Source organism: Lithobates pipiens, unplaced genomic scaffold (assembly GCF_037356315.1).
Source record: "Lithobates pipiens isolate NorthernLeopardFrog02 unplaced genomic scaffold, aLitPip1_a1.2 Scaffold_1, whole genome shotgun sequence".
Classification (NCBI taxonomy): domain Eukaryota; kingdom Metazoa; phylum Chordata; class Amphibia; order Anura; family Ranidae; genus Lithobates; species Lithobates pipiens.
Genome location: NW_027507685.1, coordinates 121,755,157 through 121,868,598, shown reverse-complemented (window position 1 = coordinate 121,868,598; position 113,442 = coordinate 121,755,157). Strand labels below are relative to the sequence as shown.

Sequence of the window (113,442 nt, the reverse complement as noted above, 5' to 3'; positions counted from 1 at the left end):
GTGGCATTTATTTCCGAGGTAAAAGAAAGACCAAAAGTGTTGGAGTTGCAGTGTGATAGAAATTCCTGTACAGTATGAAGAGGACCATCCCAGATGATAATAATGTCATCGATGTAGCGCCTATAGAAGACCAGGTGTGCTGCGAATGGGTTATGTTCCCATATGCACCTGGTCTCCCATAGGCCCATCGTGAGATTTGCATAACTGGGGGCAAAATTTTCCCCCATAGCAGTCCCAGTATTCTGAAGGTAATAATCATCCTCAAAGTTGAAGTAATTATGTTCCAGGCAGAATCTGGTTGCTTTCAGAATAAACTGTGACTGTCTGGAATTGATGTCACTGTCCTCGGATAAAAAATGCAAAACCGCCTGTAGTCCAACCTCATGCGGGATCGAGGTGTACAATGAACACACAGATATGTTGGTTCCCAAGTATATGGTTGTAATAACTCTGGGAGATGGGTACCATCCCAGATATACGAGGGGAGGGCCTGGGCCAGAGGTTGAAGGAATTGATCAATGTAGAGAGAATTATAGAAGTTGAGGAAACCGCGCTAATCAACTCTGGGTGTTGGATAGACAAAACCAGGCGGTGGGCTCAAAAGAAAGTATATATATGTATATTTATAGGTTGCAGCCCTCCCACAAAAAGAAAATCCCCAATTAGGGTTTCTCCAACAATAAATACAACTTAACAACCGGGGTAACTGGCGCTACCTATTTAACAAAAAAGAATATTAATTCTCAATACTAAAAAGAATGTATTTTTAGAGGAAAAACTCAAAGAATGCCAGCAGGTCCAATAAAAACACCGACCTATTTCACAACTAGTAGTCTCATATATCCAATTACAACCAGATGAAGATAATTGCTCTTTAACAGATGACAATGCAATCCTTTAGAACCCACTCACTTCAGTTCAGTCCAAGAAAAAAACAAGCAACCTCTGCCAGAATCGTGTGCAGTCGCATGGGTTGGTCTATTGCGACTCGAACACGATTATGGCAAGTGTAATTATTATCTAATATATTTATAACCGTATTCGAAAACTCAATATAAATTACCAGAAAAAAATCATACATAAGTCCTGTGAAGAAAAAACTGAATGACAAAGAAAGTGATACTTGATGCGACTTTAACCTTAAAATCGCATCAGTGCTAAGATGTGATTATATCCAACAATTTATCAGCTAAAATAATAAATAAATCTGATATGAAAATACGAATATAAAAGTGCACTAAAAGTGCAAGTGGAAAATCAAAAAAATTTTTGAGATGCAAAATATATAACACAACCAATACCCAAAGTGAATCGCAAGACCTAAAAAGTATATAATAAAAAAATATACCTGTAAATAAAAATATATATATATATAAATAAAAAGTGAACCTCAAAATATAAAAATAATTATAAAAATAAAATTAATAAAAATAAAAGTGATGATATAGTGTCCAATTGTCCAAAAAAATCTTCAATAGTATAAGTCCAACATTGAATGTTCATAAAGTGACTTTAGTGCTTGTTGTGCAATCTTCAAAGTGACTTCCGTGCTCCCCCACAAGGTGCCCCACTCACCAGAAGAATACACCCCTGCAGGGGTAATTCGCCTTTAAACCAATTCTGACGATATCCAGCTCCTTGGCCCGTATATTTTGTAATCATTCGTATCCAGAAGGAAATTCCATTTATATCCTCATAAGAAAGAAATTATAATCTCCATAGTGTAATCCGTATATAAAAAAACTATTTATTTCCACAAAAATAAAAAACAAAATTCATATAATAAAAATATGGAAACACAGTCCACCAAAAAATCTACTTTACATAGACTCCGTGGGTTATTGATCCACTTCTTAGGTATCAACCCGGAAAAAACAGGATAAAAAATATAATAAAAACAAACTATGGAAAACACGCTAATGACTCTCTGTCCCAGGGAAACAAAAAACAGTCTCGAGTAAAGTAAATCACTCCAATGGAAAAGATGTTTGATGAGCGATATCCCGGGATTAATTCTGTTTATATAGACAACTCTAATATTTATAAGTCCCCCTAGGATAGAGCCCTTATAGCGCGAATCCCAAACAAACAGTGGGTACCGTTCGGTGGATACACAGCGTGCGCTCCAACTGCGTTCCAACCACCGTAGGCGACCCGGAAATGACGTAGTAAGCGTAACTCCGTCGAACGCGTTTCGTCATTGACGTCTTCAGCGGCGGTGTCACGCTTCTACATACTGCACATTACATAGAAAAATAAACAAACTACTAGACACCTTATTGGTCATCCCCATATCCAGCATCCAATCAGATACTGAAGGGCGGGGCAGGTATCCGAGACTCTTTTTTCTTTCCTTGCATATAGATATATTTATATTTATATATATATTTCTTTTCTTTTAGTTTTAATATTATTTTATTGTTTAAAAGGATTATATTTTCTCTTCTCTTTACTCTCCTTTGTCTTCCATCCTAGCCTATGGGTTTGTGGAGAGAAGAAGGATTAAAAGTTTTAGATGATTACGTTTTACTATATAGTAGCTGGATTGCAAGGAAAAAATAGAAAGGTCTCTCCGATGTTGGTTTAATACTTTAGTTCTTGTTAAGATTTATTGTATTTAACCATCTTAGCTTTAGAAATGACCTATCTTATAGATGGGTATATCCAGATATTTATCTAATTTTGGTTTTTGTAAATGTTTAAGTTTTTATGATAGATTTTTATTTTTTAAATTTCCCTGGAATAAGGTCATTATGTAAAAGAGGGTCATTAAGGTCATTATGTAAAAGAGAAATAAATTATTTTTAAGTTCCCCATCGGATAGATCACCCTTGCGGGTTATTATCTTAAAGCGGTTCTTCACCCTAAAGGGGAAGTTCCGCTAGTATTATCCCTCCCCCCCTCCGGTGCCACAATCGGCACCTTTCGGGGGGGAGGGGGGTGCAGTTACCTGGATAATCCAGGTAACTGCACCCACTTCCGGCCAGACCGCCGCATGGCTCCGCCCACCGCCGCATGGCTCCGCCCCCCGTTGTGTTCTGGGAAACACACAGTTCCCAGAGACACAGCGGGGAACCAGCGCAGCGCGACTCGCGCATGCGCAGTAGGGAACCGGGCAGTGAAGCCCTCTTGCTTCACTTCCCGATTCCCTGACAGAGGATGGCGGCGGTGGCTGCAGCGAGACGAGCGATCGCTCGTCATCTGCCGCCGACATCGCTGGAACCTGGGACAGGTAAGTGTGATATTATTAAAAGTCAGCAGCTGCAATATTAGTAGCTGCTGGCTTTTAATATTTTTTTTTTTTGTGCAGCTCCTCTTTAAGTGAGAGATACTAGTAATTATTTGATATTATTTTATTATATATATATATTTTACAATTTGGCCATTTTCTCTAGAACTTCGGATGTTCTTCCCCGCATCCCAGTCTGTGACTGGATGTTACGAACATGAGGAATGAATAGGGAGTTGTTTTTCCCATAGTCTCGGATACCTGCCCCGCCCTTCAGTATCTGATTGGATGCTGGATATGGGGATGACCACTAAGGTGTCTAGTAGTTTGTTTATTTTTCTATTTAATGTGCAGTATGTAGAAGCGTGACACCGCCGCTGAAGACGTCAATGACAAAACGCGTTCGACGGAGTTACGCTTACTATGTCATTTCCGGGTCGCCTACGGTGGTTGGAACGCAGTTGGAGCGCACGCTGCATATCCACCGAACGGTACCCGCTGTTTGTTTGGGATTCACGCTATAAGGGCTCTATCCTAGGGGGACTTATAAATATTAGAGTTGTCTATATAAACAGAATTAATCCCGGGATATCGCTCATCAAACATCTTTTCCATTGGAGCGATTTACTTTACTCGAGACTGTTTTTTGTTTCCCTGGGACAGAGAGTCATTAGCGTGTTTTCCATAGTTTGTTTTTATTATATTTTTTTATCCTGTTTTTTCCGGGTTGATACCTAAGAAGTGGATCAATAACCCACGGAGTCTATGTAAAGTAGATTTTTTGGTGGACTGTGTTTCCATATTTTTATTATATGAATTTTGTTTTTTATTTTTGTGGAAATAAATTGTTTTTTTATATACGGATTACACTATGGAGATTATAATTTCTTTTTTATGAGGATATAAAATGGAATTTCCTTCTGGATACGAATGATTACAAAATATACGGGCCAAGGAGCTGGATATCGTCAGATTTGGTTTAAAGGCGAATTACCCCTGCAGGGGTGTATTCTTCTGGTGAGTGGGGCACCTTGTGGGGGAGCACAGAAGTCACTTTGAAGATTGCACAACAAGCACTAAAGTCACTTTATGAACATTCAATGTTGGACTTATACTATTGAAGATTTTTTTGGACAATTGGACACTATATCATCACTTTTATTTTTATTAATTTTATTTTTATAATTATTTTTATATTTTGAGGTTCACTTTTTATTTATATATATATATTTTTATTTACAGGTATATTTTTTTATTATATACTTTTTAGGTCTTGCGATTCACTTTGGGTATTGGTTGTGTTATATATTTTGCATCTCAAAAAAACATTTTTTAAAAAATTTTTTTTGATTTTCCACTTGCACTTTTAATGCACTTTTATATATATATTTTTTCAAGAGATTTTGTATTTTCATATCAGATTTATTTATTATTTTAGCTGATAAATTGTTGGATATAATCACATCTTAGCACTGATGCGATTTTAAGGTTAAAGTCGCATCAAGTATCACTTTCTTTGTCATTCAGTTTTTTCTTCACAGGACTTATGTATGATTTTTTTCTGGTAATTTATATTGAGTTTTCGAATACGGTTATAAATATATTAGATAATAATTACACTTGCCATAATCGTGTTCGAGTCGCAATAGGCCAACCCATGTGACTGCACACGATTCTGGCAGAGGTTGCTTGTTTTTTTCTTGGACTGAACTGAAGTGAGTGGGTTCTAAATGATTGCATTGTCATCTGTTAAAGAGCAATTATCTTCATCTGGTTGTAATTGGATATATGAGACTACTAGTTGTGAAATAGGTCGGTGTTTTTATTGGACCTGCTGACATTCTTTGAGTTTTTCCTCTAAAAATACATTCTTTTTAGTATTGAGAATTAATATTCTTTTTTGTTAAATAGGTAGCGCCAGTTACCCCGGTTGTTAAGTTGTATTTAATGTAGAGAGAATAACTGGTGGTAATACTCTCCATGGATGCCACAATGGGACATCCAGGAGGATTCTCAAGGTTCTTGTGTACCTTTGGAAGATGGTAGCAGTACGGTACATTGTAATATTCTCTATGGAAGAGAGTTATTACAACCATATACTTGGGAACCAACATATCTGTGGGTATCTTTGGATATGTGTTCATTGTACAACTCGATCCCGCATGAGGTTGGACTACAGGCGGTTTTGCATTTTTTATCCGAGGACAGTGACATCAATTCCAGACAGTCACAGTTTATTCTGAAAGCAACCAGATTCTGCCTGGAACATAATTACTTCAACTTTGAGGATGATTATTACCTTCAGAATACTGGGACTGCTATGGGGGAAAATTTTGCCCCCAGTTATGCAAATCTCACGATGGGCCTATGGGAGACCAGGTGCATATGGGAACATAACCCATTCGCAGTGCACCTGGTCTTCTATAGGCGCTACATCGATGACATTATTATCATCTGGGATGGTCCTCTTCATACTGTACAGAAATTTCTATCACACTGCAACTCCAACACTTTTGGTCTTTCTTTTACCTCGGAAATAAATGCCACCTCTCTTTGTTTTTTGGACCTGGAACTCAGTCACCAAGAGTCCACAATTATAGCTAAAGGTTACACCAAGCCCACATCAGGGAACTCTTTTTTACATTTCACCAGCTGTCACCATCCGAGATGGGTTAAAAATTTCCCCAAAAGTCAATTTTGCCGGTTACGGCACAATTGCACTAGGTTGGAGGATTATAATGCACAAAGTGTTCATCTCAAACAGAAATTTATAGAGAAAGGCTACCCCCAGACCTCATTGATCAGGCTCATATGGTTTACAATACCGATGACATTCCAAAATCAAAACAGCGATCACAAGAAAATGTAGGAACAAGATTCATAACTCAATATCACAACAAACACTGGAAAATGGAGAGCGTTTTTAAAAAACACTGGTCTATACTACAGCTTGACCTACACTTAAAAACCACTATTCCTACAGTGCCACAATTTGCCTATAGGAAGGCTCCAAATATAAAAGGGAAAATCGCTCCTAGCAAAATTAAATCTGTCCAATCTATTCCAATAACATTCAACTAACACTCATTCCTCTGGTGGGCATGTTTCAGTGTAAATAATTTCATGTGCCTGACTTGTGCTCATATTGAACATGTTCAAAAATCCTTTGCTCATAAGGGTAAGACATACACATTCAACACCTTCCATAACTGTTCTTCCATGTTTGTGGTTTACTGTCTAGCTTGCCCTTGTGGCATGCAATCATCCAAAGATCTAAAAGTTTGGGTCCTTGAATCAATTCCAGATAAATTTCCCCCAGAAGAATGTTTCAAAAGGCTATGATGTCAGTAAAGGTATTGGATTTTCACTTTGGATACTATGTCGCCTAGAGGAATGAACGAGGAGATCGAAATCAGCACTGTTATTTAATCAGGTGCTGGTGGGATTTTCCCCCGGAAATGCCTCAGTGGGTTGCCCGGTTACTGGTGAGTGGATACCCAGTTTTCTCCACTAAACAGCTCATTTGGGCAACAAACACAAATTTGTCACCGCTTTTTTTTTTATACCACTCCCTTTTTGTTTGTTTTTTACCACCCCCTCTGTCCTTTTTTTTTTTTTTTTTTTTAATTTTTTTTCCCCTTCCATTTTTTATACAATATTATGTTCCCTCTAGAGAGTATTGGGACAGAAAGATGTTTGTATATACTCACGTATATACATGGCTTTGTTGCACATGTACATGTTTACAACTGCACGTACGTGCAGGTATGTGGGTATGTATATGCATGAGCTATTATTGTATTTGTATGTGTATGTGTATGATTATATGTGTGCACACATATATACACAGTAGGTATCACCATCATTATCCATTAACCTTTTCTTATCTGAAGATTCGATTTTATCCTTTTGAGAAGTATTTTTGGTCATGATATAACTTAGAACCTTAATATTATATCTAGCATAGAGTCCTCTCTTTCCTCCATTCTCACCATTTTATTAATTCATTATAATTGATAATAATCAATTGATTTCCGATTGCTAATAATTTTCTTAATTCATTTTTTAGTTAATTTACTTATAAAAATGTATTCATTTTAAATTTGAGGTATATTTATACATTTTATATTTATGTATTTAATCAATTAATGATTTGATCGATTTCTGCAAAAGTTATAAACTTATCTTCCACTATTAATCAGCAAGCTTCTTACTCATATTTACATTCACTTTGGTCTCTAGCCATCTACCTCTTTGAATCTGAATATTTGATTGACGGGCTGGCCAGCCCATCAGATCTCTCTGTTTCTATTTCCTCTGTAATATAAGACTGCCAGGTTTGCCAGCCAATCATGGTCCGATGAAGAAGCTGTAGCTTCGAAATGCATTACCATTCCTTGCCACTGTGAATAATCACATTTCCTGTTCCTGTGAAGTCACGACCAGCTGCTTCTTGTTTCCTGCCTCCTGGTTCGCAGCATTCTCTGGATCCCTGTAAGATCACACCAGTGCCCCAGGCTGCAAAGGGAAGACATTTATGAGACTCCAGGACTGGTGATTTTCACCACATACTGAACTCTAATTTAACCTGTGAGTTACTACTTGTTTTTATTAAATATATGATTTATACTGCACTCAGTCTGGCGCCCCTCTGTTCCCATTTCTACACAGAGCTCATCGCTTCACTCTAAGGGAGCTGCCTCCAGGTGCTAATTATACAAGATCTAGGATCATTCTTGGACATTATGTTTTAAACAAATGTTTTAATATTATGTGTGCTTATTCACACACATTTTATGTATACCTATATTCCAGTTGATATATAATTTTATGTTATCACCATATCTAGCGCCGCTGTTCACCCCTGCTTTTAAGGTATGTATACTACCCAGAGGTCTGGATTCAATTAGCTACACTCAGGGGGATGGGAGTTTGTAAATTGTAATTAGGCTTAAGGTCATGTTAACAGCCTCAAAATGTGAATTAAGAGAGCCTATGATTGTAGAAGCGATGAGATAAGGTGATCAGCTTGGCGTGGACTGCAAAGAATCACAGAAACAGCACGAGATATGACTACTGACTTTATGGCTGGAAGTAGTTTCACTTTTACATAACAATACATCTTTAACATTTTTATAGTCACGTGTTTATAACCATTAAAATATATAATACAGATTTTAACTAAAGTATTTTAAAACGTAGTTACAACAATGAACATTACTATATTTTAATAACATATATATTCCTGTTATTCAGTGTTATAGATAATTATCTTTATCTCTCTGGTACACTTTAACTGTGCAATAATCACACTGGCAATGCATTGCTTTAATACAGACATTATTTTGGTAGTACTCTTTTTTAACCACTAGATGGTGCACATTGCCTGTCTGTTTGAAGCAATGCATAAGCTATACATACAATAGTTTTTTTTACCCATTTTAATGTCAGTTTTCAACATGTGCTTTCTAAATCTATGAAATTTTTCATAAATCAGGTTTAAATATACCTATTTAGAATGGTTTAGTGCTTATAACAGACATTTGTTCTGACTAATGCAGTATTTTCATGTTTTTATGTCCTTTTCACTTGTTTCTCACACATGCTGTTCTAAACTTATAATTACAGCAAAACTATAGCATAAAATCTGCTGAGACTTTTCCTGCATCTGCTCAAGATGTTTAGGAATCTTTCTATCACAGGTTAATATAGATTAGGAACAATTTAGAGTACATACCTGCAAAGAATCACACAAACATTATGGCTGGAAGTAGTTTCACTTCCAGTCACATGGTGTGTGGCCCTATATAGACTCTGTCTGTGTACCTTCTCTGCCATCTACTGGTTATTGATAGAATAGCAGGAAGGTATTTCTTTGCTTAGAAATAAAATAAAATAAAATGAATATGTACTTTGCTTTGGGGTGTCTCTTTTGTGACCATATAAATCCCAGTCCGTCATAGTCACTTATAGCTGGATTCTGGTCAGATAAAAATTACATCTGGGTGCCTCAACTTATCCCGCCATGTAAATTTAGGAACTGATGCTTGCTAAAGTTGGCCATGTACAGGTTCCGATGCAGGTGCTGTTTAACCAACAATTTTTCACCTGGCTTCTTTAATTTTTCAGTCAAAGGATGTCAGGGAGAGTGGTGCTGACACTGATGGAATTATAGATAGTTCATTAGGAATTGGCTGAAATTCACTCAGTGTCTGCCCTGTGGTCCAAAAGGTTTAGTCCACACTGGTCCTGGTATTGATAGCAGCTTCTCTTCTCTGATCGTATCAGCTCCTCTCCCACCCACATCTCTATATACAATACAGGACAAGCCACAACTGTTTCTTTGTGCATTAGAGTGCAATTCAAAATTATATTAACACACCTTCCTATGATGACAATACCTACTCGCCCTTCTGTGTCGTCACAACAGGAACAAGAGAGGATTATGCAACTACACCACTCTCTTAATTTACATAATTTAGAGGGGTTTGGTTCTGTAGTTATTAGAGATAGCTGAAAACAATGCAACTTATAACAATCAGCACTACACTAACAGGGCACAGGAAGCCATCATCAGTTATAGCTATCAGTAGTTATGCCGCGTACACATGGATTCGGCCAGCAAAAGCCCGATGAGAGATTTGGTTGGAAAATGTGATCGTGTGTATGCTCCATCTGACTTTTGCTGACGGAATTCCAGCCAGGAAAAGATTGAGAGCAGGTTCTCAATTTTTCATTCGGAAAAAGTTTTGAAATTCCGAATGTCTGTACCAATTCCGACGAGCAAAATTCCTACGCATGCTCGGAAACAATTCGATGCATGCACGGAAGCATTGAACTTAATTTTCTTGGCTCGTCGTAGTGTTGTATGCCACCACATTCTTGATGGTCGAAAGATCAGCGAACTTTTGTGTGACCGTGTGTATGCAAGCCAAACTTGCCAAACTTGAGTGAAATTCCGTCGGAAAAACCATTCAAGATTTTGCAGATGGAAAATCCGCTTGTGAGTACATGGCATTAGAGTGTAATGTTACTTTTTCAGTGGTCTTACCTATCTATATTGCACAAAAGGGGAAAGTCCTTTGTATAGCTGAGTTTAAAAGATTGGTCAAAAGATTGGTGCAAAGTGAAAGGTTTTGGTTATGTTAGTCATAATGCTAGCAGGTAGTATGATAGTGCTGTATAAAAGAGAAGGTCTGCATCCCTCACAAAAAGGCACCAAGCTTCTTAGTATGGAATTTGGGAGGTTTTTGAACATGCATTTAAACTGAAAAAGAGGGGCAGAAATGTTATTGATGAGGAGCATTTCTGTCCCCAGCAAATTAAAACAAATGTCAGTTAAAATGGCTGATGCTAACAATACAGCAGTAGATTGTGCTGGTTTGTCATGTCATTGGAACTAATGCTCTTAGTTTGGGCAACAAGCTTTGTGAGCTGATAGATCTTATGTCTAGGGACAACTTGGATTTTGTTACCTTACAGAGACATATGTAGCACCCTCTAGGCAGGTAGGTGCTAGAGATAGGATTTTGTAAGTTAGGTAAATTTAGGCAGTCCCTCTTTTTTACAGTGTTTGCTAGAAAGTTCTGGAAAGAGAGGAGAGGAGAGGTGTAGCTGCCTGGGGTGTTTTAGGGAGCCCTGACCAATCCCCAACCTGGATTAGCAGGGGGCAGGCCTCCTTAAATACCCAGGGTCAGCCCAGCTGGGGAGGAGTTGTTCAGGTGGAAGAGCTAGAGATGGAGTGCTAGGCCGTCGGGGGCCTTTGAGGGAGCTGCCTAGTCTGGACGGGGGGGGGGAATGACCTTGGGCCTGGGATCGGGTGCGGACTGGACCCTCGTACAAACCACAGGGGTGTCCTGGACAGGAGGCACAGGAGGAGCAAGAGAGGACAGCAGGAGCAAGCACTGTCGGGCAAGTCTCCAGGGAGAGGAACAACTGGATGCAGCCAGGAGGGCTGGTGAGTGACATGCACAACAGGAGAGGACTGGGGAGGCACGCCTGAGAGGACTAGGAGCATGCAGTCTGGGATGGGGGCAGAACCATGTACTGTGGTGTCATAGGCAGTGGAGAAGGGCAGCTGCAGCCAGGACGGCTGGCATGGACTGAAGATGGGTTACTGGGCGCATGTTGGACAGCTTGCACCAGAGACTTTATATTTTTCTGCACTATAGGGGCCCACAGTCCCTGCCTCTAACACGGTGTGAGTGCTGCGTAAGAGCGGGGAGAAGTTTAGTTCGAATGTACGGGTCAACTTAGGTGGGATATAAATATTTCAGGGCTGAATCTGTCCACTTGAACTTGAAATTGTGTTTCATAGTTTGAAGGAGAAGAGGTGGAATCCCAACTCCCATTGCCTCTGATTTGTTGAAATTGATGTTCAGATTGGCCAACATTCCATATGTATCAAACTCCTGAATGACATTCAGGAGAGAAATCGAGGAGTTGCTTAGAGAGAAGAGCAAGTCATCTGCCTAAGCTGGGACTTTGTGTTGGATTCTATTAATGGTCAGTCCCATAATGTCTGGGTTTAAACGGATTTTACATAAGAATGGTTCAAGAGATAACACATAAAGAAGGGGTGATAGGGGGCATCCCTGCCTCGTCCCTTTAGTAATAGGGAAGGGGTCGGAAAGAACCCCATTAGCTTTAACCTGAGCAGATATGTCAGCATATATTTACGTGACGCAAGACTGAGAACATGAAATTCCAGTTGACACAGTCAAATGCTTTTTCGGCATCCATGCCTATGAGAACACATGGAGTGTGAGTAGTATTGGCCACATGGATAAAATTAAGGACTTTAACTGTGTTATCATGAGCTTCTTCCGATCCAAGTGCATTAAATAGTCTTACCAAGTATGGGCCAAGGGTGGGAAGGAACTGTTTGTAATGTTGTAGTGTGAAGCCTTCAGGGCCTGGGGCTTTATCTGGCTTAGTTGCACAAACAGCCATTGAAGTTCTTCCAATGTGATGGGTGCTTCCAGTTCTTCTCTCAGTTCTGCAGATATGTGTGGCACTTGGGATGAGATAAGGTAATTTTCTAATTGTGTTTGCGAAGGGGATGGTATCTATAGATTATATAGAGCGGAATAAAAGTCTCTATCTGCTGTGCAATCTGTTTAGGCAGGACAGCTTTCTTGCCATTTGCAGATGAAATGTAAGGAATGTAGGTAGCCAATTTTTGATCTTGGACTGATTTGGCCAGCATACGATCACAGTTATTGCCCGATTTGTAACATATCTTACGATACATTTGTAGAGCAGCTTTAGCTTTAAAACGTAGCATGTCGACCACTTGTTTCCGAAGATTTTAAAGATTTTGTTCTAGCGTCGGGTTCAGAGCAGCTTTATGTTGGGAATTTATTATTATTATTATACATGATTTTGTATAGCGCCAACAGTTTACGCAGCGCTTTACAATGTATGGGGGGGGGGGACAACACAATTACAGTACAGTTCAGTACAAAAGGTACAGGAGGGCCCTGCTCATAGAACTTACATTCTAAAGGGAGGGGGTGGTGGTACAAAAGGTAATAGCTGCAGAGAATGATTTGATGGGGGCGGCTCAGGGACAGTTGTTAGGTGGGTATGGGATAGAATCTAGAAATGTAATCTCCGTCAAAAGAGACCGGAGTTTCTCCATTCGTGCCCAAATCCCTGGAGGAGTCTGTAACATGGAATATGATTTGGCATCGCTGGAAGATTGGTCAAAGCAGTGGAAACTGCAGTTTAATGTTTCTAAATGTAAAATAATGAACCTATGGAAAAAGAATACCTTAATAGAGTACAATATTTGGGGGTACGGTGTTGTCCAGAACTACAGAGGAAAACTATTTGTGAGTACTTATTTCGGATGACTTCAAAATGAGGAAACAGTGTGGCCATGTAGTGGGAAACATGAATAGAGGATGTGTCACTAGAGGGATCACCAGCAGGTGGAAGGAGATCCTGATTCCCCTATATATATATTTAGGTATATATATTTAGGGAGACCTCATTTAGAATATCGTGTCCAGATCTGGAGATCTCGCTTACAAAAATAGTGATAAAATAGAACAAGCCCAGAGACGGGCAACAAAATTGGTTAAATGTTTGAGGGATAAAACATATCAGGAGAGACTGCAGGAAATTAATATGTACAGTTTGGAGGAACAAAGGGAAAGGTGAGACATGATTAAAAACTTGGTACACATCAAAGGAGTGAATAGGGTCTGGGAGGGCAGTATTATCAATATAAAGCCAATATCAAGCCCAGCATTAGTGTGTATAAACATCTCCTTGGGGATGGTAGTCAGTTGCATAGAGCTTGTGGTCAGTGGGATGGGGAATAGTGCCTGATCATTGGTATTACTGGGAGGAACAGTACCCCATTAGAAATAGTGCCCTATTGTTGGTGTCATTGGCAGGAGTTTTGCCTCACTCTTGGTGGCAGTGGAAGGAATATTGATCCAAGGGCCAGATAAAGGCTAGCAAAGAGCCACATCTGATCCTCGGGTCGCAGTTTGGAGACCACTGATCTATAGTAATTCAAACTAAAAGGTAAAAAGAAAAAACATATAAAGATTAAAAAAGAATGGGGCAGACTAGATGGACCACTTGGCTTTTTTTCTGCCATCACCCTTCTAGTTTGCCCAGCAAAAGTGAATGTACATTTGTTCTGTGTGAATAGGGCAAAAAAAAAATGTATTAAGCTTTTGTGTGTTGGATTAATGTTTTAACCACTTTGTGCCCGTGCTATATCCAAAAGACAGCTACAACACGGACGCCAACTGCCGGGTGGACGTCCCCGGACATCCTCCTGTTTACTTCCCCTCTGCGCACCGCCGCAGGCGTGCATCGGGGAAGTTCTGTGATTGGCCGTGTCCCTTGGACACGGCCAATCACAGATCGTGCTAAATGGCCAATCACAGCGGCCATTTAGCACTCGATCAACGTGTCCAATAAGAGGTGATCTCATATGTAAACATATGAGATCATCTCTCATCGCTGGCTCTTCCTCCTCACACGCTGTCTCTGTGGCTGCAGCTGCAGCATCAGTGAAATGTGAGTTAACACTCACACAGTGAGTTAACACTAACACACACACAACACATATGCCCACCTGTCCCCAGTGCCACCTATCAGTGCCATCTGTCCCCTGTGCCACCTGTCAGTGCCATCTGTCCCCCCTGCCACCTGTCAGTGCCATCTGTCCCCACTGCCACCTGTCAGTGCCATCTGTCCCCAGTACCACCTGTTCCCAGTGCCACCTATCAGTGCCATCTGTCCCAAGTGCCACCTATCAGTGCCATCTATCCCCAGTGCCACCTATCCGTGCCAACTGTCCCCAGTGCCACCTGTCAGTGTCATGTGCCATCTTATCAGTGCCACCTGTCGGTGTCACGTGACATCTGTTATCAGTGTCATGTGTCATCAGTGCCACGTATCAGTGCCATCTGTCATCAGTGTCAGGTGTCATCAGTGTCACGTATTAGTGCCATCTGTCATCAGTGCCATGTTTTAGTGCCATCTGTCATCAGTGCCACATCAGTGTCACATGTCATCTGTCATCAGTGTCACATGTCATCAGTGCCACGTATTAGTGCCATCTGTCATCAGTGTCACATTAGTGTCACATGCCATCAGGGCCACGTATCAGTGCCATCTGCCATTAGTGCCACGTCAGTGTCACGTGTCATTGTCCTGGTACCCCAGGGCCTTCAAAAGTGTAATAGGTAGTCAACGAGTTAGATGTGTAATTTATGCTCCTAGGACACGTGATGGTGCTCCCTGCATGTTGGGCCTCTCTAAGTGGCCACGCTGTGAAAAAGTCCCACACACGTGGTATCATAATACTCAGGAGGAGTAGGAAAATGTATTTTGGGGCATTATTTGTGGTATATACATGCCATGTGAGAAAAATAACCCATTACAATGACAATTTTGTGGAAAGCAAAAAATTTTCATATTGCAAAGAATTGTGGGAAAAAATGACAACACCAAAAACCTCACCATGCCTCTTACTAAATACCTTGGAATGTCTACTTTCCATTTGGGGGGTATTTGTACTTTCCTGGCTTGTTCAGGTCGCAAGAAATGACAGAAATGACATAGGCTGCCAGTACAACAGGTGTGATCAATTTTTTTTATGATTTTCCCCATAGCTTGTAGATTCTCTACCTTTCACAAAGACCAAATAATATCCACTAATTAGGGTTATTTTTACCAAAGATATGTAGCAGTTTCAATTGTGGCCAAAATTCATGAAGAAAAATTAATAATTTGCAAAATTTTATCACAGAAACAAAGAAAAATCTTTTTTTTTTCAAAAGTTTCAGTCTTTTTTCATTTATAGTCCAAAAAATAGAAAACCCAGAGGCGATCAAATACCGCCAAAAGAAAGCTCTATTTGTATGAAAAAAAGGTACAGTATTACATTACTGAGTAATTGTCATTCAAAGTGTGAGAGCACCGAAAGCTGAAAATTGGTCTGTCCAGGAGGGGGGTTTAAGTGCCGAGTAGGCAAGTGGTTACATTGATTTCAAATAAAAAATCCTTCATTTTAGCCAATATACATCAATAAAATAAATATAACATTCCCTTTTTTTTGCCCCATTCTCATAGAAGTACAAGCATGTTCACTGGGTGAGTATTTTTCACAAATACACCCCTAAGGAGAAGGGGAAGGAGAAGGTACTGTAGATATTTTTACTGTATAGCGGACTGCTCTTCTCTGGAATAAAAAACTGTTCTTAACAAACTTGTTTTTCCCCTCAGCCTTTAAAGTGATAAACAAGACACTACAGGATAATTGTAGGTTACTCTACTCAGTATAATTAACACATTCCTCATCTTAAGGGCACAAAACTCAACAGTGAATCTATTCAAAGTGCCTTAAGGGCGCGACATTCTTTTTTTTTCAAGTGTAACCTAAAGGGCTAGTAAACTTGCATTTTCATAAGGCGACATCTGCAACGGCAACCTACATACTGTATATAATTTATTACAGATTGATTGGAAGCCACAAGCATCAATCCACGTGCAAGGTTTCAGTGATTGGGCTTATTAAATTCCTCATCAATATAAATTATTGTGCCATACCTCGGATGGTGACTTCTTCTCTGAAAGTGTACAGCCTTGATGCTGCACTTTAGGCGCAGGAACTTCTCAGTGTTTGGTCAAAATAGTTAGTTGATTAACACATCAACATACAGTATTATGCTGCGTACACACTATCGGAATTCCAGCCAGAAAAAGACAGATGAGAGGTTTTCATCGGAAAATGCGACCGTGTGTATGCTCCATCGGAATTTAGCTGTCCCAATTTCCACCAGCCAAAAATTGATAGCAGTTTCTCAATTTTCCTGATGGAAAAACTTTCTATCGGAAATTCCGATCGTGTGTATGCAATTCCGACACGCCAAAAATCATGCATGCTCAGATTCAACTACGAGACGGAAGATATTGGCTACTTGCTATTGAACTTCCTTTTTCTAGTCCTGTCGTACGTGTTGTATGTCACCGCGTTCTAAACGATCGGAATTTGGTCCGAGCTTTTTCCGATGAGAATTCTGATCGTGTATACGCAGCATTAGAGTAAAAATGAATGGTCCAATTAGAAACTACAATCTAAAATGCAAAATAACAGATAGATGTAACATTTTTCAATGTCATATTTGGATGCCCTTTATTTACCTGTTTATACCTTTATCTAGTGATATATTTTTGTACCCAGTTGAACCCATCTTTTCCGAATAAAAAAACATTAGGACCAAACACTACCTGAAAAAAAAGTTTTGCATTTAGATTTTTTCCAAAGAGTACACGATTTCCCCTAGACCAGTGGTCTCCAAGCTGTGGCCCGGGGGCCAGATGGGGCCCTTTGCTTGCCTTTATCAGGCCCATGGGACACTATTCCTCCCACTGATGCAAAGAACTATTTCTTCTGCATCAAGAATGGGGCACGATTCCTGCCACTGAATGGGGCACTATTCTTCCCACTGACACTAATAATGGGGCACTATTCTTTCCACTGACACCAATAATGGAGTACTATTATTCCTACTGACACTAATAATGGGGCACTATTTCTCCCACTAACACCAATTGATGCCAAGGGATTTTCTACCTCCACTCGTCTGAAGGACAGTAAACCACCCTTTGTTCCAAAAGTTTGGAGGAGACCCCTGCCCTAGACCATAAGTACAGCAGCCAAGCACAAATTTCCCAGATTTGCATCTACATTACATTCTAAATTAAACAAAGTATTCATTTTCTTCACATCCTTTTTTTGTTTGCTATTCTGCTGTTTCAGCATATAACCACTCATTACAAAAAATCCCAACATGTAGATAGCATGCAAGCAGTTATTATTTGTTTTGTATTTTTAGAGAGAAGTGAGAAATGTTTATACTTTTAGTTTTTTTTGCAGCAGGCTGATATCTACGTGGTTAGCATAGAGTGCAGCACTGGGCTATTGGATTTTCTTTTTCATCACTATGTGCATGGAGTTGGATAACCTCCCCATCTACGCCTATGATGGTGTACTCACACCAGGCGTTGTGTTACAACGCAACGGTGCGATGTGACGCAGTGGAATCATTGCAGTGTTGATGGAGGCGGATCGCACGTTTCACTTTTTCTTTTAAACAAACTTTATTGAAATGTCACACAGTAACATGTCAAGTTTTATTGGCTTCTGCATAGTGAAAGGCAGTGGAATGCCTCACACTGTCCTGTGCTGGAAGAAAAATAATTTTGCCTTGCGGTGGGACTGCTCTGGAATAGCCACCCAATGCTTGCCTACTTTACCTGGTGTAAATAGACCCTGAATCCATTTAACTGCATCCAGTATTTTTGACTGCCAGTCATTAGTGAGTGTGAGCTCCTTTGGAGGACATAGACTGAGGTGAATGTTTCCTGTATTATCTCTATATCAATAAGGACATTCTTGTAGTTTATTATAACTTTTTAAGCAATGTAGACTGATATTTTGAAGTCTCCTATCCAAACAGGCTTAGGCTTAGGCTCCTCTTGTATTTTTTCTAGTTTCTCCTGACCAGGGCTTTTTTTCAGCGGGAACAAGAGGGAACACAATTCTGGCACCTCTAGTACTGCATGTGGCGGGGCAATGCTGGGGGATCTATTGATGATAGCTGCTGGGGGATCTATTGTCGCTGGAAGGGGTCTATGGTGGGGAGGGTCTGTTGCTGCTGGTGGGGGATGTATTGTTGCTGGTGGAGGAAGTATTGTTGCTGGTGGAGGAAGTATTGTTGCTGCTCTTTAGATAACCCGTAGTACTTTGGAAACCTGGGTCATATATCTAATGGTTACCTGAAAAAAGATGATTAACCACTTGCTTACTGGGCACTTAAACCCCCCTCAGTCCCAGACCAATTTTCAGCTTTCAGCGCTGATGCACTTTGAGTGACAATTACGCGGTCATACAACACTGTACCCAAATGAAATTTTTATCATTTTTTTCCCACAAATAGAGCTTTCTTTTGGTGGTATTTAGTTACAGCTCGGAGTTTTATTTTTTGCTAAACAAACAAAAAAAGATGCAAAAAAAAAAAAAAAAAAAATCATGTTTTAATAGTTTGTTATAAAATTTTGCAAACGGGTCATTTTTCTCCTTCATTGAAGTGCGCTGATTAGGCAGCACTGATAGGCTGCATTGGTGGGCACTGATGGGCTGCATTGGTGGGCACTGATAGGCTGCACTGGTGGGCACTGATAGGCATAGTTAAGGCGGCACTAATAGGCACAGATAAGGCGGCACCGATGGGCACAGATAAGGCGGCACTGATGGGCAAAGATGGGCACAGATAAGATGGCACGGATGGGTGGCACGGATAAGTGGCACGGATGGGTGGCACGGATGGGCACTGATAGGTACCACAGATAGATGGGACTGATGGGCACTGATAGGTGGCACTGATAGGTGGCTCTGATAGGTGGCACTGCTGGGCACTGATGGGCGGCACTGCTGGGCACTGATGGGCGGCACTGCTGGGCACTGATGGGCGGCACTGGGGTGCAGCACCTTTGAGGCAGATTTTGGGTGGCACTGTGGGTGGCACTGCTGGGTGGCACTGTGGGTGGCACTGTGGGCACTGCTGGGTGGCACTGTGGGCACTATGGGCACTGCTGGGTGGCACTGACAGGGGGCACTTACTTTATTTCAGGATGGCACTGCGGGTGGCAGGTGGGCACTGGCAGGGGGCAGGTGTCCGTTTAAATTGCTGGCCGTGATCGGGACTGATGTCCCGAACACGGCCGCCGGCGATCGGCTTTTTTTTTTTCTCCTCGCGCTGTCAGCGCGAGGAGGAATACTAGCCGATTACCGGCTCCGTTTTATCACATGATCAGCTGTCATTGGCTGACAGCTGATCACGTGATAAGGGGTCGGGATCGACCCCTTACACGGATCGGTGATCAGGCGAGTCTCACGGACTCGCCGATCACAGAGCGCGCCGCGCGCGCCCCTCAGGGGGCGCGCAGGCCGCTCGTAACCGGGACTATGTCAATAGACGTAGTCCCGGAAATGTGGGTCCGCGCTGTTGCCGTCATTTTGCAATAGCGCGGATCCCAAGTGGTTAAAATATAAAATTGCCAAGTTTCCCTTTAACCTAAATACCCAGACCACATTTTGCAGAATTAGAATGCACTGGTTACCTACCTAAAAAAAAATTAATTGGATTTGGCATAGGCTGACATATGGAAAAAAATGTAAAATTATTTCATCTATTTTTTGATTTTTTTTTAATTATTAAAATATTGTGTTGCCCTATTTGCTTCACCGTGACAATATTTTTGTCTGTGTGAGGTACATGAGTCGGCAAGATTGTTTGTAAACAAACCCATGTGCTCACCATTTCTTAGCTGTCTTGGTGATCACATGGTCAGGAGCCATGCTGATTAACTCCCAATCACTAGGGGAAACCCATAGCTGTCACTTGACGGCAAGTCCTGAAAACTTGAAACATACACAGGTCAAGTGTGAATCCAGTTCTCACTTAGAACATGCATTAAAGTTCCCTCAGAGTAGACCATAGTGTCTGAGAACAATAACAGCCACACTGCAGAAGCCTTCTGGTCAAAATATATTACATGATGCATTGTATCTAAAAAGCTTAAAGGACAACTTCACTTTTATTGAACTTAATCTTTTCCTAGCTCACATAGCAGAATGCTTTCCTTCAGCCCCAGTGCAGAGTTCTTCACTGCGTTCGTGTTCGGTGCCACACATCTTTCACCAGTGGTGTATTTAGGTTTTGTGCTGCCCTAGGCCTGACTAAACTCATGCACCCCCTAATTTAAATATGACCCACCCCTTCCTGTTTAAGACACACCCTATCATCTACAAACCACACCCCTTCCTCTTTAGGCTCCATCATTTCCTCTTAGAGCTCCACCTCTTCCTCTCTGTACATTAAAGGTGGGTACCAAGTGCCTACTTGTATATTTTGTTATTTTGTATACCATTTCAAATGTTGTATCTATTATTATTTTAATAATCCTCAAATAAAAAAATAAGAAGTGTAAATTCATCCAATGCAGTATATTAGTGCCCATCAGTGCAGCTCTATCAGTGCAGCTCTATCAGTGCAGCTTAAGAGTGCCGCCTCATCAGTGCCCAACAGTGCAGCCTTATCAGTGCCCATCAGTGTAGCCTTATCAGTGCCCATATCAGTGCTGCCTTATCAGTTCAGCACATCCTCATCAGTGGCCATCAGTGCAGAATCATCAGTGGCCATCAGTGCAGCCCCATCAGTGACCACCAATGCAGCCTCATCAGGGGGCCACCAATGCAGCCTCATCAGGGGGCCACCAATGCAGCCTCATCAGGGGGCCACCAATGCAGCCTCATCAGGGGGCCACCAGTGCAGCCTCATCAGGGGGCCACCAGTGCAGCCTCATCAGGGGGCCACCAGTGCAGCCTCATCAGGGGGCCACCAGTGCAGCCTCATCAGGGGGCCACCAGTGCAGCCTCATCGGTGGCAATCAGTGCAGCCTCATGTATTGTAGCTGCTGACTTTAAATTTTTCCCCAGGGGGTGTGGGGGGAGGAACTCCGCTTTAAGGAGTTTGCATTAATTGCAACATGCATAGACCACTTTGCACATGCTTAAATCAATGCAAACTCATTAAATAGTCCACATTCAGTGAAAGTTCATATACTGCAAAGTTTGAACACAAATGTAAAATTATAAAAGTAATAGTAGCTTATTAATTTTACCTGCTGTCCTGTCCTCCTCCTGGGGGGTTCCCTTCATGCCTCTCTCTCTGTCTCCTCCTATTGACACAGTCTCATAGACAGACCCTGCCCCAGGCCAGGGAGAAGATGTAGTGTAAGAAAGCCGTACAGAGGAGAGTAGGTGGAGCTTTAGGCTCCGCCAGTCAAATTACGTACAGTCCGTCTGGCTATTCACTGGCCACTCTATGGGGGCGTCAGTCTCCCCCCCCCCCCCCCCCCCACGCATGCCCATACTGCCAATAATACAGGTCCTTCTCAAAAAATTAGCATATTGTGATAAAGTTCATTATTTTCTGTAATGTACTGATAAACATTAGACTTTCATATATTTTAGATTCATTACACACAACTGAAGTAGTTCAAGCCTTTTCTTGTTTTAATATTGATGATTTTGGCATACAGCTCATGAAAACCCAAAAATCCTATCTCAAAAAATTAGCATATTTCATCCGACCAATAAAAGAAAAGTGTTTTTAATACAAAAAAAGTCAACCTTCAAATAATTATGTTCAGTTATGCACTCAATACTTGGTCGGGAATCCTTTTGCAGAAATGACTGCTTCAATGCGGCGTGGCATGGAGGCAACCAGCCTGTGGCACTGCTGAGGTGTTATGGAGGCCCAGGATGCTTCGATAGCGGCCTTAAGCTCATCCAGAGTGTTGGGTCTTGCGTCTCTCAACTTTCTCTTCCCAATATCCCACAGATTCTCTATGGGGTTCAGGTCAGGAGAGTTGGCAGGCCAATTGAGCACAGTAATACCATGGTCAGTAAACCATTTGCCAGTGGTTTTGGCACTGTGAGCAGGTGCCAGGTCGTGCTGAAAAATGAAATCTTCATCTCCATAAAGCTTTTCAGCAGATGGAAGCATGAAGTGCTCCAAAATCTCCTGATAGCTAGCTGCATTGACCCTGCCCTTGATAAAACACAGAGGACCAACACCAGCAGCTGACATGGCACCCCAGACCATCACTGACTGTGGGTACTTGACACTGGACCTCAGGCATTTTGGCATTTCCCTCTCCCCAGTCTTCCTCCAGACTATGGCACCTTGATTTCTGAATGACATGCAAAATTTGCTTTCATCCGAAAAAAGTACTTTGGACCACTGAGCAACAGTCCAGTGCTGTTTCTCTGTAGCCCAGGTCAGGCTCTTGACCTGGGGAATGCGGCACCTGTAGCCCATTTCCTGCACACGCCTGTTCACGGTGGCTCTGGATGTTTCTACTCCAGACTCAGTCCACTGCTTCCGCAGGTCCTCCAAGGTCTGGAATCGGTCCTTCTCCACAATCTTCTTCAGGGTCCGGTCACCTCTTCTCGTTGTGCAGCGTTTTCTGCCACACTTTTTCCTTCCCACAGACTTCCCACTGAGGTGCCTTGATACAGCACTCTGGGAACAGCCTATTCGTTCAGAAATTTCTTTCTGTTTCTTACCCTCTTGCTTGAGGGTGTCAATGATGGCCTTCTGGACAGCAGTCAGGTCGGCAGTCTTACCCATGATTGCGGTTTTGAGTAATGAACCAGGCTGGGAGTTTTTAAAAGCCTCAGGAATCTTTTGCAGGTGTTTAGAGTTAATTAGTTGATTCAGATGATTAGGTTAATAGCTTGTTTAGAGAACCTTTTCATGATATGCTAATTTTTTGAGATAGGAATTTTGGGTTTTCATGAGCTGTATGCCAAAATCATCAATATTAAAACAAGAAAAGGCTTGAACTACTTCAGTTGTGTGTAATGAATCTAAAATATATGAAAGTCTAATGTTTATCAGTACATTACAGAAAATAATGAACTTTATCACAATATGCTATTTTTTTTAGAAGGACCTGTATTTACAAGTGCCACACTACAGCAAGACGGCTGCCAGGGGCTGTATTTTTGTGCAGCAGGCAGGCCTCTGAAAGATGGGTCAGTTGGCTGCCGCCACTCCCCCCCCCCCCCCCCAAAGTGCCACCCTAGGCCTGGGCCTTGTTGGCTGAGGCCAAGATACAGCACTGTCTTTGACACCGCCATTTAGACTCCACCTAAAACTAACAATATCACTTTTGGGTAGATCAACTCTTACATGATTGAGAAAATTAAAAATGTACAGTAAATATGTTCAGAAAAAACACACCACCGCCGCTCAACCCATACAGCAAAAACCTCTGTGGAAGTGTGTGGTGCTCAGCAGGCTCCTGCCAGCCAAAAATTAATTAAAATAAAATAGAGCAACACCCGCACTTGAGACATGAAGAGATGCTTTATTCAATACAGGATAAGAATTACATGTCCGCCTCCACTCTCACGTATTTCAGCCCTGTGTGGGCCTTAATCATAGCAATCAGAGGACGCTAATCAGATCCTTTTGAAGAGTCTCTTTATAGAAAAATATGTTGGAGGTAAAAGCATGTGAAAAAGGTAGACTTTGGCTTTTAAACAGCCCTTAGTGAGTTTGCTAACATAAGTGTGCAGATACTGTACAAATGTTTGGATTAGCCAAGGACAGAATAAAGGGTAGATGTTTCATTTGTGGAGTGAAAGATAAAACACGGTCATTCACACATATAGTACTTCTACTTATTGGAGTATCATAAATCTCAGATACAAATTGTTTTGTTTCCTGCTTTTTACTGAAAAGGACCACGTTCCTCTTGGTGCTTTACAATCACCCTCAACCAGCCACAAAGAAAAAGCCTGAAAGATAATGATATATGATTAGTAATATTTATTAGTAAAGGAACAAGCTGTATGAGTGAACTATCAAAACTGGGCAATTCAAAATGAGCATGTGATTAAAAACATGAATGCTTTACCTACACTCACCTGTCTATTGTGGCACCTCATTTTTATAGTTTTTGATTATTAAAGCTGAAGTTTTTGGGGTTTTTTTGCCATCGGGGACATACTGTAACTTACCTGTAATGAAGTGTGTCTGCAATATAGTGAAGATCCCTTCCAGCGCTGATCTTTCGGAACTACTGGGGTTAAGATCAGTTGCTGCAAGCTTGAAAGAATTGTGCCACTTGCCCACTCCTTCTGCGCACCTCCTCCATTCATAGAACTCATAGTATTTTTCCCAGAATACAAAACATTCTTTGATTGGAGGAGGCAGATCCTGTCATTTTTATACACCCATCCTATATTCAATGAATGCTTTGCTGTATAACAAATAATATAATACAAAAAAAAAGGTTTCATCCTTTAGAATACCATGTTATAACTTTCTTTTGTTAAACCTTTTTTTGTGCTCTGCAAGTGAAGGTTTGCCTATTCTAGCTGCATAAAAAATTAGCTGACGCTGCGGTTGCATAGAAAGTATGTGAGTGACAGCTCCAAAGAGCTGGAGCCACCAAAATTCCTATGAAAAGTACTCTGATAGTCGGTATTTACATGTATCTCGGTAAACTACCCCTGCCTTCATGTGGCAATGCTTGCCCATAGTATGGTCAGTTGCCAAACAAACACTACATTGTAGAATGGAGATTTGGTGTACATAATAAAAAAAACAAAAAAAAAAACAATAAAGTGGGAGAAGACTGGAGAGATCCTTATGATGTAATATTTGGGATTTCAATTTGATTGACTTGATTTTGGATGTAGAGAAGTAGTCATTTTTACTTACATATGCAAGTCTGTCTTCGGACAGACCCCTATAGCATACGAAGACATCCAAGACCTTCACACTCTGGAGTAGTCTGGTGCCTGTGTGGTTTTAGGGTTGGTAGAGAATTTCCTTCAAAAAACACAAGACAGAGGCACCCAGAAAACATGATTCACTCACACTATAGAGCATTTTGTCCAGCTCATATCAGAATTGTGACACACCATTCTACCTTTCCTTGGTCAGTTGCCACTATGTAACATGTTGTTGGTGTCCCAAGCCTTTTGCATTTCTTTTTAATATAATATATCGATACAGTGTTTTTCTGAGAAACATCTTGCTATGGGTGCATCTGCCAATTGTCTTTTTTTGGGGGGGAGATAATTCCTGCCACTCCTAAAGATTAATTGTGGCACCTGCTGGTGCATTTTGTGCAAACTCAGCTTTACTTTATATTTTGCTCAGCTGGTACAGGTCTAGTTTGGGTAGGGAGAGGTTATATGGCTATCCCTAACTGGCCAGCAAGAACACTGCACAATTGATGGAGACTGTTTTTATTTTCCCCAACAAACTTACATGGTTATTAGGTTTTACAAAGTGATGAGAAAGACAATGACGGGGTCAGGGTTAACCAAAATGAGTCTGTGCCTACGTGCCCCCGTTCCTGCAGGAGTTGCAAAGTGTCCCTCATTCTATAGGATGGAAATTTTTTCTGAACCCCCTATGTCCCACAAAATATTCTGCCCAGCCGAAGGCAGCACTCAAGCTGCCACAGTAGGTGGGCAATAGTGATGGCCGAACGGTTCGCCCGGCGGTCGTTTCGCGGCGAATTTCCGACATTCGCGGTCCGCACGTTCGAACGCCTTTTTCCGTCGTTCGCCGCGGCGGACTTACGTGTTTAATGTATACAAGAACTTTAACCTTTGGTGACACGTTTATCATGTGATACAGGACAGCCAATTGAGACATGACAGCACATGGACACTTGTACATTCCCCCTAACCTATAAATACACCCGATCCGGTGGCCATTTTACATTCTTTCTTCTGTTAAGATAGGGACAGGTTCCTGTGTGGAGTAGGGAGAGATAAACCACTAGCTATTTGGTACACAAAAGTTCTTTTCAGGACTGGTATAGGTGTTAGGTGTTGATAGGTTTGCTGTGCTGCTGATTCTTGCAGCAGCCTGAGTGTCTTTTGTTAGTTTAGAGAAAGGGAAAGGACGGTGTATGCTACAGGGACAGCCAGATTAGTCTTTCATCATCATCATCATCATCATCATCATTAGCTGTTACTATCAAGGTCCACAAAAGAGCTGTTCCAGTAACCACTAATCGTTCTCTTTTTTTGCCAATTTGTATAGGGACAGGAAGGAAGCAGTGTTGTCAGGCAGTGAGGGTAATTTTAAAGACTTGCTGTTATTATTAGTTCCACAAAGGTTCTTTTCAGGACTGGTATCAGTGGTACAGTAATAGGCTTGTACATGTATAATATTCTTTCTTCCAAATATAGAAAGGATATTATACTTGACTGCTGCCCTTCTGCTGCAGTCTGCTAAACATTCACAACTCACTTGTTCCACAAAAGTTCTTATAAGGACTGGTAACTTGGTATAGGGTGCTACGGTACATAGGCTTGAGTGCGGTACAGTCTGCTGTTCTGTAAGGACCGCTATCGGTCCACAATAGATAGGGTTGACGTGCACCACTGCTGACCGCTGCCCTATACTGCAGCAGTCCTTCAGCGGTATAGGGACTGACGTACAGTCTGCTAATCACTAACACACAACCTGCTTGTTCCACAAAAGTTCTTATAAGGACTGGTAACTTGGTATAGGGTGCTACGGTACATAGGCTTGAGTGCGGTACAGTCTGCTGTTCTGTAAGGACCGCTATCGGTCCACAATAGATAGGGTTGACGTGCACCACTGCTGACCGCTGCCCTATACTGCAGCAGTCCTTCAGCGGTATAGGGACTGACGTACAGTCTGCTAAACACTAATACACAACCTGCTTGGTCCACAAAAGTTCTTATAAGGACTGGTAACTTGGTATAGGGTGCTACGGTACATAGGCTTGAGTGCGGTACAGTCTGCTGTTCTGTAAGGACCGCTATCGGTCCACAATAGATAGGGTTGACGTGCACCACTGCTGACCGCTGCCCTATACTGCAGCAGTCCTTCAGCGGTATAGGGACTGACGTACAGTCTGCTAAACACTAATACACAACCTGCTTGGTCCACAAAAGTTCTTATAAGGACTGGTAACTTGGTATAGGGTGCTACGGTACATAGGCTTGAGTGCGGTACAGTCTGCTGTTCTGTAAGGACCGCTATCGGTCCACAATAGATAGGGTTGACGTGCACCACTGCTGACCGCTCACCTATACTGCAGCAGTCCTTCAGCGGTATAGGGACTGACGTACAGTCTGCTAATCACTAACACACAACCTGCTTGTTCCACAAAAGTTCTTATAAGGACTGGTAACTTGGTATAGGGTGCTACGGTACATAGGCTTGAGTGCGGTACAGTCTGCTGTTCTGTAAGGACCGCTATCGGTCCACAATAGATAGGGTTGACGTGCACCACTGCTGACCGCTGCCCTATACTGCAGCAGTCCTTCAGCGGTATAGGGACTGACGTACAGTCTGCTAAACACTAACACACAACCTGCTTGGTCCACAAAAGTTCTTATAAGGACTGGTAACTTGGTATAGGGTGCTACGGTACATAGGCTTGAGTGCGGTACAGTCTGCTGTTCTGTAAGGACCGCTATCGGTCCACAATAGATAGGGTTGACGTGCACCACTGCTGACCGCTGCCCTATACTGCAGCAGTCCTTCAGCGGTATAGGGACTGACGTACAGTCTGCTAAACACTAATACACAACCTGCTTGGTCCACAAAAGTTCTTATAAGGACTGGTAACTTGGTATAGGGTGCTACGGTACATAGGCTTGAGTGCGGTACAGTCTGCTGTTCTGTAAGGACCGCTATCGGTCCACAATAGATAGGGTTGACGTGCACCACTGCTGACCGCTCACCTATACTGCAGCAGTCCTTCAGCGGTATAGGGACTGACGTACAGTCTGCTAATCACTAACACACAACCTGCTTGTTCCACAAAAGTTCTTATAAGGACTGGTAACTTGGTATAGGGTGCTACGGTACATAGGCTTGAGTGCGGTACAGTCTGCTGTTCTGTAAGGACCGCTATCGGTCCACAATAGATAGGGTTGACGTGCACCACTGCTGACCGCTGCCCTATACTGCAGCAGTCCTTCAGCGGTATAGGGACTGACGTACAGTCTGCTAAACACTAATACACAACCTGCTTGGTCCACAAAAGTTCTTATAAGGACTGGTAACTTGGTATAGGGTGCTACGGTACATAGGCTTGAGTGCGGTACAGTCTGCTGTTCTGTAAGGACCGCTATCGGTCCACAATAGATAGGGTTGACGTGCACCACTGCTGACCGCTGCCCTATACTGCAGCAGTCCTTCAGCGGTATAGGGACTGACGTACAGTCTGCTAAACACTAATACACAACCTGCTTGGTCCACAAAAGTTCTTATAAGGACTGGTAACTTGGTATAGGGTGCTACGGTACATAGGCTTGAGTGCGGTACAGTCTGCTGTTCTGTAAGGACCGCTATCGGTCCACAATAGATAGGGTTGACGTGCACCACTGCTGACCGCTGCCCTATACTGCAGCAGTCCTTCAGCGGTATAGGGACTGACGTACAGTCTGCTAAACACTAATACACAACCTGCTTGGTCCACAAAAGTTCTTATAAGGACTGGTAACTTGGTATAGGGTGCTACGGTACATAGGCTTGAGTGCGGTACAGTCTGCTGTTCTGTAAGGACCGCTATCGGTCCACAATAGATAGGGTTGACGTGCACCACTGCTGACCGCTCACCTATACTGCAGCAGTCCTTCAGCGGTATAGGGACTGACGTACAGTCTGCTAATCACTAACACACAACCTGCTTGTTCCACAAAAGTTCTTATAAGGACTGGTAACTTGGTATAGGGTGCTACGGTACATAGGCTTGAGTGCGGTACAGTCTGCTGTTCTGTAAGGACCGCTATCGGTCCACAATAGATAGGGTTGACGTGCACCACTGCTGACCGCTGCCCTATACTGCAGCAGTCCTTCAGCGGTATAGGGACTGACGTACAGTCTGCTAATCACTAACACACAACCTGCTTGTTCCACAAAAGTTCTTATAAGGACTGGTAACTTGGTATAGGGTGCTACGGTACATAGGCTTGAGTGCGGTACAGTCTGCTGTTCTGTAAGGACCGCTATCGGTCCACAATAGATAGGGTTGACGTGCACCACTGCTGACCGCTGCCCTATACTGCAGCAGTCCTTCAGCGGTATAGGGACTGACGTACAGTCTGCTAAACACTAATACACAACCTGCTTGGTCCACAAAAGTTCTTATAAGGACTGGTAACTTGGTATAGGGTGCTACGGTACATAGGCTTGAGTGCGGTACAGTCTGCTGTTCTGTAAGGACCGCTATCGGTCCACAATAGATAGGGTTGACGTGCACCACTGCTGACCGCTCACCTATACTGCAGCAGTCCTTCAGCGGTATAGGGACTGACGTACAGTCTGCTAATCACTAACACACAACCTGCTTGTTCCACAAAAGTTCTTATAAGGACTGGTAACTTGGTATAGGGTGCTACGGTACATAGGCTTGAGTGCGGTACAGTCTGCTGTTCTGTAAGGACCGCTATCGGTCCACAATAGATAGGGTTGACGTGCACCACTGCTGACCGCTCACCTATACTGCAGCAGTCCTTCAGCGGTATAGGGACTGACGTACAGTCTGCTAATCACTAACACACAACCTGCTTGTTCCACAAAAGTTCTTATAAGGACTGGTAACTTGGTATAGGGTGCTACGGTACATAGGCTTGAGTGCGGTACAGTCTGCTGTTCTGTAAGGACCGCTATCGGTCCACAATAGATAGGGTTGACGTGCACCACTGCTGACCGCTGCCCTATACTGCAGCAGTCCTTCAGCGGTATAGGGACTGACGTACAGTCTGCTAAACACTAATACACAACCTGCTTGGTCCACAAAAGTTCTTATAAGGACTGGTAACTTGGTATAGGGTGCTACGGTACATAGGCTTGAGTGCGGTACAGTCTGCTGTTCTGTAAGGACCGCTATCGGTCCACAATAGATAGGGTTGACGTGCACCACTGCTGACCGCTGCCCTATACTGCAGCAGTCCTTCAGCGGTATAGGGACTGACGTACAGTCTGCTAAACACTAATACACAACCTGCTTGGTCCACAAAAGTTCTTATAAGGACTGGTAACTTGGTATAGGGTGCTACGGTACATAGGCTTGAGTGCGGTACAGTCTGCTGTTCTGTAAGGACCGCTATAGGTCCACAATAGATAGGGTTGACGTGCACCACTGCTGACCGCTCACCTATACTGCAGCAGTCCTTCAGCGGTATAGGGACTAAGAGTTTTGTCACAGGGTCATTTAAAAAATGACATGCAGAGGAAGAGGCAGGCCCTTCCGCAGGGGTGGTAGGGGTAGGGCAGGAGCAACAGGCTTGAGCCAAAGTGGGAAGTTGCAGAAGGTGCGTTCAATTACTTTAAAGGATGCACCAGACTTGGTTGAGTGGCTCGCTCAGCCTTACTCTTCTGCACCCTCCTCATCCTCTCGATCTGCACCCTCTTCTTCACTCTCTGCTATGTGCACCCCCAAAGACACTACCACCAACAACACGACCACCACCACCACCACCACATACCTTCCGCTTGAGTCACTGGAATTATTTTCCGATCCATATCAAGAGGACATTTCTGATGCGCAGCCACTCTTGGTATTGGATCAGGAAGAGGAGGTAGCAACAAGCGCTACTCAGCAGTCTGACGCCAGTACCCAGATCAGCCCAAGGAGGAGGTTGGTCCCCGGTGTTGCTGCCTACTCTACTTATAGCGGTGGGGAAGGTGACGTTGATGATGACGTGTCTAGTGATGTCACGTGGGTGCCCACAAGAGAGGAAGAGGAGGGGAGTTCAGAGGGAGATATGGACCAGCAGATAGGGAGGAGAAGCAGCAATGACTTACATTGCACAGCAGGGACAAAGCAGACTGCAAATGTATCAGGAGCGAGTCATCGACCATGTACGGTCACATCTGGCGCTCCCAGGACACCGGCACATGGCTCCGCAGTGTGGGCTTTTTTTAACGTGTCCGCTGCTGACAATAGCGTTGCCATCTGCAATCTTTGCAGTCAACGCGTTAGTCGCGGTAAGCCCAATACTCACCTAGGGACGACCGCCTTAAGAAGGCACATGAGCAGCCATCACCGAGCCCAGTGGGAGCAACGGAACACACAAAGCCACACTGCAGGCTCTCACCGTCCAGCCTCGTCTTCTACTTCTCCTTCTCCTCTCTCCTCACAATTGTCCTCCACTCCACCTTCCATCACGCCAAGCTCACATTTTTCTGCAAAAAGGCAGGCTTCCGTGGGCCTAATGTTTGAGCGTAAAAAAATGATGACGCCGGATAACCCTCTTGCCCAACGGTTGGCGGCTGGCTTGTCAGAACTCATAGCCCGCCAACTACTGCCATATAAACTGGTGGACTCGGAGGCCTTTCGCAAATTTGTGGCCATTGGAACACCACAATGGAAGGTCCCAGGAAGGAAGTATTTCTCAGAGAAGGGCATCCCAGAGCTATATGGCCATGTTCAGCGGCAAGTGAATGTATCTCTGGCACACAGTGTCGGTGCCAAGATACATCTGACCACAGACACGTGGTCTAGCAAACACGGGCAGGGAAGGTATATCAGTTTTACTGCCCACTGGGTGAACCTTCTGACGGCCGTCAAGCATGTAACCCGTGGCACCCGTGTAGATTTGGTTTTACCGCCACGGATTGCATGCAGGCCTGACTCTTCTTCTCCTCCTCCTACTCCATCCTCCTCCCTCTCCTCCTCAGCTGCCTCCTCCTTTTCCGCTGCTAGCGTCTCTTCCACTGCACCGCCCAAGCTCCCCAGAACCTATTCCACATGCCAGGTGAGACGTTGCCATGCCGTGCTGCGTCTGTTGTGCCTGGAAGCAAAGAGCCACACTGGCCCGGCACTCCTTTCAGCTTTGCGTTCACAGGCAGATGAGTGGCTAACACCGCTCAATTTGACAGTTGGTAAAGTGGTGTGTGACAACGGTGCCAATCTGCTTAGCGCATTGAAACAGGGCAAAATCACGCACGTGCCGTGCATGGCACACGTCTTAAACTTGGTCGTGCAGCGATTCCTTGTCAAATACCCTGGGGTCCAGGACATCTTGCGGCAGGCAAGGAAAATCTCGGCCCATTTCAGAAGATCTTACACGGCCATGGCTCGCCTTGCTGACATTCAGCGGCGACACCATCTGCCGGTCAGACGTCTTATTTGCGATTGCCCGACGCGATGGAACTCAACCTTCTATATGCTTGATAGGCTGCTCCAGCAGAAACGTGCAGTTAACGTCTACCTGTATGAACTCTGCGAAAGAAACGGTTCTGGGGAGCTGGGTTTTTTTTCACCGCGCCAGTGGCTGCTCATGCGCGACACATGCAGACTTCTGCGGCCATTTGAGGAGATCACCAAACTGGTCAGTCGCAGCCATGGCGCCATCAGTGACATGGTACCTTATGCCTTCTTTCTGGAGCGTGCATTGCGTCGTGTCATTGATCAGGCTGTGGAGGAGCAGGAGCGGGAAGATGAGGAAGTCGCAATGCTGGATGAATTCCCAGGGGGGGCTACTCTATCTGAGACAAGTCAACAACAGGAGTCTGATGAGGAGTCAGAGGAGGATGGTGCCGGGGCGGATGAGCAGGAGCAAGAAGAGCATGCTTTAAACCTTTCTGGGATCCCTGTTGTGCGAGGATGGGGAGAGGAGAATGAAGAGGACGACATTATCCTGGATGATGAGCAGGAGCCAGGCCACCACACCGCTTCCACTTTAGTGCAAATGGGGGCCTTCATGCTCCAGTGTTTTAATAGGGACCCCCGTATAAAAAGCATGAGGGTCAAGGACCAGTACTGGGTGGCAACGTACTTAGACCCCCGGTACAAACACAAAATGGCGGAAATGTTACCGCCGTCGCAGAGGGCTGTCAGAATGCAGCACTTCCAGGCCTTGCTTCGAGAAATGCTGCATTCTGCTTTTGCGTGCGCTGGCAGAGGAGCAATTCCCACTCCCAGAGAAGGATTTGCGGGTACCAATCCAACAGCGCCTGCAAGAAGAGGCCGGTTTGAAGATGTGTTGGTGACTTCGGATATGAGGTCATTCTTTCAGCCGACCCATCGACAGGTGTCATCCGGATCCAGCATCAGGGAACGCCTAGACCGTCAGGTGTCCGACTACATTGGGTTAACGGCCGATGTGGACGCTCTGAGGAGTGATGAACCCCTAGACTACTGGGTGGGCAGGCTTGACCTCTGGCCAGAGCTTGCCCAATTTGCAATCGAACTGTTGGCTTGCCCCTCATCCAGTGTCCTGTCCGAAAGGACGTTCAGCGCAGCAGGGGGGATTGTGACCGATAAGCGTACTCGCCTAGCTCACCACAGTGTTAACTACCTCACATTTCTAAAAATGAATGAGGCATGGATCTCGGAGGAATTCAACACATGTGATCAGTAGACCATGTATATGTCTATAAACAATTTTTGGAATCAAGCACACAGACCTTCTTAATTCATTTGGCTCACTTCCCTGACCCAAAAAAGCACACCGTACTATATGCCCCTACCCTCCTCTTTGAAGAGGTTGAGCGGTGTCATATTTCTACTGGGGCTGCTTATTATGAGGGGTTCCCACCATCCCTGTGCTGTGCTGACTTCCTCCTGGGTGTTCTTATTATGAGGGGCTCCCACCATCCCTGTGCTGTGCTGACTTCCTCCTGGGGGTTCTTATTATGAGGGGATCACACCATCCCTGTGCTGTGCTGACTTCCTCCTGGGGCTGCTTACGGTGCTGCTGTCAGCGCTGTATGTCACGGAGCTGCTGTCAGCGCTGTATGTCACGGAGCTGCTGTCAGCGCTGTATGTCACGGAGCTGCTGTCAGCGCTGTATGTCACGGAGCTGCTGTCAGCGCTGTATGTCACGGAGCTGCTGTCAGCGCTGTATGTCACGGAGCTGCTGTCAGCGCTGTATGTCACGGAGCTGCTGTCAGCGCTGTATGTCACGGAGCTGCTGTCAGCGCTGTATGTCACGGAGCTGCTGTCAGCGCTGTATGTCACGGAGCTGCTGTCAGCGCTGTATGTCACGGTGCTGCTGTCAGCGCTGTATGTCACGGAGCTGCTGTCAGCGCTGTATGTCACGGAGCTGCTGTCAGTGCTGTATGTCACGGAGCTGCTGTCAGCGCTGTATGTCACGGAGCTGCTGTCAGCGCTGTATGTCACGGAGCTGCTGTCAGCGCTGTATGTCACGGTGCTGCTGTCAGCGCTGTATGTCACGGAGCTGCTGTCAGCGCTGTATGTCACGGAGCTGCTGTCAGCGCTGTATGTCACGGAGCTGCTGTCAGCGCTGTATGTCACGGAGCTGCTGTCAGCGCTGTATGTCACGGAGCTGCTGTCAGCGCTGTATGTCACGGTGCTGATGTCAGTGCTCTGTATTACGGTGCTGCTGTCAGTGCTCTGTATCTCCTGCACCCTCTTGTTTGCCTACCCTGGTCCCTGACCTTCCCTCTCCTCCATTGCCTTCATTAGCTCCATAGTCCTGAATTGTCAGAACAATTTCCCAAATAAAAAAAAAATGCTTGTAGTTATCGATCCCAAATTCACCTCATACATGTATTATGCTATTGTCCAGGTGGTGGGACTACGTGCTACCCCCTAATAATTACCCCGTGGCCGCAAATTCGACCTAAAGGTTTGCGAAATTCGCCTCCCATTGAAGTCAATGGAGCCCGCGGCGAACGGTCGTTTTCGCGAACGTTTGTGTCCGTTCGCGTTTCGCGTTCGCGAAACGTCCCGTCGGAAGTTCGTCCATCACTAGTGGGCAACAGAAGGCCATGTCATTTCTTCCTATCATGGGTCCTCTCCTCACACTTTTTCTGAGACTTTGAGTGCCAAAGCTGGCTTTTCCCTATGGGTAGTACACCTTCTTTTGAGCGCTGAGAATTTATAAGAAGTGCAGTTATGGATCTCACCATTTATTTACAGGGAGGAAGGTTCTTGCACTCCACTCTCTCCTCCAGTCTCTTTGATTCCCCATCGATTGAGTTACATGATACTCTGGGAGTTCCCGAAAAGACAACTTCAGTTGTTGCTATGGCTCCTTCTACTAGATTTCTAGAGGAAAAAAATGTTTGACAAGAATTTAATAAAGCAGCGGAGAGCTAAGATGTGCAAAAGTGCAGCTAATAGGCCAGTTGTAAGCATCTTCTGAAAATTGGAAGTGGGCATGCCCCACTGGGAGCTGTGACAATGCCTCTGCTATATAATTCATATCATTGGGCTTTAGAATGCAAGATTATTGGTCATATGCATTATTGTAATCATTTATACAGCACCGACAAGTTACAGAGTACTTTAAATACTGAACATTCATATTAGTCACTGCCCTCAAAGGAGCTTGCAATCTAAGGTTCTTATCACACATGCATCATCACACATCCATCATCACATACATGTACACATACTAGATTCAATTAAGACAGAAGCAAATTATCCTACCAGCATAAGTTTGGAGTGTGGAAAAAAACAAAAGTACTCAAAGGAGACCCACGCAATCACAGATAGAACATGCAAACTGCATGCGGATAAAGTTCTGGCCAAGATTCAAACCAGTGACCCCAGGGATGCAGGGCAGTAGTGCTAGCTAATAAGCCATTGTGCTGCCCATATTGAAATCAAGTTAATTTTGATAGACAACCAGCAGACATTCCATTAGATCTCCAGATTGGAGGTTTAAAGCAAGCCACTCTCAAGGCAAACAAGGGGGTTTTAAGACTGGCCTCCTTTGTAAAATGCTGTTTGCTTGGCTGATTCTGGCTTCAGAACTTCTTAAGTCACTGACCCAGAGCAAGAAGGCAGCCAGGGAAATCAGAGAGCAGATATAACGTGTTTACATGTTCCAGTTCAAGAACTCTAAGCCCTTGTACACACGGTCGGAGAATCTGTCGGAATGAGTCTTATCGGACCGTGTCGTCAGATAATCCGACTGTGTGTGGTATGCATCGGACTGATTCCGTCCGAATCTCCGTCTGACCCAATTTTCCAACATGTTGGAAATATTTCCCTACCAACTGGGCCGGACGGACCTAATCCGATCATGTGTAGAGCATTTTCATCGGACCAAGTGCCACGCATGCTCAGATCAAATTCCTACATCAAAGCTATTGGCTACTAGCCTGAATGTAGTCCCATTGTAATGAAATTACGTCATCACGTTCTGAAAGATCGGATTTTTCGCCAACTTGGCCCGACCGTGTGTATGCAACAGTTTCGGACACAATCCGTCGGACTAAATCCGACGGGCAAAATCCGACAGATTTGGTTGGCAAAATCTCCGACCGTGTGTACGTGGGCTAAGCCCTTGTACACACGGTCGGAAATTCCGGCAACAAAATCCGTTGGTCGGATATTCCGATGGAAACAGTCCGATGGAGCCCACACACGGTCGGATTATCTGACAACGCGGTCCGATCGGACATTTTCCATCAGAATGTCCGACCGTGTGTACAAGGGCTAAAAGTGTTAAGCCAGGAGGGTGGCATGTCAGCCAAGCCAGTGGTATTTTCAGAAGTCAACCCCCATATTTCCACCATGATAGGATCTTGTTAATGGCGCACAATTTTTCAGAGCCACTGGGCTCACTTTTGAATGATAGCAAGAAAAGATCCAGAATTCTATTTCTCTTATGAAAACACCTCTTTTGTTATTATGGGCCGCTAAAACCTTTAACTGAGAGTCAAAGGGGAGTTCTGCATAAAGGATTCATTAGTTCCATGTCTGTAAATGACATTTCCCATGACTCTTATGTGCTTTTAGGCTGCCAGGGCTGTGTATAATGCAAATGCATGTATGTAAATGCTGAATGATAAAAAATATTTTATTTTATAGGTGGTTACAATATAATCTGATACAGTGTAACTCAGGGGTCTTCAAACTATGGCCCTCCAGTTGTTCAGGAACTACAATTCCCATCATGCCTAGTCATGTCTGTGAATGTCAGAGTTTTACAATGCCTCATGGGATGTGTAATTTCGCAACAGCTGGAGGGCCGTAGTTCGAGTATCCCTGAATGTATAGCAGTTCACAAAGCCTGCATTTAGTTTGATCCCATTTTCTCTCAGTTTTTATTACAGAGCTTATCATTCAGGATAACATAGCACTTCTATGACTGTTTCCCTCACTGATGTATACTGACCATACATGGTTGAACCAGGCAAAATTTGAACCATCTGGCTTGGCATATTTCAATTGAGGTATCGAGGGCTAGAAGGAAATATTAGCTAAATAGTGGACGCATCCTATCAGATACATGGCCAAGGTTTTGCCTTGCATACCTCCCAACTTTTTGAGATGGGAATGAGGGACACCTATCAGCAAAAGTAGAGTGCAGGCATAGGACACACCCCTTGACACACCCTCTTAAAGGAGAATTGTACCAAAAAAACAAGATTAGTTAACCACTTTCAGACTGGACCATTTTGCTGGCTTAAGACCAGACCACTTTTTGCGATTCGGCACTGCGTCACTTTAACTGACAATTGCGCGGTCGTGCGACGTGGCTCCCAAACAAAATTGATGTCCTTTTTTCCCCACAAATAGAGCTTTCTTTTGGTGGTATTTGATCACCCCTGCGATTTTTATTTTTTGCGCTATAAACAAAAAAAGAGCGAAAATTTTGAAAAAAAACACATTATTTTTTACTTTTTACTATAATAAACATCCCCCAAAAATATATATAAAAAAAATTTTTTTCCCTCAGTTTAGGCCGATACATATTCTTCTACATATTTTTGGTAAAAAAAAAGAATTGCAATAAGCGATTATTGATTGGTTTGTGAAAAATTTATAGCGTTTCCAAAATAGGGGATAGTTTTATGCCATTTTTATAAATTTTTTTTTTTTACTAGTAATGGCAACGATCAGTGATTTTTATTGTGACTGTGACATTATGGCGGACACATCGGACATTTTTGACACATTTTTACAGCAATCAGTGTTATACAAATGCACTGATTCCTGTGTAGATGACAGTGGCAGTGAAGGGGTTAACCAGGGATTGGCAGTGTAGGGGTCCTAGGGGAGTGTTACTAACTGTGGGGGGCTGGGCTGTGTGCTAGTGAACACTGATCTCTGCTCCAATCACATGGAGCAGAGATCAGTGTCACTTGCTAGGCAGAACGGGGAGATGTTTACATCGGCATCTCCCCGTTAAGCCTCCCGTGAGAGGAGGTATCCCCGCGGCGATCGAGTCCGCGGGACTCGCGACCGGACTCACGGGGGTCCCGACCGGCATGTGCGCAGTAGCACGCCGCGATGGCAGGGCGGCAATTTCAACTGGATGTACCTGTACGCCAGTTTGCCTGCCTGTGCCATTCTGCCGACGTACATCATCGTGCGCCGGTCGGGGACTGGTTAAACCCACAAGTGCTTTTTATACCGCTACTATTCCTTTATATTGAATTTTGGAATTTACAAATGCAGCAATTTAGAAATCAGATGAAAGGTTTAGCTCTGGAAAACACTTTTTGAAAGATAAAAAGTGCATTTTATATACAAGTAATTAGATCAGACCAAAATGAGGGACAAATGAGGAGGAATGAGGGACAGAGGGACATTTCTCCAAATCAGGTACAGTTAGGAGCTATGGCCCTGTATTACAGCTGAATGACCTTGATACTTACCCCCCACCCAACTATATTTACCTTACCCCCAAAACTAACAACTTGAAACCATTGCAGGATTGAAAAATGCCATAGCTGCCATATTATTCAAAATACAAATATACAACAATTACAGCCTTTACAAACCCCATTTTCATTATGAAAATGTATAACAATTATTCCTGAATAATGACTGAAATATTTTGGTCTAGGGTCTTAGAAGGCACGTTTATTTTACTAACCGGCTGTATCCACCACTATTCCATTTCAAGGCCCTCAGCCGCAACTGCACCAAGGACGATTTAGCCCTCCATTCCTTGATACAGCCATGTAAGCATTGGCACCTTACTTCCTTAGCTTGATGTATACTGGCCATATATTGCTAAATCAGGCAAAATTTGAGCTAACAGCACTGTCAGTACCATCTGGCTTGGCAAGATTCAATTGGGGAATCAAAGGAACCAGAAGAAAATGTCAGCCGAATAGGATGTGGCCACTATCAGATACACTCAGTAACTGTTGCAATTGTTTAAACACACTAGCTGGCAGTGGAGATTTCATGCCAAACACCATAGATGGTGAAATCTATGGTTAGAAGCAGAGACAGTTTACATGGACAATTCTTGTTTTTCAGACTGCTTTACAGATAGCAAAACATTTAGCACACAAAACACTTTAGAAGAGGTAAATAAGATATAAAATGAGACATGCCCTTTTATTGACTTACGGATAATCTGGATATACCCCCAGACACTCCCTATGTCTTGTTCTTTCAGCCCATCCACATGGAGAGGAGCAAAGTCCCCAAGAAGACCATTCAGACCAAGTACCATTTACTGAAACAAAGAACAGACACATTCACTGTCAGCAGTGTTGGTCATCTTACTTTAAAAAAGTAATTAGTTAAGTTACAAATTACTTCTCTCAAAAAGTAATTGCGTTAGTAACTCGGTTACTACATTGGAAAAGTAATTAGTTACTCAGCAAAGTAACTGTGACGGGGTGGCAGCGGTTGTACTTGAGGGGTGGCAGTTGTGGTACTTGGGGGGGGTGGCAGTGGTGGTGGTGTACATGGGAGGGTGGTGGTGGTGGTGCATGGTACTCGCAGGGTGGCAGTGGTGGTGTACTTGGGGGGGGGTTCAGGCAGCGGTGGTACTTGGGGGGGGGGGGTGGCAGCGGTGGTGGTGCCATCCTCTCCCACCACCACCTCTGCCTCCTGCTGATCCCATCCCCCACCATTACTGATCTCATGCCTACCGTATCCCCCCCCATCACCTCTGTTGTAGAAGTGATGGTGGGTGGGTAGGGATGGGTCAGTAAGAAGCATTGGTGGTGGAGGACTTGGGATGGATCGATTGCACTGAAATTCGAATCATCAGACAGTCACTTTCTTGAATGCCTCCAGGGATTCCTCATGGGGAGAGAGTGAGACCCTCCCCTTCACTCGATTGGTGTCAGCTGGTCAGCTGACTTCATTTTTCAGTGTCCGCCCCGCCTCCCTACATTCTCTTTCTCTGGATAGGCGGGGCGGGATGGGGCGGTCCAGACAGTCTCTTTGAGTCTCAGACTCTTCTCAGCTCAATGGGCAAAGGCCCCCCTCCCCACGGCAGAAGGAACGGCCAGGCGGCGTGGCCACGGCGGGCCTCCTGGGCGGTAAATGTAATTGTGGTAACACCGCCCAAGTAATGGGAACTGAGTTACCACGAGGGGAAGAGTAATCAGTAAGATTACTCGTTATCCTATAAAGTAACTGCGTTAAGTAACTCTGTTTATTTTAACTGAGTTACTTACATCACTGACTGTCAGATATGGAAACCTCTTTATGTATGTAGCCTTGACTTAATTGTTCCTGTGGAGTCTGATTGGGGAAACAGTCAATCAGTCAGCAAACTTGTCTCTATTGTCTTGCCCCACAGAGTTCCCCCTCTTCTTTATATTAGCGCAATATGTAGGCTAACATAATAACAATCTGCTTGCTTCATATGGAGATCATTCCATAACTGGATAGTGCACACGTAAACTAAAGTCTCTAGCAAGCTTTAGACCTAATTAAACATATCAGTTATCTAAAATGGCCTAGCAATTTACAGAATTTTAGATTTTCAATAAAAAATTGGCTAGAGACTGGAAAGCCTAACTGCGGCCTATCATTCCAAAAAAAACAAAACAAAAAAACATGTACCGTATGTGCTGACTTACTTAAAGAGGAAGTAAACCCTGGTGTTTTTTTTTCTTTCTTCTTCCTTGCAAAGTAAAGGCATAATGTGCTAGTATGCATCGCCCATCTTCCTTCCGGGGCTGTGGACTCCGGCTCTGTGACTAGCCAGAGCCGCGTGACATCACTCCCGCAGGAGCCACTAGTCACGGCACACTCGCCTGAAGAAACAGCACTGGGGGCTGTTCCTTCAGAGCGCATGCACAATGACATCATCAGCGCAGTAAACACTAAATATCTCCTGAACAGCGTACGTTTAGGAGATATTTACAGTAACTATAGGTAACCCTTATTATAGGCTTATCTATGGGTACAACCTCCCCATAGAGGTTTACAACCTCTTTAACCCTTTCATGACTAAGCCTATTTTTGGCATTTGGTGTTTACAAGTTAAAATCCATATTTTTTGCTAGAAAATTACTTGGAACCCCCAAACATTATATATATTTTTTTAGCAGAGACTCTAGAGAATAAAACAGCGATTGTTGCAATATTTTATGTCACACGGTATTTGCGCAGCGGTGTTTTAAATGAAACTTTTTGGGAAAAGGGACACTTTCATGAATTAAAAAAAAAAAAACTGTAAAATTATCCCATTTTTTTTTTTTTGCATAATGTGAAAGATAATGTTACGCCGAGTAAATAAATACCAAACATGTCACACTTTATATTTGCACGCACTTGTGGATTGACGACAAAGTACGGTACCTAAAAATCTCAATAGGCGATGCTTTAAACATTTTTTACGGTTACCAGGTTAGCGTTATAGAGGAGGTCTACTGCTAGAATTATTGCTCTTGCTCTAACGATCGCGGCGATACCTCACATGTGTGATTTGAACACCGTTTACATACGCGGGCGCGACTTCCGTATGCGTTTTCTTTGCTTCGCGAGCTCGTGGGGACGGCGGGCACTTTAAAAAAAAATTTTTTATTTATTTTATTTCTTTTAAAATGACTAAATTGTTTAAAAAAAATAAATAAAAAATGTGATCACTTTTATTGCTGTCACAAGGAATGTAAACATCCCTTGTGACAGTAATAGGTGGTGACAGGTACTCTTTATGGAGGGATCGGGGGTCTAAAAGACCCCCCACCCCTCCTTTACACTTCAGTGTATTCAGATCGCTGAAAACGGCGATTCTGAATACCGGATATTTTTTTAAAACCGGTGCCATTGGCAGCCGAGTAAACGGGAAGTGACGTCATGACGTCGCTTCCGTGTTTACTATGAGGAGACTGGAACAAAGCCGATTACGGCTTCGTTCTAGTTCCTCCCCAGCGGCCGGAGGCATCGCACCAGGAATTGGTGCTCCCGATCGAGCGGGAGCACCGGTAACAGCAGCGGGAGGCGGCGGGAGGGGGGACGTCCCCTCCCGCTCCTCCGGCATAACAGCCGAGCGGCTTTTAGCCGCATTGGTTGTTATGGCTGGATAGCCAATCGCCCGCTGAACAAAACGGTACTGGGATGATGCCTGCAGGTGCGGGCATCATCCCGGTATACCCCCCGGAAGCCGAGTACGCACATCTGCGTACGCTCGGCGGGAAGGGGTTAAAGGATAAGTTCACCTTTTTAAAAATAATAATAAATTCACATCTTTTTGCAGGTAAAAAACATGCATTTATTATCTTTTTTTAAATTGGGTGCCTGGAAAGCATTGTGGGGCTCTTGCAGGCTCTGTGTGTAAGCTGTTTCACAGCAGGAAGCATCCATGAACTACCACAGGGCTCCCAACAGCGCCCAACAGCTCTGTGGTAGTTTATTGAGTACTGCAAGCCGACAGCCGCAAAAGGCTGCCAGATCTTGTAATTTTCCATTCCCAGACCTGCCGTGTTCTCTGTGGATTCTTTCAGAGAGCAGGGGGAGAAAATCCCCCGTAAACCCGTGACATGGGGGGGGGGGGTGCGGGGGCCGGTGGATTTGTAATATGTTACACCCTGAATAAAGATGTAACATGTTACAAAAGGTGAACTTATACTTTAATTATAAGTACATCTGCACTGGCAGTTTTCTCTTATTCACTTGCAAAGTTCTACAAATTTAAGTGATTGTAAATGATCACCTTGTAAAACAGCCCATTCAGTTTAAAATAGAAATGAAAGGCAAAACATTTTTGTATAGATATAAAAACATTATAAACACCTTTTTCCCTTTTTCATATGTGATCACATTCCCTCTGTTCTCAGCTGTATAAGGGCTGGGGGGAGGAGAAGCAACAGCACACTGATCTTCCCAGTGAATGGCTGTGTAGCAGTGGCTTGTCAGGATAAGTCTGATCATTGGAGGAGAGCAGGGTGAGCATAGCTAGAGAACTTACCACGGTGTGCTCTCCTGTTTAGTGTGGTCAGTTTTTAATAGGAAAGCAAGGGGTCTGGTAGGAAAACCAGGGATTTTACACAAAGGATGCAATACAAAGAACAGGATACTTTCTCATACAAGTACATGGTACAGCAGGCACATATCAGGAATATGAAGTGTTGGGGTAAAAAATGCTTTAAAGTGATTGGAAAGTCTCCTTTTTTTTCCTATAAAAATAACAAACATGTTATACTTACCTGATCTGTTGCAGTGGATTTGCACAGAGCAGCCCAGATCCTCCTCTTCTTGGGTCCCTCTTCACTGCTCCTGGCCCTCCCTTCTGTTCAGTGCCCCCACAGCAAGAAGCTTGCTGTGGGGGCATCTGACCCAAGTCACAGCTCCCCGTGTCCATTCAAATACGGAGCCTGACCCTCCCACGCCCCCTCTCTCTCTATCACTCCCTTTATAACCCCTTTAAGCCTGTCAGTCAAGCCCATCTACTACTAATTTCATTACATGGGGTGGCAGTGATGCTGCACTGCTCCTCAGTTCACAGCAGAGTTGCCACCCTCACATAAGCTGTGCTTGTTGTGTTTTATTGAGAGAATGTTGTAGGGGGCATGGCTATCAGCATTGTCCTCACTACTGATTGACAATAGTAACCTACATGTCGGCTAAATGGAAGCTGGTTTGAAGCAGCAGTTTTTGAACCTCACTCACACAATCCTATCTTAAATATAAATTATATTAGTTTTGGGGCACTTTTATTTATTTTAAGGTTTATTTAACCTATTTTTTATAGATACCGGTAATTAAAATATTATTATTATTATTATTATTCTAATTCTATATTAATGCAGTAGAACATAACAGTATAACATGACATGCCATAGTCAATGAAATCCATCAATAGACAACAATACAACCATATCTGAGAATCAATGGATATCAATGAAATAACAATCAGGGTTCCAGTACAGCAATATAAGGTATCCATAAACTGTGGGCAGTAGCCTCTACAACAAGTATATCCTGTGACATAACCTGTAGTATGGTGGAAGACCAATATAGAAATTTAGTTGTCATGAACATACCGGGGAAAAAATAAATAAATAAAATAAAACCACTAACTAGCAGGTACCAGACCACTATAAAGAGGGGAGAAAGAATATATGGCTCTTAGCCCCATCCTTACAGTAACAGCACCTAATGATCAACACATACCAAGATAGGTTAGGGACAGATCATTATGATGCATAAATAATAAGATACTTACACTTGCAGTTATCAATATCATAGCATGTGCGACTTTGCCTGTAGTCCCCTTCACACCACTTCCCATCCGGGGTCGTACCATCACACTTCCTCTTTCTCGCTTGCGTCCCCACTCTGGGCCTGCATCTAATCAGGTCATTTGTCAGACGAGAACATTTTGACCAACTTCCCCACTCTGTCCACTGTCCATCAACTGCAAGAGAAAAAAGAAGTGGGAAACCACATGAACTGCAGTGAAACCTCTATACGTATTCAAAGAGACTACACAGAAGAACAAAGTCACTAGTGATGGCCGAACGGTTCGCCCGGCGGTCGTTTTGCGGCGAATTTCCGACATTCGCGGTCCGCACGTTCGAACGCCTTTTTCCGTCGTTCGCCGCGGCGGACTTACGTGTTTAATGTATACAAGAACTTTAACCTTTGGTGACACGTTTATCATGTGATACAGGACAGCCAATTGAGACATGACAGCACATGGACACTTGTACATTCCCCCTAACCTATAAATACACCCGATCCGGTGGCCATTTTACATTCTTTCTTCTGTTAAGATAGGGACAGGTTCCTGTGTGGAGTAGGGAGAGATAAACCACTAGCTATTTGGTACACAAAAGTTCTTTTCAGGACTGGTATAGGTGTTAGGTGTTGATAGGTTTGCTGTGCTGCTGATTCTTGCAGCAGCCTGAGTGTCTTTTGTTAGTTTAGAGAAAGGGAAAGGACGGTGTATGCTACAGGGACAGCCAGATTAGTCTTTCATCATCATCATCATCATCATCATCATTAGCTGTTACTATCAAGGTCCACAAAAGAGCTGTTCCAGTAACCACTAATCGTTCTCTTTTTTTGCCAATTTGTATAGGGACAGGAAGGAAGCAGTGTTGTCAGGCAGTGAGGGTAATTTTAAAGACTTGCTGTTATTATTAGTTCCACAAAGGTTCTTTTCAGGACTGGTATCAGTGGTACAGTAATAGGCTTGTACATGTATAATATTCTTTCTTCCAAATATAGAAAGGATATTATACTTGACTGCTGCCCTTCTGCTGCAGTCTGCTAAACATTCACAACTCACTTGTTCCACAAAAGTTCTTATAAGGACTGGTAACTTGGTATAGGGTGCTACGGTACATAGGCTTGAGTGCGGTACAGTCTGCTGTTCTGTAAGGACCGCTATCGGTCCACAATAGATAGGGTTGACGTGCACCACTGCTGACCGCTGCCCTATACTGCAGCAGTCCTTCAGCGGTATAGGGACTGACGTACAGTCTGCTAATCACTAACACACAACCTGCTTGTTCCACAAAAGTTCTTATAAGGACTGGTAACTTGGTATAGGGTGCTACGGTACATAGGCTTGAGTGCGGTACAGTCTGCTGTTCTGTAAGGACCGCTATCGGTCCACAATAGATAGGGTTGACGTGCACCACTGCTGACCGCTGCCCTATACTGCAGCAGTCCTTCAGCGGTATAGGGACTGACGTACAGTCTGCTAAACACTAATACACAACCTGCTTGGTCCACAAAAGTTCTTATAAGGACTGGTAACTTGGTATAGGGTGCTACGGTACATAGGCTTGAGTGCGGTACAGTCTGCTGTTCTGTAAGGACCGCTATCGGTCCACAATAGATAGGGTTGACGTGCACCACTGCTGACCGCTGCCCTATACTGCAGCAGTCCTTCAGCGGTATAGGGACTGACGTACAGTCTGCTAAACACTAATACACAACCTGCTTGGTCCACAAAAGTTCTTATAAGGACTGGTAACTTGGTATAGGGTGCTACGGTACATAGGCTTGAGTGCGGTACAGTCTGCTGTTCTGTAAGGACCGCTATCGGTCCACAATAGATAGGGTTGACGTGCACCACTGCTGACCGCTCACCTATACTGCAGCAGTCCTTCAGCGGTATAGGGACTGACGTACAGTCTGCTAATCACTAACACACAACCTGCTTGTTCCACAAAAGTTCTTATAAGGACTGGTAACTTGGTATAGGGTGCTACGGTACATAGGCTTGAGTGCGGTACAGTCTGCTGTTCTGTAAGGACCGCTATCGGTCCACAATAGATAGGGTTGACGTGCACCACTGCTGACCGCTGCCCTATACTGCAGCAGTCCTTCAGCGGTATAGGGACTGACGTACAGTCTGCTAATCACTAACACACAACCTGCTTGTTCCACAAAAGTTCTTATAAGGACTGGTAACTTGGTATAGGGTGCTACGGTACATAGGCTTGAGTGCGGTACAGTCTGCTGTTCTGTAAGGACCGCTATCGGTCCACAATAGATAGGGTTGACGTGCACCACTGCTGACCGCTGCCCTATACTGCAGCAGTCCTTCAGCGGTATAGGGACTGACGTACAGTCTGCTAAACACTAATACACAACCTGCTTGGTCCACAAAAGTTCTTATAAGGACTGGTAACTTGGTATAGGGTGCTACGGTACATAGGCTTGAGTGCGGTACAGTCTGCTGTTCTGTAAGGACCGCTATCGGTCCACAATAGATAGGGTTGACGTGCACCACTGCTGACCGCTGCCCTATACTGCAGCAGTCCTTCAGCGGTATAGGGACTGACGTACAGTCTGCTAAACACTAATACACAACCTGCTTGGTCCACAAAAGTTCTTATAAGGACTGGTAACTTGGTATAGGGTGCTACGGTACATAGGCTTGAGTGCGGTACAGTCTGCTGTTCTGTAAGGACCGCTATCGGTCCACAATAGATAGGGTTGACGTGCACCACTGCTGACCGCTGCCCTATACTGCAGCAGTCCTTCAGCGGTATAGGGACTGACGTACAGTCTGCTAAACACTAATACACAACCTGCTTGGTCCACAAAAGTTCTTATAAGGACTGGTAACTTGGTATAGGGTGCTACGGTACATAGGCTTGAGTGCGGTACAGTCTGCTGTTCTGTAAGGACCGCTATCGGTCCACAATAGATAGGGTTGACGTGCACCACTGCTGACCGCTCACCTATACTGCAGCAGTCCTTCAGCGGTATAGGGACTGACGTACAGTCTGCTAATCACTAACACACAACCTGCTTGTTCCACAAAAGTTCTTATAAGGACTGGTAACTTGGTATAGGGTGCTACGGTACATAGGCTTGAGTGCGGTACAGTCTGCTGTTCTGTAAGGACCGCTATCGGTCCACAATAGATAGGGTTGACGTGCACCACTGCTGACCGCTGCCCTATACTGCAGCAGTCCTTCAGCGGTATAGGGACTGACGTACAGTCTGCTAATCACTAACACACAACCTGCTTGTTCCACAAAAGTTCTTATAAGGACTGGTAACTTGGTATAGGGTGCTACGGTACATAGGCTTGAGTGCGGTACAGTCTGCTGTTCTGTAAGGACCGCTATCGGTCCACAATAGATAGGGTTGACGTGCACCACTGCTGACCGCTGCCCTATACTGCAGCAGTCCTTCAGCGGTATAGGGACTGACGTACAGTCTGCTAAACACTAATACACAACCTGCTTGGTCCACAAAAGTTCTTATAAGGACTGGTAACTTGGTATAGGGTGCTACGGTACATAGGCTTGAGTGCGGTACAGTCTGCTGTTCTGTAAGGACCGCTATCGGTCCACAATAGATAGGGTTGACGTGCACCACTGCTGACCGCTCACCTATACTGCAGCAGTCCTTCAGCGGTATAGGGACTGACGTACAGTCTGCTAATCACTAACACACAACCTGCTTGTTCCACAAAAGTTCTTATAAGGACTGGTAACTAGTGATGGCCGAACGGTTCGCCCGGCGGTCGTTTCGCGGCGAATTTCCGACTTTCGCCGTCCGCGGGTTCGAACGCCTTTTTCCGTCGTTCGCCCCGGCGGACTTACGTGTTTAATGTATACAAGAACTTTAACCTTTCGTGACACGTTTATCATGTGTTACAGGACAACCAATTGAGACATGACAGCTCATGGACACTTGGACATTCCCCCTAACCTATAAATACACCCGATCCGGTGGCCATTTTACATTCTTTCTTCTGTCACTGTAGGGAAAGGATCCTGTGTGGAGTAGGGACAGAGAAAACGCTAGCTATTTGGTACACAAAAGTTCTTTTCAGGACTGGTATAGGTGTTAGGTCAGCAGCCTGAGTTTCTTTTGTCAGTTTAGATAAAGGGACAGAGCGCTGTATGCTGCTATTTTAGGGACAGCTCAGCCAGATTAGTCTTTCTTCATCATCATCATCATCATCATCATTAGCTGTTACTATCAGGTCCACAAAAGAGCTGTTCCAGCTAATCGTTCCAGCCTACTCTTTTTTGCCAATTTGTATAGGGACAGGCAGGAAGCAGTGTGTCAGGCAGTGAGGATAATTTTAAAGACTTGCTGTTACTATTAGTTCCACAAAGGTTCTTTTCAGGACTGGTATCAGTGGTACGGTAATAGGCTTGTACACGTATAATATTCTTTCTTCCAAATATAGAAAGAATATTATACTTGACTGCTGCCCTTCTGCTGCAGTCTGCTAATCATTCACAACTCACTTGTTCCACAAAGCTCTTTATCAGGACTGGTAACTTGGTCTGTCTAGGGTGCTACGGTACATAGGCTTGGGTGCGGTACAGTCTGCTGTTCTGTAAGGACCGCTATCGGTCCACAATACATAGGGTTGCCGTGCACTACTGCTGACCGCTGCCCTATACTGCAGCAGTCCTTCATTGGTATAGGGACTGACGTACAGTCTGCTAATCACTAACACACAACCTGCTTGGTCCACAAAAGTTCTTATAAGGACTGGTAACTTGGTATAGGGTGCTACGGTACATAGGCCTGAGTGCGTTACAGTCTGCTGTTCTGTAAGGACCGCTATCGGTCCACAATACATAGGGTTGCCGTGCACTACTGCTGACCGCTGCCCTATACTGCAGCAGTCCTTCAGCGGTATAGGGACTGACGCACAGTCTGCTAAACACTAACACACAACCTGCTTGGTCCACAAAAGTTTTTATAAGGACTGGTAACTTGGTATAGGGTGCTACGGTACATAGGCCTGAGTGCAGTACAGTCTGCTGTTCTGTAAGGACCGCTATCGGTCCACAATACATAGGGTTGCCGTGCACTACTGCTGACCGCTGCCCTATACTGCAGCAGTCCTTCATTGGTATAGGGACTGACGTACAGTCTGCTAATCACTAACACACAACCTGCTTGGTCCACAAAAGTTCTTATAAGGACTGGTAACTTGGTATAGGGTGCTACGGTACATAGGCCTGAGTGCGTTACAGTCTGCTGTTCTGTAAGGACCGCTATCGGTCCACAATACATAGGGTTGCCGTGCACTACTGCTGACCGCTGCCCTATACTGCAGCAGTCCTTCATTGGTATAGGGACTGACGTACAGTCTGCTAATCACTAACACACAACCTGCTTGTTCCACAAAAGTTCTTATAAGGACTGGTAACTTGGTATAGGGTGCTACGGTACATAGGCTTGAGTGCGGTACAGTCTGCTGTTCTGTAAGGACCGCTATCGGTCCACAATAGATAGGGTTGACGTGCACCACTGCTGACCGCTGCCCTATACTGCAGCAGTCCTTCAGCGGTATAGGGACTGACGTACAGTCTGCTAAACACTAATACACAACCTGCTTGGTCCACAAAAGTTCTTATAAGGACTGGTAACTTGGTATAGGGTGCTACGGTACATAGGCTTGAGTGCGGTACAGTCTGCTGTTCTGTAAGGACCGCTATCGGTCCACAATAGATAGGGTTGACGTGCACCACTGCTGACCGCTGCCCTATACTGCAGCAGTCCTTCAGCGGTATAGGGACTGACGCACAGTCTGCTAAACACTAACACACAACCTGCTTGGTCCACAAAAGTTTTTATAAGGACTGGTAACTTGGTATAGGGTGCTACGGTACATAGGCCTGAGTGCGTTACAGTCTGCTGTTCTGTAAGGACCGCTATCGGTCCACAATACATAGGGTTGCCGTGCACTACTGCTGACCGCTGCCCTATACTGCAGCAGTCCTTCATTGGTATAGGGACTGACGTACAGTCTGCTAATCACTAACACACAACCTGCTTGGTCCACAAAAGTTCTTATAAGGACTGGTAACTTGGTATAGGGTGCTACGGTACATAGGCCTGAGTGCGTTACAGTCTGCTGTTCTGTAAGGACCGCTATCGGTCCACAATACATAGGGTTGCCGTGCACTACTGCTGACCGCTGCCCTATACTGCAGCAGTCCTTCAGCGGTATAGGGACTGACGCACAGTCTGCTAAACACTAACACACAACCTGCTTGGTCCACAAAAGTTCTTATAAGGACTGGTAACTTGGTATAGGGTGCTACGGTACATAGGCCTGAGTGCAGTACAGTCTGCTGTTCTGTAAGGACCGCTATCGGTCCACAATACATAGGGTTGCCGTGCACTACTGCTGACCGCTGCCCTATACTGCAGCAGTCCTTCATTGGTATAGGGACTGACGTACAGTCTGCTAATCACTAACACACAACCTGCTTGTTCCACAAAAGTTCTTATAAGGACTGGTAACTTGGTATAGGGTGCTACGGTACATAGGCTTGAGTGCGGTACAGTCTGCTGTTCTGTAAGGACCGCTATCGGTCCACAATAGATAGGGTTGACGTGCACCACTGCTGACCGCTGCCCTATACTGCAGCAGTCCTTCAGCGGTATAGGGACTGACGTACAGTCTGCTAAACACTAATACACAACCTGCTTGGTCCACAAAAGTTCTTATAAGGACTGGTAACTTGGTATAGGGTGCTACGGTACATAGGCTTGAGTGCGGTACAGTCTGCTGTTCTGTAAGGACCGCTATCGGTCCACAATAGATAGGGTTGACGTGCACCACTGCTGACCGCTGCCCTATACTGCAGCAGTCCTTCAGCGGTATAGGGACTGACGCACAGTCTGCTAAACACTAACACACAACCTGCTTGGTCCACAAAAGTTTTTATAAGGACTGGTAACTTGGTATAGGGTGCTACGGTACATAGGCCTGAGTGCGTTACAGTCTGCTGTTCTGTAAGGACCGCTATCGGTCCACAATACATAGGGTTGCCGTGCACTACTGCTGACCGCTGCCCTATACTGCAGCAGTCCTTCATTGGTATAGGGACTGACGTACAGTCTGCTAATCACTAACACACAACCTGCTTGGTCCACAAAAGTTCTTATAAGGACTGGTAACTTGGTATAGGGTGCTACGGTACATAGGCCTGAGTGCGTTACAGTCTGCTGTTCTGTAAGGACCGCTATCGGTCCACAATACATAGGGTTGCCGTGCACTACTGCTGACCGCTGCCCTATACTGCAGCAGTCCTTCAGCGGTATAGGGACTGACGCACAGTCTGCTAAACACTAACACACAACCTGCTTGGTCCACAAAAGTTCTTATAAGGACTGGTAACTTGGTATAGGGTGCTACGGTACATAGGCTTGAGTGCGGTACAGTCTGCTGTTCTGTAAGGACCGCTATCGGTCCACAATAGATAGGGTTGACGTGCACCACTGCTGACCGCTGCCCTATACTGCAGCAGTCCTTCAGCGGTATAGGGACTGACGTACAGTCTGCTAAACACTAATACACAACCTGCTTGGTCCACAAAAGTTCTTATAAGGACTGGTAACTTGGTATAGGGTGCTACGGTACATAGGCTTGAGTGCGGTACAGTCTGCTGTTCTGTAAGGACCGCTATAGGTCCACAATAGATAGGGTTGACGTGCACCACTGCTGACCGCTCACCTATACTGCAGCAGTCCTTCAGCGGTATAGGGACTAAGAGTTTTGTCACAGGGTCATTTAAAAAATGACATGCAGAGGAAGAGGCAGGCCCTTCCGCAGGGGTGGTAGGGGTAGGGCAGGAGCAACAGGCTTGAGCCAAAGTGGGAAGTTGCAGAAGGTGCGTTCAATTACTTTAAAGGATGCACCAGACTTGGTTGAGTGGCTCGCTCAGCCTTACTCTTCTGCACCCTCCTCATCCTCTCGATCTGCACCCTCTTCTTCACTCTCTGCTATGTGCACCCCCAAAGACACTACCACCAACAACACGACCACCACCACCACCACCACATACCTTCCGCTTGAGTCACTGGAATTATTTTCCGATCCATATCAAGAGGACATTTCTGATGCGCAGCCACTCTTGGTATTGGATCAGGAAGAGGAGGTAGCAACAAGCGCTACTCAGCAGTCTGACGCCAGTACCCAGATCAGCCCAAGGAGGAGGTTGGTCCCCGGTGTTGCTGCCTACTCTACTTATAGCGGTGGGGAAGGTGACGTTGATGATGACGTGTCTAGTGATGTCACGTGGGTGCCCACAAGAGAGGAAGAGGAGGGGAGTTCAGAGGGAGATATGGACCAGCAGATAGGGAGGAGAAGCAGCAATGACTTACATTGCACAGCAGGGACAAAGCAGACTGCAAATGTATCAGGAGCGAGTCATCGACCATGTACGGTCACATCTGGCGCTCCCAGGACACCGGCACATGGCTCCGCAGTGTGGGCTTTTTTTAACGTGTCCGCTGCTGACAATAGCGTTGCCATCTGCAATCTTTGCAGTCAACGCGTTAGTCGCGGTAAGCCCAATACTCACCTAGGGACGACCGCCTTAAGAAGGCACATGAGCAGCCATCACCGAGCCCAGTGGGAGCAACGGAACACACAAAGCCACACTGCAGGCTCTCACCGTCCAGCCTCGTCTTCTACTTCTCCTTCTCCTCTCTCCTCACAATTGTCCTCCACTCCACCTTCCATCACGCCAAGCTCACATTTTTCTGCAAAAAGGCAGGCTTCCGTGGGCCTAATGTTTGAGCGTAAAAAAATGATGACGCCGGATAACCCTCTTGCCCAACGGTTGGCGGCTGGCTTGTCAGAACTCATAGCCCGCCAACTACTGCCATATAAACTGGTGGACTCGGAGGCCTTTCGCAAATTTGTGGCCATTGGAACACCACAATGGAAGGTCCCAGGAAGGAAGTATTTCTCAGAGAAGGGCATCCCAGAGCTATATGGCCATGTTCAGCGGCAAGTGAATGTATCTCTGGCACACAGTGTCGGTGCCAAGATACATCTGACCACAGACACGTGGTCTAGCAAACACGGGCAGGGAAGGTATATCAGTTTTACTGCCCACTGGGTGAACCTTCTGACGGCCGTCAAGCATGTAACCCGTGGCACCCGTGTAGATTTGGTTTTACCGCCACGGATTGCATGCAGGCCTGACTCTTCTTCTCCTCCTCCTACTCCATCCTCCTCCCTCTCCTCCTCAGCTGCCTCCTCCTTTTCCGCTGCTAGCGTCTCTTCCACTGCACCGCCCAAGCTCCCCAGAACCTATTCCACATGCCAGGTGAGACGTTGCCATGCCGTGCTGCGTCTGTTGTGCCTGGAAGCAAAGAGCCACACTGGCCCGGCACTCCTTTCAGCTTTGCGTTCACAGGCAGATGAGTGGCTAACACCGCTCAATTTGACAGTTGGTAAAGTGGTGTGTGACAACGGTGCCAATCTGCTTAGCGCATTGAAACAGGGCAAAATCACGCACGTGCCGTGCATGGCACACGTCTTAAACTTGGTCGTGCAGCGATTCCTTGTCAAATACCCTGGGGTCCAGGACATCTTGCGGCAGGCAAGGAAAATCTCGGCCCATTTCAGAAGATCTTACACGGCCATGGCTCGCCTTGCTGACATTCAGCGGCGACACCATCTGCCGGTCAGACGTCTTATTTGCGATTGCCCGACGCGATGGAACTCAACCTTCTATATGCTTGATAGGCTGCTCCAGCAGAAACGTGCAGTTAACGTCTACCTGTATGAACTCTGCGAAAGAAACGGTTCTGGGGAGCTGGGTTTTTTTTCACCGCGCCAGTGGCTGCTCATGCGCGACACATGCAGACTTCTGCGGCCATTTGAGGAGATCACCAAACTGGTCAGTCGCAGCCATGGCGCCATCAGTGACATGGTACCTTATGCCTTCTTTCTGGAGCGTGCATTGCGTCGTGTCATTGATCAGGCTGTGGAGGAGCAGGAGCGGGAAGATGAGGAAGTCGCAATGCTGGATGAATTCCCAGGGGGGGCTACTCTATCTGAGACAAGTCAACAACAGGAGTCTGATGAGGAGTCAGAGGAGGATGGTGCCGGGGCGGATGAGCAGGAGCAAGAAGAGCATGCTTTAAACCTTTCTGGGATCCCTGTTGTGCGAGGATGGGGAGAGGAGAATGAAGAGGACGACATTATCCTGGATGATGAGCAGGAGCCAGGCCACCACACCGCTTCCACTTTAGTGCAAATGGGGGCCTTCATGCTCCAGTGTTTTAATAGGGACCCCCGTATAAAAAGCATGAGGGTCAAGGACCAGTACTGGGTGGCAACGTACTTAGACCCCCGGTACAAACACAAAATGGCGGAAATGTTACCGCCGTCGCAGAGGGCTGTCAGAATGCAGCACTTCCAGGCCTTGCTTCGAGAAATGCTGCATTCTGCTTTTGCGTGCGCTGGCAGAGGAGCAATTCCCACTCCCAGAGAAGGATTTGCGGGTACCAATCCAACAGCGCCTGCAAGAAGAGGCCGGTTTGAAGATGTGTTGGTGACTTCGGATATGAGGTCATTCTTTCAGCCGACCCATCGACAGGTGTCATCCGGATCCAGCATCAGGGAACGCCTAGACCGTCAGGTGTCCGACTACATTGGGTTAACGGCCGATGTGGACGCTCTGAGGAGTGATGAACCCCTAGACTACTGGGTGGGCAGGCTTGACCTCTGGCCAGAGCTTGCCCAATTTGCAATCGAACTGTTGGCTTGCCCCTCATCCAGTGTCCTGTCCGAAAGGACGTTCAGCGCAGCAGGGGGGATTGTGACCGATAAGCGTACTCGCCTAGCTCACCACAGTGTTAACTACCTCACATTTCTAAAAATGAATGAGGCATGGATCTCGGAGGAATTCAACACATGTGATCAGTAGACCATGTATATGTCTATAAACAATTTTTGGAATCAAGCACACAGACCTTCTTAATTCATTTGGCTCACTTCCCTGACCCAAAAAAGCACACCGTACTATATGCCCCTACCCTCCTCTTTGAAGAGGTTGAGCGGTGTCATATTTCTACTGGGGCTGCTTATTATGAGGGGTTCCCACCATCCCTGTGCTGTGCTGACTTCCTCCTGGGTGTTCTTATTATGAGGGGCTCCCACCATCCCTGTGCTGTGCTGACTTCCTCCTGGGGGTTCTTATTATGAGGGGATCACACCATCCCTGTGCTGTGCTGACTTCCTCCTGGGGCTGCTTACGGTGCTGCTGTCAGCGCTGTATGTCACGGAGCTGCTGTCAGCGCTGTATGTCACGGAGCTGCTGTCAGCGCTGTATGTCACGGAGCTGCTGTCAGCGCTGTATGTCACGGAGCTGCTGTCAGCGCTGTATGTCACGGAGCTGCTGTCAGCGCTGTATGTCACGGAGCTGCTGTCAGCGCTGTATGTCACGGAGCTGCTGTCAGCGCTGTATGTCACGGAGCTGCTGTCAGCGCTGTATGTCACGGAGCTGCTGTCAGCGCTGTATGTCACGGAGCTGCTGTCAGCGCTGTATGTCACGGTGCTGCTGTCAGCGCTGTATGTCACGGAGCTGCTGTCAGCGCTGTATGTCACGGAGCTGCTGTCAGCGCTGTATGTCACGGAGCTGCTGTCAGCGCTGTATGTCACGGAGCTGCTGTCAGCGCTGTATGTCACGGAGCTGCTGTCAGCGCTGTATGTCACGGTGCTGCTGTCAGCGCTGTATGTCACGGAGCTGCTGTCAGCGCTGTATGTCACGGAGCTGCTGTCAGCGCTGTATGTCACGGAGCTGCTGTCAGCGCTGTATGTCACGGAGCTGCTGTCAGCGCTGTATGTCACGGAGCTGCTGTCAGCGCTGTATGTCACGGAGCTGCTGTCAGCGCTGTATGTCACGGAGCTGCTGTCAGCGCTGTATGTCACGGAGCTGCTGTCAGCGCTGTATGTCACGGAGCTGCTGTCAGCGCTGTATGTCACGGAGCTGCTGTCAGCGCTGTATGTCACGGAGCTGCTGTCAGCGCTGTATGTCACGGAGCTGCTGTCAGCGCTGTATGTCACGGTGCTGCTGTCAGCGCTGTATGTCACGGAGCTGCTGTCAGCGCTGTATGTCACGGAGCTGCTGTCAGCGCTGTATGTCACGGAGCTGCTGTCAGCGCTGTATGTCACGGAGCTGCTGTCAGCGCTGTATGTCACGGAGCTGCTGTCAGCGCTGTATGTCACGGTGCTGCTGTCAGCGCTGTATGTCACGGAGCTGCTGTCAGCGCTGTATGTCACGGAGCTGCTGTCAGCGCTGTATGTCACGGAGCTGCTGTCAGCGCTGTATGTCACGGAGCTGCTGTCAGCGCTGTATGTCACGGAGCTGCTGTCAGCGCTGTATGTCACGGTGCTGATGTCAGTGCTCTGTATTACGGTGCTGCTGTCAGTGCTCTGTATCTCCTGCACCCTCTTGTTTGCCTACCCTGGTCCCTGACCTTCCCTCTCCTCCATTGCCTTCATTAGCTCCATAGTCCTGAATTGTCAGAACAATTTCCCAAATAAAAAAAAAATGCTTGTAGTTATCGATCCCAAATTCACCTCATACATGTATTATGCTATTGTCCAGGTGGTGGGACTACGTGCTACCCCCTAATAATTACCCCGTGGCCGCAAATTCGACCTAAAGGTTTGCGAAATTCGCCTCCCATTGAAGTCAATGGAGCCCGCGGCGAACGGTCGTTTTCGCGAACGTTTGTGTCCGTTCGCGTTTCGCGTTCGCGAAACGTCCCGTCGGAAGTTCGTCCATCACTACTGGTAACTTGGTATAGGGTGCTACGGTACATAGGCTTGAGTGCGGTACAGTCTGCTGTTCTGTAAGGACCGCTATCGGTCCACAATAGATAGGGTTGACGTGCACCACTGCTGACCGCTGCCCTATACTGCAGCAGTCCTTCAGCGGTATAGGGACTGACGTACAGTCTGCTAATCACTAACACACAACCTGCTTGTTCCACAAAAGTTCTTATAAGGACTGGTAACTTGGTATAGGGTGCTACGGTACATAGGCTTGAGTGCGGTACAGTCTGCTGTTCTGTAAGGACCGCTATCGGTCCACAATAGATAGGGTTGACGTGCACCACTGCTGACCGCTGCCCTATACTGCAGCAGTCCTTCAGCGGTATAGGGACTGACGTACAGTCTGCTAAACACTAATACACAACCTGCTTGGTCCACAAAAGTTCTTATAAGGACTGGTAACTTGGTATAGGGTGCTACGGTACATAGGCTTGAGTGCGGTACAGTCTGCTGTTCTGTAAGGACCGCTATCGGTCCACAATAGATAGGGTTGACGTGCACCACTGCTGACCGCTGCCCTATACTGCAGCAGTCCTTCAGCGGTATAGGGACTGACGTACAGTCTGCTAAACACTAACACACAACCTGCTTGGTCCACAAAAGTTCTTATAAGGACTGGTAACTTGGTATAGGGTGCTACGGTACATAGGCTTGAGTGCGGTACAGTCTGCTGTTCTGTAAGGACCGCTATCGGTCCACAATAGATAGGGTTGACGTGCACCACTGCTGACCGCTCACCTATACTGCAGCAGTCCTTCAGCGGTATAGGGACTGACGTACAGTCTGCTAATCACTAACACACAACCTGCTTGTTCCACAAAAGTTCTTATAAGGACTGGTAACTTGGTATAGGGTGCTACGGTACATAGGCTTGAGTGCGGTACAGTCTGCTGTTCTGTAAGGACCGCTATCGGTCCACAATAGATAGGGTTGACGTGCACCACTGCTGACCGCTGCCCTATACTGCAGCAGTCCTTCAGCGGTATAGGGACTGACGTACAGTCTGCTAAACACTAATACACAACCTGCTTGGTCCACAAAAGTTCTTATAAGGACTGGTAACTTGGTATAGGGTGCTACGGTACATAGGCTTGAGTGCGGTACAGTCTGCTGTTCTGTAAGGACCGCTATCGGTCCACAATAGATAGGGTTGACGTGCACCACTGCTGACCGCTGCCCTATACTGCAGCAGTCCTTCAGCGGTATAGGGACTGACGTACAGTCTGCTAAACACTAATACACAACCTGCTTGGTCCACAAAAGTTCTTATAAGGACTGGTAACTTGGTATAGGGTGCTACGGTACATAGGCTTGAGTGCGGTACAGTCTGCTGTTCTGTAAGGACCGCTATAGGTCCACAATAGATAGGGTTGACGTGCACCACTGCTGACCGCTCACCTATACTGCAGCAGTCCTTCAGCGGTATAGGGACTAAGAGTTTTGTCACAGGGTCATTTAAAAAATGACATGCAGAGGAAGAGGCAGGCCCTTCCGCAGGGGTGGTAGGGGTAGGGCAGGAGCAACAGGCTTGAGCCAAAGTGGGAAGTTGCAGAAGGTGCGTTCAATTACTTTAAAGGATGCACCAGACTTGGTTGAGTGGCTCGCTCAGCCTTACTCTTCTGCACCCTCCTCATCCTCTCGATCTGCACCCTCTTCTTCACTCTCTGCTATGTGCACCCCCAAAGACACTACCACCAACAACACGACCACCACCACCACCACCACATACCTTCCGCTTGAGTCACTGGAATTATTTTCCGATCCATATCAAGAGGACATTTCTGATGCGCAGCCACTCTTGGTATTGGATCAGGAAGAGGAGGTAGCAACAAGCGCTACTCAGCAGTCTGACGCCAGTACCCAGATCAGCCCAAGGAGGAGGTTGGTCCCCGGTGTTGCTGCCTACTCTACTTATAGCGGTGGGGAAGGTGACGTTGATGATGACGTGTCTAGTGATGTCACGTGGGTGCCCACAAGAGAGGAAGAGGAGGGGAGTTCAGAGGGAGATATGGACCAGCAGATAGGGAGGAGAAGCAGCAATGACTTACATTGCACAGCAGGGACAAAGCAGACTGCAAATGTATCAGGAGCGAGTCATCGACCATGTACGGTCACATCTGGCGCTCCCAGGACACCGGCACATGGCTCCGCAGTGTGGGCTTTTTTTAACGTGTCCGCTGCTGACAATAGCGTTGCCATCTGCAATCTTTGCAGTCAACGCGTTAGTCGCGGTAAGCCCAATACTCACCTAGGGACGACCGCCTTAAGAAGGCACATGAGCAGCCATCACCGAGCCCAGTGGGAGCAACGGAACACACAAAGCCACACTGCAGGCTCTCACCGTCCAGCCTCGTCTTCTACTTCTCCTTCTCCTCTCTCCTCACAATTGTCCTCCACTCCACCTTCCATCACGCCAAGCTCACATTTTTCTGCAAAAAGGCAGGCTTCCGTGGGCCTAATGTTTGAGCGTAAAAAAATGATGACGCCGGATAACCCTCTTGCCCAACGGTTGGCGGCTGGCTTGTCAGAACTCATAGCCCGCCAACTACTGCCATATAAACTGGTGGACTCGGAGGCCTTTCGCAAATTTGTGGCCATTGGAACACCACAATGGAAGGTCCCAGGAAGGAAGTATTTCTCAGAGAAGGGCATCCCAGAGCTATATGGCCATGTTCAGCGGCAAGTGAATGTATCTCTGGCACACAGTGTCGGTGCCAAGATACATCTGACCACAGACACGTGGTCTAGCAAACACGGGCAGGGAAGGTATATCAGTTTTACTGCCCACTGGGTGAACCTTCTGACGGCCGTCAAGCATGTAACCCGTGGCACCCGTGTAGATTTGGTTTTACCGCCACGGATTGCATGCAGGCCTGACTCTTCTTCTCCTCCTCCTACTCCATCCTCCTCCCTCTCCTCCTCAGCTGCCTCCTCCTTTTCCGCTGCTAGCGTCTCTTCCACTGCACCGCCCAAGCTCCCCAGAACCTATTCCACATGCCAGGTGAGACGTTGCCATGCCGTGCTGCGTCTGTTGTGCCTGGAAGCAAAGAGCCACACTGGCCCGGCACTCCTTTCAGCTTTGCGTTCACAGGCAGATGAGTGGCTAACACCGCTCAATTTGACAGTTGGTAAAGTGGTGTGTGACAACGGTGCCAATCTGCTTAGCGCATTGAAACAGGGCAAAATCACGCACGTGCCGTGCATGGCACACGTCTTAAACTTGGTCGTGCAGCGATTCCTTGTCAAATACCCTGGGGTCCAGGACATCTTGCGGCAGGCAAGGAAAATCTCGGCCCATTTCAGAAGATCTTACACGGCCATGGCTCGCCTTGCTGACATTCAGCGGCGACACCATCTGCCGGTCAGACGTCTTATTTGCGATTGCCCGACGCGATGGAACTCAACCTTCTATATGCTTGATAGGCTGCTCCAGCAGAAACGTGCAGTTAACGTCTACCTGTATGAACTCTGCGAAAGAAACGGTTCTGGGGAGCTGGGTTTTTTTTCACCGCGCCAGTGGCTGCTCATGCGCGACACATGCAGACTTCTGCGGCCATTTGAGGAGATCACCAAACTGGTCAGTCGCAGCCATGGCGCCATCAGTGACATGGTACCTTATGCCTTCTTTCTGGAGCGTGCATTGCGTCGTGTCATTGATCAGGCTGTGGAGGAGCAGGAGCGGGAAGATGAGGAAGTCGCAATGCTGGATGAATTCCCAGGGGGGGCTACTCTATCTGAGACAAGTCAACAACAGGAGTCTGATGAGGAGTCAGAGGAGGATGGTGCCGGGGCGGATGAGCAGGAGCAAGAAGAGCATGCTTTAAACCTTTCTGGGATCCCTGTTGTGCGAGGATGGGGAGAGGAGAATGAAGAGGACGACATTATCCTGGATGATGAGCAGGAGCCAGGCCACCACACCGCTTCCACTTTAGTGCAAATGGGGGCCTTCATGCTCCAGTGTTTTAATAGGGACCCCCGTATAAAAAGCATGAGGGTCAAGGACCAGTACTGGGTGGCAACGTACTTAGACCCCCGGTACAAACACAAAATGGCGGAAATGTTACCGCCGTCGCAGAGGGCTGTCAGAATGCAGCACTTCCAGGCCTTGCTTCGAGAAATGCTGCATTCTGCTTTTGCGTGCGCTGGCAGAGGAGCAATTCCCACTCCCAGAGAAGGATTTGCGGGTACCAATCCAACAGCGCCTGCAAGAAGAGGCCGGTTTGAAGATGTGTTGGTGACTTCGGATATGAGGTCATTCTTTCAGCCGACCCATCGACAGGTGTCATCCGGATCCAGCATCAGGGAACGCCTAGACCGTCAGGTGTCCGACTACATTGGGTTAACGGCCGATGTGGACGCTCTGAGGAGTGATGAACCCCTAGACTACTGGGTGGGCAGGCTTGACCTCTGGCCAGAGCTTGCCCAATTTGCAATCGAACTGTTGGCTTGCCCCTCATCCAGTGTCCTGTCCGAAAGGACGTTCAGCGCAGCAGGGGGGATTGTGACCGATAAGCGTACTCGCCTAGCTCACCACAGTGTTAACTACCTCACATTTCTAAAAATGAATGAGGCATGGATCTCGGAGGAATTCAACACATGTGATCAGTAGACCATGTATATGTCTATAAACAATTTTTGGAATCAAGCACACAGACCTTCTTAATTCATTTGGCTCACTTCCCTGACCCAAAAAAGCACACCGTACTATATGCCCCTACCCTCCTCTTTGAAGAGGTTGAGCGGTGTCATATTTCTACTGGGGCTGCTTATTATGAGGGGTTCCCACCATCCCTGTGCTGTGCTGACTTCCTCCTGGGTGTTCTTATTATGAGGGGCTCCCACCATCCCTGTGCTGTGCTGACTTCCTCCTGGGGGTTCTTATTATGAGGGGATCACACCATCCCTGTGCTGTGCTGACTTCCTCCTGGGGCTGCTTACGGTGCTGCTGTCAGCGCTGTATGTCACGGAGCTGCTGTCAGCGCTGTATGTCACGGAGCTGCTGTCAGCGCTGTATGTCACGGAGCTGCTGTCAGCGCTGTATGTCACGGAGCTGCTGTCAGCGCTGTATGTCACGGAGCTGCTGTCAGCGCTGTATGTCACGGAGCTGCTGTCAGCGCTGTATGTCACGGAGCTGCTGTCAGCGCTGTATGTCACGGAGCTGCTGTCAGCGCTGTATGTCACGGAGCTGCTGTCAGCGCTGTATGTCACGGAGCTGCTGTCAGCGCTGTATGTCACGGAGCTGCTGTCAGCGCTGTATGTCACGGTGCTGCTGTCAGCGCTGTATGTCACGGAGCTGCTGTCAGCGCTGTATGTCACGGAGCTGCTGTCAGTGCTGTATGTCACGGAGCTGCTGTCAGCGCTGTATGTCACGGAGCTGCTGTCAGCGCTGTATGTCACGGAGCTGCTGTCAGCGCTGTATGTCACGGTGCTGCTGTCAGCGCTGTATGTCACGGAGCTGCTGTCAGCGCTGTATGTCACGGAGCTGCTGTCAGCGCTGTATGTCACGGAGCTGCTGTCAGCGCTGTATGTCACGGAGCTGCTGTCAGCGCTGTATGTCACGGAGCTGCTGTCAGCGCTGTATGTCACGGTGCTGATGTCAGTGCTCTGTATTACGGTGCTGCTGTCAGTGCTCTGTATCTCCTGCACCCTCTTGTTTGCCTACCCTGGTCCCTGACCTTCCCTCTCCTCCATTGCCTTCATTAGCTCCATAGTCCTGAATTGTCAGAACAATTTCCCAAATAAAAAAAAAATGCTTGTAGTTATCGATCCCAAATTCACCTCATACATGTATTATGCTATTGTCCAGGTGGTGGGACTACGTGCTACCCCCTAATAATTACCCCGTGGCCGCAAATTCGACCTAAAGGTTTGCGAAATTCGCCTCCCATTGAAGTCAATGGAGCCCGCGGCGAACGGTCGTTTTCGCGAACGTTTGTGTCCGTTCGCGTTTCGCGTTCGCGAAACGTCCCGTCGGAAGTTCGTCCATCACTAAAAGTCACTATACTTTCCTTAAAATCTGTATTTCCTGGTAAATATTAATATGGATACAAACAGGATTGCTCATATTCCCAGCTTAGTTTCTACGCTCAGCATCAATTCTTTCTTATTATAGTGCAATCTAACCTTAAACATTGCGGAAAACAGTAAAAGACTAAATTGTAAATTCTGACACTGGTCATTGGGTATCATTGAGTGCAGGAGGCGTTGGTATTTAGAGCAGAGGATCCTGGCAAGGAAGGTGAGTATGCAAACAAAGGTTTACATTTACAGAAAGGAGAATTAGGGTTAAAGTTAAAAGGGAGGTTACCTGGGGGGGGGGGGGGGGGGTTAGTGTTGGGTTTACATACAGGGGTAGTGTTAGGTTAACAGGGAAGGTTAGCATTAGGGCCTCCTAAATTGTGTAAATGAAATCAGTTTGACATCAATGAAGAAAGCCCTGTCCACTCAGGCCCTTTGGGAATATTAGTGTCATTGTTACATTGAGGGATAGTGTTGAGGCTACTGTGAGGGACAGTGTAAGGGTTACTGTAAGGGAAAGTATGAAGGTTAATGTTAGGGAGGACTGGTGTTTAGGTTATAGGTAGGATCAGTATAGATGTTACATTGGTAATAAATTGGTTGGTAATAAATTGGTAATAGGATTACAGAGATGGTTAGTGAGAGGGTTAATGTTAGTGTAGCCAGGTGCTTAGGGGGCAACTATAAAGATACTGTGATGTAGCTGCTCCTATGCTGCTTTTCAATGCCAGTCAAAATCCATCAAGCAGAAGGAGCCAGTGGGCGTAAAGGACTGGAAAGACTTTGATGCAGGCTGCACTGAAGTGTGGAAAATGTATCTTGTATAAGAGTAAATGGAGTGATGGACTGCAACTTCCAGAAATAGACTCTTAACAGGAGCAGTTTTAATCCAGGGCTTTAGAGAAAAAAACTTTCTCTTGCTGCCAGGAGACCAGAGTGTGGACACATCTGTTCCAGTGTGCCCACAAACTGAAACCTGAGGCATCCAGGTGCAGAGCTGCTATGATTGCTGACAGCTAAGGACCTGAATTGAGGTCTGCTTTATCGGTGGGACTGGCAAGAGGCACTGCTGGTGAGGGGCCACTGAGACTATAGAGAGACTGTCCATCTGGCTTCTAACACTGCAAGCAGAGTTTGGAGGGACTGTACTCATGTGCAATACCTTAAAGGATGGGCCCCACTGTTAGTCGCCTGATGGTTTGGCGCTAAGAACCGCCTACCAACTAGCTGCTTAGCAGAAACTTTGTCGTAATCATTCATAGAGGTACCTCTTAAGTGATATACAGTTATCCATATAGAGTGCACGCTGAGGTGGTCATCAGCTACTGATTGCAGAGGAGTTACTGTGGGATTAATCATTATTGCTACTACTGTTTGCTCTATTGAAACAGTGTTCTGTTCTAAGCTGCTATAACTTTGCAGTTGTACATTGTTTAGCATACTGTGAGCCAACTATTGTGTATTATTATGGTAGATTGTATTGCCATCTACCATAATCTGTGACAATATATTCACTTTACTTCCAGTTGATCAGTCTGCTGCTTATTCCCGGTGTTACAGCTTTGTTTTATGCAGGGTGTTTATATTTGTGCTCTTATAAGTTTTTGTGATAATCTTCACCTAACCAAGTGTGTCAAAGGGAACAGGTTGTTCCTAGAGTCAAGCCCAAAGAACAGAGAACCCAATATACCAAGCAGTTCCTGTAGGGGTAGTGCTACATTAGGTTACTGGAGGGGTTAGTGTTAAAGTTACAGGAAGGGCTAGTGTTGGGATTTCACAGAGGGTTATTGTGAAGGTTACAGACAAGGTTGGTGCTAGGGTAACACAGAGTTACCAGGAAGGTTATTATTAGGGTTTTAGGGAGGGTTAATTTGAGGTTCACAGGGAAAATGACTGTTACAATGATAGTAAGGGTTAACATTATATTTACAAGGAAGGTCAGTGTGTGAAGGTTAAAGATAGAGTTAGCGTGAAAGGTAAATATAGGAATGGTGTTAGGGCTACACAGAGGGTTAGTAAGAGGGTAACAGGGTTGTTTAGTAACAAAGTTACAGGAGGGGTTAGGATTAGGGATACAGGAAGGGTCAGTGTTAGGGTTACAGACAGGGTTAGTGTTAGGGTTACAAATAGCGAACAATATTCGTATTGCACGCTTCTGGAGTAGACTGAGAAGTAAGAGAGTGCTGCAACAACTGCTAACTGGAAGCTGGTAACATCATCAAACAATATACTTGTTGCCAGCACACCAGGGGTCTTCAAATAATGCCCCATCCCAAAGTTTTATTAAAGATGATCACACCACAGAAGACAAATGCAACATTTTGGAGCCACGCAATGCCATGTGTGATATGTGATAAGGTAGGATTAGTGTGAGAGATACAAGCAGGGTGGCGTAAGGGATACAAGGACAGTCAATGAAAGAGGCCGTTGGATAAGCTTGTTATCCCTGAGACTTTAAAACTACACAATAAGGTAGGGACACCACGTGCTTGTGCAGTGCTACCCCTGTAGGAGCAGCTAGAAAGTTGCCCAGGGTTCCTTTGCCTAACAGTTGCAAGCAAAGTTCTTGTAAAAGCGGTCAGTGGACTTGGCCTTAGTAATAGCTAAAGGCGCAAAAGTTTCTTCTTTTGAGCAATTTGAGCAAAGTCTCTTAACAGAGAAATAAATGGACTGAGTCCTTCAGGACACCAGCTGATGTCCCTTTTTTCACACACAGCTGACTCTCTAGCACCAGTGGGGTAGCAGCAGCCAACAATCTCTAAGATCTCTCACACAGTCTGTACTCAGTCACAAATGTCCTCAGATGATGGTTGACTCCAGCCGAAATCTTCCAGACACCTTTTATATAAGAGAAAGCTTATTTAAAACGTATAGTTAAGGGAGGCCATAGTTCTACTTTAGGTTTCAGAGGGAGATATGCAAGTGTAACCCAATTTTCTAACACCATTTGCTCATTTAATCCAATTTATACTCATATTTTTTGTGGGGTAGCAACCTACAATATGTACATGAATTTTCTGCTTACCAGGACATGGCACTTTTGTGTTACAGATGGCGTTCCTTGTGTTGGAACCTTCACAATATCTTCCCCCATAACGAGGCGATGGACTATCACAGGACCTCTTTTCTTTCACTCTTCCAACGGCACAGGTGACAGAACACTCCGAGTCTCTCCTCCAAGCTCCCCATGCTCCATCCACTGCAAAAATACTACATTTCAATAATAAGGTCTCCATGTAAAAAAAAAAAAAAAAGGTTCTAAAGGGAATGCGTCTGCCTTGTACCCTACCTAACATTTCTATTTCATTTCAAACTTGGAGCTGTATGGCTGGAATATTGTTGACTGAAGTGGGTACCATGCAGAGGTTTTCTTTCCACTACATTTTTTAAGGCATAAGCCAAGGTTTACCCACGCTTTGGAAACCACTGCCTGTTTTCCCATGTGGGAAAACACATAGCACTTTGTGATTTCCATGTGGTTCAAATGAATGGGCTGCTCTCACTGTGCAAATGCGGCTGTAGGGAAACCGCAGTAATGTGAACCTAACCTTAAAGAGATTCTGAAACCTAAAAAGGCACAGATAGTCCTTTTATAGCCCCCTACCAACCAGCATCCCCACAAAAAAAGGAGCCCCTAGGTAAGTGCTAGAGGATTCCCCAATATTTGCCTATTCAAAGTTGGGCAGACTCTCAAGGATATCATTGTGAACCCCCATGTTTATGTCATAGGGATATGTCTGTCTCTAGGTACTGTAGGTCTGCTCACAGTTGATTTCATGCTGTAATATATAGTATTATCTATTATCAAAGGTACCTTGATGTACCATTCAGCTTCCACATATTTTGGCAAAAGTACACAACTGTGTTTTTATTTTAAACCTGAACTCCATACATAATAAGCAACTGAAATAAATATTCATGTGCTGCATTACTTGCCAAAGGATGTATAATTATGTGCAGGTAGTTTTGCTATCCTGACCTCCAGCACAGTGGCAGAACAACTTGGTCAAGCACATCTCCCAGCCTGTTGATTGGACAAATAAGGATAAGCAGAAGAGAAATATCACCTCTTTGTTTCTTCCTGTCAACATGTTCAATGACAGCACACATGCTCTGCAGCAGAGTTTTGTTGGTTGCTAGTGCTGCAGATTTGAAAACCTGAACCTTAGGAGGACCAACCAGATATACAGTATATTTATGTGAAGAGCATGTATGTTATGTAATATATAAGAGTATTGCCCCATACACACAGTCGGAAATTCCGATGGAAAAAGTCTGATCGGATTATGTTGTCGGAAAATCCGATTGTGTGCGGGCTCTATCTGACTTTTTCTGCCGGAATTCCCGACACACAAAGTTTGAGAGCTGGATCTAAAATTTTTGCCAACAACAAAATCCGAACATTTAAATTCCGATCGTGTGTAGACAATTCCGATGGACAAAGTGCCACGCATGCTCAGAATAAATTAAGAGACCACAGCTATTGGATACTGGCCCGTTTATAGTCCCGACCTACGTGTTGTACGTCACCTGGTTAAGAACAATCAGATTTTCTGACAACTTTGTCCAACCGTATGTATGTGTCAGGTCACCTGAGACCAGGTGACAGATGCATTCCGTAGGAGTCGGAAGTGCACCGCTATGTAGTGGACCTTAGGACTGACTGCTGCGGATTGTACCCAGGGAGATAGATTCAGGACACAGGTCTACAGGATCACTAACAAAGATCCCAATGGGAGCTGGAGCATAGATTCCCCAGGGCGTGGAGTCTAAGAGCCAGCGGGTGATCGCCAGAGCCTCCAGTGGTGAGGATGGACTTCGCTGCAGTCTGGCTCCAGGTCGCGGCCCCTAGGGTCTCACAGCTCACACTCACAGTAGACTACAGGAGAAGGAAGCAGCAGGCTGGAACGACAAGGATAGTAAGGGGATACGGCAGAGGTCAGGGCAACCAGCAGACAGGAACAACAGAGTAGGTTCAGGGTCACAGGCAGACAGGGATGGTCAGGGACATGCAAAAGGTCAAGGTCACAAGCAGACAGGAATCGTTGAGAACATGCCAAGGTCGGTAACAGAGTCAAACATAGAGCACACGGCAAGCAGGAACCAGGAAGCCAAACACACAATGATAAACAATGGTTGATCAGCCCCGATGGCTTGCAGTGCACAGGTTAATATAGGGTTCCCTGATAGGGCCTGGGGTGGAGCCATGCTCAGAGGAGAGGTTATAAAAACCACCAGGTGGAAGTGGCTGGCCTCTTAGTCAGAAGACATGAGGGGAGGTAAGCAACCAGAGGAAGATCACTGCATAACCATGACAGTATGCAAGACAAGTTTGGCACAAAATCCGTCTGAAAAAATCTGATGGATTTTGTTGTCGGAATGTCCGACCGTGTGTACAAGGCATATCACTTACGAGTACGAATTAGCTCTCACAGATATCACAGTATTATTGACAGTGTTTAATGTCATTTTCTGTCCGGATAGCTCCATATTTGTTCAAGCATCGTCCAAGGTCAATCTATTTCCTAGATTGAGATGCCCGGTTAGAGATGACACAATTTTTTGTAAATCCCAGTGTACTCCTTTGTTGAATTGACAAATGTCAGAAACAGATCAGTTTTACTGCAACCTCTCAAGTGTTACAGTTCATGTTACAGTGTACAGTGAGAGTGATAAATAAGGGAGTGGACACTAAGGAAATGCATAAGAAAGTGTTGAACACCAGAGCCTAGGACAGTATACAATCTAAATGGTGTGGGTGAACCACTGCTATCTATGCTATCCCCTCTGGTAGGCCAATCTAAGTGAATAAAAATACTGACATTGCTTGCTCCACCTTAAACTGATATATGGTACCACTTCTTTTGTGGTATAAACTTTAGAAATATTACTGTACCAATCTATATAAAATATTAATACATGGTGACAATGAAAATATGAAATAATCAATCATTTTTTAAAGTGACAATTATAGTGCATAGAGTGATTTTTGTGCAAAACAAAGTCTCTTTTCTGTACAATAAAGTGCTGTCATGCTCTGTTCCTAGGATGATATCTGTGCATCCATCAGAAAGACTGTGAACACTCCACACTCACCAGATATAATTTCTTCTGGGCTTGTAGTTCTTTTTTTGGGAGACCTATCCCACTGCGGTGTCCTCCGGTGGCTCCCACTGTTACAGATTACCTCCAATGATGGCTCCAGAGTGCCAAACCAGGTTATACAGGTATGCAATGAATGGAGAGCAAGCTCCCCGTGGTGTGAAATCCTTTGGTGATTTATTCAATATACACACTATCAGATTTTCTGCTGAGTTTTTCCTTCAGATTTACCAAAACCATATAATATGAGGTCAAACCTTAGGAGTTTCAATGTGTATGCAATCAGGCAGGCCCTTCTACTACATGGTTTTGGCAAATCTGAAGGAAAAACTCAGCAGTAGGCTTGTGCAACTCGTTTCGTAACGAATCGAAATTCGGCCGAATTTTGCATCTTTCGGACATTCGAATGCATCCGAATGTCCGAATAAAAAAATAACGAATAACAACGAATACGAAAGAAATATAACGAATGAATTCGAATGAATTCGAATGAATTTAGTAATTATTTAAAGATCTAATGAAACAAAAGGTCAGCTCAAAGTAAATCTTATAGTACAATCAGCTAATTAATTTTGTGCCGGAGGTTGGATTACTGGCAAAGTGCATTCCTGAGAACTGAGTTAAAAGGGTGTTGTATTGTATTTGAGCCGAGGAGAAGAGACGTTGTCATTGTGTGTGTTAAAAGATTCAATAAACAAACGACTTTCCAAACTACGATTCATTATCACGAATGTCTATACATACATAAATAGTGAATTTCAACGAATACGAACGAATGAATTCGACGCTCTATGAATAATAACGAATTATCCGAAAACGTATTAACGTAACATAACGAATATAACAGAACGAAATTATGTATTTTACGAATGACAACGAACCGAAACTAAACAAAATTTTCTGTTGTGCACAAGTCTACTCAGCAGTAAATCTGTATGGCGCTTAAGGCATTTTACAAGATAAAAAACGAATGGAAATTAATTGTGTAAAACTAAAAATAAAAAAGGACAAAATGTCACTAATAAAAACTACCTCTATAGAGTAAGAGTAATGGTCGCTGCTGGTTACCTGGCGTGCGTTCCACTTTCTAGGCCAGAGGTGAGGCACAGGACTGCATGCATTTTCCTGCCTGCAGAAAACTGAAGATCTCATCTCCGCCTAACAAAATTGTTTGAGTGGGAGCTCAAGGGATGTTTTTGAGAAATTGTATTGTTGCTATATATATGGCAGCATATCATGAGTTTATTATTTATACTTGTAGAGTACTGCATAGACTTACCTGCACAGAAGGGAAGGTTATCACAGACACGATTCTCTCCAACATTTCCGTCACATTGGTTTCCAGGAGGGCTGAGAGATGGCTCTGGATTGTTGCATAGGCGAAAACGTTTCTGAATTGGCTGAGATCCCGATTCATTTTTACAAGTGGCGGAACATCCTTGCCAGGGGCCCCAATTCCCCCACTGACCATGAACTGTGTGAAGAATCATGTGGTCAGTATAATCTATAAAGCAGCTGAAATTTTTGATCAATCCGGTGGTCATTTCACTTTTTATCAAGCAATCCTTTTTTTTTTTTTTTTTTTTATATATTATTTATGCCAATACTTATAACCCAACTCTACCCAAACATTTTTTTCTAGTTTTGAATAGATTTGGGAAAGTTAGCACCCCTGTCAGATTTTAAATGTAATTTCTGTTCCTATTGGAATGAGAGTTCTCCTCCTTTTCTTCTTTAATTGTATTGCCTAACATCCACCTAAATAGGAAATGAGGGGAAATGTCCCTCATGGGGACACAAACAGCGGTAAAATTCTGACAAGACTTTAATAGCCCAAGGGGGTTAAAAACATTTACAAGAAGTGTCTAGAGGTGCTCCCTAAGTAATGCTATCAACGTGTTTCCTAGCCAGCCTACATTATGGAGCTGCATATCACCCTGTGGGACCCATCATACTGCCAGAACCAGCGTGGAATGCAGTAGCCAGATGTGTTGTCAGTGGGGAGGTGACGCATTTCGGAGCATGCACACTGTCTCTTTTGTGACGAATGTGTACCAAAATTATCCAAATGTTTATTCACAAGTGGAATAAGAAAAGAAGAAGGGGGACAAAATTGTTGAATCAATCAGTGATAGCTCTCTGCTTCTCTATTCTCATTCCAGCCGGTTCAAGTCAGAGTAGGGAGGCTTCCATCCAGCATCCTGGTCTCCTAACCACTGATAGAAAAACAGCCAATCTAGAGCGCCCTATATCCCACTGTAGCACCCTCTAGCTAGTGAGCTAGGTATAAATATATTTAGTTGTTAGTATAGGAAAATATGCTTGGCTGAGAACCAGGCCTGGGTTGTGAATCTGGGTCAGGGTTTAGTGTCTCAGGGGCTGGATGACTCATCCTGACAGCTCTTCTGGTGCCTCCCCCTTTTCTCCAGAACATTGGAGAATGTTCTAGACATAGTGGGTGGAAGCTAGGAGGGGCTGTTAGGAATATTTGTGAGAACCTCAGCTAATCCCCAGTGAAAGGGCTCAATAAAACAGAAATAAAATAATAAAAAGAAAAACAATGTTAGACTGCTCTCTGACTGAGTGGCTGTGGAAATTTGGTGTACCTGGCTGTGCAGGGTGAGGGATCCCAGTTACTTGCAGCTCCCAACCTGAACATGTTACACCCTAAATATGTGTGTAACATGTTCAGAAAGGTGAACTTATCCTTTAAAAACATCCTGGTATTCAAGGTGGTAAAGCAAGCCCATGTCTGCTGCAGCTATAAACTTGGTATTGGTTTTTAGAGGAAGCAAAGCGCTTTCAAGTAACTTTGATCCTGACAACTACAGAGCCACCCAATCACTTTTACAAGGCTTTAAAGGTGTATCTTCCCCTACCAGTGGTGCCCACAATGCTACTTGAGCTCTCCTGTTTTTCAGGGGGACCCAGGACTGAGGTACAGTGCTGTATCATGAGCAGGAGGTGAACATACATTACCTGATCCTCTGTGACTAATGAACCCTGAAACTAAGTGTATTATGTCAATTTCAGGTTTACAACAGCTGGGGTGGCACCTAATCAAGAACGATCTATGCTTGATTAGATGCAGTGGAGGGCAGAGAAGACATCAGGGGTCTAATAGATTCTTGATCTCACCATAAAAATCACCTGCCCATGCTATCTTGTAGAGGGCTTGTTAGCCCCCCATGTGATAGCAATAAAGTTATATAAAGTAAAAAAAATGAAAAAAAATTGTTAAAAACAAATTTGGATAATTTTTATGAATTAGATACAAATATTAATCTCTATAGTAGATATCTCAGAGTGTGGAATGAGCACTGGGAGGTGTAGCATCGTTTTTTGCAACTTCATGACATCTAGTTACTCGATGGAACCCCATCTTTTGTATTTGTACAAACAAATGGGTATGTTTGTTTTCACCAAAATTTGTTTTAGTGTATGTTTTTCTGAAAATATGTAGTTGATAATTAGCTGTGCAAATATCATACAACATAAACATATTGTGACTGTTCCTGTTTTATTCTCAAGGGTCTCTGCTTTCAGAAAATATATACATTTTTGGGGGTTTAACATAACTTCTAGCAAAACATATTGTAACAAGTTTGCAAAGAAAATTGCAACATTTTCCCGATTAATGTTTCACAGGCATCAGATCAGAGAGGGAAGGGAAATTTCCCCAATGGGCAGCAAAAAACCCACCCCACAGTTTCGAAGCTTTGCCAGAATTTTACCAATAGTGGTGTACAACAACTACAAGCACCAACAGCCTTTGCGGCTGTCGGCTCACAGTTCTTAATGAAATAACACAACGCTGTTGATCGCTGGGATTAGGGTTGCCACCTCATCCCTTTAAACCCGAACACATATGAATTACACACGTCCGGAGGCTAATTTAATGCAGATAAGGCACCAAGTGAGTTTAATTACCACCTTAATCAGCCACAGAAACTGTGTAATTAATATGTGTTCGGTTTTAAAGGGATGAGGTGGTAACCTTAGCTGTGGTAGTCAATTGATTCTTCTTGTCAGTGTAAAACTGCCTGCCCCTACAATGTAGGGTAGACAGATTACACTGACAGTCTGCAGGGGACCTGCATGGAATCAGTGATCTGCTGATCGCTCCTGCAATGCTTTCAAGGCTCCTGAAACAAAAAATAGTAAATTAATAATTTTTTTGCCTGCAAAAAAATTTACATTTATTATTTTTTGTTAAAAGCTGAACTTATCATTTAATTGTACCTTGGTAGAAAACTTACTGTTGTTACATTCAGTAAATAGACAGGAAGTAGGGACAAATCCCTAAAGCCCTCAAAAATGTAAAACGTATTCACGGACTACCCTGAACAGGGGCAGCCCGTCCAGATGATATGTTCAGGATATCAGCCTTATTGCATGCGAAACCAACTCTACTCACACTACCTAGAGTAGGCCATCTAGTTTCCTCAAACTGTCAAGCCCAATACCCTTAGCTGTATATCCCATATTTTATCTGCTACTGTTTGAATGTTACCTTGCAAAATACTTGATGTGGGTTTAGCTGTCCTGAAGGGCTGTCCTTCTCCCTTTTCCTCCTTCTCTGTACATCCTAGCTGGACATTTGGGGTTTACCATACTCCCCTACAAAGTGCTATGCTACAGTCATTAAATGTTTAACATTATTGTTTTCAATGCTTTCCTTTCTACATTATTATGAGCTGCGGCCCTACTAAATTGGTGCAATATTATGCACACTGTTTTACACCATTTCTCATTGGGGTTAATCTGCAAGAGTTATTATGTTCATATGTTACACTTTTTTTTGCTGTATCAATAAAACATTAGAAAAAGAAAAAAATGTTTTAAAAACTTGCTTGTAATTTCACAGTTTTCTTTTTCAATCGTAAATTGAAAACATTTTTTTTCCAGTACTGTATTGGTTTTACTTGTTTTATTGGAAACCCCTATCTCTGACATAGAGCAATGTTTTTAAGGCCACTCACTTGGACAGGGGAGGTACGTTTCGCATATATCCACCTCCTTTTCAGGTCCGTTACACCTCCCTCCACAGGTCGGGCGAGGGTTATTGCACTGGCGGGTTCTTTGTGTTCGACCAGTCTTGCAAGTTGCTGAACACTGTGACCACAAAGACCAGATAGACCAACCTCCGTTTTCTGAAGGAAAAGCAGGCAAATTACAGACTCTAAAAAAGGCCAAGGTCACATTATTATATATGTAATATTTGTTGTATAATAAGAACGTGTCACCTACAGTGACTCAGAGAAGCACTGCTAAGTTCCAGGACAAGTCACAGTGTGATTCTGCAGAGGTGTTCTCTGTCCTGCAAATTGAACAGCTTCTGGTAGTTGAGCAAAGATAGCCACCAGAACCTGATGGATGTCATATATGAAAGCTGGCCTAACAGCTTGACTTTAATTATTTTAATTGTTTTTCCTCCTTCTGCTGGGCATGTTTGTTCCTGCCCACCACGCCATGCAGGACACTATTGTTTTTTTATAGTGGCGGGTCCTATTTTTTCCCAGTCCCCTATTAAATACTTTTGTTGCACCCACTGGGCACTATTTTTCCCCTTGTTAAGACCTATTGTTCTCCCCAGCTATCAGCTGACACAAACACATCTTCCTCCTTGTATCCCACAGATCACTGACTTTAGTGTATTCTTCATTCCTTGGAGTCCAACCATTTGTGACTTCCCAATAACCAGCGACAGACATTTCTAACTCCCACTGGCTACTGAAACTGGACGGGAAAAAAAAATGCCCACTCTCACACCAGCCAATTTTAATTCCCTGATCACAAACACTGGGCATTATTGTTCCCACTGATCCCAGGGATTCTTTTTTTCCCTTGGTACCACTGACTCCCCAGGGCATTCCCCCACCATTGACTAGATGCCCTTTTTACCTACAACTTACACTGAAATATTTTCTCAAACCACTGACTTCCAATGTAAGTATGATGCATACTCCTTACTGATGCACTCATATACTATGTTGTACATCATATTGTACTGACTGTGTTGTGCTGTGTAGTAGAATATATTGACCTGCACCTGCCCTCTGTACATTATGTTGTGGATTATATAGTCCTGAGAAAAGTGTATTTTGTCTGAACAGTTGCTCATTGCTGTGCTTTTTAAATTAGGTTCTTCTTTAGGTAAAGCTCAAAGTGTTAGCTATCTGTATAAATTTAGATTCATTTGATCCTTTAGGTTTATGTAAGAGATTCTCTCCCTTTTAGCACAGAAACTATGGAGTATGTTGTGGGGTACAAGAACAGCAGACCATTCTATTTAACTATGGTCCTTTAAGCCATGCCCAATAGCCAACGCAATTTAGCCACGCCCATATTCGTAGTGGTGCACTCAGCTCAGGTCTTCTCCTTTCCCTCTTTCTCCAGTTCTAAAGGTGGGAGGTATGCCTTTACCAGTATGTGCTAAGAAGCAAAATTTTGCCCTCTTTTTGAGAGATTTGTTCCTTGGGACTCACCAGGACAGCACTCTCGCACCATGCAGGTTTTGACTTCCACGCTGTTTCCTGGGCAGTTGCCTTGTCCAAGGCAGGTCCTTCTTCTTGTATGCACTCCTTCCTCACAGGACACAGAACACAGGCTCCAGCTACCCCACTCCGTCCACTCTGCTGAACTAAAAAATATTAGGTTGAGTTATATAAAATAGCAGCAGAGCACAGGGCATTCATTTTCCGCATAAAAAAGACAGTATTTTCTTATTTAATCTTTGCAAGCTGGAGAATATTAGGGGCCATGTATCTTAGAAATGTCTGCCATAGGAACATGGAAACTTTAGGTTCCCCCCAATGGTAGAACACTGTTGGACTCACACTTTAGCAAACACTTGCAAAGGCTTCTTTGATGAAATATACTTTCTAATGTGCTGAAGTGTAACTCTAGCCAAAACTTTATTTTTAATCTTTTGACAGAGTGGGAAAGGGTTTAATTGCTAATTTGTGAAATGTATCGTATTAACAATTTGTTTTCAATTCCAAAAGAAATGAATACATTTACAATCATTTCTTCTCAGAAACTGCTGACAAGATGAGTTTAATTGACAAGTACCTCAAGCTGGCTTTACTTATTTCTGTGCACATGTGTATACGTGTGCACATATCCTCGAGCACAACTAAGCATGCAAAGATGCTCATGTCTGCACAAGTGGCCACCCTCGTCATCTCAAGCGCCACTGACATATACGTGACATTACTACTATTTCTACTATAGATCTTTTTTCTCTGAGTCCATTCAAGTTTTAGACTGTACTCCTGAACCCTGAGGATGGAACAGTGCTGCTCCCAAAACATGTTGGCTGTTTTTATATGACTTTTACCAACAACTAAAATGATCTTTTATCTGGTTTTGGTCTGTCTTTCACTCCTTTATGTATTTCTATGTTCTATTAATCCTATGCAGTATAGAGATTCAATATTAAATGTGCCCATGACCACAGGAAGCAGGTAGCAACTGAGGAAAGGTGAAGTTAAGGGGCAGGGGGAAAGACAATCTTGTCCTATGCTGTGTCTCTCAGGCACGATTTGAATTCAGATTGTTACCCTTGAAGTAGTACGGGTAAGTTTCCTTTTAAAGGGTTCCCCAAATAAATTTGAAAATTTTATTACTATACAGGATTCATATAGCGCCAACTCAGAGATGAGCCACTTGTGTGTGGTGTTGTATGCGTAGTTCTTCCAAATATATTGTTCCTTGTCCTACACAAATGTCAAACGCACTGCTCATAGTTCTGCAGCTAGTCTAGTTCGCACAGGATCAAAGAGGCCGAATAGGCATCCACTGGTTAACAGACGTGCGCCAATGCGCATGCACGTGCGAAAATCGTGGGGATCGCACACGTGCGCACAGTTACTATTCCTTGGCGCCCAGTGGCCTTTAAAAGGGCTTCATTTGCACTAGTTCTTTGCTGTTTGATCTGCGGCTTTACCCTGTGACCTGATCCTGAGCGTGCATCTAATCTGATACTGACCCGGCTTCCTGACCTCGCTGCTGTCTCCAGTCCTGACCCTTGGCTTCCTTAACCTTGCTCTGTTTACTTGTCTGTCTGATCCTTCGGGAACAACCCGGCATAAGCTCAGACCATCCCTTGCCTGCTGCCTGCTGTCTCTGCTGACTGATCCACTGTGTATGACCTGGCTTGTCTGACCTTTCTCCTGCCTGCTGTCTTGCATCTTAGTGCATCTGCAGCCCCTCAGTGCTCCTGCATCCGCAGCGCACCTGTATCCTGCATCCACAGCACCTTAGCCGGCTCTTGTTCAGATGAAATCATCTCCAGCCAAGAGAACTCCTATGGTCACTGTCTCAACTCCAGTGACCCCGAAGCCAGGGCTGTACGAGAGGTCTTCCTCTGCACATCTGACTCACCTCCAAGGTGTCAACACTTGAACAGGTGTGTGCATTGCATTAGAGAGGGACATGCAGAGCCTATGCCCGCTCCATCAGTCAATGTACCTCTATTACCTCACTCCCAATAACAGAATGGGGTCCCGCCAAGCACATAGGGTGGACCTCATGTGTACTCCAAATACCCTTTTCATTTTGTATCAGGTAAACAGATATTAGGGCTCGGTTACTCTAATTCACTCCCAGAGACTGATGGAAGCAGACAGCTAGGGAGGGCGCCGCAATGCAAACCCCCCTCGCTACCAGAGAACCTGTCACCTATTCGGGTACCACACCAATGACTGTTTGCTGTTCTTCCTTCTGGTTACTCAAAGCAACTTGACTGCAAGTTAATCTTTTGTTGTAGTGATGCTTCACAGACCCCAATGTGCTAGTCAAAACCCAGGTTCCTAAGAATTATATGCCAGGACTCCACATGCACCTCTTGAGTAACTTCAGACTAGGCTTTGAGCATTTTATACTGAACATTAGAAAGAACATGCACAATATGTGACAACATCATTTCTCTAAGGGCATTTTCACGCTGAGGCGATGTGGCATCGGTGGTAAAAACTGTGCTATTTTTAGCCTTTAACTCCCGCTAGCAGCCGAAAAAGGATTAAAAGCGCCTGCAAAGCGACGCTACAGCGACGCTTTTCCAGCTGTTTGCTGGTGTTTTGGCAGGGATGCCCATTGATTTCAATGGGCAGGGGCACTTTAGGAGCAGTGATGGATAAAATAAAAGTACACGTAGCACTGACCCCCGAAGAAGTGGCTGGTTATTTTTGGGCTTATCGTTTACCTTCTCCACCTCGTAGCTCATCGTTCTTATCTAGGGGTTCCCGAGGTTGATGGCCCAATAACTGCAGAGACCAACATTTGAATTCCTTTAGGAATTTTTATTTGCATAAAACTTTGAACAGAAACTCAGTCTCTCAGTTGGGAATAGAGGGTATAGGTAGGAAAGCTCAGGTGCTTGGTTAACTGCTGACACTTGATAATGCCTCTCTCTAGATAATCCAGGGAATAGCCATTCGCAACTGGATTCTTCAACTGTTGGATAAATCCTTGTGGTTTGGATTTAGCAGCCAACAAGTGATGCAAAGTCTCTGCCACAGACTTGGTTGTAAAACTTTAGATGAACACAAACTCTCTCACTGGAACCTAGTTGTAAACGAAGGATGAAATTAGGAACTTTTTTATGGTACCAGTATCTTGTAGCCGGTCCGGCGATATCGTGAGAAATGTGGATTCAATTAGTGTCCTTACAGCTCAGCTTCCAGGCTTTTACCGAGCAGCCAGCCTCGTACGTGGCCCTCTTCTGAAGAGTCCTTTCCCGGTTGCGTTTTGAGTTGCTGGACCTCTCTAAACCCGAGACGGCACCGGAACACTTTTGAATCCTCCTTCCAGTTACTGTGCCTCGAACTAGCCAGTCCCGAGACTCGGAAACGGATGGATCCGCACCCCAGGCCATGAGGGCCCCTGGGGGCTGGTCAGGAGGACCAGGACCATGGAGTCAGAACAAACTTCTGGACCGGAACCCAGAACCACGTGACTTCAGCACTTTAAGTACCCTCTTCCGGAATACACAGCGAGACAACGCACCCACTGATTGGCCCAGAGAGAAAGATTGGTACCCAATGCGTCCAACCAGACTGCGTTCCAATGCCTGTCAGAGGTGATACCTTCACCTATGACCAGGCAGAACACATTACAGCCCAGCCAAACTGATGCCAAAACCACAATTTAGAGAAATTAACCCCCAAGACCCAACTATAGTCTTGAGAAAAACTATATTTACAACATAGCGCATACTCTTCAGGAGTACCGGCGCTACATACAGTTGCTAGGTAAGGGCAGGATAGGTTTCTCTGAAGAGAAGGGTTTTCGTCTAATGGTAGGAGATAGTCAGGCAGATTATTGGATAGGATGGGAAAGGCTCTGAATAAGTCCTGGAAGCGAGCATGGGAGGAGGTGACAAGAGAGCTAGATTGAAAGAAAGAGACTCACCGGCAGGATTGGCACTGATCATGAGCCTCTCTCCTGAAGCCATATTTGCTATTCAGGCAGCAATCTTCCTTGGACACACCATCTCCAAGATACTCCTCGCACTCACCGGTCTTCTCATTCACAGCTTCATAGCACATAACATCATCTGATTCTACAGATGAGAAAGAACAGAACATGCAAGTAGAATGTAAAAATGGGATTTTTATATACAGCTTACCTGTAAAATCCTTTTCTTGAGAGTACATCACGGGACACAGGAGCTTCATTACATAGTGGGTTATATAGGCACCTCTGGTGATTGGACACTGGTTGACCCCAATTAAGGAGAATTCCTCCCCTATATAACCCCTCCCATCTGGGAGGCACCTCAGTTTTGTAGCAAAGCAATAAGAAACCACGTAAAACCCAAGAGGGGCGGGAGCCCTGTGTCCCGTGATGTACTCTCAAGAAAAGGATTTTACAGGTAAGCTGTATATAAAAATCCCATTTTCTTGATCATACATCACGGGACACAGGAGCTTCATTACATAGTGGGATGTCCCATAGCAATGCTCAGATTGAGGGGAGGGAGACACAGATCATAAATATAGGCCGCCAGGGACCGGAGGACCTAAACTGCAGCCTGCAGTACACTGCGCCCGAAGGCGATATCCTCTTGCCCTCTGACATCCACCTGATAGAATCTGGTGAATGTGTGGACTGATGACCAAGTCGCAGCCTTACAGATCTGAGCCAGGGAGGCCTGGTGATGCACTGCCCAAGAAGCACTAACAGCCCTAGTAGAGTGCGCTTTCACCCGAAAAGGAGGAATCTTCCCCTTTAAACCATAGGCCTGAGAGATAACTTGCCTGATCCATCTTGAGAGAGTGGATTTTGACGCCGCCTGGCCCTTTCTAGGGCCTTCCGGCAGAATAAATAAACAATTTTCCTTATCTGAGTAGTTGCTTGAAGAAAAATACTGATTGCTCTAACCACATCTAAAGTGTGCAAAGATTCTTCTTCTGTGGATTGAGGGTCCGGAAAAAAGGATGGTAGGATTAAATCCTGATTCAAATGGAAACCCGAAACCACCTTAGGCAGAAAGGACCTGTTGGGACGCATGACCACCCGGTCCTTATGGATAATTAAATATGGCTCCTTACTGGAAAGAGCTGCCAACTCTGATACTGTTCTAGCCGTAGATATGGCTACTAAGAAGACCAGCTTTTTAGTCAGGAGAGCTAAAGAAGCCAGGTGTAAAGGTTCAAATGGTTGCCCCTGTAAGGCCGAGAGAACCAAATTCAGATCCCATGGGCATACCGGAGGTTTAACTGGCGGTTTTGTCCGCATAGCCCCCTGGATAAAAGCCCGTACTAGGGAATGTGATGCAAGCGGTTTTTGAAAAAATACCGACAGGGCCGAAATCTGAACTTTGATAGTGCTTATGGCCAAATTCATTTCCAGGCCTGACTGGAGAAAGGCCAAGATTCTGTTAATGACATACTTTCTAGGATGCCATTTCCTGAGTTCACACCAGGAAACATATGTCCTCCAGATCTTGTAATAAACAAGTCTGGAGGCCGGCTTTCTGGCATTGACCAGAGTAGAAAGGACTGGCCCCGAAAGGCCACGGTCTCTCAGAATGTGGGTCTCAGCAGCCAGACCGTCAAATTCAGACTGCGTAAAGCAGGATGGTAGATTGGACCCTGTGAGAGCAGATCTGGCCGGAGAGGGAGGGTCCATGGCCTGCCTACTGCCAACTTCATGATTTCTGCATACCATGGTCGCCTGGGCCAAGCCGAGGCCACCAAAAGGACCGACTTTGTCTCCCTCTTGACCCTTCCCAGGAACCGCGACAGAAGCGGGCTTGGGGGGAAGGCATAGATCAGATTGTACTGATCCCAGGGAACTGTCAGAGCATCTAACCCCTGAGCAAGTGCATCTCTTGTCCTTGACACAAACTTGTCCAGCTTCCTGTTGAACCTGGAAGCAAACAGATCTACGTCTGGAGTACCCCACTTGTGACATATGTTCTGAAACACGTCGGGGTGCAGAGCTCATTCTCCTGGGCACAACTGCTGGCGGCTGAGAAAATCCGCCTGCCAATTCTCCACTCCTGGGATGAAGACTGCAGAAAGACACGGAACATGCTTTTCTGCCCAGACAAGTATGCGATTCACCTCTTTTTGGGCCATCAGACTTCTGGTACCGCCCTGGTGATTGATATAAGCCACTGCTGTGGCATTGTCGGACTGAACCCGAACTGGGAAACCTCGCAGTCTGTAAGACCACTCTATGAGTGCCATGTAAACTGCCCGGATCTCTAAGATATTTATGGGCAGTAGATTCTCGGTCACAGACCATTTCCCCTGCGAGCATGTTTCCTCCAATACAGCTCCCCAGCCTGTCAGGCTGGCATCTGTTGTGATAATCTTCCATGAGAGAGGAAGAAAGGTTTTGCCCTTCAGCAAATTCTTGGTTTGTAACCACCAGACAAGACTCTTGCGTGTCCCTGGGGATAGACGCATAGGAAGATCCAGAGATTGGGGCTTCCTGTTCCAAGCCGCAAGGATGCATCCTTGTAAAGGCCTTGAATGGAACTGGGCGAATGGGACGGCCTCGAAGGAGGCGACCATCTTCCCTAACAGTCTCATGCACAACCGAATGGAGGAAGATCTTCTGCCCAGAATCAGGCGCACCAGATCCCCAATGGCCAAGGCTTTTAGCCTTGGAAGAAACACCCTGCCCTGAGCGGTGTTGATGATCATACCTAGGTATTCCAACCTGGTAGTTGGTTGTAGGGACGACTTTTCTAGGTTTATAATCCAACCTAGGCGTTCTAGGTGTTCTAGCGTTTTGGTGACGCAGCGACTTAGGAACGCTGCAGTTTTCTCCATGAGAAGCAAGTCGTCTAGATAAGCCATGACGGCTATGCCCTGAGCTCTTAAGATTGCTAAGAGAGGGTCTAGAATCTTTGTGAAGACTCGAGGGGCTGTAGCAAGCCCGAACGGCAAGGCCACAAATTGAAAATGGCGCCGCTCTACCGCGAACCCTAGGAATTTTTGGTTTTGCGGGAAAAATTGGCACATGGAGATATGCATCCTTGATATCTATTGATGCCATGAATTCTCCTCCTTGCAGGGAGGAGACCACAGTGCGGATTGACTGCATTCGGAAGGACCGGATGTGTAAAAACCAGTTCAGGTCTTTCAGATCCAAGATAGGTCTGACACTTCCACTTGGTTTTGGAACGGTGAAGAGATTTGAGTAAAACCCCGAACCCTGATCTTTCGGGTTCACTTCTACTATCACACCCTGGGATAGTAACTGATCTAAGGCCAGAAATAGCAGTTTTTGCTTTACTGGATCCCTGGGGATCCTTGACCTTAGGAAACAAGAAGGTGGAATCTCCTGAAACTCTAGCTTGTAGCCCAGAGATACTGAAGAGATCACCCACTTGTCCTGGATCTCTTCCCGCCAGGCGCCTGCAAACTGCAGGAGCCTTCCCCCCACTCTGCCGAGCGGGGGCGCCCCTTCACAAGGAAGTTTTTGGGCTCTGCTTGGCAGGCTTTCGCCCCCAAGTCTTTTTCTGTCCCTGGGCTTGGCCTTGAGCCTTTCTAGTAGAGGAGGACTGAGAAGGCCGTCGCCACTGTTTAGAGCTTGATGCTTCGGGAGAGAGAGCACGCCTGAATGAAGGACGCTTGCTCTTTTTGACTGGAAGGAGAGTAGATTTTCCTCCTGAAATATTTTGGACAAACTTATCTAGTTCTTCTCCAAACAAACGCTCCCCTTTAAACGGGAACCCAGTCAAATGCTTCTTGCATGACAGCTCAGCTGCCCAATTCTTTAGCCATAGGGCCCTTCGCATGTGAACCAACATGAGAGACAAACGTGATGCTTGTTGGACGGAATCCAAAATCGCATCAATTATGAAACACAGAATGTGAGGCAATTCTGTATAATTTTCTACTTCCTCACTGGGAAGGAGCCCAAGCATCTGTTTAACCTGTTCCTTGAGGAACTGACACAACCCCACGGCTGCGACTGTAGGTTGTACCACAGTGCCAGCCATGGAAAAGGAGGCTTTTAATAAGGTTTCCAGCTTTTTATCAGTTGGATCCTTGAATACCTGCGCATTATCCAAAGGACAAGTTAGGTTCTTATTCACACAAGAAACAGCCGCATCGACAGATGGGACCCCCCACTTCTTGGTGAAACTTTCCTCCACAGGATAATGCATAGAAAACCTTTTAGGAGGAGCAAACAGTTTATCGGGATGTCCCCAATCCTCATACATCAATTTATCCATTAAAGGATGAATTGGGAAGGAATAGGCAGTCTGTGGGGCTTTCCTGACTCCCAGGGAAGAGACAGAGGATGTAGCGACTTCAGCAGCAGGCATTCTGAATGTGGTACGCACCAATTCAGTATAATACTGCACCTGTTTTCTGAGCGCCTGGGAGGAGGGGACTATCTCCTCTTCCTCTGACTCATCCGACTGCTCATGATCCCTATCCAAAGATAGGGATCCCTCCTCATTTTCAGAAGAATCATCTGAGAGAGGAATTTCAGCAGAGGGAGGGGATCTACCCCTTTTCCTGCTATCTTTTAGGGAAGCAGAAATAAAATTCATGATTCTCCCTTCAAAACCCTCCAATGTAGCCCTAAGGGAGTCCTCAGTGACATAAACCGGGGCTGCGACATTAGGAGAGGCTGCAAAACCCGACAGGGGCACTGACTCGTCTTCAGAGGCTGGCTCCAGTCTTGCAGGGGGGATGGTAATTTACAGGCACTTTTGGAACCCCTGGACCTAGGCGGTGATTTACCAGTGCCCTTATTACCTCCCCCTGAGACCCTCTTACGAGGAGACATAGTACTAGGCTACAAAGCAGAGGTACTAGTACAAGTGCAATCACTGTTGTGCTTAAAGTCTCACAATAATATATATGCTTAAATTGCACAACCTGATGCTGAGTAGGTGTCTAAGGTTTGCCTGGATCCAATCCCCACGGATGCTTACTGCCCACAGCTCCTGTGTCTCCAATTACAGCCCCCTGACGCTCTGGGCTTTTAAAACTGCCGCCTGGCGCCTGCGCAGTACAGCGCCGTACACACTGACGTGCACGGCTCGCAACCACACCCCCCCCTCCTCCATTAGGCCGGGAGCGCGCCCGGCGCGCGTGCACGCGCCAGCGCGCGTGCACGAGGACCGCGGAATCCAGAGGGGGGAAGGAGAACCCAAAAACGGAGCTGCGTGGGACCCCTGAAGTGTTTACCTTATTTGTGGCAGGGACTGCAATGGAGACGTGAGTTAGCTGGAGAATCAGGCTTTCACTGAGCATGTGTATTGAAAAGGCATGTAAGTATGTATCAGGCTGCTCTTACTCCCTCTAGTGGTGGAAACCAGGTAAGACATACAACTACTCACAATGAAGAAATCCATTCATATAATTAAATATACAGGATAACTTCCCTTACCTGTCCCCGCCGCAGAAATTGCTGAACCAGACAAATTCCAGCCTTCACCCATCACGGCGGGTATTGTTAGCCAACCTTCAGGTATATCTGGGGTTCCTTCTCGGAAGAACCTCCCACCTGGGCCATGTAGAAAGCTCTGCCAGAAACTTTCGTGCGCTCTGTATAAACAGTACACCAAGTCTGGTTTTCCCAGAGCCCAGTCTTCCAATGGAGAGGACTTACAGGCAAAACCTCGCTTCTTCGGCTTACGAGGCCCGGGTACCATACCATCTTGGGAGTCAAATATCGACCCGAGGTATGGATCCGGTTTATTGTAGCCCTTAGGCCCTCGCAGGGACCTTCATAGAGCTAAAGTTTTACGTGACCATCACCATAGACACTGGCGAAAAAAAACTGAGGTGCCTCCCAGATGGGAGGGGTTATATAGGGGAGGAATTCTCCTTAATTGGGGTCAACCAGTGTCCAATCACCAGAGGTGCCTATATAACCCACTATGTAATGAAGCTCCTGTGTCCCGTGATGTATGATCAAGAAAGAACACTATACAAACTGGTAAATACAAAGTATAGTTAAAATACATACAGGATATGGGAGCTTTTCTACCTGTCAAAAAATGTGTATTTGTTTCCATCCAGTCCTGGGATTTTCAAGGGCTGAGTGAGTGAGAGTAATGTCATAGCTGGACTCTGCATCCTGTGTAACATGTGTAGCACCCTCTAGGTTGCTAGATAGTGAGTAGGATTTTTTTGTATAGGATAGGTAAATTGTCAGGCTTGACTGTCAGCCAAGTCTGTGTGTTTTTCTTCTCGGTCAGGGTTGAGTAACTCAGGTAGAGCTGGTGACTCACAGGCAGCATCACTGAGACCTCCCACTTCTTTCCAGAATATGGTGGAATCTTCTGGAAAGGTAGGAGGAGAGGAAAGGTGGAGCTGCCTGGAGTATTCTAAGGAGCCCTGACCAATTCCCAACCTGGGTTGGCAGGGGGCAGGCCTCCTTAAATACTCCAGGGTCAGCCCAGCTGAGAGAGGAGTTGTTTGGGGTGGAAGCTGGAGATGGAGTGCTAGAAAAACAGACATTTTTATTCCTATTATTATTTTTATTTTTAATCTAATTCATCTTCCAATCAGATGATCCATCTTGATACATTTTTGTGATTTTTGGTGTCTTTTATTCATTTTATTACTCTTTTGTGCCCTGTCTTCTTTACACTGTGTGTATATGTGTTCTCCCTTCCTATCTATAAAGTTCCAAATGTTCTGCATTATTTACGCCCAATCCCCACCCCTCGGCTTCCCTGGTGTGCGTGATTACTGAAAGGGGAACGCCCTGTGATCTGATTGGCCTGCCCACCCTGCCAGGCCGATGACTATGCCTGATGAAGGAGCACGCATGTTCCGAACGCGTGCACATCATAGCTTCCCCCCACTGAGACCAGGGACTTCCTGAGTGGCGGCTTCCTCCTACGCCTTGTACGCTCTAGCCCGGTACATCAGAAACCACTGGTACCGCCGAGCAAGACACCACAGCGTTGCCTAGATGATCATTCTGGAACCCTGCTGTCCATCTGACATTTACCATGATGTGCCTGCTTTTATCCATTATCGAGTGAGTGCATTACTACTTAATTAAATATGTTAAAATATTGCTACACTTAGATTGGTGCTGCTTGTCTGTTTTTCTTGTATTCCCCCCAGAGGTTCTTCTACTCTCTAGTGCTGCCTTCCCTGTGCCAGCTGTACTCCTTGTGGTTATCCCCCAGGCTATGGAATTTCCTTAAAAACCTGCACCTTTATCAGGAGTCATTCTTAACATAATTTTTATTTATTAACTCTCTGCTGCTCATTTGTCAGAACTTTGGACTATATGTTCAGGATCCTGACTTTTTAACCATTCCCTCACCAACACAGATTTGCCTGCTGGAAATACCCTAACAATCATTGTGTGTTTTCCATTGTACGTGCTAGCCTGTTGTGGCCTTGAGGGAGCTCCCCAGTAGGGGTGACCTTGAGCCTGGGCTCGGGTGTGGACGGGACCTTCTAAGAACATGTGGAGGTGTCCTGGAGCAAGTGGAGGACAGCAGGAGGGCACTGCCAGGCAAAGTCTCCAGGGCGGAACAACTAGTCGCAGCCAGGAGGGCTGGAGAGTAACACACAGTCAGGAGAGGCCTGGGGAGGCATGCCTGAGAGGACTGGGAGATTGCAGTCTGGGACAGTTTCATGTCTCTGGATGCTTGACAATTGTGTGCCTGGCTGTGCAGGGTGACAGATGGACTAAAAAACTCAGCAGCCCTTATGGGGGTACCACTACACATGTTAGTGTTTCCAATCAGCTATTTCTGTCTCACCAGGCTGGTTCTCTTTAAGAATACTAACTAGTTAAAGTGACCATGTTCTCTTCCCACAGGAGGCAAACTAAAGCTGGCAATACAGCTCTTCAATTTCAGCCAATTCCTGCTGAATCAGCTGAAAGGTAAAACGTGGGTGGACCCGTCAGCACCCCCAGCTTGGCAAACTTCAACTAAAAGTTCAAAGAAGCCATGTGGAAAATTGTTGGCCAAACAGTGACTGAAATGCAGTTATTATTTGTGTATTCAGACAGACGACATGGGTGCCAGCTGTGTGATTAAAATAGCAGGTACAGGAGATTTTATTGTATTTTTCTTGTTCAATCCACGAGCTAAATAATAGAAATCTGTGCAGGTATGGCTGGTCTAATTCTGCTCCAGTCTCACCCCAGAGACCCAATGATTCCCCACTATCTTGCACCCTACACAGCACAGAGCTGAAGTGTTGCTGTCAATCAGAGCCCATATAGCAAATACAGCCCTGCCTTTACTGTGACAATCAACATGCACTGCACTCTGCAAACCTCAGTAGCCATACAGAGTGGTTATAGATGGAGGGCAGAACTTGCATATCAGTAGCACCACTGTTTAGTCTGCTTAGGCTGCCCATTCGTACTCGGCGATTCCCAGCCATACCCAGCCGTACCTAGCCCTACTCAGCCATACTCGGTTGTACTCGGCCTCTGTATGTGGCCAGGCTGTAGAAGTCTCACACATGTGGTATTGCCATACTGAGGAGGAGTAGGAGAATCTATTTTGGGGTGTCATTTTTGGTATGTACATGCTATGTGTTAGAAATATTGTATAAATGGACAACTTTGTGTTAAAACAAAATGCTTTTTAACCACTTCCCTCCCGCCGGCCATCATATGACTTGCCTCCGTCAAGATATAGCTTCCTCCAGTCTGGACCCAGGAACAAGGTATTACAGCTGAATATTGCATAGCATCCAAGGACTAGACGACAATAGCTTAGGTGCAAAGTGGAACTCACTTATTGTAAACTCACAGAATTTATATACCACCCAAAATCAGATAAAAGCTTGATCACATTATCCTAAGCAATTAACACATCTAAAGAACAGCCAACATAAACAGTATATGCTTATCCACATCTAGCAACTAATAGCTGACAGTGATATAATTGTAGCACTCTGGTCTTAAAGTGCAGGGCCACCCTAAAAAAAAAAAAAAGCATTAATATTCTTAAAAAAATAAAAAATAAAAACATTTGAAAAAAATACATCCCTGTTGCTAGGCAGTTTTCCTAATCTTGCTTCTCCTCGATGATCTTCGGTCTTCTCTCCTCCTCCGCGTTGTCTTCTGGGTAATGGGGCACGCTGTGTTCTGGGAACTGTGTGTTCCCTAAAACAGCGAGTCCCATTCGACTCACACATGCGCAATAGGAAATGGGCAGTGAAGCCGCAAGGCTCCACTGCCTGTTTCCCTTAGTGAGGATGGCAGCGCTGTGACCCGAGAGCCAAGGGACATGTCGGCCTCGGCGGCCGACATCGCAGGAATCCTGGAAAGGTAAGTCTTCTTATTAAAAGTCAGCAGCTACTTTTTTTTTTAGCTGCTGACTATAAAAATTTTTTTTTACAGCTGAAACACCACTTTAAGCCTGGCTAATTTGTAGTTTTTGATGCACTGATTTCTGTCCTAAGTCTGAGTTCAATTTGTAGTCTCTCTCTTCTGTCAATAGGTGGCCCTGTTGCCTTTGACATTATGATGATGGATTACAGTGAATTGAGGTGATGAGTAAATAAGTTGTCTCAGCCAATCAGTAGGAGTTTCTTTTGGCTGCTTTGCATGCTGGGATAGGCTATTTATTCAGGGGGAGTCAGTGATCGGGGTTCTAGATATGGCAAAGATGACTTGCTGAAGTTCAACCCGAGCATCAGAATGGGGAACAAAGGGGATTTAAGTGACTTTGAACGTGGCATGGTTGTTGGTGCTGGTCTGTGTATTTACCAGAGTATTTATGGAGAATGGTCAGAAAAAGAGAAAAAATCCAGTGAGCGGCAGTTGTGTGGACAAAAATACCCCCAATGATGAAGTCCAGACCCAGGAGGCAACATGTTACGGATAGAGGCTTGAGATGTGCCGTCATCCCGCGGTCATTTCTAGTTACACGGCGGCAAGCCAGTGTTTGTATTTGAGCGGATATCAGCTGCCACGGCTTACATGCCTTTTATGTGAGTGGAATGTAACACATTTTAGTAGGAATAAATTAGTTTTAAACAGAGAGCACTAGGTTCTTTATCTTCTGTTGCATATGACTGCCATCTTGTGATTATACCTATGAAGGAGAGATTCGGGCAGAGGGAACGGATGGTTTACTTGCCACTACGACTTGAGTATACCCCTAAGGGTATACATAACAGCTTGTTAAGTCATAACATGAGGTGAGTGGCCAGTAAGCATGGGTGGAGGATTGCACGGGTACTTTATGTATTTTGTTTTGCATCACATTTTGTTAATTCACAGAGGTGGAAGAAGATATTTATATTGAATTTTTGGGGGATTTTTGGGGATTATTCCATAATTCTTTTGTGTTAAATTTTTTTCAGAATTTTTATTGATTTATTGCTTAAATTGAGATGTGTGTGTATGTGTATGTGTATATGTATGTATATGTATATATATATATATATATATATATATATATATATATATATATATATATATGTGTATATGTTTAAAAGACTGTCCTCAGATGATGTCAGTATGACGAAACGCATCAGGGTGGTACCATATGAGATTGAATACAGCAGGAGTGACAGGAGTAAGAAGGGGAGAAGCGTTAAGCCGAGAAATATCAGCGGAGTGATCTGTCGCTGAGGGCGGTAGGACCATCCTTCCGCTTAGCTATCTCTACCTGATCCTAGCTGCCAATCTGCATATTGAATTTACGCTGGAAATTTTTTTACGTTTGTGAGTGCAATGTTTGTTGGTTTTTAAATTTAATAAAGCATTCATCTGTTTTACGGAATTACACTATATGCACTTTTCTTTCTAATTATACCTTCTACGGAGATTGAGTGGAGGAGTATATGAAGGAAGAAAGGAAGACACCTGCATCTTTCACCTATGAGGATTTCTTAATTAGCTGTGAGAAACCAGCTAATGTCTGGTAAGAGAAATACCTAAGGGGGACTATCTCTTCACTGGCAACAATTTCAGGCGGTGTTTTGCATGTGTGCATGTGTGGAGGTGCATCTCGGGCAATAGTGCAATATAGATTATATATAATTTTCAATGAACTATGTTGAATGACTTTGAGATTGATGTCTTCGTCACCAAGCACTAATTTCTAGCCGGACATTGGTTAAATGGACACAATATGAAATATTGAGCTTGGAATTTATTCAGCATATTTTTATTTGGTTTAAATATTTTGAGGAAGTTTTTTTAAAACTATTGAATGCTTATTACTGTTATTGTCTGTATTTAGAATAATACGCGCTGTTTTTAACTCTTTCTTGATGGATTAACTCATCTTTTGGAGGGGTTGACTCATTTTTTCAGAGTTTTCTTTTGTACAAATATATATATATATATATAATTTGTATGCCTATGTGTGTGTGTGTGTTATATGTGTGTGTGTGCATGTATGTGTTATATGTGTGTGTTTGTGTGTGTTTGTTATATGTGTGTGTTATATGTGTGCATGTGTGTGTATTATGTGTGTGTGTGTGTTTTTTAATATGTGTATGTTTATATGCACTGGTGAGGCACAGGCAGGCTACATGACGGGCACTGGTAGGCTGCTGGGCACGGTGAGGCTGCATATGATGTGCACTGGTGAGGCTGCATTGATGTCAGAAACCATGAATCAGACTGAGACGGAAGTACAATTAAATCACACTTTTTTATTAATAAAAATAAAAAGGTAAATAGAAAAAGCATAGACAAGCATAGCCAGAGTCCAGTAGCCAGATCGGGTAGTCAGCCAGTCCAAAGTTCATTAACCAGATCGGGTAATCAGCCAGTCCAAAGTCAGGGATCCAAGGAGAGTAACTGCAAGCAAGATAAGAAGCCAGGAGGGATGTCAGTAAGCCAGTCTTGAAACAAATAGCAGGAGATGGTTTCTTGTGATGTGACCAACGTGAAGGCAAAGGAGAAGTGAGCTGGAAGGCTTTAAATAGGCAGGTCAGACGAGCATCATCGGGAACAGCTGGTGACTGTGGAAAGAGAAGAGAGCTGGCAATTAGCCGACAGCTGAGCGGCCAGCCCAGAGGAGGAAGGGCTAAGCCAGCCCTGACAGTACCCCCCCTCAATGACCCCTCTCCCTCGGAGGGCCACCGGGCTTGAGGGGAAACCGTCTATGGAACTCACAAAGGAGGACAGGGGCATGTACGTCAGAGGATGAAACCCAGGAGTGTTCCTCCGGACAGAACCCCTTCCAATGCACCAGGTACTGTATGCGCCCACGGAACCTACGGAAGTCAACAATGGATTGTACCTCATACTCCTCATGGTTCTCAACCTGAATAGGGTGAGGACGTGGCACCGAGGTGGTAAATCGGTTACAGACCAACGGTTTCAATAAGGAGACATGAAACACATTTGAGATGCGCATACTAGGAGGAAGGTCCAACTCGGAAGCTACTGGGTTAATCCTGCAAAGGATACGGAAAGGCCCAATAAACTGAGGTGCAAACTTCAGTGAGGGAACACGAAGCCGGAGGTTGCGAGATGACAGCCAGACCCTGTCCCCAACCTGGTAGGAAGGTGCAGGCAGGCATCTGCGGTCAGCATGGAGTCTGTACCTATGATTAGCATGACGTAAAGCCTCCTGGACTTGTACCCAAGTGGAACAAAGACCATGGAGATGCTCCTCTAACGCAGGAATACTCTGCGGAACAAACGAGTCAGGCAACATGGAAGGTTGGAAACCATAATTCGCCATAAATGGAGACAATTGGGAGGCAGAATTCAAGGCACTGTTATGAGCAAACTCTGCCCAAGTTAATAGGTTAGACCAGTTGTTATGATGGTCAGAAATATAGCAACGTAGGAATTGCTCCAAGGACTGATTGGCTTGTTCTGGGGCCCCATTAGACTGTGGTTGATGCACAGAAGAAAACGCAAGCTGTATTCCCAACTGTGCACAAAAGGCTCGCCAGAACCAAGAGACAAACTAACTGCCCCTGTCCGAGACAATCACCTTGGGTAGTACATGTAAGGGAAAGATCTCCCAAGCAAAAATGGAAGCCAGTTCCTTAGAGGTGGGCAACTTCTTAAGTGGAATACAATGACACATCTTTGAGAACCGGTCAACCACCATAAGGATAACAGTGTTGCCTTGGGAGTTGGGCAATTCCACAATGAAATCCTTAGGTGAATCCAGGGCCTCTCTCCATTGGGTATGGGTTGTAGGAGGCCCACTGGAAGGTATCGTGGAGTCTTACTCTGAGCACACACGGGACAGTCAGCTACAAAGGCAGTAACATCAGCCCGTAGACTAGGCCACCTGAATTGTTGGGAGATGGCCCAAATGAGTTGATTCTTCCCAGGATGGCCAGCTGCCTTGGGAGAATGGTAAGTCTGGAGCACAGCAGTATGGAGACTCTCTGGGACAAAGCAGCGGTCACAAGGTTTATTAGGAGGAGCATGGACCTGAGCAGCAAGAATTTTGTCACCCAATGGAGAAGTAAGACTGGTGCAAACCGTAGCCAAGATACGATCAGGAGGAATCATAGGAACCGGAACCGACTCCAACTTGGAAGTGGAGGAAAATTGTCGTGACAGGGCATCAGCCCTTACATTCTTAGTACCGTGTAAGAATGAGACAATGTAATTACAGCTCGACAAGAAAGGAGTCCATCGCGCCCTTCTGGAAGAGAGTTGCTTAGCCTCAGACAAGAATGCAAGATTCTTATGGTCAGTAAGAATAAGAATGGGCACAGTGGTACCTTCAAGGAGATGTCTCCATTCTTTCAGGGCTAAAATGATCGCCAACAGCTCTCTGTCACCAATCTCATAATTGCACTCAGCAGGTGACAATTTCTTGGAAAAGTAGTCACACGGATGCATAGCGCTCTCAGAGTTAGGACGTTGAGACAGAAGGGCGCCAACTCCAGTCTTGGAAGCATAAACTTCTAGGATAAAAGGCAACATAGGATCAGGATGTGCCAACACAGGAGCAGAAACAAAGGCAGCCTTGAGAGTCTCAAAGACCTTAATGGACTCCGGAGACCAACTCTGTGGGTTACCGTCCTTTCTGGTCATATCAGTCAGAGGCTTGACCAGAGACGAGAAGTTACGAATAAACTTCCGATAGTAGTTGGCAAAGCCCAGGAAACGCTGCAGAGGACATAAACCCACGGGTCGAGGCCACTGTAGGACTGCCGAAAGTTTCTCTGGGTCCATTAAAAAACCAGCAGTGGAAATGACCACGGAATGTAACCTGTTCACGATGGAACTCGCACTTCTCCAGTTTACAATAGAGATTGTTCTCTCTTAGTTTCTGAAGTACACGACAGACATCTGTATGGTGGCTCTCCAGGGACTTGGAAAATATGAGGATATCATCGAGATAAACCACCACACACAATTGCAACAAATCTCGGAGGACATCGTTAATAAATTCCTGGAAAACTGCCGGGGCGTTACAAAGGCCAAAAGGCATTACCAGGTATTCATAATGGCCTGTTCTGGTATTAAATGCAGTTTTCCACTCGTCGCCCTCCTTAATGCGCACGAGATTGTATGTCCCTCTCAGGTCAAGCTTCGTGAAAACCGTTGCTCCCTTGAGGCGGTCAAATAACTCTGTAATCAATGGAATTGGGTAGGCATTCTTAATCATGACACAATTGAGACCCCTATAATCTATACAAGGTCTCAGTTCACCGCTCTTCTTCTTTTTCACAAAGAAGAAACCAGCACCAGCAGGAAAACGAGGATTTGCAGATGAAACCTCAAGAAAGTGCGTCAGCAACATACTCCTCCATGGCCTTATCCTCCAAGACCGACAAAGGGTAAATCCGGCCACGAGGAGGTATGGCACCAGGTTGAAGGTCAATTGCGCAATCATAAGGCCGGTGTGGAGGCAAACTACTGGCTTGACCTTTATCAAAGACATCGCCAAAATCACGGTACTCCTCCGGCAGGGAGGGGAGTGAAGCGGTGCACAAGACCTTGGATTCCTTCAGGAAGCATGTCTCACTGCATTGTGGTGACCAGGAGAGAACCTCGGCATGGAGCCAGTCAAAAGAGGGGTTGTGCCTTTGTAACCAAGGATAACCAATATTCAGCGGAAATCTGGGAGAGGAAATAACTTGGAATTGGATTATCTCATGGTGAAGAGCCCATACGGCCATGGACAATGGAACCGTCTCATGAGTCACATGGGCAGGCTGTAAAGGTCTCCTGTCAAGAGCCATAAGCCGCGTACACACGTAGCCGTCTGTCCGACGTACTTAGTCTGGCGGACTTCCCGCCAGACTGTCCGTCGGACTTTCCGAACGGGCTACTTGCCCACACACGGCACTTTTTCAGCGGACTAATACGGCCAACTAAGTCCGCCGTACTATCCGCCCTACTTTTGAAATGAACGGACTCGCCCACACACGCGGAGGAAAGTCCGCTCATTTCGAGCGCGTCTCCAGGTAGGCGGGGCCCGCGAAGGATACGTCGCTGGCCCCGCCGCCTGGTATGGACTTAAAGGGGAACCCCAACGCCGAAAAAAATCGGCGTGGGGGTCCCCCCAAAGTCCACAACAGACCCTTGTCCGAGCACGCTACCCGGCCGGCCAGGAAAGGAGGGACGAGCAAGCGCCCCCCCCTCCTGAGCCGCACCAGGCCGCGTGCCCTCAACATGGGGGGTGCCTTGGGGAAGGGGGGGCCGCGCGGCCCCCCAACCCCAAAGCACCTTGTCCCCATGTTGATGAGGACAAGGGCCTCTTCCCGACAACCCTGGCCGTTGGTTGTCGGGGTCTGCGGGCGGGGGGCTTATCGGAATCCGGGCGCCCCCTTTAATAAGGGGGCCCCCGGATACCGGCCCCCCACCCTATGTGAATGAGTATGGGGTACAATGTACCCCTACCCATTCACCTGTAAAATAAAGTACAAAAAAAATACAACACACAAGATAAAATAATTTATTGCACAGCTCCGGGGGTCTTCCGTCTTCAGGGGTCTTCTCGCTGGACTCCTCCGCTATCTTCTTGTAGCTCTTTTACTAGCGGAGGAGCCCGGCATTCTTCTTTGTCGCCGCGGCCTCTTCTTCCGACTTCGGGGGTCTTGTCCCCCTCTTCGGTTCTTCTGCCGGGCAACCGCGCCTTCTTATAGCTCTTTTACAGGCGGTGGCCCGGTCTTCTGTCACCGCCAGAGTACAGAATTCAATGGCGTAGTCGGCAACAGTTCTCGTACTCTGTTTGATGGACATGAGGCACTTGGCAGCAGAAGCGGAGCGTGCGGGAATGTCAAAAACCCTTTTAAAGGAGGCCACAAACTGAGGGTAACTCAAGACAAAAGGTTTTTGCATCTCCTATAGAGGGTTAGCCCAGGCCAAGGCTCTCTCAGAAAGCAAAGATATCACGAAACCTACTTTGATTCTGTCCGCGGGAAATGCCTGGGGCAGCATTTCGAAGTATATCTCAACATGATTGAGAAACCCTTTGCATTGAACTGGATTGCCCCCAAATCACTGGGGAAGCGGAGCAGAACCAGACATACCTCTTATAGAGGTAATACTCGAGGCAGGTGCCTGCACAGAGACTGGCGCAGCAGCAGGGACGGCCTATGACTCAGGTTGTACCGGAGCAGCCACCGTGGGGGATTCCAGGTGAGCTGTGCGATTCAGGAGCGTTTGTAACGCCAAGGCAAACTGATCCATGCGGTGATCTTGCTCATCCAATCTGGAAAAAATATTACCAACAAGTGGATTGACTGTATCTTCTGAATTAATGGCCTTCACGTACTGTCAGAAACCATGAATCAGACTGAGACAGAAGTACAATTAAATCACACTTGTTTATTAATAAAAAATAAAAAGGTAAATAGAAAAAGCGTAGTCAAGCATAGCCAGAGTCCAGTAGCCAGATCGGGTAGTCAGCCAGTCCAAAGTTCATTAACCAGATCAGGTAATCAGCCAGTCCAAAGTCAGGGATTCAAGGAGAGCAACTGCAAGCAGGATAAGAAGCCAGGGGGGATGTCAGCAAGCCAGTCTTGAAACAAACAGCAGGAGATGGTTCCTTGTGATGTGACCAACATGAAGGCAAAGGAGAAGTGAGCTGGAAGGCTTTAAATAGGCAGGTCAGACGAACATCATCGGGAACAGCTGGTAACTGTGAAAAGAGAAGAGAGCTGGCAATTAGCCAACAGCTGAGCGGCCAGCCCAGAGGAGGAAGGGCTAAGCCAGCCCTGACAATTGATCTCCTGTATCATGTCCGCAGTCTCTTACCATCTCCTGTACCATGTCTGCAGTCTCTGACCATCTCCTGTACCATGTCTGCAGTCTCTGACCATCTCCTGTACCATGCCCACAGTCTCTTACCATCTCCTGTAGCATGTCCCCAGTCTCTGACCATCTCCTGTAGCATATCCCCAGTCTCTGACCATCTCCTGTAGCATGTCCCCAGTCTCTGACCATCTCCTGTATAAAAATATTCTTTTTTAAAACAGTCAATTTCGGTATCGGTGCTGTTTGGGTATCGGTTTCGGTTTTCGGGATCAAGAAGATTTATTTTCGGTATCGGTTTCGGCACCAAAAAAAACATTCGGTGCATCCCTTTTGCTTTCTATATGTGTATTTGCTCACTGCACTAGGCAATTAGAGGTTGCGCTGATTAAGATATCCACATTTTAATGTGTGCTCTGACTGTGGCTAAATGTGTGTTCTGACTGTGTTCTGTGACTAAATTTGTGCCCTGACTATGCTCTGTGACCAAAGCAAGCCATAAATGATGTGATTTTGCAGGAAAGAAAATCACTTGATTCCCCCATCAACATGAATCACTCCTGCAGTGCTATTGTGTTCTGCCAGCAGGGGGCCTTCCCTGCCAGCAGAACACAATGATTACTGCTAGTGGCTATAGCTTCTGGCTGTAACTGTTCTGTCTCTAGGGCAGATAGCCAAACCTTCTTGTCCCAATAACTTCAAATACCATATTTCTTTGATCTCAGTTTTATTAGAACAAGCCAGGTGAAATTTTTAAGTTCTCTAAGGGGCGATGGAGATGGATTGTGAAAGACATGTTTTCCTTCCTGCAATGTCTTGTAGAAAAATGGTGACCGGTTCACTTCCTGTGAAAATTCTACCCAGAAGTCCCTGCAACTTCCTTAACTACACATACGGTAGTAATCAAATAAAACAGAACTGAAGCAATATCAAAAGAGGCGCCTGTACTCCACATATGATTGTCTTATGTAAATCACAAAACCTTACATGTAAATTTAACAACACAGGTACAAATAGTCAGTATAAACCTCTGATAAACAGAACAGTAACCACATGCAAAAAAAATCAGACAGTTTTGCTGTAATGAAGTCGGTTGGTGAATCAACTTCATTACAACCAGCATGTCCATAGATGGATTGAATCTCAGACGGTCCCTGCTGAACCATGTGAGATTCTATCCATCTGTGGCTGGCTTTTATGTGTTTTATGACTACATTTACACTCTGCCTGTGTGCTCTAAATGAGTGTGTTTTGTCTGTGTGCTGTGACTGTGTGTGTGCTCTTTTTTGTGTTCTTTGACTTAGTGTGTATTTTCATAATCCGTGTAATTTTTTGTTAATGACCCATGTGTTGCTATAATCTTATAATTATTGTTTCTGAATAAGTACCTATAAGTAAGAAAATATAAATTGCCACAAACAATAATAACTTTTTTTGTACATTACTTATTTTCTGAAAACAACAAACTCTCCATGTGACTGATATTTCAACAGTTGTCAAGCAGCAGGCAGAGTCATTGGAGTAGAAATTCTACCCTACCTCCAGTGGTTAATTTACAAAAATCTTACATTTAATATAATAACACGTTATGAAAAGGTAAACCTGTACAAATGTAAAAGTCAAACAAAAGTTACATTAGGAAAACTGTACAAACGTAATTCAAAATGTGTGCTCTCTGCACATACACTATACCATTGAACTTGATGGCCTTTGCTGGCTTATATTAACAACATTTTGTAAAAAGGGCCCAAATGAAAACAATAAATACCCATTACAATAAATAAACATAAGACCTGACTTGGGCTAGGGTCTTTGAAGGCACATATGAACACTGAAGCATCTGTTACCTATACAAAAGGAGCCATGCCTCAGTGCCTCACGGATATTATTAACTGTGGCCAGAATAAAACTAGCAAAACGTAATAAAGGCAGTTCCTTTCGTTATATGGAGTCCACTACCTAATGGAAACCTAAAGTTGGCTTCAAAGCCCCATCCATGCTTTTGTTTTTCTTATAGAAAAAGGAAAAATAAACCAAACTGTAAAAGTCCTCATGACCTGTAGGGTGAGTGGTATAACTCTCTCTTTACCGGCAACCACAGCTGACTGGAAATGGAACACCTCCCTCACCACTTAAAACTCCAGGCATCACCCCCACATGTCCCTGCACCAGACTATGGTGTAAGTCAGTGGTCATCAACCCTGTCCTCAGGGCCCACTAACAGGCCATGTTTTATGTATTAACTTGGAGAGATGCAGACTAGAATACTACAATCACTGAGCAGCAAATTATATCACCTGTGATGTATTTCAGTTATCTTGCAAATCTGTCCTGTTAGTGGGCCCTGAGGACAGGGTTGATGATCACTGCTGTAAGTCATCCTGAAACTCTACTTCTGTGATGTATGAACCCTTGTCTTTTCTGTCTAGAATCCCAAATACATCGGTCCTCCACCTAGATCTTCAGTATTTGACCGAACCTTACAACCAAATGTCCTTATTGCAAAGTTGAAGTTAATCCCCAAAAGAATTGCACTCTATAGATTGTTGTACAATTGAGATGAAAACTTGAGCATTGGTGACAACACATGTTCTGTGTTTGACTACCTCTAGATATTGTAACAACACAATGTTCCAGGTGCTGTGCCCTATAGAGAATCTCACTATCCACTGCCCAGGGACCAATCCAATGCAGCTATCAATAAAAGCACACACGGTAACTGAGGTTGTAAATGGAAATGAAAACAGCGCTATCAGGATTACAGTGGGAACATAGAACCTCCAGTAATTCCATGTCAAGCCAATGGTGAAGACTAAAAGTAATTTATTAGAACAAGAATAAATAAAACTATTACAGGTGATACGATACCAAGCCGGTGTGGATGGATGTAGGTAGGCTAACGTCTGGTTAGGCTGGTTTGATTGGCAGCTCCCTCCAGTCTGGCCTTTCCATCTTAGCGTCACAGTGACATCACACTGGAGCATGAGCGGACCCCAGCTCGACTCCCCCATCGTCCATGGCCCTGCACCAGCGGCTGGTTGTTGCACATATGGTGGATAATTTCTACCTTCTTGCCCACCGGATCCAGGGAATATTAGCCTACCTACATCCACATCCAGGTAAACAACACACAAAATGCAACACCATGGCATGGATCGATATGTAAAAAGTTTCTTTTTCAAAATTACGTACTTGCAAAATGCAGGGTAAACGCTAGCCCTGTAGCCATCACGAGGAGCAAACAGACTGGCGACATATGGAGAGGATGTCAGAGTCCAGTTTATGAAATACAATTATATAGGATGATACAAGATGAAGGAATCAAATTTTCTGCTTCTTCTTTTCCTCTATTGGTTGACCATCTCTAGAAGAAGGACAGTACGGCTCCTTCGTAAGTCTCCTGGGCAGCTTCTATAATCCAAATGTCAACCACTCTCTTTTATAAATTCATGATTTCTTTTAGTATTGGGCTGTCCCAACTTGGCTGGCTTACAATCAGGAAACGATTACTGCACATGGTCATACAATACTCTTTTATTAACAATACCAGCCTACTATCATGCCAGCTTAATGTTCTGTGCTGCCAGGTAACAGGGTGATTACATGATGACAACTGTGAGAGCAGGATTAGCAAATGAAGAGAAGAGTACATTTTGAAGAAACTCTTTGAGCCATTGCTGGAAACAATATGCAAATATATTCCTAAACAAAGGGAAAAACATACTTGCAAAGCTTATGCTGTTACAGAAGAGTTCCCTACAACTATTTCAAAACTAGAGCTAGAGTTTATAAAGGTCTTGACTTAACCTAAAGTATTCCCTTGCTTCAGATCCATACTTCTAGGAGTACTGTTAACTTAAAGTAGTATTAAACCCTCAGTGATTTTTTTTGTTAGCCTAACACACTGAGCACAATAAAATAAACATCCCCCATTAAACTATTTGTTAAACTTCTTATCCCAGCACTTTCAATGCTGCTGGCTCCTGCTCTCTCAGTGTTACATCCCTGAACTACGCAGGAAAGAGTTAACAGCGGACATTAAAAATGAATGCAAAAGAAGAATGGGATTTTTAAGGCACCAAAAATAACAACAATTAAATGCTTATTACAAAAAAATTATTAAAATGTGTATACAATCCAGTAAAAACTAAAGAAACCCATAAGGAGTAACCACAGTTATAAAGTGTATGATAAATACACTTTGACTGGGTGAGGTAACTTAGTGTGATCTGTGTGCCAATGTACTGGTGATTGGATTGAAGGCTACTAACATCTATGTGTTGGAATACCCTTAACTGTATGCACCCTATGACTGATTTTACATAATATGATGGTGCTAACATGAATTCTTGGAAAGTTTTCATCCGGGGATTTGAAGCTGAGACACCAGGTTCGACTTTTGTGTTTATCTTTTCCCCCTTTATGGCATGGTTTAAGGCTATTATTGAAGGTTAAAGATGTTCTGGGATCAAGGTATCTAGAGTTTTTTTTATATATTCACACATCCATTTCATTAGTGTATAGCACGATTTTCCCCTCAGGAAGATAACTTGATTAAAACGTGTTGAATTATTGAGCATATTATAATATAGACAGCTGATGTACTATATGTTTAGATAGTAGAGTGACTCCTTGATTATATAGGGGTCAAATCCTTATGGTTAATTTTTTTTATACTGGGTTGTATACAAATTTTAATAATTTATTTTAATAAACATTATGGATTCTTTTGATGCACACAGCGTAGGGAGACACAGCTTTAGTCCCTTCGTGCAACGGTGGCTTCATAGGAGAAATAGGATAAAAAGGAGCCACCCCGAGACAGGACAGACAACAGGAGCAGCAGTCAAGGCACCAGCATAAACTTTGTGGGATTGCAAAACACTAGCATAAGTTAAGATACAAAAATGTATGCTTACTGTAAAAATACATTAAAATAAGCTACAGCCCAAAACATTTTGATATTTTGGATAGACTTCTTGGATCTTGGAACTTGGAATAAATTGCGTTTTTAAAACATGCCTGGAGATCTGCAAAAAGTCAAATAATTCCAACATGACAGTTATGATTAAAACTTGAGCAAGAATGTCCATATTGGTGAAGATCAATAAATTAGATTTAGCTCATTTATCCAACTCAGCTTTTAATAATGCTATTAGCTCAATTCTAACTGTCAGACGGGTCTAAGACTATTATCGTCAAGTATCTATGGCTGTCAACAGAGGTTCATTAAGCAAGTTAAGAGCTATAACCATATCTGTTTGTCAATAAACCATGCGATTCCACCAAATGAATGAAAGGACACGAGCAGGAGACAATAAACCATAAAACTCATCCATGATGGTAAGGAAAGGCACAGGTTTCAATCATGACAAGGAACCACTTCTTAGAATACAGCTAATATAATTAGGCTGTCAATGGAGGAAGGATTTTCAATCATAAGTGTATACCAAGCCAAGATTACATCCATGATGTCTAATCAATCTGTGAAATAGAACTGGCGCATGCAGACAAATTAAGAGATTTGACCAAGACAGTGCAACAGACAATAAAAGTGTATACCAGCTAAGCTGAGAGATCATCGATGATTGTACACCAAAGAGATGTCAATGCCTGCCAATGGTACTAAGACATTCTGTTTGATGATATATCAAATAAAAAGAATAAACTGATCATTATTTTAGTATCACTGAAAGTAAATTGTATGTGAATTTCATAATTTGAGTTGTGGAGCTACATACTGAAGAAGATTATGTAATCACCTATTGACATCAGACACATTAGTGGTTTTCCTCAGACAGAGCACGAGATCATAATGAAAATACAAAATACAGAAGCAACAATTTCCTAAGAAAGCCAAACCCTCCCGGTTCTACAAACACCACAGCTTTTGCGAGCATTATCCCTTAACATAATATGTAGCCAAACTTTGTATAGCAGAAGCCTTGTGGCCCCTAGGGGCCCAGTAGAACAGACACAAATTGAAATACTAAACAGATATAATAAAAGTCTAACTGGATGAACTCATGCTGTCCATGATGTAGATTAGCCAGATGGCAAAAAAATAAAGCATTTTGAAACTAGAAACATAACTTAGCTTCAAATATGCCTATTGTAAGTGATATACAGTTTTATATATTACTAACGGTAAAGTTAAGTATGACCAGTGCCTCTAAAGAGCACGACTCCAAAGAAAAAGGGATTCAATAGTGGAAGAAATAGCAGCTTAGATGCCTGGCTTGTAGAAAGCATTAAGATGAGAAAGTAGGGTCACATTAGCGGTTTTTAAGTAAGTATCAGCAAAAGATCCAAAGACACATTAAGGCAATATCTTCTTGTATACAGATTCTGTTACGAAATTTGTGCATAAATGTCAATTACTTATTGTGGTCGTATAGCCATTGGGAAATTTCCTCCAAAATATTGTAGAATACATTATAACCATTAGTAGTCACTCTATGCCGGGCTGGTTAAAGCATGGTGCATTTTACTCCTAGCCATCACTTGACCCTTGAGAACTTTGTACGTACAGTAAATGCGGAACCTCTATTAAGAAGTCAGGAAAGACGGCTATGGGTGTCTTCCCTAAAGGAATATTACCCTTCTCTCTTGTAAGTCAAAGCATTGCATTTCAGTCCTTGTAGCGCAGCAGCTGTGAAATCAGTGTGTGCTAGCTCCATGCTAAATATAAATGTAAAGTGATCCTGACCAAAGGTACATGTAGGCAGACTGGGCTGGTAGGGCCTGTGCCTACAGTAGTAGATGGGTAATTTGTCACATCCTTTATGTTTTCTTACTGACTTGTGGGGCACCAAGTGTGGCGTCACATGGAAAGCTTACCCTGTGTGTGTTCTTCTGGGCTTCATTAGGCACTGTGTCACAGGATCACTTTACTACACATACATGGGGTACTTTTGTCCAGCGTTTTCCACTACAAATCCTCAGTAGCAGAATGGACCCCACCCTGCACTCTGTGTGGGTTTCATATGTGCACTCAACCTAACTCTTGAACTTCTGTACCTTGGTACAGGATGGGTATCTCTGCGGTACAATCTGCTCCCATTTCTATGAGAGTCAGACCTCTGGCAGAAGGAATGCTAACAACATCTCCCTCACTGCTAGAGGCAGTACCACCTATAACAGGAACACGCTATCAACAGGCTGCTCATTAAACTTCTGTTACTCTAGGTAACTACCGTATATACTCGAGTATAGGCCGACCCGAGTATAAGCCGAGGCCCCCAATTTACCCCCAAAAAACTGGGAAACCTATTGACTCGTGTATAAGCCGAGGGTGAGATATGCCTGTCCATCCCTGTGTGTGTGTCCATCCATCCATCCATCCCTGTGTGTGTGTGTGTCCATCCATCCCTGTGTGTGTGTGTGTCCATCCATCCATCCATCCATCCCTGTGTGTGTGTCCATCCATCCATCCATCCCTGTGTGTGTGTGTGTGTCCATCCATCCATCCATCCCTGTGTGTGTGTCCATCCATCCATCCATCCCTGTGTGTGTGTGTGTCCATCCGTGTGTGTGTGTGTGTGTGTGTGTGTGTGTGTGGCCTTGTGTGTCCAGCCTACCTGTGTCCCGAGCCTCCATCCGGTCCCGAGCCTCCGTCCGGTCCCGTCCCGTCCCGAGCCTCCGTCCGGTCCCGTCCCGTCCCGAGACTCCGTCCGGTCCCGTCCCGTCCCGAGACTCCGTCCGGTCCCATCCCGTCCCGAGCCGAGCCTCCGTCCGGTCCCGTCCCGAGCCGAGCCTCCGTCCGGTCCCGTCCCAGGATCACCGCTCTTCGTCGGCGCCCATTCCCCTGTTCAAATGCCGCGCCTCCCTGTCTGTGATAGGCGGAACACAATTTCCCAGCAGCCTGTGTTCCGCCTATCACGGACATCGTCTCATCCTCGTCCGTAGTACGAGGATGAGACGATGTCCGTGATAGGCGGAACACAGGCTGCTGGGAAATTCAGTGTTCCGCCTATCACAGGCGAAGGCGGAGCCGGAGGCGCGGCTTTTGAATTATAGAATGGCCGCTGTCTGTCTGCTCGACACGCTGATCGAGCAGGCAGACAGCGATGACTCGAGTATAAGCCGAGGGGGGCACTTTCAGCCTCAAAAAAGAGGCTGAAAATCTCGGCTTATACTCGAGTATATACGGTACTTACGTCTTTGCGTTACTCCACTCTACGCTGATGTCTTCATAGCCCAACGTGTTAAAGACCCACTGGTTAACTGTGTGTGCCAGTTACTTATGATATACCTCTGTAATGACTTCAGAACAGGCAGGGACAAAGTTTCAAATACTTTAATTAGCAAAGGTGAAAAAATAGACACTGTCCAGTCCAACAGGCAAAACATGATACTTGCTAAAACCTAAACTATGACTACAGGCTGCTGTCCTGGCATAACAATAAAACCCAGGCAGGTTTGTATACTCCAATTGCTTAGGCAGCCCCATAAAGTGAAGACTGCTCTGGCGCTTCCTGTTCTCCAAGTTGCCTTGATGTTGTTGTAACATTTGGAGCTGCCAGGCTTGGTGTTCTAATGAATGCTGTATTGGAAGTAGTTGGTCTTCCAGCTGCCTGATGCAATGTTTAGCTTCAGTCACCCTATTCAAAGTTTCTGAAGATCCTGCTTTATGAGGAATATGTACACTTTTACTTCCTTGATCTTTAATGTTAGTGTGGATTGGCAGGCCCCTATAGCCTCAAGCATGTTTTATGTCTACAGGCTATTGAGTAGGCGATCAGGGATTATCATTTTCTGAGGCTGTCGCAGTGCCATTTTTCTCGACTCAGAAAAAATGGCACTGCACTTTACTGACAAATGGGTAGTCCCATTTGTCACTAAAGTGGGTTCCAACACAATAGAGTGGTACATTGTAGACATTAAACACAGTTAGTTCATAGCAGGATAGGTTACAGGATGAATCTGGTAGCATAGCTCTCACTTTGTTCTCCCTACTCCTTGCCGCATCAGGTCACACCCACTGAATTTCATCATTTTAAATGCTTTTTTTATGGCTATGTTGTATAAACAGATTTGTAGATTTAACAAATGCCTTTTGTCAGGAAATTCCTGTGAGATGCTTTGCACGTAGATGTGCACAAGCGCATAGTCTTTGCCATAGAATGGTGAACAGGCACGCGCATGCGTGCGGGGGTCCGCGGACACACACGCGTGCACATGTGAACATGCGAGCGCGCACACAGCCCTAATTCCCCTTGGCGCCAGACGGCCTCTTTAAAGTGAGTCTTGTCTCCAACATCTTGCTGCCTGATCTTCAGCTGTCCTGTACCCGTACACTGTGACACCTGCTTTTGCCTAGTTGATACCCATTGCTGAACCTCTGGCTTTCCTTGACCTTGCTCCTGGACTTCCCCATATCTCTGACTACTGGTTCCTGATTCTGGCTTCCTATTTGACCCTGCTCCTGTCTGATGATTTGGTGCTGCACTGCCCGCCTGCTGACGAAGCTGGCTATTCATGATACCCTGCTCCTGTCTAAGTCCCTGGCTTCAGTTAACCCCCGGTTACCTGCCCGGCTGCCTTTTGTTCCTGCTCTGCAGACCGCAGCTTGTTCTAGACTGCTGGATCCTGGCAAGCAGTTCATCCGGGAACATCCTCTTCAAGCACTCGTGTCCCTCTTGTCCTTCGGCTTCCCCTGTTTCACCTTCAGCGGAGCCAGGATAGGAGATATAAGAGAGGCCGACCTTGTCAACTCCAATCTGATCCCTGACACCTTTATATCAAAGTACGTGGTTTCCATTACCACCAAACATCTGCTGAGATAAAATCTGTTAGTATCTGTTAGGTAATAAACAAATGTGGCTGCTGACATGTACATATTTTAAAACAAACTATAATTAAGACAGGATTTTTTAAATGCCCAAAAGTTTGTGGAAACCTGACCAGAAAACTTACATGTGACTAAAAATATGGCGATAACCCCCACAAACTTGCTTTCTCTTCCCATGATGCACCAATCCACTAACAGCTCCTACCCCCACTTTATATAGCCTAGGCAGGTAGAGGAAAGTTCAACCCAAACTGTCTGGAAACTACAATAAAAGGGACTCTAATGCCGCGTACACACGAGCGGACTTTTCAACATCCAAAGTCTGAAGGACTGATTCCGTCAGACTACTCGATCGTGTGTGGGCTGCAACGGACTTTTGATTCGCAAAAGTCTGACGGACTTTAGAAAATGGAACATGCTTCAAATTTTTCCGACGGAACTCCGCCGGACCCAGTTCCGATGTAGAAGTCCGCTCGTCTGTATGCTGTTCCGACAGACCAAAAACGACGCATGCTCTGAAGCAAGTACGAGACGGAAGTGCTCGGTCTTGTAAAACTCCAGTTCGTATTGGAAGTAGCACATTCGTCATGCTGCAAATTCTGTGCTCGTTTAAATGCAGTGCATCTTCTTTATAATGCTAGAAGAACGAAGTTGCTTTGCTGCTCATATTCACTCACAGAGTTCTCACAAAACACATTTCTGGCTTATTTCTCCTCATCTCATGAATGATCTTGTTTGTTTTTATTTTAAAGCCCCATTTCAGTAATAATGTTTTTTTTTTTTTTTTTTGGTAGTCGTCTTTTTTTTATTTTTTCCTCCATATTTTTCGTATAATTCTTTACCTTTATTTTCTTGTGATCTCCATATTTAATTATTCTGTCAAGTTAACACCAAAAAGTTTTTTTTTTTTTTGGGGGGTTTTTTCATTACCACAATAACCTTTTTATTTTGTGTGTGTCATTACCACAATAACCTTTTTATTTTTATTCTGGTGACAAGTTACCACAAATAACCTTTTTATTTTTTTTGGAACCTCAAGGAGGTTGGTGTCCCTTGTTAATTTCACATTGTCTTTTCGAAATGTATTTGACCAAAAAACACATAGGCAATTATATTTTCCAAAAAAAATATCCATTTATTCTGGTTCAACAAAAAAAAAATGAAGGCAACACTGGAGAAACTTCTGACATTTGTGTAGCCTTTTGGCCCCAGGGCAAACATTAAACTCTGTGGAAAAGAAAATTCAAATATTGAGAAGTACAATATGGTCCCTGAATCCCAGAGATCAAGAGCAGCAGCAGATGGTATATATGTCCCCAGGCTGTGGTACAACAGGCTGCGTCTTTGGTCAGACCAGAGTGAAGCCAGGTCATCACTTTCTTCTCTTCGCTCCACCCTTCACTGCACCCTTCCCTGCAGACTTCCCTGCAGCCTTCCTGGGAGGCTGTGTCTCCGGTGGTGTACTTGTGGCAGGAGGAGGAGGAAGAGGAGGAACAGGAGGAACTTGATCCACAATTTCGCTGGTGGCAGTTAATTCGCCACTCAGCCCCTTCTGCAACGCTAAGAAAATGATTCGCTCACACTGGAGGCATTGGCCCATCTCCAATTGCTGCAGCCGGCTGGCTATATAGCAGCCATAGGCCTCTTCAGCTTCAGGGGGGCTCCTTAACACATTTGTAGCCTCTCGAATGAGGCGCAGGGATTCCTCCTGTGTGACTGTCATCTTCTTTGGCCTTTTTGCTGGAAGACGGATGGGAGGCACCTGTGATTGTGAGAGTCTTCTACTGGGCCCAGCCACCTCCTGGCTGACAGTGGGCCCGGCCACCTCCTGGCTGACAGTGGGCCCAGCCTCCTCCTGCCTGCCACTTTCCACACCTTCCTCCTGGCTGAGATCATCCTGTGTATAAAAAAGGGACATCGTTTTAGTTTTTTGTTCATCAATCATAAACATTTTTCAGCTCCTGACTTCAAAATTCTGTTAATACATATAAAAGAGTATCATTATGACACCACTATTTCTTGTTTCTGCTGGTGACAAACATTTGTGGCCACTACTGTAAATTGATATGTCAAAATATTAGTTTTTTTAACATCAATAATAGCGTTTAAATTATAACATCTAGTTAACATCATTAATATTATGAATATCACTATTTATTGTAACAAACTACCTGGCTCCAGCTGGGTGCATCCGCTTCTTCCAGGATGGAAGGCTCAGCTTGCTCATCAGCCTCTGCTGAGGTGGAGGGAATGCTGCAGGGAAGGGTGGAGGGAAGGGTTGAAAGCGATTCCCTGGCTTTACTCTGGTCGCCAATAAACCGTAGTTTGTCAAAGTACCACAGCCTGGGTACATACACAGCACCTGGTGCTGCTCCTGATGTGATGGATTTCTGGATATTCTTATTCTCCTTTCGGTACATGTTTCTCAATATTTGAATTTTCTTGTCCACAAAGTCCACGTCTGCCTCTGGGATCCAAGTCTGCACAAATGTCAGAAGTTTCTCCAGCGTTGCCCTTCTTACTGGTTTATTATAATAATCAATGTGCTTGACTTGCCACAGATTTGTCAGCTCTTTGTATTTGTCAATAAATAGACTCAAAAATTCAGGATCTTTAAATTTCTGATTCATTTTTCTGAAAGACAATACACAAGCCAAAAACAATAATGTTAGCCCAGACTCTCCTAATCTTAGCCCAATATAGACCCCAATCTCTAAGCAGGATATGCCACTGATTTGGGGAATTTGTTTAAACTTACCTTCGTTTTGCTTGCTCCCAACTTCCGTTCCTATTTTCGCAAAAGAACGTACGACATGTGCATTTTGTCGTTATATACAGTGCGCACGCGTAGAACCATGCCTGCGTTGCCCGCCCATGACGTTCTTTTGGTCAAGTTTTTTTTTCCCGCCCTTTTGTGCGCACATAACGTACGTTAGCACGTACGACATGTGCATTTTGGCGTAATATTCAGTGCGCACGCATAGAACCACGGCTGCGTTGCCCGCCCATGACGTTCTTTTGGTCAAGTTTTTTTTTCCCGCCCTTTTGTGCGCACATAACGTACGTAAGCACGTACGACATGTGCATTTTGGCGTAATATCCAGTGCGCACGCATAGAACCACGCCTGCGTTGCCCGCCCATGACGTTCTTTTACAAGAATATTTCCTGCCCCCTTTTCTCTACGGTGCGCAGTAGGAGAAATATGGCGGAAACACAACAGGTGCTTGATATTAATGACTCCAGTAGTCACGAATCCCCGGAGCCACAAACGTCCCAATCCGGAAAGAGGAGATTTAAGGCCTCAAATATGGTATTTGAAGAGATGGTGGAGATGGTGGCAATCTTGCGAAGTAAGGATTATGATGGCAAGCATGGACCATACACCCATCCGAACTTGCGCAAGGCCAGAATCATGGCCAAAGTAGTTAAGACCCTGCACAATCGTTTTGGGGTACGACGGTCAAAAGACCAATTGAGGAAACGGTGGTCCGACCTTAAATTGAGGGAGCCGGATCAGTACAGAAGGATCAAGAAAGTTCTTAAAAAAAGTAAGTACTTGTCGTGTGTTCCTATTTTATGATTATTGCATACTGATCCATATGCTTTACCTTTGTACAATGTTAAAAATTGCTGCTTTCATGTTGGTGGATACAGTAATCGTATCGTTAATAACAAACCCTCGTTCGTTGTTCGTGTCAAACCTCGTTTATGATACAGGGTTTAATCCTCTTTTTTTTTGCAGTGTAATTTTTAGGAACCAAAAAAAGATTAGGACATTGTGGTTTAGATGTGTTTCAAACTACAATGACTAGAAAAGAACATTCAGTGGAATTGAAGGAGAGGACACTTGGCAGCTGGTTAAAAACACATCTGCACTCATGAGCAAAAGTGTGGGACACCAGAGAACATTTTTAGGGTAAACCACACGGGGTTCCTTGGTATACTTGGGGGGGTTGGGCATGTGTGAAACTTGGCACAAAAAGCGAATTATTGTAGTTTTTGGCAAAGTGAATTGATTTATCATGTCTTCACATTTTGCATCTCTTCATAAACCGACAATTGTACAACACTTCTAATCAAGGTTTCATCTTCCTAGTTCTGGCATTAAATATCTGTGTGCTAAAGTATACCTTTTTGTTTGTTAATTTCTCATAGGGGACAAAAGACTCACAAAGCAGGATCCCAGGGACCGCCACCCTTGCCAGCATGAATGTGAGGTTAGCCCCATCCCCCCCGTGGATGTGCATGTGGAGGAAGGAGAGGTGGAGGAAGGAGAGGAGATGGGCACCCCACCAGGTGAGTGTCTGACACCACAGCTTCAGGTAATCGATGTATACCTGCATATTTCAAAACACGTTTTTACATCTATTTTAGGTGATGTTCTGCTTGTGGAAAGGGCCCCGTTTTCCAGTGACAGCGCACAAAGGCTGATTGGCCAGATAATGTGCTGGAATGGGGAAATAGATGCGATGCGAACTAGCCTGGATCTCCTGAAGAATCGGAATGACAATATGCAGCAGGAAATGAAAAACATGATCGATATTTTGGGGAGAATATAATCCGTTTCTCCATAATATCGATCATGTTCTTCATTTCCCTTGTTTTACTTAAAAGATTGTTACTTCCTAAATTATAAATATTGTGGCTGATTGTTGTTACATTTTTCATATTTTTTTACGAAAAAGAAAACAAAAATTAAAAAAACAAAAAACAATTTTGAAAAATCTAAAAAAAAAGGAAACTAAAAAATGTTTTTCGAAGAAAGTTAAATTAACCCCAAAAAAATAAAAATCCTATAAATATTCAATGGCACATGTGAATGTGGCCAAATTAAAATTTTGAAGAATCAACAATGTGTGGCGTATTCTTTCAATGCTCAATACCAGTTTGTGAAAAGTGATTTTGTGTATCCAGTGACAATGGGCCTTATTTAATTAATGAAAATACACTTGGCACTACAAGTGCACTAGGATAACATAGGAGACAGCACAAACCAAAAGCAAGCAAGAAAACAAAATTCAGATTTGATGTTCTTTTATTATTTTAATTGTTAAAAATTAGCATGTTGGTGAGGTTTAATGAAGGCAAATATGCATGAAAGACAAAAAAGGAACATTAAAAGATTACAGCATGCATGAGGACAAAGGGGACATTCACAGCATATTGCAATCATGGTAATTAGAGATTGAGGAAAGAAATACAAGACATTAGCAAACATTAAAGACAATAAAATGTGATGTTAAATGATAAATCATACCTTAATATAGTCCTCCTGCAGGACCTGTATGATGGCAGAACAGGTCTCTGGAATAATGATCCCCAGAGCCTGGGGGGAGATGCCTGTCGAGAACTTGAGGTCCTGAAGGCTTCTCCCTGTCGCCAAGTAGCGCAACGTGGCGATGAGCCTCTGCTCCGGAGTGATGGCTTGCCGCATGCAGGTATCCTGCCTGCTGATATAAGGGGTCAGCAAAGCCAGCAGACGGTGAAAAACGGGGTCCGTCATCCGGAGATAATTCCTGAAATCATCAGGTCTATTCTCCCGGATCTCACGAAGCAAAGGCATGTGCGAGAACTGGTCACGCTGGAGCAACCAATTCTTCGTCCATGAACTCCTCAACACCCCATTCACGGACTGTTCTTGGGTTGAAGAATGAACTACAACACCAAGCACAAGCAAAGCACGAACTCGACGACGAGTACGTACATGCAACATGGCTTCAAAACGGTCGGCTTGTCAGAACGAACTTAACAGAAGTCACTGAAGAACAGCAAGGCCTGTGAAGAGCGACCTGAAAGTCAGCGAGCGCAGTAGATCGCACTGCAAAATACAGAGACAAACTGACTACACGCACTAAAAAACAGATACAAACCTCACAAGCACAAACTGAAAAGCAGTGAAAAACGTTCTGAAAAATACGAGTCTGAAAAGCGCCAATAGTCTCTCACCAAACTTCTACTAACACGAGGTAAACACGAAATTAGCAGAAGGAGCCCAAAGGGTGGCGCACTTGGTATTGAACTTCCGTTTTATAGTCTCGTCAGACCTGGTGTACGTCGACTTTAGTGGGATCGTGTGTAGGCAAGTCCGTTTCCACGGAACTCTGTCGGAACTCTGTCGGAACTCCGGCGGAACTCCGGCGGAAACTCCCTCTATTCTGGTCTCCATATAGTATATATTTATATATCTTACTGTTGCTTTAAATTGGCATCCATTGCTGGCAGGAAACTGTAGCATATTACGCCCACTTCCTGTCCAGTAGACATTTTACTTAAACCTCCTGCAGTGAAGAAGTATGGCATTAGCTTCACCATTTCTTAAAACTGGCATTGGCAGCAAGTCT

General features: G+C 45.0%; 1 protein-coding gene across 2 annotated transcripts; it reads right to left on the bottom strand.

The window, feature by feature from the left end:
- Positions 1 to 23,684: 23,684 nt before the first annotated feature.
- LOC143974276 (properdin-like) lies at positions 23,685 to 100,796 on the bottom strand. Of its 2 annotated transcripts, XM_077475474.1 has the most exons (10): positions 100,500 to 100,793; positions 80,103 to 80,253; positions 76,175 to 76,329; positions 74,669 to 74,839; positions 70,966 to 71,160; positions 66,610 to 66,783; positions 44,703 to 44,894; positions 39,641 to 39,749; positions 35,227 to 35,368; positions 23,685 to 24,137 (listed from the first exon to the last, which is right to left on the bottom strand). In XM_077475474.1, exons 1-9 carry the CDS (start codon positions 100,561 to 100,563, stop codon positions 35,230 to 35,232), a joined length of 1,350 nt encoding a protein of 449 aa, XP_077331600.1. In that variant the 5' UTR covers positions 100,564 to 100,793; the 3' UTR covers positions 23,685 to 24,137; positions 35,227 to 35,229. The 2 variants fall into 2 exon arrangements, with proteins under 2 accessions (XP_077331600.1, XP_077331608.1); XM_077475482.1 differs by lacking the exons at positions 23,685 to 24,137; positions 39,641 to 39,749 and having other exon boundaries at positions 100,500 to 100,796.
- Between the last annotated feature and the right edge of the window lie 12,646 nt (positions 100,797 to 113,442).

Excerpts from the sequence above, each read along its gene's own strand:
- LOC143974276 (XM_077475474.1), bottom strand. The coding sequence starts at position 100,563 with ATGTCGCCAGTCTGTTTGCTCCTCGTGATGGCTACAGGGCTAGCGTTT. Across the intron at positions 80,254-100,499 it reads GTTTACCCTGCATTTTGCAA|AATCAGATGATGTTATGTGC; the intron begins GTACGTAATTTT and ends TCTCATCTGTAG. Across the intron at positions 71,161-74,668 it reads AACGTACCTCCCCTGTCCAA|TTCATGGTCAGTGGGGGAAT; the intron begins GTGAGTGGCCTT and ends TTCTTCACACAG.